This window comes from Natrix helvetica, assembly GCF_964273705.1.
Source record: "Natrix helvetica genome assembly, chromosome: 4".
Lineage (NCBI taxonomy): Eukaryota > Metazoa > Chordata > Lepidosauria > Squamata > Natricidae > Natrix > Natrix helvetica.
Window position 1 is genome coordinate 126,206,333 of NC_138550.1, and position 109,066 is coordinate 126,315,398.

A 109,066-nucleotide genomic window follows, 5' to 3' on the forward strand; every position below is an offset into this window, starting at 1 on the left:
AACGTTGCTAATGATCATTAATATTTGTGTCAAGGAATGACAGTATTATTTAAATGTATTCAGTCAAAGTGCTCTGTACACATTACTGTTTGCTTATAACTATTGAAATGTGACTACACTATATTATGTCCCTCTTCTGACACATCATAATTTACAACTATTTTTTCTGTTCATGGGAGAAATCATTTAAAGAAATTAGTCACATTAGCCATCATATTTATACCCATTGACAGGAAACAAGACACTCGTGAAATCAATTCAGTGTATCACATATTTATTTAATATTCATTGTTAATATAACAACTAATTCTTACTAGATTTTTTTAACTTTTTGAGTAATAATTTTGGGTATCCTTTCCTTAAGATCAGCAATTTAATGTATACTTTAAAAACATGTATAATTCAAGGTTTCCTACATTACTTAATTTGAAAATCAGTTTACAGAAATGCCAAGAAATATAAAAAATTCTATTGCTACATTACAATTTGAAATGTATGCTTTAATACTTTTTGGTTATAAAAATAATATCCAGTCCTTTTAGCCTTCATATCTAGGTCAATTAAACACGGATAAGCCACAACTTTGTTCTTTACATCCAAGGTTCCCATCCTTCCCAAGTTCTGCCAAGGATATTTGGGTCAGTAGCTTGATCAATAAGGCATTTCACTTGTATTTCTTCTGCAAGTCCATCCTGTGGTTCTCTGGCACGGATGTTGGACTGTTTGCTCCCTTGTGCTACAGACATATATTCCTTGAAGGCCTCAGATTTCTCATGGCCCAGACGTAATTCATCACTTTAAAAAAAAATGTATATAGTACTTATTTGACAAACCACATTTCCCCAATTACATCTTCCTGTTCCATCATATCTCTACTAGACCTGGCATGCAGCTGGCTCTGTCAATTAGGGACTTACATTTGACGGACCTGGTTGGTTGTGGCACCTGCGTTGCAGAATATCCTCCCCTCCCTGAGGTTGAGTTGGCACAATCACTCCTGACTTTCTGAAGACACCCTCCCCCCAAGACCTGTTTGCACCATTGGGCCTTGGGACCCCAGTAACAGGCAGTCTACTAAGATGGCTCTGTTATTATTAACATCCCATAGCCAATTATTTGTTTCAGCTGTATGTTTAATGTTTTAATATTAATAATTGTTATTTGCAAATTAATTTTTTTAAATTTGGTTTTACACCACCCAGAGACACTAGTTTTGGAACTGGCTGGCACAGTACACATACTTTATTATATACAGCACCGTGGGCATCACTTAGTCTTATATGTCACTCAGTAATATCCTTAGGAGAGCCTAAGGAATGTAAACAGTTATGAGGCAATGTGTGTGTTGAAAACTCATGTATTGCCTCACATATTTAAAATACTTAAAGTGAAAGTATGGTCAGTGATGTTTGATTTATGAGAGCCCTTACACACACACCTCACAATGCAATCTTCAAGAAGCAGGCATGAATATGTGCACGTTACAATTGTACAAAACAGCTAAAGGGTCCTTCCTGGCCTCAGAAAAAGCATATTGTTCTGCTCCATCTTCAGAACAGGTGAGACTAACTATAATTTGATGTTATATAAGGGCTCATATCAAATCTAGAACATTTTTTGTAAAGTCAGAAAATTCTCCAAACATTCTACATACTTTAAATAAATTCATCTTAAAATAGAACATTATATTAAAATTCCTATTTTTCAGGAAATAATTCTTCTATTTGCATTTTTAATTCAGATCCACACATTTAAAATGTCAAACTCATACCAGGTAATGACAGCTGGATTAGCCCCTGCCAACTTTCTTCTTGCAAACTCTACTTTTTGTAGAGGATACCAATTCACTTTGTCTGTATTTATTTCCTTAGTCCATGTACCTCCTTTTCTCAACTGTTTCCATTCAAAATTCTAAGGAGAAAAAAAGTCAATCCATGAAACCAATATTGTATAATACAGTGCATATTATTAATGGCAGTTATCCATCAAAATTTAAATTTCTACTTCATGTATGTATGTGTGTATGTACTGAATATTAGGGTACACATATATCTATTTTAAAATTCAACGTTTGCTTGTTGAATAGTAACTAATGTAATAACTTATGTTTTTTCAGGTGTGCCAAAATTAAGCCATTAAGTCAATAGCTTACTTTCCAATCCAAAGAAGGTTCCTTTACAAATATATCCATTGTATTAATGAGTACATCTTGATTTATACGATAGGCCCTTAAGGAATGTACCATCACACTGTATATAAGACCAGATTCTTTCATTGGCAGCATCAAATTAACAAATTGTCGAGTCAAGCGGAAAGGCATCAATTCTGGAACTCGCAGAAACTACAAACAAAGAATAAAAATTATGGAAAAAATACATGTAATGAACAAGAAAACTTTTTGCTCAAAGCAGAAGAGCCTGTGATTTATGAATAGCAGAAGTAAAAACATGACAAAGGAACATGGCTTCTAGTTATAAATGCATGCATTAGTACATTATGCCTACACTTCTCTGACTTTTAAGACACTCAAAGAAGATATTAAACCACTAAAGGTGCAAAATAAGGGGACTGGCAAGTACTTTCCCTTTAAATTTCAAATCCATTCTGCCTAGCAGGAAATGTCTCCTATTGGTAGAAGTGTGTGAAGAAAGTAAGCACTGACTCAGAAGTCCATTACATTTTGGTCCTCTTAGCTTCTGGAATTGTGATAGCAGAAAGGGGGAGAGGGGGGCAGGATGCTCTGAATGGCTTCTCTTGACTCAGCAAGGAGCAAGAACTCAAGGGATATCATACTTTCTGTGATCAGGGGGGAAAAAAACCTCTTAAAGTCCCATGGTTCCTCAAAAACATTGCTGAGGCTGTCAGATATTTTCTACCCTGGCTTCATTCAATATAGCTAAATGTGCTTGCTGCAAACATTAGAATAAGGCAGGGGTGTCCAAACTTGGGAACTTTAAGACTTGTGGACTTCAACTCCCAGAATTCCCCAGCCAGCCATGCTGGCTGGGGAAGTCCACAAGTCTTAAAGTTCCCAAGTTTGGACACCCCTGGAATAAGGGCAAGAGGAGATTTACCTGTGTTGCTGAACCAAACGCATGTCCAAAGTCTATTCCCACCAAGCCTCCAGTCTCGGTACTGATCATGAAATTTGATAAGTGTCGATCACCAATGCCAAGAATCCAGTGGCTGATGCACAGCAGTGCATGGGTGCTGGCAAAATGAGATCGCAGAGACAGCAAGGCTTCTGGAGTTGTACTCATTTTAACAAAGGCTTTCCTTTAGAAAATGAATAGATTTTATATTAGCTGAAGTACCTTGCAGATAATTCTTGTAAAACACACATTAGAAACTCAGGAAAAAAAGGTCTTCTCATCTTTTCAGACATGTAATAAAAAGTGAAATAAAATAACAAAATTGGGCTGCTCCACAAAAAAACCAGAGAAAGGTTTTCTTTCGAAAGTATTATGGCACTAGAGGTTAAAATAAGCGGAGGTCAAGGGAAGGTGAAGAAGGAATAGCTCCCAACAATGCATTTTGTACTTAATCATTAGACTTTTTAAATCTATTTAATTACAGGTGGTCTTGAATTTATGACCATAATTGAGCCCAATATTTTTCATGCTTAGCGAGGCAGTTGTTAAATGAATTTTGCCCCATTTTACGACCTTTCTTGCAGCAGTTGTTAAAAGAATCACTGCAGTTATTAAGTTAGCAACATGGTTGTTAAGTGAGTCTGGCTTCCCCATTGACTTTGTTGGTCAGAAGGTTGCAAAAGGTGATCACATGACCCCAGGACACTGCAAGAGTCATAAATATGAGCCAGTTGCCAAGCCTCTGAATTTTGATCATGTGACCATGGGGATGTTGCAACAGGCATAAAATGTGGGGTGGAAAATGGTCATAGGTCACTTTTTATAGTGCCATTGTAACTTTGAACAGTCACTGATGAAACTCTTGTAAGTCTAGGACTACCTGTATTGTAAGACCTCGAGTGCTCTTACCAACAACTTTAATAGTAAATATTACTATTTGCTTCTCTTGTTTCAAAGCCAAGTCTTTGAAAGAACACTCTTACCTTAGCAAATCTTCAGGAACACGGTTTTCTCGACGCTGGAAGGACATCACTGTTTCTGTTCGGCTAGCTCTTCTGAAAATTAGACCAAACAGTGAGAATTATAATCAGGCAAAAATGTGAATTGCAATAAAGGATTATATAGCAACGTTTATTTTTAATCTCTGCTTATCCTGAATCTCTTATTTTTTGCCCTGTCAGTCTGTAAACTACAAACTCTATTAGGATGTGAAGCACCAATAACAGCGAAAGTGTAGCACAGAGAATTCTATTCTGAATCAATTCTCTTTTGGCATTAATACCAATGTTTTATAATGTATAAATACTTGTACAAAACGCCAAACTATCTGCATCAAAGATAGATAGGCACAAATAAACATAAATTAATTGTGTTGTGTTGTATACATCTGTGGAGATTATTTTAAATGATACAATTTATTAAATTATATATTGAATGTAATTAAATTGTTCTTAATTCCAAAGATATTCTTCTTACCTGCCTGCAGATTGAACTAAAAATACAATCATAGTTTTGCAACCGTTCCTTAATTAACATTATTCTGTGTCTCTGTAATATATTTTAGTTGTTGCCTTTTGTTTTAACTGTGTTTTATGTTTACTGACAGAATTTAGTCCTGCCTCATAAATTTACTTCAAGACTGTAACAACTGCTATACTCAAATTAAGTGCAATACTCAAATTAAGTGCAATAATTCAACAAGCTATTTATAAACCTTTCTGTTTGGGCCCCAATACAAAAATACAAGGGGCATCATCACTTCTAAAATGAGCACAACAACTTATCACATGGAATAATTTAAATAAAATTCACATAGTGGAAGAGGACAAATTATGATTATAGAGTCCATATTAAAAGTAATTATAATAAGGTTTACATCTGATCACTCTCTTTGATGTCTTTCCTGAAAACCTTACTTCCAGGAATTGCTTCCCACTGTATCACAGTGCTTTCAACACTGTAATATATGATATAATATAGTATAGTATTACATCTGTTTCCAAGTCTTCTAAGCTAGTTCAAGCATAAGGTTGACTCGGCCTTCCATCCATCAGAGGTTGGTAAAATGAGGACCCAGATTTTTGGGGGCTATATGCTGACTCTCTAAACTGCTTAGAGAGGGCTGTAAAAGGGCTGTGAAGCGGTATATAAGTGATATTGATATTTCTGTAAGTATGTGGTTTGCAGAGAAATGAAGGCAGAGGCAAGAAGGGGAGCAGGTGTGGATGATCAGTCACTGCAGAATTTCTGTATCTTCAGAAGCAGCTCTGAATGCAGTATTTACTATTCCTGAAACAGCAGACAGGACTATCCAGCTGACAATAATTTATGTGTGTGGTGGAGGAAGGGGAACCAAAGAATCTGATGGAGAATAAGCATTTCCAAGACTTACTTGAACATAGTCATGTAACGTTCAATTCCATCTCGTCTCCCCATCTTGCGCAGCCAATCATTATAGTCGGCACAAGGACCTTCAGGGCTTTACAGAGGGAAGAATACAAACTTAATCTACATGCAGGCATTATACATCATTCAAACTATTAAAAGTGCTTACTTTCTGGTTTGATTTTAGCATTGATAAATTATAAGAGGAATTAAAGTCCAAATGTGCAGTCCTTGGTCCTCTAAGTGTGGTTGTTGTTGTTTTTGCAGATACTTCATTACCAAACTAGGTAACATTATCAGTGCACTGGTGTTACCCAATTTGGTAATTAAGTATCTGCAAAAAACCAACCACTTTCAGAGAGCATCAAGGACTCTACAGTTCAACCCCAAACTATAAATATTCTCCGCTATTGGTAATGTACTGTTTTACCAATATTCTAGAATAATATGAAGAGTAACTTTATTTGCAGATGACAGTTACATCTGTTAATAAAACATAACCAAAAAGAATGTGAACCATTGATAGTTATCAATGCTGTATTCCATCAAGTCAGTTCAAACTGTTAGAAGAACCCCCACAACTGTTTAAATATCAACGTACAAAAATAGTTTGTTACATAAAATCTGTTCACAGAAAAATGCCAAGCACTTGGTATAAACCAAAACACAGAAGGTTAGTGGGGCTGAATAAATATGCAACTGAATTTGTACATTCAAACTCAAATGAAGCTATCAAACAAATTATGTCACAAAATATCACAAAGTTTTGATAAGGGCCAATAAGTAAAGAAAGCATTGAAAAGTTGGCAAAAATAATTTTCTTTAATTTGGCCTCCATATAAGCCTACAATTGTATATTATACAATTGTATATTATACAATTGTATACTAAAGAGCTGCTTTCATCACTAGTTAGCATTTATGGGGGGAAAATACTTCCATAATGAAAACTGCCTTAGATTCTGTTAAGTGATGCAAAAGTGAGGGTTCCTCATAATCCTAATTTTCCACTGCTTCCTGCTGCTATTGATCTGGTTTCCACACTAAGCAAGCACCTACACAGATTTAAGTTCCAATTTAATTAAAGTTGACTTCCTAATTATTTAAATTAAAATGAAATTTAAAAATCCCTTCCTTGTAAAAACCAGTCTGTTGATAAGAATGTGGTGATAAAAAAGCCACAGGTAATAAAAAAAGTTTCTTGCTTAAGTAGTAAACAAAATATATAGGTGAATTTATGCTGATTGAGCAAACAGCTTCTAATAATTATCTAGGTCAGGAAGTACTTCAAATAACCTCTGAAGATAATTCTCAGCTGATCCAATGGACATTAGTTCAATGAGTAATGTTAACTGATTAGACATACCTAACAATAGAAGCAAAGAAAGTCGTTAACAAATCAGAACAGATTTATGCTCCACTTACCTATTATAGCGAGTCTTTTCTTGTTCAGACATGTTTTTCAAAAGGAACTCTTTTAATGTATAGGTATTCTCAAGCCATTCAATCAGTCCCAATCTGTAAAAAATAAATAAATTCAAACTTGTTTTTGTTATGATATGGCTGTAGGAGGATGACTGAGGGAGGAGTTAAAAGAGGCATTAGTTGAGAATCATTACAAAGCCACAAGTCAGCTAAATCCAACATCCCCCCACCCCCAAATCCCATTGATCTACCTCTAACCAGGTGCTAACCATTAATCTGAGAAGATTACTGTGCATAGGCTTTAACAATAAATCCATAATCTGGAACGTCTGTGCAAGGATTTGATTTTTCACATCGACAATAGCAAAATAATGCATTTCTTACAGAGGGAAAAAGTATCTAAAGGAACTAGACAACTCATCCATGTTAAAATATTCTAAACACACAAGAGATGGCACGGTGCATGTTTTGAAAACAGCTTCAGAGGAGGATTTTAAGAATGTGGGGGTGGCCCACAAGTAATTCAGAGGTGGTGCTCTGTAATATATAGCAATTATTTCCAACACGTTCTTGTGATGAAGACAAAAGTCTCTGTTCTACATAAGGGTTTAGCATGTGTCTACCTGGTCGTCATTGGTATAACTTGATAGGTTTTTATCTGCATGTTTCTTTGGCTGCAGGCAGCATCTCGTGAAAGAATGTTATTCATAACTTCAAAGAGCTGCTCAATGCGTTGGTCTTGCCTGAGGTCTTCTCCTCCTTTCACAAGAAAGGGATATTCCCGCTCATCATTGCCTCTGATAACTATACGTTTTGGTTTCCGGATGGAGTGCATTACTTTTATCTTTGACAGAATGTAGAAGAAGAAAAATACAGAGCAGATAAGAAAATACTATATTATACAAAGTGACCCCTAAAGAAGCTACAGAAGTATTTCTATGCAGCACAGAAATGAAACCCAGAAATGAAATTCTCTCCTGAGTTTTTCAAGAAGTATTGTCTCCAAACAGCATCTTATATATATATATATATTTTACATTTTATGTTTTTGTACGTCGCATGGGTTTAGTGACCTGCAATTTGTAGTAATAATAAACAAGATTTACAGTAATTTAAAATTAATAAAATTGAAAGTAGGGGCAGAAGGAGGTAAATCACACCAAAGATGTATTAGATATGCTATAGAATTACTGTATTTTTCAGAGTATAAGATACACCGCAGTATAAGATGCACCAAGGTTTTGAAGAGGCAAATTTTTTTAAAAAAATTTTGAACTCTGCAAACCTCCCCAAAACAGCCCATTTTTCAAGAAAACGGGCCCGTTCCCCCCCCCCAAAGGGCATGAATAGCCCTTAGGAGGCTTGTAGAATGCTCCTTGAGGGGGGGGGACAAAAATGAGAAGAAGCCTATTTTTGAAGCAAACGGGCTTGTTTTTTGTCAAAAAAAGGGCATGGATAGCCTTTAGGAGGCTTATAGAGGGCTCCTGGGGGCTAGGTGGGGGCAAAATTTTGCAAAAAGTGGACTGTTTTTTGCTCATTTCTGCCCTCCCCAGGCCCCATTAGCTCTCTGAAAGCTTCCTAAAAGCTATGCAGGGCCATTTTGGTGGGGGCGGGGTTTCAGGAGGCAAAAATGCTGTATTCAATGTATTTCAGCCTCTTTTTTTGAGGGAAAAATACTTATACTCCGAAAAATACGGTACTTATGAATAAAAATAACAATATCACTTAAAAAATCATACCTGAAAACTTTTCCTACTTTAAAATGCAAACAATCCAGTTTTTAGTAAAAGGAATTCTTAATGACCTTGATATTGCTCTTAAATTTGGTTATGCATACAAGCAATAATGAAAAAGCCATGTTGCGAGTAAACAGATTCTGTTTGCTGCAGGTCCCTGATTTTCAAAAGGTACAGACTCAAAATCTATTAATATATATGATTTCCAATCAGGAATCTTACTGGGTATTGACAGCTGTCATGGACCTTTCATTTGAACTTATAGCCACTTGTGTTTTTGAGAGAGGTAATAAACACTATGTTCCTTGCAGTTATTATTTTTGCAAAATGGAAGTCAGAGTTTGCTATTTCCTCCATTAGATCCTAAGTGATTTCTAAGTGAAAAAATCAGCATGTAGAATAGATCTGTCATTTACAGTATATGAGAACATAATTCACTTTTCTTCTTGTATATTCTGAAACACTGGTTTAGAATTTAAGAAAACAGGGAAAATCAAGCAAGTATACAGAATTTGCTACTATATATATATTGTGATAGCATACAGGGCTTCTTTAATAGGTTTTTCCACAAATAATTATCTGTGACTGAGAAGGATATTTTACAAGTACAGGAGAGGCAAATGGTTTTCAGCAGTCCAGATGCCTTTGAAGTTTAGAACGAATTTAGAAAGGGCTGTTTTCAGTTCATTTTTACCATTTTAATAATATATAAATAGATTTTCCCTTCTTTGTAAATTATTAGTCTTGCTTCATTTTCTCTTCCATTTTATTCCATTTTTCTTTCATTCATTCCCCATTGCAGTTATCCCTTTCCTTTATTCATCTCTTTTCTGCTTTATTCTCCCAGATTAATTTTTGCTGTTTCTGCTGGAAGGAGGGAGAGGAATGAGTGTAACTGTATGTTTCCATCTATGATAGTCAATGGGATATATGCAGTGGGAAAATCAATTTTACAAATGGAATCTCTTTAGCTTTCAACCAATTAATTTTAATTAGTAGAGGCTATCAACTTTTCCTGTTTTGGCAAATGACTTCTGGAGAGGCAGATCCTGCATATGCATCAGATTCTTTATTGCACTGAGTAGATTAAGGTGGGGAAAATGATCAATTATTATTTAAAATTAAGATAAATTTCTACTACAATACTAACAATATGCTCTGTAGGTTAATAGTTTTAACATACCCGCTCATCAAATCCAGAAATTTTTGCATGATATTCCGGCAATGGCTTTCCTTTACCATCATATTGACCTGAGTAAGTAAAAAGTTGGGTTTTTTAAAAAACCGTGGCTTTTAAAAAATGTTTATTAGATCAAATAACAAATATCTTTTTCAGAATATATTATATGCTTGATACATTTTTATCTTGTACACAATGCAGTATTACATTGGTAGAAAAATCTCAGGATGCCTGTTAAGAGAGCTTCAATATGATTCTTGCAATTCTAGTTTTGACATCAAGATTGTTAGCAAAAGCTTTTAGGAAAACGCTGCTTTGTAAAGTATTGTCAATTAAATTCCTGTCTAAAAAGGAGATTTAATATGTCACAATCATTTTAGATCAATTGAGAAGTTTGTCAGGGTGGTTCTGGTGAGTGATGGAGCACTCATTTACCAGAAACTCAATAGTTCAGGATTTTTTTTTAAAAAAAAGACTGATTTAGGAATCTAAACTCTAAATGGTAAATCACTTTTATGAAGTCAAAGTGGCAATGCCCAGAGATTACACCTCCACAGAAACATTGAGGAAAACCACATATGAAGTATCAAACATTGTCAAGCAATACACACACTAAACCCTCCCACTACAAAATAATTAATAGGCAAGACTAGAAAGCAGAGGAAAATATACCCTCTATCTTTATTTGCCATAGCCTTACAATACTCCCCAGATTTCTTTTGTTCATTTATTTCAGGCACATGAACACAATTTCAAACAAACTGTATGTTCTGGAGATAAAAGGGAGGCTAGCGATTAGTATGTGGTTTTGCAGCATTTTCACTACAACTCCAATGGGCCAGGCACCCTGGTAAGCACACTATGCAGGTACCATTTTAGCATCTCTGTCCTGAATACCAAGCAAAAGCAAATTGCCATTGTTTCTTTTCCTGTCACTGTACTAAAAACAGTTTGACCTTGTTTTAAATTGTTTTACATCACACTTCAACCAAGATGCATTTTCTCATACATAAAGCTTTTGAATTAAAGTTAAGTTTGAAGGTTTCATATTTCTCCAAAGTGGTAAAAATCAGAGATAAGGTAAAGGTTCCCCTCGCACATATGTGCTAGTCGTTCCTGACTCTAGGGGGCGGTGCTCATCTCCATTTCAAAGCCGAAGAGAGTCAGCACTGTCCAAAGACATCTCCGTGGTCATGTGGCTGCCATGACTAAATGCCGAAGGCACACGGAATGCTGTTAACGTCCCACCAAAGGTTCCTATTTTTCTACTTGCATTTTTACATGCCTTTGAACTGTTAGGTTGGCAGAAGCTAGGGCAAGTAACGGAAGCTCACCCCATTAGGCGGCACTAGGGATTTGAACCGCTGAACTGTTGACCTTCTGATCAACAAGCTCAGCATCTTAGCCCAGAAAAATCAGAGATATAAAATATCAAATAGTCTAGTCCAACCCATTGTGATTATATAATTAGAGGGTATTACTTCAATTAATAATATTTTTTCATTAGGGACATTCTTTAATTTATAGGGAGTTTTCTTCTTTTTTCCCTCCAAAGTGTAATTTACCAGGGATTTCCAGTTCAGTCCTCAAGAATTCTGGTTTGAATTCACTCATCCAAGGGGAGCACTCCTTTAGATTCCCAGGTTCTTTCTCACATTTCTTCATCTTTGCCAAGAGAGAGAGTGCAACTTTACTGAAGCTGCTGGTGTTCATATCTAGCAGTTTTGAACCTCCTTTTCCAAAATGATTATCAAGTTCCCTTCCAAATTCCTGAAATAAAATTCATTTACAACAAAACACTAACTTTAATATAAGAAAAATATTTAGGCCATTATGAAAAAAAGTATAATGGTATCTTTAACAAAGAACCAGAGTAGAACCTTTACAAACTGCCAGAACTTAAGTGTTAACATGCCAAAAGTTAAGTGGTCAGTAGAAAGAACATGATGTGGCCAGGGAAGGACTCCATGTATATAAAGAATTATGGGTTGTGAGTGATGAACTGCATACAATGGAGTGAGTTCTTATGAAACTTCCAAAAGTTACCACTGGATTGTCCCCTTGTGATGGCACTTTTCACTGAAGTTAATAAAAGGGTACATGGATAAATATGTCCTCCTAGAGCAGCGATGGCGAACCTTTTTTGGCTCGTGTGCCATAAGTGGGGGGAGCGCAGGAGGGTCATGTACGGGCGTGCCGCATCCATAATGCAATGCGCGACCCCCAGTGCGCATGCGCGCATTACAGGGGCTCCCCCTCCCATTTTTACATGCTTTTTTCACTCTCCCCAGGCTCCAGAGGCTTTATAGAAGCCTGGGAAAGGCGAAAACAGCCTCCCCCGCCCCCCCTGGACGCCCTCCGGAGGCATCAGTGAAGCCTTCGGAGCGCTCAAAACGATCCTCCGAGCAAACCGGAAGCCTTCGGAGCACTCAAAACAACCCTCCGAGCAAACCGGAAGTCACTTCCGGTTTGCTCGGAGGGTCGTTTTAAGGCCTCCGGATGCTCCCTGAAGCCTTCGGAGCGCTCAAAACGACCGTCCAAGCAAACCGGAAGTCGCTTCCCTGACGCCTCCGGAGGGCTTCGGGGGGGTGGGGGAGGCTGTTTTCGCCCTCCCCAGGCGCCTATAAAGCCTCTGGAGCCTGGGGAGGGTGAAAAATGGCTTTAAAAAAGGGTGAACTCAGCTGGCCAGCACGCGCATGCGCGCTGGCCAGCTGACAGGGCAGCGCCTCGCATGCCCTGACAAATGGCTCCGCGTGCCACTTGTGGCACGCGTGCCATAGGTTCGCTATCACTGTCCTAGAGAAACTGCCACACTGAATTGCAATCACAGCTGTACGAACTCCTCTTTTCACTAGTAGAATAAAACATAACTAAGCCAAAAGAAAAAACATTTGAAAAAACCCCCGAGAAATTTAGGAACTAAATTCCAAGTGCCCACTCCATCCTAGGAAAAATGAAACCAAAAACTATATAAGTGAATTATATATATGTCTTATATATAACCACATAAGACTCTGAAACAGGCAAATACACTGCTTTCTAGGAGAACAAAGAACTCATAAGTCTTTCTAATACTCATTTACCTCAGATCTACCAAAGCATCAATAAATGTCTGGTTTCCAGCTGACCAGCAATCAGTTAATATGGGAGATTCCCAAAATTCTGCCAAATCATCACCCATAGAATACATACTAATTTTTGAATGGCTTAATTCTATGAATGAATATGCTAAAAAGCAGCTGTTGCAGTGATGACTTCTAATGATTATTCCTAAAAACACAGATTATGTTGAAAAGTTTCCTTTTTACTTTACCGTGTTCAACAATTTCAGAAGAGGCTGAGCTTTGAGAAAGACTGAAAAAAATTTCTTGAAGTGGATCTAAACTCTCTTCTGTAGTTACGTTCTGTAGTTGTGCACTGGAAGCTTCTTTAGTTTTCTTTCATTCTGTAAAATCAGAATGAATGCTCCCTCTGGAGGAATGTTTCAAAACTTCTATTCCGCTTTCAACTTTTCAATTTGCAGCCTGAGTAATAATAGTAATGGTGGACTACCATAATTTGGGACCCTTAAATATTTTTTGTTTGAGTTTTTTTAAAAAATGTTTTCAAACTGTGCCTACAGCCAAGATTTGTGAACAGTTACACTAAAGAATTGTCAATATGACAGGGATATGTAACCACAATATACATATAAGGACTATTTTTTTAAAAAAAAAATCAATAGTTAATTTATAAACTCACTAGTATTCAACTATAAAGCATAATACATACTTTAATAAATTGCTTTCTGAACCACCCAAGACCGGGAGCCTCTAAATTTCCAAGGTTTTGATACATCCCATCATACAATTGTTGAATGTCATTTGTATTTTTCTTAGTTTTTCCCAGTTTTTGGACATCTTCAATCCAATCCTATAAATGCAGAATAAAAATTATTTTTTCTCTTAGGAAATGAACTGATAGCAGACATCAAAATGTGATGGCAAGTAGGTGATTATCAGAAATTCATTCTGCTGAAGATAGAGATAATGTTTTATTAAATTTATTTGCTACCTAACTCCTAGAGATTGTGTGCTTTACAACATTAAAATCAAGAAAACAATAAGATATTTTTTCAAAAGGGTAAAAATGGCAGGATGACAAAATTGAATGGGAATAAAAAAAATCCATCTAGTTACTAAGGTGAACAGCAAAAACAGATGATTCTGGCATATTCAAATCACCACATAAATAAATGTAGATAATTTCAGATTATGAAGAATTTGACAGATGTACCTTGAATAGCATTGCTGGATTGGAAAGCTGTTCCAAGGAATGGACAAAATCTTGGATCACTCCTCCTTCATACAACTTGCTTTTCATTCTACAAAGTAAAGAAAGAGTACAACAAGGAACGAGAAATGATCCCCTTAATTTTTTTAAAGTGATATCCTAGCAACAGTTTTTCAACTAATAAGCAAACTATTTCAGCTACAATCATCTGAACCATAGTTGACCAATCTTGTGGCCTGCTTGGATTGCGCTGAGTGAAGAGAAATTGTCTTGGGCCACGTATAAAATATATAATATAGTTAACATATATAAATAACAAAGTTCCTTTATTTTTTAATACTTTATTTTCTTGTGTGACTGGATTACTAGTTGTCTAGGGCCACATATGGTCATGGGTTGGTCTAAAGAGAGACTATAAATTAGTTCAAAGTTTAATGATTTAATTTAAACTACTCTCTAAATTAAGATTCCTTACTATTTAGGTTGTTAAATAAAAGTCTGTCTTTCTGAACAGATATAATAAAAAACAAAAATTTAAAAAAAGGCAATCATAGTTTTTGAGCCACTTCATAACACAGATTAGAGGCAGCAAGATCAATAGGCTGAATGAACTTGCAATTTATAGAAACTTGTTTCAGCAAATATGTAATTCCTTAGTAGGAAGAATTAACCTAGACATTTTTTAACTTTTAGCAAACTAAAAAAAAAACCCTTTTCATTTAAATGTAGCATATGAAATTATGTGCAGACTACACTTTTGCCTAAACACAAGACATGATTTGTTTTTCTTCTAAAACATATTTTCTTTCATTTTTAATATTACCTTTCTACAAAGTCCTTATTTTTATGACCTATGGCAGTTTTGGGGAAAGAAAAGCTTTCACTGCTGATCATGAAGGGATACACTATTGCTTGTGGGTAACTGCAAGCAATTTCTTCCACTATATGCTGAACGGCAGGTGCTTCATTCTTATCCAGCATTGCCATCAACTGGCTGATCCAACCAATGAATTGCCAGCAGGGAATTGAAGAAATCTGTGAAAACAGTAACTGTGAATGTAGATTATAGCAAATAAAGCATGCTTCTATCCTAACTCCTCTGAACTCAATAAAAACTAAATCCTCTGCCTGCTGGAATATGGAAATGCATGTATAAAAAGTTTGCCAAATTCAGCCAAGAACATGCTAACATGTTTCCAAGAACCAATGAACTTGAGATAAATGAAAATCAACAAGTTTTTGCACAGAATTTGTAACAATATTCTTATCAGCTATGGAAGCAAACCACAAACCTTGTATTCAATGCTGACAGTTGCACGTATTGTTCCTTTGAGTGTCTATCCTAAGCATTTATTACATTTAAATGTAAATGTAGGCTTGACCCAGAGAAAAGGACAGGGAGAATCAGGGGACTTTTCCAGTTGTCACTGGAACAAAATGATAAAATTCTCCACAAGGAATACAATAATACAATACAATACAATAGTACAGTTGGAAGGGACCTTGGAGGTCTTCTAGTCCAACCCCCTGCCTAGGCAGGAAATCCTATACCGTTTCAGACAGATGGCTATCCAACATCTTCTTAAAGACTTCCAGTGTTGGGGCATTCACAACTTCTGGAGGCAAGCTGTTCCACTGATTAATTGTTCTCACTGTCAGGAAATTTCTCCTCAGTTCTAAGTTGCTTCTCTCCTTGATTAGTTTCCACCCATTGCTTCTTGTTCTACCCTCAGGTGCCTTGGAGAATAGTTTGACTCCCTCTTCTTTGTGGCAACCCCTGAGATATTGGAACAATGCTATCATGTCTCCCCTAGTCCTTCTTTCTCTTAAGCTAAACATACACAGTTCCTGCAACCGTTCTTCATATGTTTTAGTCTCCAGTCCCCTAATCATCTTTGTTGCTCTTCTCTGCACTCTTTCTAGAGTCTCCACATCTTTTTTACATCGTGGCGACCAGAACTGAATGCAGTATTCCAAGTGTGGCCTTACCAAGGCATTATAAAGTGGTATTAACACTTCACGTGATCTTGATTCTATCCCTCTGTTGATGCAGCCTAGGACTGTTAATAAACCACCCATGCAGAATAAACCACCCATGCAGAACCACCTATGAGTGAAGCATCAATTTGTAGGATGCTTTCCTGAGGCAGGTAAGATGACCTATAAGAGAATGCTGGAAGCCTGCTAAGTGTGCTACAGCAAGTAATATTCACAAGCAAAGCACTGATTCCACTGAGAGATTAGGCACAGATGTCTGCGAGAATATCTTCTCTTTTTTCGAAGTAAACCATCAGTAGTTTTAATTTTCCAAAAATTATTTATAAATTTTCATGCTGCTCACCCAGATTGCGAGGGGCTTACAAAAGGAGATAATATATCTTCCTTTAGAGCTGGAAAGACTCACCTCTTGTGCCATGAGTTCCAAAATCCTTTCTGGATACTTCTCTACAATTTGCAACAGCCTGGGGAATTTTAACCTTGCTTCATTTGAATTTAGTTTCAAAGCTTTTATTACTTTTTCCACTACAATTGCTGGAAATATTTGCAAATCCTCAGGGTTTACATCTGGCAGAACATAAGACCATCAACAGAATATTAAACTTTTAATGTTGATTAGAATTTGTGATTTATTTAACATAAAGGTTTTTTTAGGACTACATAAAACAATGCATTCAATTTTTTTTCCTAAAGTACTTTGTCAAATCTTCTGTAGACCTCACATTTCACCTATCATCACATTTTTCTCAAGAAAACAACATACAGTATGAGATATGAAGGTTGTCAGGAATGACATTTACAACAGTAGGAAGAATAGCAAGAAGAAATCTATTGGATTAGGTGCAAGGCAGCTAGTCCAGCATTTTGGATGATAAAGTGGCCAATTAACAGCAACTTTAATCCAGGGCATGTGTCTGAGATTCAGGAGATAATGAACAGCTACTAAAACTGATAGCTATAGCTCATTCCTTTTTGAAACTGCCCAATTTCTCTTCAAATACCATATTTTTGGAGTATAAGATGCACCGGAGTATAAGATGCAGCTTAGTTTTTGGGTAGGAAAATAGGTGGGGGGAGAAATCTGCCTACCAGGTATTCATCTGGTTAGCGTCCTTAGTCTGATCAGCTTCAGCACATGTTTGTTGGTTTGAGCATGCACACTTTTTATCCTCTGGACTATGTATTCCAAGTGAGCCCACACTGATTAACAATCACTTACAATCATTACAAACAATCATTATTGAGGGCAAGTGAGAAGTCTATTTGGACCAAAAAGGAATACACTTTCCTATCTAAACTCTATCTGTGATCATCAACCAGCATGATTGATGCTATTTCTATTCTGGAAACTAGAATAATTTGCTAGTATTACTGCAAACTAGAATATTTGCAGTAATAGTAGCAAATTATCTGCTCCATTTTTATTCCCATAACACCAGAAAAGCAAGCAAATACAATAGTATAATAAAACGAAACTTTTTGCCACTTTTTTCTTTTCTCCAGGCGGCTGAGGAAACTCTTAATAAGCTTAATTAGATGTCTGGGTCTTCAGCCAAAAGCACTTCACACCCCATAAAAATGTAACAAAGCTGAATCAACAAACCAGCCCAGCGCTTGCCTGAAGGGAGCCATTGAGAAAACTCAGATAGCCATAGGAAAAATCCTTGCCTTCTTGCCCTTAAAGGGATTATCTCCAAAAGAATAGAAATCACACAGTCATAGGAACTCTCTGCCTTGCCCTTGAGATGATTATATCCCCAAAATAGATACTGTACTGATTCTGTATTCTTGTACAATAGGAGAAAGGCTTTTAACAACCCAATTTTTTTGTTTGTCATGTTCTGAACATTTTTCCTGCTATGTATTTTTGGCATTATTGGGGCATTCAAAATTAATAAATACAAGTCAAGGTGAAGTAACATATATTTTCTTAAGTGTATCTTATTTTTTTAAAAATTACAAATCAACCAAGTGACATTTTTATACTGCACCAAATCAAGAGTAAATTTTAGATAGCATGAAAAAAAATAGCAGGAATGCATCATTAGCATGGTGAGAACTGGTATTTACCAAAATAAAATAAAGATTAGAACATAAGACTGGCCTTATGTTGCAAACACTAGCACTACACATGTTCAACTTAAGGGGACAATATCAAAAACGACATGTATCAGTCTGAAGTGAATCTTCTCTGGCATTCGTTACAGAACTAAAATAATGAACAAGTCATCCTTTAACTTGCCTGTTGAATTTTGTTCTTCTTTGCGAAGATGACTGTCACAGAAATTAGTCAATGTCATATAAGCATCAATAATTCCACTTATGTCGATATGGTCAAATGACATGGACTGTACTTCTTCTTCAGCTTTTTTCACGGCTCCACTGAAGCAAAGAAAAGCTTTCTTGTTTAGCCCTGCTATCACCTGAAATTAAACATGAGAAATGTGGTTTGCGATCACGATCACAAACCACAATAGGAACCAGTAAGAACAGAATATAAAATCATAAAGTTTATGCATTACTGCTTATCTGGATAATGCAATAGTTTTCATTTAACATTAAGAGATAAAACTAAGGGACACAGGTGGGAAGAAAATATCTAACCTTCATAGATTAAAAAATGGAAACAATGAAAGCAAGATTCTGGAAAGATTTGATGAAATAGATTTATTGACTCCAAACTAGACTATTTATTTAACCAATCTTCTGCTCTTAAGGATGCTATACCTTTTCTATTTCTTAACTTCTGAGTAGAGGGACCTTTTGTCAGCCCCTATTTTGACCTTTCTTTAGAAATGGAAAGGAGAAAGGCACAATCATAAGCTCTTGCCAGGGGGTGGAGGCAGGTGTAATAATTTGCTTTAGAAATGCTTGTGGTCATATAAGAGAAAAATATTACCTGAAGAATCTAAATGGAATATTATCACTGATCAGAATGTACAAATACATCTGCAAGAAATCACTGGAGTTAAAATTAATCCTTTTGTTGTGGCCACTATAATGTTTATGATATGCTTGCACTTCAGGAATATATTTAACTAGATCCAAACTCATTCTCATATCCATGTTCTCTGAGATCTAAAAGGAAATGTCTGTCTCAAACTGTGTCAACACCTTTCTCTCTATCCTCAACCAGGATTCACTGGAAAATGATGTTTTTACTATCCCAAACAGTCTGAAGTGCCGGGGGGGGGGGGGGGGGGAGATATGATCCATTCCCATCTGCTAAGAAGTGTCATCTGGCAAAGCTCAGGTGGACAGTTTTTCTGTTTTGATGCCTACCCTCTGGCCTCATCCCTGTTGAAAACTTGGCTCTTTGCTCAAACTTGGGGACCTAATCTATGACAGAACCCATTACTTGGTTTTGCTGAGTAACTGATTGTTGCTTTTGTAATTTGGGAGGAGGGGCTGTTGTGTTTCTTATGGTTTTTTTATGGTTGTTAGGTGCTCAGAGCCATATATTTGAAATGGACAGCCATATAAATCTACTGAATAAATAAACAAATAAATAAATGTAAAGGAATCACTGAGAACTAAAGGAATTAAAAATAGACAAACTCAACAAAGTTCACCATGCTTCTTTATTAAGAGAGTTTGGTTCTGCTTCAAATATTTCCAGAGTCTGTGAGAACAATAATATCTTCCAGTAGTCAATACAATACAATACAATAGCAGTGTTGGAAGGGACCTTGGAGGTCTTCTAGTCCAACCCCCTGCCTAGGCAGGAAACCCTATACTGTTCCAGACAAATGGCTATCCAACATCTTCTTAAAGACTTCCAATGTTGGGGCATTCACAACCTCTGGAGGCAAGCTGTTCCACTGATTAATTGTTCTGTCAGGAAATTTCTCCTCAGTTCTAAGTTGCTTCTCTCCTTGATTAGTTTCCACCCATTGCTTCTTCTATCCAGAATGGTGAATGATGCAACTGGTCCAGAATGCGGCCGTGCGGGCAATCATGGGAAGTACTAGGTACTCCCATATAACACCTCTCCTGCGCGGGCTGCACTGGCTGCCTGTGGCTTTTCGGGTGCGTTTCAAGGTGCTGACTATCATCTTCAAAGCGCTCCATGGCACAGGACCTAGCTATCTGTGGGATCACATCCTACCCCACACATCCCTGCGACCAATCCGATCTCACAGGGAGGGACTCCTCCGGGTGCCGTCCACTAGGCAATGCCAGCGGGCGACGCCCAGGAGTAGGGCCTTCTCTGTGATGGGCCCGACCCTCTGGAATGACCTCCCCCCTGACATCAGAACAACCACTGGTCTCCGCTCCTTCCGCAAGAAACTTAAGACCCACCTATTCCACTTAGCTGACCTGGACTAACCGTAGTTTTAATCTTCAATCCTCTGGCCGGTATTTTAAATTTTCGGGGTAGCCTTTTTAGGCTGTTTTTTAATTTTTGATTTTATTGTACAGGCTTTGTATTTAATTTATTTTTAAGGGGTATTTAATATTTTCTACTATGTATATGGTTTTTTAGTTGTTGTCTGTACACCACCCCGAGTCCCTTCGGGGAGAGGGGGCGGTCTATAAATTCAATAAATAATAATAATAATATCCTCAGGTGCCTTGGAAAATAGTTTGACTCCCTCTTCTTTGTGGCAACCCCTGAGATATTGGAACACTGCTATCGTGTCTCCCCAGTCCTTCTTTTCATTAAACTAGACATACCCAGTTCCTGCAACCATTCTTCATATGTTTTAGTTTCCAGTCCCCTAATCATCTTTGTTGCTCTTCTTTGCACTCTTTCTAGAGTCTCCACATCTTTTCTACATCGTGGCGACCAAAACTGAATGCAGTATTCCAAGGGTGGTCTTACCAAGGCATTATAAAGTGGTATTAACACCTCGTGATCTTGATTCTATCCCTCTGTTTATGCAGCCTAGAACTGTGTTGGCTGTTTTGGCAGCTGCTGCACACCGCTGGCTCATATTTAAATGGTTGTCCACTAGGACTCCAATATCCCTCTCACAGTTACTACTATTGAGGAAGGTACCACCTATACTGTACCTGTGCATTACGTTTTTCTTGCCTAAATGTAGAACCTTACTCTTTTCACCATTGAATTTCATTTTATTAGATAGTGCCCAATGTTCAAGTTTGTCAAGATCCTTCTGTATCTTTAGCCTGTCTTCTGGAGTGTTGGCTATTCCTGCCAGCTTGGTGTCATCTGCAAATTTGATGAGTTCCCCATTTATTCCCTCATCCAAATCATTGATGAAGATGTTGAAAAATACTGGGCCTAAAAAAAAGCCTTGGCATACTCCACTGCACACTTCCCTCCATGTAGATGCAGTTCCATTGAGGACTACACGTTGAGTGCAGTTGGTCAGCCAGTTACGAATCCATCTGGTGGTGATGCTGTCCAACCCACATTCTTCTTTTTCTAGTAGTAAGTTATGGTCTACTTTATCAAATGCCTTACTGAAGTCCAAGTAAACTATATTGACGGCATTCCTCTGGTCCACTAATTTTGTCACTTTGTCAAAGAATGCAATAAGATTAGTCTGGCATGATCTGTTTTTGACAAATCCATGTTGGCTTTTGGCTATTACTTTGTTTACTTCTAGGTGTTCGCTAATTCGTTGCTTGATTATTTTTTCCAGAATCTTTCCTGGTATTGAGGTCAGGCTGATCGGTCTATAGTTTCCTGGATCTATTTTTTTTTTCCTTTTTTGAAGATGGGAACCACTTCAAATATCTGCTGAGTTTGCTGCAGTGTTTTGCTTTTATATCACACATTTTTGACCAGGTTTTTAAAAAAAAACCTCAAATTCTACATTTTTCTAATTAGGCATTCATATTTTAGGAAATGGGCATCTTACTTTTTCAACATTATCAGGTCTTTCTTCTGAAAGCATCAAGACTTTTCTTGCCTTTTCTTCTCCAATTTTGCCCAGGCAAGTTGGATCCTTGGAAAGAGCATTAGCCATTATATGAAAAGTAGTTCCCAAGAGGAGGTTTTGGTTACGGAAAGTAACAGCATTATTGCTCTTGCTGCTCAGTTTAATCTCATCTGTTGACAAAAAAATTATAAAATTAGTATGCTGGTATAATAATGCATCAGAGGTGGGTTCCTACCGGTTCAGAATGAGTAGGTAGTAACTCGGCAGTAAAGCCAGTAGCAACCCACCCCTGTACTGCATGCCTAGAAAATACAACCAAGAATCTTTTCCTAAGCAAACTTGAACATTGGGCACTATCTAATAAAATGAAATTCAATGGTGAAAAGAGTAAGGTTCTACATTTAGGCAACAAAAACGGAATGCACAGGTACAGTATAGGTGATACCTTACTCAGTAGTAGTAACTGTGAAAGGGATCTTGGAGTCCTAGTGGACAACCATTTAAATATGAGCCAGCAGTGTGCAGCAGCTGCCAAAAAAGCCAACACAGTTCTAGGCTGCATCAACAGAGGGATAGAATCAAGATCACGTGAAGTGTTAATACCACTTTATAATGCCTTGGTAAGGCCACACTTGGAATACTGCATTCAGTTCTGGTCGCCACGATGTAAAAAAGATGTGGAGACTCTAGAAAGAGTGCAGAGAAGAGCAACAAAGATGATTAGGGGACTGGAGACTAAAACATATGAAGAACGGTTGCAGGAACTGGGTATGTTTAGCTTAAGAGAAAGAAGGACTAGGGGAGACATGATAGCATTATTCCAATATCTCAGAGGTTGCCACAAAGAAGAGGGAGTCAAACTATTCTCCAAAGCACCTGAGGGTAGAACAAGAAGCAATGGGTGGAAACTAATCAAGGAGAGAAGCAACTTAGAACTGAGGAGAAATTTCCTGACAGTGAGAACAATTAATCAGTGGAACAGCTTGCCTCCAGAAGTTGTGAATGCCCCAACACTGGAAGTCTTTAAGAAGATGTTGGATAGCTATTTGTCTGAAACGGTATAGGGTTTCCTGCCTAGGCAGGGGGTTGGACTAGAAGACCTCCAAGGTCCCTTCCAACTCTACTATTGTATTGTATTGTATTGTATCAAGCACAACATGATGTTCTTATGTAGTGATGGAAAACCTACACAAAGCACTTACCCAGTAGAGGGACAGTTTTGAGTACTGTAAGAATTTGTTCAGCACTACTTTGACTCCGGCTGCGACTATGGCTAAAACAACAATAGCTGTGGTTCCATTTTACTCGCCAATCTTCACAGGTCTTAGAATCTTCATGCAAATCCCTCAGAAGCTTTAAGGCTACTGAGAAACTGTTCTACTTTGCAATCCAACAGGAGAAAAAAAATAAAGAGATTACCATAAGAATATGGAAAAAAGGGAAAATCTCTTGAGTTCAAAATATGAAAATTAATAACAATAATAAGTATCACAGTGGTAGTAAGGGATTTTTTTTGAGTGATCATGTGTTTTATTGAAATATTTTTAATTCAAAAGATCAAATAAGCCCATTTTTTTGCTCATTTGGTACCTCTGAATGTGTCTCAATCCAATAAACTGTGGCTAAAACAAATCTTGGCATAATGGTAGGAACGCACAGCCCTGCCATTCTAAAAAATATTTTAAAGGAATTAATATGACTGAATCTCTCAAATCTGGCACAATATATTTTGATGAAAGCCTATATTATTCAGTCATATTTCAACTCATTGTGTAAAGGTCATAAATACCTGTTTCCTCGCACACTCTATCATCTTCATTTTCATAGCAAATTTGCAGTTTTTAATCACTGTGTGTGTATCTTCATTCTCATTGTCTATTTCCATGCTGAAAGTAGCATCTCCATCTAATTCCATGCTATCATCAAGGTGGGTACTAGAAAATTTCTCCTGAATTTTGTCGAGGAAAAAGCATCTGCACAAAAATTAGGAAAAAATTGAGAACCCATCCAACTTTCTAAAAATGTTTTTGCCTCATAAAATGAGATCTGGGCATAACAATGAAATACTAATGATTTTATTAAAGCTCTAATGATCGCCCCAGCCAGTTTCAGCAGTAAAAGTCAGTAGTTGAGAGCAGGAATCAATCCACAGGTTTGTTTCAATCTGAATATATAATTGAAACTCATATAAAATATATTTTAAAACTTAGAACAGTAAATGTTTTTATTTAGGAAGTCTCAGAAAACTGCCAAAGTCCTCAAGTTGTTACTAAGTGGCCCTATTTTTCTCCCAAGCTGATAGATCTTAAGCTACCAAAAAGTGCTCTTGGAAAAGAGATTTTACTGGAGATATTCTTGGGTGTACAATAAAGGTATGCAAACACTCATAACTGAATCAGATTGTTTTTTACCTATTTGTAATTATATCATCCCAAACGTTCATAGGATCCATTTTAGTGTCAGGGTATCTGTTTGTCCAAATATTGAGAAATCTCTTAAGAGAAGCCCGGGAAGTTAAATTACCTAAAAAGCAATTATTGGGGGGAAAAACATTAAATATTTAAAACTGTCAGCAAGTGAAGAATCACATTTTAAACTAAATAAATAATTATAGGTAGTAACAGATTTCAAGCTCTGTAGGCATGTGATTGTATTCATCAGGCTAAACCATAAAAAATAATTTTCAAACCATGGTGGCACATTACACTGAAGCCAAATGAAACATTATATGAACCAAATACATTCTAATACATTTATTTTAGAAACATCAGTTTCACTGTCATTAAAAACTCTTTTTAATATTCCTTGTATGTTAAAAACCTGTTTTTATGAGGTATAATATACAGAAATAGTTTCAATCAAATTTTCATATGCCCTTATTTATTTGAACCAACTAATCCAAACAATAAAATAAAGAGTAATGTCATAAAAACCCCAAACTCAAAATGCAATCCACCAGTGATATCCAAGAGTAGCTATTATTTTACTAAAACAATGTACTTACTACATAACAAGAGCACTGCATTGGGGGGAGGGGGAGGGGGACTTACTTGGTTTATTCATAAAGTTGATGAAGTCTTGTATTTCAGTTAAAGCCTGAACTGACTGCAGTTTGATCATACGGCTATGGTACAATAGTGAATCAATATTGGAGTAATTCTGTGGGAGAAAAAGCAGTTCATTTTGAATTTCTATCTAATAATCAGTGGATTTGCTTGGCTTTCCCAGGTAGAAAGATCTTATTCTAACAATAAAAGTTCTATGAACCCATATATTCCATTATGAATACTGCTGGATGTGGTGGAGCCATACACAGAACCTCTGAACAAATAATACTCATGTTTAGTTAATACAATTAGCATGATATTTAACAGATTAACAGAGTTGGAAGAGTCCTTGTAGGTCATATAGTCCAACTCCCTGCCCAAGCAGGAGACCCTACACCATTTCTGTCAAATGGCACTCCAATCTCTTCCTGAAAGCTTCCAGTGATGAAGCTCCCAAGGCGAGCTGTTCCTTTGGTTGATTGTTCTCACTGTCAAAAAAATTATCCTTATTTCTAGGTGGAATCTCTCCTTGGTCAGTTTCCATTCATTATTCCTTGTCTGGACTTCAGATGCCTTGGAAAATAGCTCGATCCATTCTTCTCTCTGACAGCCCCTCAAATATCGGAACATTGCTATCATGTTTCCCCTAGTCCTTCTCTTCACTAGACTAGTCATGCCCAGTTCCTGTAACCGTTCTTCATATATTTTAATCTCCAGTTCCCTAATCACCCTAATTGCTCTTCTCTGCACTTTCTCCATGTGTGATATTATATTCATTCATTTGACTTACCTGCATGAACACTTGCATGGCATTTTTGACATAATATCTTGCTCTGGCGAAATCGTTCTGTAAAATGTAGAGAAGACTCAACTCTTGGCTATAATACATTTCTATTAGAGCTTTCTTCTCTTCTGCTTTCATAGCCTCGTCAATAAATGTCAGTAAAGACTGGTCACTGCCACCATGGAAGAGAAGCTTCAACTTGCTGCGAATTACATAGGGTAAATAGGCCTCCTAAAATAGTAAGAAAATTGAAATGGTTTTTGAGTGATAAAATATACATTAGTATGGTATATTAAGTTGTAAATTCTACAAAATTATATATTTTGAAATACAATCAGATTCTCCCACCTAAGTTTAATATTGAAACTGAGACTTCTGCCCCCACCCAAAGGTTAAACCACAGTATTGTACATATTTTAATGTATTATGCAAAGCAATTCCTAGAGGAAAGGTCAATGGCTCAATTAAACCCTTTCCCTTAGACCACGGGTGTCAAACTCGCTGCGTCACGTTGCTGTCACATGACGTTCCATGATGTTTTTCACGGAGCTGGGTTGGCCATGGCCTCCCCGTGACTCAGCTGGCCCAAGGGCTGCCAGTTTGACACCCCTGCCTTAAAACTCAAAAATGGTAACACGGGAACAGAGGTGTGCATATATCTATATAACTCTATTTTTTTTCTGAAAACCTGGTAGAATGGATCGCTCCATATTTTATTTAGGTCTGGTGGTTGCGCATTATCAATGTTCACAGTCGAGCAATATTCCAGAGATTTCCATTCTGTCAAATGGTTGTAGCATTCAAGAGAAGCAATTTCCCAGAAATCCTTTTCTGCTTCGGTTGGCTCATCATCAGGCCAGTCTTGTTTAGCGAGTGCCTACCAAAGGAAAGAAAGTGGCAGTTTAGCTATTAATCCAGGGAGAGGCAATGTGTTTTAGTGATTAACCTAGAGCAAAGCAGGCAGGCCCGGAAACCCTTGAATTAAATCTCCAGAGAGTTTAAAAAGTTCTTTCAAAATTGTAATTTTCAATCTAAAAATAAATAAATAAATACCCTGTTTGAATGCAAATGCAATGAAATAATTTCAGTTTTAGTTTTTCTGGACCATCAATTAAACAACTACAGCCTGCATTCATCAATTAAAGGCTGCTGGAAAAAAAATGTGTCTGTGATTTATACAAATATATTTATGGAATTCTGAGTTATTTTCTCCCATGAAACTGAAACATGTCTATGAAATAAATTCCATGATTTAGGGACATAGAATGAGTCTTACAGCAGGTCTACATAGATCAGTATTTACATTCACTGTATTACAGAATACCCTGCAATAAAACATTTAAGATATATTAAAATATATAACCCAATGGTTATGAATGGTGGAGCAGTACCAACATATGCCATGGTAAAAATAGCTTCTATGGACCTAAATTTTTTAAAAGACACAAGACAGAAGGTATATATACAAATATTTGTTTTCAAGTTTTTACGCTAATACAAAAATCTGGCTATATCTAATAGCATATCAATCATTGGAACAATTCTTTCAGTAAGTGTCACATGGTGCTAATCAGGCTCAAACAGAAGCTTAACTGCATTTTACCAGCCTACATTGCAATATTTAAGACATGAAATTACCAATAACATGGATCACTATTGTTAATTTATCACGATTAGAAGAGTTATGATAATGAAATTTGAGCAGAAAATGGGAAACAACATTAATCACTGAGCGTATCAGCCTTTATGAATTCTTGTTGTGGATTATTGTTTTAATAAAGGAGCTTCATTAGATGCCTCTGGAATTGTTGAATTTGGGTTGAATTATTTTAGTTAATAATTACTTTTAATTCAACTTCATCTCAAAGGTTATTCATCAATCGACCCATCTTTTAAACTATATTAATAACTACAAAGCGGCATTTTAAAATCTTTATAAAATTCAAATAAGTTTATGCACAATTCAGTTTCCTTATTTTTCTTCAGGCATCTTCAGTTATGCTGATGATACTTTGATTTTGAAAGGCTGTGTTTGCATTCTTAAGTGATATTCAATCTTTGTTTCCCCTTTATGTCCTTGAAAATGTGGTACTTTATAAACATAATTGTACCTCATCATACAGCTTAGCTGCCTCAGCATAATCACTTTTTGCTTCAGCTAACAAAGCATTGTGGGTATTTTCCTTTGTTCCAATTTTTCCACTAAAAATACCCCGGAGAACATCATAATCTCCAACAGATCGATAAAGCCTACACACATTTGGGGGGGGGGGGGGGAGAGAAACTTCAAATTACTAAAATCATTCACAAATCAATGAAGTTCAGCTAATTTTCCAAAGACACAAATAAGGATAAACTTCATAGCTGATAAGTTCAAAGCTTTCTTTATTCATAACACTTGCCTAAACATACTACCATCATCACCAGTTTGTTACCTTAGCTAGCAAATCCTATTTGGTTTGAGAAAAGAAAAGTTTGATAATTGCCAGGATCAAGAACAGGTGATAGCTAGTAGGGGGAAAGCTGTTGTGAAAGATACGCAAATCACTGCCTGACTTCAAGTTATAACCTCCGCCCAATTATGTAACTTCATAGTAGCCGCTTTATTACAAATACAATCAAGTCCAAAATCACCCTTACTCCACATGCTTTTTCTATTTTCTTCTGTTTCATAAACCATTATCATTTTTTAAATGTATGGATTGTGGGATTCTCTGTCAATCAATTCTAATTCAAGTAGCCAGTAGGCTCATTTGGCTCTTTCCCCCATCATTCAAGAGATTTAAACTATTTATCTTTTCATCATCTTTTCATCAGCCATTTAATCTCAGGTTTAGTCAAGACCAAAATTTGCCGCCGCTACCACCATTATTAACTACCGAAAGCTAGGTACCCTGGGCAGAATCTGTTTTAATAATTTGCAACTAAGCTAGGTTCTCCAACCTGAATACGTGTGTCGCTTGGTGTGTCCACATAAAGTTTCATACTAAGGACTACTGAACCCTTTGAACCAAACTGCAAGTTGGATACAGCCATGGTTGAACTAGATAGACATTGCAGTGATGGCAAACCTATGGCACGTCCACAGGTGGCACGCAGAGCCATTTGTCAGGCACACGAGGCACTGCCCTGTCAGCTGGCACCCTGCGTGCACTGGCCAGCTGAGTTCACCCTTTTTAAAAGCCTTTTTTCGCCCTCCCCAAGCTCCAGAGGCTTTATAGGAGCCTGGGGAGTGCGAAAACAGCTGCCCCTGCCCCCCCGGGCGCCCTCCGGAGGCGTCAGGGAAGCCTCCGGACGGTCCCTGAAGTCTTCGGAGCACTCAAAACGATCCTCCGAGCAAACCGGAAGTGACTTCCAGTTTGCTCGGAAGGTCGCTTTGAGCGCTCCGAAGACATCAGGGAAGCCTCAGGACGGTCCCTGAATCCTTCGGAGCGCTCAAAATGACCCTCCGAGCAAACCGGAAGTGACTTCCAGTTTGCTCGGAGGGTCGTTTTGAGCGCTCCGGAGGCGTCAGGAAAGCCTCCGGACAGTCCCTGAAGCCTTCGGAACGCTTAAAACGACCCTCTGAGCAAATCGGAAATGAGCGCTCCGAAGGCTTCAGGGATTGTCCGGAGGCTTCCCTGATGCCTCCGGAGGGCATCCGGGGGGGGGTGGGGGAGGCTCTTTTCGCCCTCCCCAGACTCCTATAAAGCCTCTGGAGCCTGGGGAGGGCAAAAAAAGCATGTAAAAATAGGGGGAGCGCCTGTAGTGCGCGCATGCGCACTGGGGGTCGCACATTGCATTATGGGTGCAGCACGCCCGCACACGACCCCCCTGCGCTCCCCCCACTTATGGCACGCGAGCCAAAAAAGGTTCGCCATCACTGGCCTATTGTATCTGCTGCCCATGAATTTCTGACCTTGGGTTCAATGAGTAGAGGATAAATAGTAAATTAAACATGGTGTCAAATAACATTCTAAAGTCACATCTTGGATGGAGATTCTCCATATCTTTAATTTTTTCTTTGTAATAGTTAGTAAAAGGCTTAGTATTTTGACTGTATTTCAAAGTCTGCTTTTGCAGTAAGGCTTCTAATATAGTGCCACTTCTTACTCAATACTGGATAATTCAAGGTATGCTTTATAAATGGCTACTTGTATACAGATTCTTTATCATTTAATTAAAACCAAAGAGACAGAAATGGCAAATTCAAAAGTAAAAGGTGATCCAAAATTCTGACAATATGCAACCAAAGTTATCGCCATTATATTAATTTCAATATTAATTTTTACCCAATTCTAAAATGTATTTCCCACTTAAGGGAAAAAAAATCTACAAACTTTTTTCTTTCTCAAGGAAAGACACCTTACCTAGCGAGTTCAATCCACCTGGTCACATCAGGTGACAGTTCTGTCTTTCCACGCATTCTTTTGGAGGGAGGCTGCTGCTCCACAGGAGAAAGGTGAACCAAAGCTTGTTCAAGGAGGAGGATGCCCACTGGTTGCTGTAAACTTGCTAAACAGCTAGTACTTACCCCATAATAATTGAGCTCTAACAACTCTTTGTGCAGGTAAGTCATCTCCTGTTATAACAAATAAACACTTAATGAAGTTGATTGCATTGAGAATGGAGTAATACTGAGTTACAGTCACCATTATTAATCACTGAAATTTTTAGAAAGAGATCTAAATACTTTAGTTAAGTTTTGTGCCTCCTTGGTTTTCCAGCACTACCCATCTATTAAGTTAATAATACAATAATAGTGTCTGTTGAGAGAGAGAGATATATTTTCATACCACCCATAAGTATAAAAAAAAAGAACTAAGAAATAAAGTCACAGATATAATATTGAATGTCCTACCAGGATGCAAGCTATGAATGGTGGGAAATACAACACACTTGTGGTTAAAAAGTGATTGAAGTCATGCAACAGTTGCTGGATGATATTATTTCTTTCAGCCAGAGGCTTGGATTTTTTCATTTGTTCCAGAATTCCACTAAACAAGCTGCTGAAGAGTTGTTTAGCCAGAGTGGGATCTTTCTGTAAATTGCAGACATATAAATATTATAACTTAAATTACACCTTTTAAAATGTTGTAGGAAATATTAGACAATAACTAGTAGGTTTCATGGAATCACGATAAACAATTTGTGAGTTCTTGTAAAAGGTATGTTTTAAAAGGTGACAAATACTGAAACAAATTGCAGTGAAACTCTTGAAACCCAACTGAATAAGAATGCGTTACAAGTTACACAAAACATATTGTTTCTGCACTTTAAACTGGAAATTACGATTGCCTGTGAACTCAATAAAGAACCTAAAGTAAAAGAACCAAATGAATGAAGTGATCTAAATAAATATGAATTTGCTGTTTTTTATGTTAATACGCCAATGGGTGAAAATATGATTCTCACGGAACTGCTGAACAGAGCAAACAAGGGCATCATTTTCTGTACATTGCTTACTACCACTCCGTGAAGGACCTGAGGTTTAATCATCTTCAGAATCCATGAATCCTATGATGATGATTTAAAACAGTTAGGACTTCGGGCCTTTCCACAGAGAAATGGAAGGCCTGCCATGCACTATTCTGTAGGGGGACATGTACGAAAGAAGTCATTTTTTTTGTCAAGATCAGATAAACCACCATAAAAACCAGTGTTTGGGTAAGCTGCTCTTTTGACAAAACTGTCCCAGAGCAGGAACTTTGAATGCCTGGTTTCTTGAAGTTGGCAAGACTGGAACGGTAAAGGATCACCTACACTTAAAGTATGACATTATTTGAACAGTCCAGGCTCTGAAGCATATAAGAAGAAGAACACACTCCTGGTTACATTAAGTAACATCGAGCACTTTAAAAGGCCTCATATTTTAAATGTGAAATGCCTCATTTTCAGGTTTCCTTCAGGGTCATTTGATATACGGTGAGAAAACAACCATTTATTTTTCTAAATGCAATAAGCTAAAAAACCTGGAATCAAACTCTTCATACTGAATGATACACTAAGACTAAACAATTATAAAAATAATTTAAAGAAAAGAAATATTGTCTAGTACGTAAATTGGATTGACTCAATGCAATAATAGAAAAATACAGGGTCTTAGACAAAAATATCCAACTTAAACTTTTAGCATACTGCCCTTAAATTGCATTTACTAAAATTGCTTAGCTCAGAGTTATTAAGAGTCCTTGATAAAATAGCCTACCTGTGCCACAACCTGCAGGGGAGTAATTAGACTGCTATATTCAATCTGGATGTCAGGGAGATCTCCTTGTCTGTATTTCCTGTACAAAGTGACCTGAGCATCATGCTTTATCTTCAGCTGGGTTTTTATTTCCTGCAACAATTTATCATTTTGTCACAAGTAGCAAAAACATTTGCACCTCACATAAGATCAGCCCTTCAAATTCCTAATTGTCTCTCTAACGCTGCCCTCTGACTAAAGGCGAGCTTCGGGAAAGTAGAGGCAAGAGTAAAGATGACCATACTCAACAATTGACTCCACCTTTTTCCTGCCCCTTGGCTTTGCTCCATTAACTGTAAATCATGATTTTCAAGCAGCAGCACTCAAAATTCAAGAGATGATGACCAGTGTTATAAACTAAAATTAATGAGGACCTAGCTTGCAATTTTAGAGTGTTGGTAACTTGATACAGTCTTCCACATGCTGACCTTTTTATTCTTTCTTACAACCAATCTTTTAGATGCCACTTTTTAATAGATACTTTGGTTTTATTTTTAGCTTTTCATATTTTTCATATCATAAAAGATTATTTTTACTCTATGCTTTTTTTAATGACTGTACTCACCCACCTAATGCTGGTCTATAACCATAATAAAATGTGATCCGATTTGATTTGCCTCTCACAGAGTAACTTTAATTATTCAAACTTACATTTGTTTGGTTTTATTATTAAATAATAAACAAATTTCCCCTAAAAATAATGTTTATTTCCAGAACAGAAAGAGAAATCTAGAAACTCATAAATCTCCACAGTCATCTTCTAACTTTATAAAGGGAAGAGCTATTGCACACCCTTTAAACCAAGCCAGATACTTGCTCATTCAACTAATGTTATGCAAGCAAAATAGATAAAGGATAGATTTGGTTTCTATTCATGTATGTATTTTATGCTCTGCTTTTTTTCCAGTTGTCATTTAGATATTTTGGCTCAAAGTTTAACTTTGATTCAGGAAAACGTGGCTAAACTAAAATACTTCTGGAACTGGTAGGTACACATTATATTGCTCCTCCACTGACCTAGACTAGATTCCTTTGTGAGTGAAATTGAACAGAATTTCAGTCTCTTGAAATTGTCCATCCCCTCTATGGTCAGTAAACCCAGGAAAAACACATCAGATAAGCTTGCTCTGCATGAAATACTCTACTACACTGTTTTTCAAACTTGACAACTTTAGGATTTGTGGACTTCGACTCTCAGAATTCCCCAACCAGCATGTTGGCTAGGGGGTTCTGGGAATTGAAGTCCACATATCTTAAAACCATGCTTAAGAACAATTGTATTATAATTAAAACTTACAAATAACCTTTTATAATCTACTATCAATCCATCAATGGGAACTCCATTTACCACTCAGGCATATTTGGAAAATTATACATGGAAAACTAACCTTTTCTTGTTTCTGTTCAGCAACACCCTTTCTTGCATAGATCAAACTAAGCTTTACTGGATCTTTTAAGAAGCGTCTCCGTAGTCTGAGAATTTCTGTGTGTTCATCTGTATCTAATGCATGTAGAAATAAATTTCTTTAAACCTACATAATAAACCTATTTTAAAAATTGCCATATTTTTCAGAACTATAAGACACATCTACATTTTGGGGGGAAAAAACAAGAAAAAAAAATCTGCCTTTGCCACCCAGCATCCATCCAGTATTGCCACGGCCCATTCGCCATAGCCCGTTTACCCCACCGTGGCCCATTTGCCTCTGCCCATTCGCCATGGCCTGTTCATCACTGCTGCAGCCCATTCACCGCCACCCGTTTGCCACGGCCTGCTTGCCGCAACCTGTTCGGGTGGGGTCCATTTGCCTTCGCCGCCTGTTTGGCGCGGTCCATGTCGCCTCCTGGAACTGGCCGAAAATGCAATGTGCGGAGATCAAAAACAGCCAAAGGGTGGGGGCCAGCGGGTGGGCGGAGCTTTGGCAACATTTGGTGTGTAAGATGCACTGCAATTTTCATCCATTTTTAGAGGGGGAGGGAGGAAAGTGCATCTTATACTCCAAAAAGTACGGTACATATTCAATCTTGTTAGTCAAATCCTGGAATTGAGAATTTCTCAAATTGTATGACTTAAGATTTATAACAGGGCAGGGACAGAATTGGAACACCTTTAAGAGCCCTCTTATTGTCATGCTTTAAGTCAATGTTTTGTGATTCCTTTGAACAAAGAACATAATTTGATAAATTCCAAATTACTTAAATTATCATTCCCTGCCTACTGTTACAGTCCCATGCAATAGTTCCTGCAGGGCTATAACTATTGTCACTTATCCACTGATTTTAGTTGAGTTCTTGAAGGTGTGCATATAAGCAAGCATTGTTTCTGATTAAAAACTACTTAGTAACAGTATGCAGATTTCATAAATATCCCTGTTTGGAAGCATACTCCTCTCTCCTATTTCTAATGAGGCTGCTAAGGGAGAGAAGAAGAAAGGCAGAAGAATGATAAAATGGCTGAAAATATTTGTTTTGCACACTTTTTAACAAGATATCAAAACAAAATCTAAAAAAATATATTTAAAAAATCTACAATGGATGCACCTGTTTTCACATTTAAAGTTAAAACCTGTTTATTTCTCAGCAAATTTTATATAATTTTAGAAACTCATTCAGATTTCCAAAGAAGAAATCTGTTTTAAGCTACATATTTATATGTATATATTCAATATTGAAGAGAAAGTAAAAGCAGGATGAAATTTCCCCCACCTATTTATATCTTTGGAAGAAGTTTGGCTATTGGAAGCAAACAACTATAGATACCAACACAGCTGCCAGCAACTTCATGGCATAAATGATTGGATTCAGGGCATAGATCCTTATGAAGACAAGTCTACTAAAATCTCTTCAAACCATTTAAGCATATATTACACTGAATGTCGTTTCACTGGTATCCCTCATATCAGTATTCCACTCAATGTGGTTTTTTGTGCATTCTACAAAATAGAATTTAAAATGCTGATGTTTGGGAAAGGGGCATGCAAATTCATGAAATATTATGACATTTATTATTGATTTACAAAGAACAGATAAGAGACATAGTAATGTAAATACACATACTAACCTCAATAATAGAAACTGAATATATATTATTTGTGGTGGCCTAGAACAGTGATGGCGAACCTTTTTTGGCTCGCGTGCCACAAGTGGGGGGAGCGCAGGGGGGTTGAGTGCAGGCGTACCACACCCATAATGCAACGCGCGACCCCCCCAGTGCGCATGCGTGCACAGCGCACGACCCCCCCCATTTTTACATGTTTTTTTGCCCTCCCCAGGCTCCAGGGGCTTTATAGGAGCCTGGGGAGGGCGAAATGAGCCTCCCCCGACCCCCCGGAGGCTTCAGGGACTGTACGGAGGCTTCCCTGAAGCCTTCGGAGCGCTTAAAACCACCCTCCGAGCAACCCGGAAGTGACTTCCGGGTTGCTCGGAGGGTTGTTTTAAGCGCTCCGAAGGCATCAGGGAAGCCTCGGACAGTTCCTGAAGCCTTCGGAGCGCTTAAAACCACCCTCCGAGCAACCCGGAAGTGACTTCCGGGTTGCTCGGAGGGTCGTTTTAAGCGCTCCGAAGGCATCAGGGAAGCCTCGGACGGTCCCTGAAGCCTTCGGAGCGCTTAAAACCACCCTCCGAGCAAACCGGAAGTGACTTCCGGGTTGCTCGGAGGGTGGTTTTAAGCGCTCCGAACGCATCAGGGAAGCCTCGGACGGTCCCTGAAGCCTTCGGAACGCTTAAAACGACCCTCTGAGCAACCCGGAAGTCACTTCCAGTTTGCTCGGAGGGTGGTTTTAAGTGTTCCGAAGGCTTCAGGGACGGTCCCTGAAGCCTCCGGGGGGCGGGGGAGGCTCTTTTCGCCCTCCTCAGGCTCCTATAAAGCCTCTGGAGCCTGGGGAAGGCGAAAAATAGCTTTTAAAAAGGTGAACTCAGCTGGCCAGCGCGCGCATGCGCGCTGGCCAGCTAACAGGACAGCGCCTCACGTGCCCTGACAAATGGCTCCGCGTGCCACTTGTGGCACGTGTGCCATAGGTTTGCCATCACGGGCCTAGAAGATATTTATTCCCAGGATAAACTGAAAACAAATTATGCTACTGCTATCCACATAAACCCTGGTTTTGCCATAGGGGGTGACCTGATTTGAGAACCATATTGAAAGAGAAAAAAGAACTAGAGTAATACAACAAATACCTTTAGTTTTGCTGTCTACTTCATCTCCTGGCAAACCCAGTCGTTTTTTCCCAAAATTAGCACTTAATGGTTTGAATGCAGTTTTGTAAGATCTGTCTGTACGCTTGTTAATGAGCAACATGGAAACTGACTCAGAAGAGGAAGGAACTGTAGAGTCTGCAAAGGTGTCAACACTATTTCCTATTAGCCAGTTGAAAGAGCTTCTTCCACCTGTAAAAAGAGTATAAGAGCCCAGTTCAAGGTATGCAAAAGCAAATTGTCTGTTTCCAGCGAATATTTTTCTTTACATTGTCCTATTACATACTAAAGAATGATACCAAAGCAGAGGTGGTATTCTACTGGTTCGGACCGGATCGCCTGAAACGATAGTGGAAATTGTGGGTGGCTCCGCCCACCTGCGCCTGGCTCTATGGAATCCCATTTAGGTCCTTTTTTCACCAAAAGCGCATGCGTGGAATGATTTGCACTTGCACGGAGGTGGGCATCACATTTGTGAGTGCGCTGATAGGGAAGGTAAGTGTATACCACCCCTGCAATAGAGTATCAGCTTTTGATAGAAAAACTGAAATGCAAGCATAATATATGAATTGCAAAGACATATTTGAAAGAAAGATAATCAATGATATCCAGTAAGATATTAAAAATATAATTTTGCATTGAACGATTCTTTAATATTACAAAAACATAATCATATGTCCATTATGGTTCAAGTCTTTTATTATGATATGCTAATGCTTAACAATAAATCTGTAAGATACTTACTGATATTCTGGGTGGGCGTAAATTCAAATTGTTGCTGAGTAGCTCTTAGCTGGCCACTCAAATATCCTTCCTGTGTAACAGTACTTTGGGAAGTCTGAGACTCCACAAACATCGGGGTAAGAATAGTGCTTCGATACCGCCAATTGGAATCAATTACAAAATCCTGGAGAGCAAATATATGAAATACTTAAAGCCATCTTGATATCACCACAAACTGATGTCAACACAAACATTATAATCCTATGCAAATATATTCTGCAGAATCCTATCAGAGGATAGTAATCAAAGAGATTACTAAATTTTTCACATTCTTAAGGTGCATTATTTTCCTAATTATTATATTGTATATTTGCTGTTTATTTTTAAATATATCAAAGATGGGGGGGAAAACAGATAACAAGTTTGCAGTTTTAATCAATGCATGAGTCTATTAGCTTGAAAAAAAAAAACTACCGCATTTGACTTGTACTTAAAAGAGATGCATTCCTTGAGATTATTTTAAGATTTTCAATTTTTAAAAATGATAGTGTCTTATCTATTTTTATTTATTTCCCACCTTTATTATTTTGATAAGTAACTCAAGGCAACTAATACTCCTTCCTTCTCCTATTTGCCTGCTAACAACAACGCTGAGAGGATGAATTGGGCTGAGAGAGAAAGTGACTGGCCCAAAGAACTCAGTCTTACAGTTTCTAGCCTGAGGCCTGACTGTTGTTAGTTATAAATTGAAAGTACATTATGAACATTGTAGTTAAAAAAACTATACAATATAGTATGTAAAACTACATATACTGTATATAGTATCTGTAATCTATATTATAATTAAATACTCAAAACAAAATAACTTTTGCCCATTTAGTGTTCAAATTACTGGCTCACTTATTTGTAAAAATAGGAAAACATTACCCGTTTTCCCCATTAAAAATAATCACAACAAATTGTAGGCAACACCATATTAATACATACAACCATTGTAAATATTTCATAAGGAAATTAAGGAAGATTCATACTTTTTTAAAGAGATGAATAACATTTATATGGAATAATGAATAGCATAATTCACCATATTCCTCTCTTCCGTTTTTATTTGTTATGAAGTATATATACCAGTTAGATAATTTTAATATTAATAAAATGTATCAAGGGTAAAACAGAAATGCAGTTCCATGTTTTTTCATGTAATCATCAAAATGACTCTTTGACTCTATTCAAACAAAGATTAACATAAAAATTACAATATTATGACATAATTTTTTTTAAATGTTCTACTTCTGATCCACATTTTAGTTTTTAGAAAGTAGTCCAACAATCTTTTATAACCTTGAAAAATAGTATATATTCACCTGAAATTTACATTCTGAAAGCGGATATTCAAACATTTTCCTAGAATAATCTGGGCTTTTGCTTGTCATTTCAAGGAGAAAATTTGTAGCTAAACTCAAATACTGAGTTTCAATTTTGTCAGAGTACAAACCCCTTAGTAAGGACAACATGCGATCAAGAGTATTTGTTGGTAGTCTAGTTTCATCACTCCAAAAATTCCTAACAATTAATCTATAAAAGAAAATAAATATGCAAATGTCAGATAACCCATAGATGTGTAAATATATGAACAAAGTGCATGACATATCCTTAGGTTCTTATGAATGGTAGGTGAGGATTACCTCTATAACATTCCCAAATTAAAGACAAAGTTTTGCTTAACACTAATCTTTATTAAAAAAAAGGTTCAGAATTGATTAAGATATTTAGATTGCAATTCTATATCATTTTAAATAAACAGGATATTTCAGTTCAATTTAAAAATTAAATGTATTATACAGAGTTTATTCTGTAAATGTATGTGTATATAGGCACAATTTTGCAATAGATACAATTCAATTTTTAAAAAGAGAATCCTGATTTCAGAATAAAATTTATATTACTTACTGTAGTCCAGAATTTTCATCAATCAGTCCTTGAAGTAAACATTCTTTTGCCAGTTTCAGCACTTGTGAAGATTCCTCATCTGCTTGACTTTCTGAATCACTGATAAAAGAAAATGCACGCTCTACTGAACCTTACCCACATCAGAATATTGATGATGGTTGTCACTAGATAAAATATATTAGAATAGAATGACAGAGTTGGAAGGGACCTTAGAGGCCTTCTAGTCCAACCCCCTGCTTAGGCAGGAAACCCTACGCCACTTCAGACAAATGGTTATCCAACATCTTAAAAATTTCCAATATTAGAGCATTCACAACTTCTACAGGCAAGTTGTTCCACTGATTAATTGTTCTGTCAATTAAATGAGATAATTAAATTAAATTAAAATCACAGAGCGCAGAGAGAGGTCTAGAATCCTGGAAAACTTAAAATACTATCAATGCTTGAGTCTTTTTACCTGTAATTATCGTAGATCCACATGAGCACATCATACATTCGGCCCCGACATAATGGTGACGGATGAGAAATGAATCCCATTATTGAAGGAAGTAGTTCTAATACTTCAGCTGGTTTCAGCTTAGGTAACATCTTGTACACAATATTTAAGCATATTGTTTGCCTTTCATCATCTCTAAGGGGAAAATGAATAAAACACCTTTATTAATCATGGGGGATTGGATCAAATGGCCTATTGAAACTGACAAAGGACATAATTCCAACATCTATTATCAGACAAAATGGGAAAAAAAACCTTTGATCTACTCCCACTTGCTTAAGTGGAGTTTGTTCAAAGACATTTTAATATGGACTACTCAACCAAAATATAATCACAGATCCTACCATCCCTCACCTGTGGCACATGACTTGGGTGAATTCCTTACTCTTCAACTCTAAGTACATATCAGCTGTTTCTTGAGCACGGCACATGACTACCTCCAAACAATGAGTTTTCATCACTCCATGAAGTTTTGGTAGCAGAAAGAAGACAAAATTCATAAAACTTCCCATGACCAAAAACAAAAAGTACAGGAAGTTAGACCAAGGTATTAAGCTCATAATATCAACAGTACAATACCACTCATAATTCTAACATACCTATCAGCAAGGGGAGGGAAGCTCTTTGTGATTTTATTCAGGCATACAATAAATTTGTCATCTCTGGTATTCTGATGCAGCTTTAATTGTTTTATGACCATGTCATAAACTGGACCTTCAAATGTCTGGAAAAAATGAAAGTATGTGAATCTTAAAAAGTTAATGTATTGGCCAAATATTTTGGCAATAATTAAAACTATTGCTGCTAATTGAAATTGACCTTTTAGGAACATTTCATAAATGCTACCTTTCTTTTTCAGTGCCTATAAATCTCCATTCAGAGACAAATGAATGATACCTTTATCATAAACTATTTCTTACACAGCTTCTTAAGAGTTAGGTAGCTGGTCTGTACTGGAGAATGAATCCTGGACTAGAAGGATCTTTCAGGAGATCCAGCAAGGTAAATCTAAACTTTTGTAATATCACTGTTCTACAGGGCCTTTCAATGCTATTTTCAATACAGGTAGTCCTTGACCTACAACAATTTGTTTAGTGATCGTTCAACAACAGCATTGAAAAAAGTGACATGACCATTTTTCACACTTACAACTGTTGCAGTATCCTTATGGTCACACGATCAAAATTCAGGTGTTGGCAACTGATTCATATTTATGACGGGGTCATGTGATCACCTTTTGTGACCTTCTGACAAGCAAAGTCTATGGAGAAGCCAGATTCACTTTAAAACCATACTACTAACAATTGCAGTGTGCTCACATCGGCAACACATATACTAACAATTGCAGTGATCCACCTAATACCGTAGTTGTGGCAAAAAAAAAAAAGATTGCAAAATCGGGCAAAACTCACTCGACAACTGTCTAACTTAGTAACAGAAACTTGGGGCTCAATTGTGGCCATAAGTTGAGGACTACCTGTAGATTAGTCAAAGTATTTTAGGTACCAGTATTAAAGTCAAGGTATTTTAGGTACTAGATTGAAAACTAAATTGATTTTAAAAGCTAACACTTTAATAAAATAACAAAACATAAAAAGCATGTTATCCTCACATTTTCTTTCTCAGCAATGTACTGAAGAACGAGTCCCAGTACTTCAGCGGCAGCAGCATACACTTCCTTGTATCTTATCAGAGCGATGTTGTTAGACAACGCTTGGAAATACCTAACATAAATGAGAAATATCATTTATTTCACAATATCCCACAAATGTATATTTATTCCCCTGACACACATTAAAACACATGATTTTCTCACTCATTTTACATTTAATCGCAACAGGATGATTTACCAAATGTCTAGTGCACACATGTAATTTAAATGTGAACGACTTTCACTACATCCGAAATGTTCAGGTAAAGTCTAAAGAGCCCCAGAGCAATAGATCATTTACTTTTCCCAATTCTGTTATAAATTCTCTAAATTTATGAGGGTTAATTTTCATTCACTGAAAATTATCCCAACACATCTACCTCTTTCCCATATTTGAAACATGTCCAAGCATAGTAGTTCTGAAACATATTTATAAATATGAAATATAACAAAAAAGCAAGTTCTTTAGGAAAATGATCATTGATAGTTAGTAAACTATACTGTATGTCAATTTCATTATTTGTTTTCCAACTGGGGATCATGTCCTATTTTCATAACTTACTTCTTGGCTAAAAGTTTTAATGCTCAATGTACCTGAACAGGAATATCAGAAAGTTTTAATTCTTACCTTATACTATCTATTTCACACTTTGGATCATATGGAGGTAAATTATTAGCAAGAACAATTCCTAGTAATTGAATTCCTACTGAATTGTCTTTTGTATTAGGATCTCCACCAGAAAATTGTTGAAATATTATCCTGCAGCAAGCAAAGACACAGATGAAGGTACTGAAAATAATAAGTAGCCGTTGGTATCAATCAAAACTATCAGGTTAGTGTTTTGTATTGAGAAAGAAGACAGCAAAATGTTGCTTACTCAAGTGGAATCACTCATCACACTGAGTCAGAAACTTTACCTAAATAGAGATTGTTAGCAAAGTGGACAAATTACTATAACATATAGTAATAAGCCTTAAATCATGAACAATCGCTGGGATTACTTATCGAGGTTAGGCACCACAAAAAAATGATTTAGTGTGATGCAAAAACATAATCCTTATTAAAATACTTTCCAATTTAGTCTAATGGAGGCATCTAATAAAAGATATCCCATAGATGAAGTTGAAGCCTTGGTCTAGGCCAGTGATGGCAAACTTTTTTGTAAACGGGTGTCAGAACTGTGCTTGCGCATGCTATAGCACCCACCTGTATGCCCCACACCCACAATGCAATGCGCCCCACCCACCTACGCCTACGTATGAAGCAGAAGTTGAGACTAATTACAAAATAAAAGCTTTAGGAATAAAGTGGCTTGTTCTGGGGGAAAAGACATAGGATGTAAAAAATTAACTGAATTTTAATCCAAGTCACTCCTCTCATGAACTTTCCATTTTTAGAATACCACTGTAGAAGCCTTTTTCCATAAAAATAGAGAATGGGTCTATTTCCCCAGTCATTCCTCATTTAATCTTCTAATAGTACTGACTCCATGATTTTAATATTTCTAGAGGAAATCATAATCCAAGTTTAATTTGTACATAATGTCTCAAATTACCAAATAAATAACAATTAGTTGTAGTTTACTTAAAAAGCAGATTTGACAAAAGGCTTTGATATAAACCAGCAGGCCAACAACTACTGAACTTCAATTACAGTATCTTTTAGTATGGCCAATGCCTGCTGGGGCTGCTGTTGTACTTCAATAGTGTGCAGAAAGTCCCCTTCTTATCTTTGCTACAGCTCTTGGAGAATTGCATATACAACCACATTTTATTACCATCGTTTACCTGTAAGGTATGTTCAGACAGTCCTTCCAGCATTCTATTACTGTCTTGATTATTTCCAGGTTATGTCTAAATACTGCTCTTTTCTGATGAAATACGTTTTTCATTAGGAACTCCAACAACCTGTTTGCCAAGACTTCATCCTTTATGTTGCCCTGTTATGAAAGAATTAGAAAAAGCATATTGCAAATATTCCTCTTTTCTCATAAAATGACAAAATATATGGTACCTGAAACACATTATATTCAGGCTTGCCAAATTCTTCCTGTTTAGGACTAATAAATATTCAGAAAAGACAGAAAAGTCTTTTTTTCAGCAATACAAAATTCTCTTAGCCACTGTCCTATCAAGAATATATGTACTAAAGAGGGGGCGGGGGGAGGAGAGGGAGGGCAGGCCCAGTCATATGTTTATATGGCTTCCTTACGATAACCAAATACATTTCTTACTTTAGGAGTTGCCACATTAGTCCATGAAAGCAGAGTGACCACTATCTCCACCACCATGTAATGTATTCCACCTCCTCCATTATCTCCAGAAACAACCAGCTGCAGTAAAGGACCCAGCCACCACTTTGCATAAGGCTGGAAAACCTGGAGAAGAAAAAGCCAAGATTGCAATTGTAAAATTTGTTGCGCGTTAACTTTGTCATTTACCTCTAATCAAATTATTATTTAAAAGGTTATCCATACAAATACTCAACAATGCAAACACATGTCATGCCTTACACAATATCTAAGCAGATAGATTAATTAACACATTAGCATTTCAACCTCTGATTTATATTCATAATTAATATAAGAACTACCTCAATCAAATCCGTCTACTTGCACATATCAGTCAACTGCCAACCACAACAGTACAAAATATAAAATACAAAATTCTGGGTGATTACAGAATACCTCCTGAATCATCAGGCTTTACTGCTTTTTAAACTACCATAACTATTCTCATCTAGCACAAATTTGTATGAGTTCAAATAACTGGGTAGAGGTAGAGGGATAAATCAATTATCACAGGGGAGATAACATTGCAGTCTACCAGGTCACCCATTAAGATCGTAAGATCTTTATTTCGTGAACAGCTAATCACACTGTAAATTCTAATGCTGCTCATAAAGCTACAAACCAAATTGTATGGGCAGTGGTTTTCTGTCTAGAACAGTGGTTCTCAACCTGTGGGTCGCAACCCCTTTGGGGGTCAAACGACCCTTTCACAGGGGTCGCCTAAGACCATCCACCTCCACTGGCGTCCCCCATGCTCAGGAGCGCGTCCTGAAGCGGCAGGTGCATGAAGAGCGCCGGGTGGCGAAGCAGCCTCCTTCCAGCTCCAGGCGCAATCTAGATGCTGCCCCGCCCGGTCTCCACGCCAGGAAAAGGCCAAGGCACTGAAGGGGGAGAGAGACGGGTTCTTCTGGGTGGCGGCTCAGCCTCGGCTCCGCCAAACATCCAAAGCAAGCACGGTCGGCAGTGCCGCTTCAGCCCAGCCGCCTGCACAGGGGCTCAAAGGCACCTGGAGAGCAGGAGACCAGCGGAGCAATCAGGCCACCCACTTCAGCCGGCGGGATGGGCTCTCGCCCAGGCAGGTGCATGCCGGAATTCAAGCCGCCTTGGGCTTGCATGCTGCCTTTGCCTCCCCCGCCACCGTTCCTGTCCTAAACTGAGCTCAGAGGCTTTTTGGCCCCCGGGAAGGGCTGACAGAAGAGGCCGAAGGAGAGGACAGGCCCCACCCACTCATTCCTTCTGTCCCGAGGAATTCCATTCGGGACCGAAGCAGTTTGATGTAGCTTAAGCCTCTGCTTAAAATCCCATTTAAAGGGCAACTTCTTAATCTGTGTTAAGAAAAAAAGAAAGAAAGAAAGAAAGAAAGAAAGAAAGAAAGAAAGAAAGAAAGAAAGAAGGAAGAAAAAGAAAGAAAGGGAGAGAGGAATGGAAAGAAAGAAAGAAAAGGGGGGAATAGAAAGAAAAAGAAAAGAAAAGGGAGGGAGGGAGGGAGGAATGGAAAGAAAGAAAGAAAAAAGGGAAGGGGGAAAGCAGTTTTTGTCACTTCTGGCAACACTTGAAAATCTTGTTCATAAAAAGAATGTTAAACTGCCTCTATTTAATAAAACCACCAGAATGATTATTATTATATACTGACTGTCTTGTTTAAAGACTGTTCAGTTATGACAATGGGGAAAAAACCCAGCTTTGTGACCAATCCTCACATCTCATGGATGTCACACCCATCACAGCATCCCAGTCACAGGATCGCCATTTGGGATCTCCACAACTGACCCATATTTACAACTGTTAAAGCAGTCCATAGTCACGTGATTGCATCTGCAAGCTTCACAACCAGCTTCTACCAAGTAGAATTATTGGAGAATGTAAAAGTGAAATCGTAAGATGAGGTCATGTGATACCATGCTGAATAACCAGAGTTACCCCCTTGACACTGGAAGTGGAAATGACATTGTAAGCCTGGCACGGTCTTGTAATACCATGGTGCATAACAATGGATTTGCAGGTCAGAATTGTAGTCATTAAGCAAGGACTACCTGTAAAGTTTGGAGATTATTCTAATCTCAATATTAGCTTCTCTAATAACCCAAAGAAATGCAGGTATACCGGCTATATACTACAATACTTTTCTCTATCATAAAAAAGAACTTACTTCCTCTGTGTTCACAATGAGTTTTGCTACAAAGAGACGGATATTTAGAGGAACAGTAGAATTTCCCAGTTTGCTGTGCAAAAATTTCATCCATGGAGGAAGTTCAGGTGAATTTGTACCCTGAATACCCAAAAAATTACAGGTTTATAAATCTGAAAACATACTTGTTACAAATTAGTTTAACTGAAAGTGGTATTTGTCAATTCCACAAAGCTACAATGGAATACTTACTTTTTCTACTATTGGTGTGATATTATTTCTATGCATATGTTTGAGTAGGGTTGTCATAGAAGCCATACACTCGTGCTGATTGAGCTCATCCATTTCTAACTCCATCACATCATCTGGAACCTCAGTATCTGTAATCTCCTTTTAGAATAATAATTAATTTCAATTTTGTCCTATCTCTCCTTTTTGTTCAGATTTTTGCTATAATAACACTACATAAAGAATGCATATATTATATCCTATTATGTCAAGATTTTTCAAAGTTAAACATATCCTTGTAGCTCTATTTTTTTAAAAGAATATGTTCACAAGAAACTTGATTTAAATGAAGAATGAGCTGAATTAATATTCCATGTGCTGATCTCTCACTTCAATAAGGTCTCCCCTAAAAATCCCAAACCCCAAAATGAACACAAATAAACAATGAGAACAATGCAACTAAACTATGGGAAATATGGATTTATTGCAATAATGTAACTAAAAGGCTCTCCACATTTCCCTGGATTCTATCTGGAGCTCTCCAATAAACAATGGTTTAATAAAACAAAAGTTGCTTGGCTATTTATTACACACCTAATTTATTTTTTCCTTTTAGATTTGGGAGAAAATCCCAAGTAAAATGTTTATTTCAGTTCCTATGGTTTGCACATTCCATGGGCTCTATCATTTGATGTGAAAAAGAAATGAAACCTAGCCTTATGAAGTTTGATCAATATATTGGGGGGAAAACATAGGGAGCGTTGTAACTGGCGTGTTGAAAGCATTTTTGTGCAATGTCCAGTAAAACAATAAAGAATAATAAATGACAAACTGTCAAATTTGCCTGAAGTGGAAAAATTTGATCCAGCCCACATCTCTTATCCCTGTCTTTCTCCTCACAATGTACTCCAGGCAGTTATTATTATAATCAAGCTTAATTTGACAACCTAAGTTAAGCATGCCTATTTATTCTGCTGCTGAGGTAATGTTGGAAAATTCCTGTTTCTCACAGTTGAAATCTGTCATTTAGATTTAAGGAATCACAGAAATATTTGTAAATATTTGTAATGATAATGTGGCTGACTACTTATGTATTTAAGTCTTGCTCAAAAGGAGATGGTATTTTATGGGGAAACTATGTTGCTATTAAAAGGTAAAGGTTCCCCTCGCACATATGTGCTAGTCGTCCTGACTCTAGACACTCTAGGGGTTGTGCTCATCTCCGTTTCAAAACTGAAGAGCCAGCGCTGTCCGAAGTCGTCTCCATGATCATGTGGCCAGCATGACTAAACACCGAAGGTGCACAGAATGCTGTTACCTTCCAACCAAAGGTGGTTCCTATTTTCTCTACTTGCATTTTTACATGCTTTCGATCTGCTAGGTTGGCAGAAACTGGGGCAAATAGTGGGAGCTCACTCTGTTACATGGTGCTAGGGATTCGAACCGCCGAACTGCTGACCATTCTGATCGACAAGCTCAGCATCTTAACCACTATGCCTCTTATGTTGCTATTAGACATCAGTTATTACATCCTCATTAGTACTCCAATAAAGTATGGTTTTTAGTCTTTAGAAAATCTGACGATTTTCTACAAACAACTAAAGGAATTGTTTGGGCTAAAAAACAGTATAGTTAAGCACACACTTACACGTGTATAAATTAAATCACCTTTTTCCTGATGTGAGAACCAGAACTGGTAGGATCATCTGAGCTGTATGAAAAACTCTGCATTCCAGTTGAGAAATCAAATTGACTCATTTCTTCACTTAAACTGCTATCTACCATATATGATGCAGATGCTAAATACTGCGGTTCAGCTAGAAAGAAAATAGTCCCGCTTAAATAAGAAGCTTCCCAATAAAAATTACAAAATCAGTTAATCAAACCTCTTTGTATGTTTCCAATAAATAAAGCTAAATAAATTTTCTTCTTTCAAATTTCTTTTCTGATTTCATCATTACATTGCATTTATCCCTTAATTTAAAAAAATATTTCGTGAACATTAATACTAAAAACACCAAGGGACGAGGTCAAGATTGTTATTCCTAGACTTTGTCCTCTTATTTTTCACTGTGTTCACCATAGTTATATACCAAAGGTGTCATGGCAGCATTTAATGAGGCAGCTGGTTTTAAGGTGGCTTCTTGCAGACCTGATGCCAATTAGGGTTGAGAGCAGAAGTGGGTTGCTGACGGTTCAGCCCAGTTCAATTGAACCGGTAGGGGTGGTGACGGGAGGCTCTGCCCACCTGCCTGGATGCTTCTGTGCATGCGCACGTGCGAACCGGTAGTAAATCAGTTAGCAACCCACCACTGGTTGAGAGGGAGTGTCTGGCCTTCAAACCAAGGACTAGAACACGGGTCTCTCCGCACCCAATACAGCACCTTAACCACTCACTATACTGGCTCTGTAGATTGGTTTTATTTCTGCTTTCAAAGTATATTTATAGTAGTACACGTATATTCATGCTCGACTCAGAATAACTTAAGCCATCATCGATTCATCTTTTTTGTAGACATAAAAATACCTGAATCCCCACTCATTGTTTGTCTGGCTTCTTTCCTAATGGTTATGTAGCGTTTTTTCTTTTCCAGAGGAACCTAGAAAACATAAAAAGCTTTCAGGTATGAACCAGTGATTGCCGCTTAATTACAAATTTAATATATTTACATAATTTCTAAACAAACCAAGAAAAATACTACAACGAATTATGTGGCATCTTAAACACTAATAAATGCATGATTGTACTACCCGGTTTGTTTCTAGGCACCTGGCTTTTGAATGGCATGCTGGACAGTCATGCTCCAAAAAGTAGAGAATCTGGTTAGATAAAATTCGGTTTCACTTATCCTCTACTTTTGATTTAATTTTTGCCGCATTAAAAATGACCCTTTGGTAAGTTTTTGGGGAGCTAAATAATCATCGTAGGGGCTAAAGCTGTGGATCAATATTGTGGATCAGAACTTTCCTACATATTCATTTTAAGACCGGGGGGGCCCAACATCCGCTCCACACCCCAGTATTGAGCTGCAGCTTATTGAGAACCAGGCCATGCAAGCAGTAGGAGAGTGTATATGTGAAACTCTGTTTGCATGACAGGCGTGTGCACAAAACTATCCCCCCTTTCCCTTTCTCTGCTGGTCCACAGAACTGGAAAGATTGGGGACTGTTGGGTTAAGATAAGACAGGTTTAAATTCCACCATGCCAAAATTAAGCTTGGAATTCATAATCCATATCAAGCAGCAGCCAGCAGGAAGAACTATGCTAACGTTTGCCCAAGGACACAATCCATTCATAGTACTATAAAGTTATATAAGAATACTAATTCAAGGAAGTATACTTGTCTTATGTTTAGACTCCTTAAGCTTACTGTAGAACTTTTATAATTGAAAAAAGAATCTCAATAATCTTATCTGCACTAACTTCTTATATTATCTATACCACATTCTAGTATCATGCTAGGTAAAAATGATTACAATTTCAGAACATCTAGGGAATAAGATTTCTTACCTCAATCTCTATGGGAAATGAATAGCGATGCTGTAAGTCTAACAAATTTTCAAAAATAAGCAGATTCTGTAGAACAAAAGCAAATTGTAATCTGATCACCATGATTTAGTTTATTACAATTTTTTAAATTTAGTCATAATATATCGTTACTACTCAATATGAAACCTAGGCAGGTGATATACAATTTTTTAAAAAAGCAATATTACATACAAAAATAAATATAAAAATACAATATTAGCCAAAGACAGCTCAAACACCAAAGACATACACTCAAGAGTAACTCAAAAGACCTCTGGATTCAGGAAGCCTCAAAATCCAAGGCCGCTTATACTTTATAGGATTGAGTCTGATTCATTTTCTCCTCATCCAGTTTCCTCAGAGTCTTTCTATAAAGAACCTTGAGGGCATTATTTGGACAAGCAAGGGCTGATATGTACAACATCAGGACACTGACATATAACGCCATGTAGGAGATGACCTAAATAAGAAGCCTCATTTAGACATTAAACAGGAGTGGATAGAACTGAACCATGAGCCTCCCCCACTGAGTAAGAACTAGGTACAAGGGTCACTAACAAAAATGACTGGAACCAATATTAGAGAAAGAAGAAGAACCCCTGCAATACCATCTCTCCTATTCCCAAATCTCCCAAACCAGCCAAGAAATATACCATGATCAATGGTATTTAAGACAGTGTTTGCTACCTATTGATAAGAACACAATTCAACCAATTTTGGAAAATGAAGATGATTCTTACTATAGGAATATTTTAAAAGTTTATTCATTCGAATTCCATTAATTTCATCTTGGTGCCCATTTATTTATTTATTCATTCATTCATTCATTCACTCATTCTATTTATATAGTTGCCAACTCAACTGCGTAACTCTTACAGTACTTTAAAAACTACAAAATCAACGAACTCAAACCACATCAAGTATATAAAACCAAAACAAATTAATATTAACAAAACCACAGGCAGGGTCTAAAAATACTCAACATATCCACCATATAGTCTGTTGACCACCTTTCTACACCAAAATTCCATCTTGGAACTAGTATCTGTTTACTACCACGTACTTTGTCTGGTTTTTCAGTGAACAGAAAACCTTGATAGAATTTACTTTCATTGAAGACACGGCTGATAACTGCAATGGCACAATTATATGCAGCACAATGAAACTGCCTCCTCTTTTCCAACAACTGTGTTTCACCCGACATGTTTTCTGTAAAGGCATCATAACAGGATCTTGAAAGGAAGTAAAAAAAAAGAAAACATACCAAGACATTTTTTTAAAATGTGTGTATTCTTCCCAAATCTGCTGTGTATGTGTACACTAGAACTGCTAATACATGTGAACAACATCAGGGTTATTAGTTGAGATCTAATTTGCTGAACAAATACATTCCAGCAAATACCAAACTGAAGTTGTAGATAGCTTTAGTTAAGATCTGTTTATTTATTTGGTTAATATTCCATTCCAATCATAACCAACCTTCAGTCTAGGGTGTACCCTATTTATATAAATAAGGCTAAGATACAAATACCATAAACAATACAATAAATGTATGTAACACATAAATAATACAATATAAAGGACAAGGCCAGAGGAAAAAAGTAAAAGTGTACATTCAGTAATCTCCAAACTGCAGAGGGCAGCAGTTTGCAAGTCATCCTAGAGCAGGGGTGTTAAATGTGAGTCGTCACGGCGGTGTCATGTGACATATTGGAACTTCCCCCTTCACTAAACCAGAGTGGGGCAGGGCCAGAATGTGACGCATCCGACCTGTGAGTTTGACACCTCTGTCCTATAGCCTTTTGAAAAAGTTAGATTTTGATGGCCTTTTCTGAAATTTTTATCTTCAGGTGTGCCTGAAAAGGATTCAGACCAGTAAAATATTTTTATTGAATTCTAACCAAAATAAAACTTATGAAAGAAAGCAACATAATTTTTCTTTAAGATTTTCAGGATAAACCTTTAAGATCAAGAAAGAATTGTGAATTTTCTTCTAAACAAATAGGAGAAATTTATTAAGTGTTTATCATTATTAATAGTGTAATACTGCTCCTCCCTGTAGCTACCATGACACTTTTAAGGCAATATTTCAAAATATTTTTTTACTGACTGTCATAACCTAATTAATTATTGGCAACATTGTTTTAAAGCATACATGAACAATTCTCACTTTATAAGTGTTTTTGTAAGTTCATTCCCCTCTACATGGGTAGAAGTCTGAAAAGCTTGGTTAATTTCGGAATCTTTAGAATATACATCTTCTTTAGACAGACGGGAGTACATAACTTCTAGAATCTTGTAATAGCTTATTTTCTTGATTAGCTGGGTTTCAAAAGAAGTTTCATTTGACTGGAAAAATAAATGAAAGGAACAAAATGTCAAAGGAGCTTCATACATGAATGTGTGTTTTATTTTTTAAAAAAGTAATAAACTTATTTAGTAATAATTCATCTTTACCTTTGTAAACCTGGACTTCAGTGTATCCATAGCTTCTATGATAATCTTACTTAGAAATTTTTTCAATGCATCTAAACTGCAGTGAAGCAACAGAATGAGAAGACATCGATCTATATAAGCTTGTCGGGTTGTATTTGAGCGATGGGTTTCATTCTGGAACATCTGATGCACAGTATCCAACAACAGCACTTGCCTTTCACAGCTGCTCCTAAACACCACAATAAATTTAAGTAGAATCTTCAGCTACTTTCCTACTTATAAATTATATGTTATGCATAATCTTTCAGTGAATTCTTTCTAAAGCAGTGACTTCGTTAAGTCATCATGAAATAAGTAGACACATATTTTTACGACAAATGCACATTAACTAATGCTATAAACCAATTTATTTTTCAATGTATCTGAGACATACTGCAGCTGAATATCACAACCCATATTACTGCTATAAAAATCATATGTGTTGTGCCTTCCCTAGTATGAGTATTGCCAATAGGAAAGCAAGTGAAATACATATAAACACACACAAATTATACCTATGCATGTCAATGCATAAACACAGCATAGCAGCTGTCATTGTTCACATTTTAAGCCTTTAACTTATTACTGAACTCTTGTTTTTTAATCATGCTCTTAACAGTGCAATTAAAGAGTATGTTTTACTGACTACCTTTTGGCAATTCTTTTGAAGTTAATCTCAAATAATTCCTCCATTATATGCTTATGGTCCCTACAAAGAATTTCTGTCATCAGCTCCAACAATGTAGAATTCTGGGATAGTTCTAGTGCATCTAAAAACTAAAATACAAGAGAATAATTATACAGTTAGAGAATATGATAGAGAAGGTTAGTAAGATTGCAAAGTTTTGTCTTCCAAACTTTCTCTGAAACCAATGATGAGGCAGTAACAGCTCTTAAAAGAAATAGAGAATAAAAAATTAGTCCAATAAACATATAATAACCTGCTTGTTTGCATGCAAACACACACACACAAACATATTTATAATTTCATTTACATAACGGTAGTGTGCCTACAATATACATGATTAAAAGAGAAACAAATCAGAAAGGACTGTTTCCCTGACATTAAAATGTATTCTTTGGCTTATATAGAGAAATTCATTTTTGTTTCTAGTATTTTTAACATTGATTGATATGGATGGCCATCTCACTAGAACAATTCTGAGTGCCAACAACCTTTAAAATTAAGATACAAACGTGAAATCCCTTTAAAAATTAAGGAATTTAGAATTTTAAGGTTATGTCAACTGGTGATTATAATTTCTAAAAGTGTGAAAATACTTAACAATTACACATTAAACTTAGGTAAGTTTTTAAATAGCAAAATCTTATTACAAATAAGATAATTTCTCTTTATAATACTGTAATATTGCATAGTCTGTTTGTTCCTCTAGTTTAGTCTGTAGATTTGTTTGCTTTATATCAATTTGGACTTAGAATTAGTAATATGCTAAAAATAAACTATGCAAAAGTCATTTCTAGATTTTTTCACTTACTTTTTTTACGCAGTCCACATAGTTATTGTACTTTAAAGTTCCCTTAGGAAACTCATCTGATGTCAAAGGAAAATTATATGCTACAAGTTTATCAAGTGCATTTTTAAGGCTACGAAGTCCTTCTCCGACAAGTTTAGTGAAGAATGGCAGAATAATAATTGCTTGACTCTGTAATATATACAATTTACAATGTTTCATGTTAAATCTAAAATTGTATTGCCTTTTGAGAAACTTTGATGCAAAAAAATAACACACAACAAGATAAGAACGGTAAATTCTGGTAAGATTAAAATTAACCAATTTTCACATTGAACTCTGAAAATGTTTTTAAGCTTTCATTCTAACTCTGGTTAATTACAAATTCTGAATAGCATTTGGATCAATGTAAACTGTAAACATTTAACACTGAGTAGGGAAAACAAGTATAAAAACAGCAGGCTACATCATAATCTTTGCTCAGATGTAACAGATGATCATTTGTGAAGTCCAGTTGGCTTGTATATTTGACCATTATCCGTACAAACAAATCCTAACCTGAAATGGCCTTGGCAACTTTAGCTTTAGTTAACTGTACAGTTTGTCATTTCTTCAAAAACTGTTTTTTTTAATTAAGTGCTAAGAAATGTAGATTACAAGTGAGAGCTGAAACCACTCATCGTTAAGACATACTCTGGCAGATATTTTAGTAGAAATCTTTAACCCTGTTAATTCTATTTGACAATCAGAGTTTTTCTCATTTTCTTCCCTGCGGACAACATTCTCTTCATGAGTGAAGGCATATAGATTCCCCAGGATAATGTGCAGGATCTAATCGGGATCGGTCACCAGGACCAGAGTTTTTGTCTTCTGAGCTTTTGGACTTGTGCAGAAGCCCATCTTCCGGGAACTTCTCTCTAGCCACACTGACTAGAGAGAAGTTCCCTGAAGAAGGGCGCCAACACGAGTCCCAAAGCTCGGAAGACAAATCCTCTGGTCTCGGTGACCGACCTAGATAGGATACTGCAACGTTCTCTTCAGTTTAGCTGCCAGCAACAGATTACATGGGGGTGGGTTTCATTTACTCAAAGAAAGTTCTCAATACAGATATCCACAGTAAACATATGAATATTTATCCTTAAATGGTGATACTGGCACAACTTCCATGAAGAACCCTCAGACTTACTCAGAGTCCTTGAGAATCAGGCAGCATTAAATAACAATAATAATAATTCTCATTGCAGTTTAATGTTTCTAGCAAATCTGAATAAAGCTAAATGGCTGCTGTGTGCAACACATTCTTTATTTACACTAAAAAGCATGCATAACGCACTTGCCTTGAGATTTAGACCCAACTTCTGGTCCACAAGCAGACTTGTGTATGTATTAAAAACATGGGGAAATGCCTCATGATGAGTAAATGACACTGAAGAGTCAATCTTGAAAACATAAAAGAACTTATATTTTAAAATACACTTAACTAGAATAGTAATCTGATAGTATGCCACAGCATTTCATTAAGGAAAGTTTACATTATCTGTTTTATATTTCTATATTCTATATATTCTATACTTTTGTGTCATGTAGAGCTCTTAAGAACTCTTACATTAATTACATTAATAAATGCAAAAAACAGCAGCATAATGCCTACTAAAATCAAAGCATGCTTTCAAAGAAATAAGTTTTATTATAATTTAATTTCATATTAGTTCCAATTCTAAATATATGCAGACAAACAACAAAACACTTTCAATTATATAATGAGGTTGGATACCATAAACCAAACTGACAGAAAATTGGATAGAAGATTGGACAGAAGATTGGCTACAATATTGGATAGCTGTAGAAATACCACTGACATTTAAAAATTATTCCAAAATCAATGTTGATATTATAACCCTAGGAAAATTACCCAGAGGCAGCTGGGTAGACACACACACACACACACACACACACACACACACACGTTTACCTGCAGAACTTTAGCCAATAGGGTTAAAACAGACATTTTGCTCTCAGGAGAAGCATCTTTGGCCCACCAGTGATCAAGATGTCCCCAATTTTTTAAAATAGCAGCTACTAGTTTTACTCCTTGTTGTTTGCAAGTAGCACGGTCTTTAAAGCTTTGATCCAACATACCGTTCAAAACTGTACTAACCTGCAGTGTAGGATATTGAAAAGATACAATATTGAAGCATTTTAATTTAATTCAACTTTTATACTGTGGAACAAAACTACAAAATGTGCAAGGTAAGCAATTGGTAAGTACATTTTTAGATGAGTTTCTCAAAACCAGAAAGTATCCTTCTAAGAAACTAAGAATGTAAAATCAGAATGTTCTTTCAAAACATCCATTACTTATAGAATAGTAACAAGAAGATCTAGCAGTAGATCTATTCTAAAAATAGAAATGGTGATCAAAGTAATAAAAAGCTAAAAAAATATGATTAAAAATAGTAACAAATGAAAAACAAATCATTTAACAGAAATAAAATCAAGAAGGAATCAATGATAAAATAGAAGGATAGCTAAAATATAGTTATAGTTTCATTGTCAATTTTTGCGGAAATAAAACCTAAAAAATAAATATGCTAGTATATTTCAAAGGAACATTTTAAAAATGTAAACAAAATTTTAAACGAAAAATCCAGTACCATTTTGGGGCTATCTAAAGCTGATTTCATAAGCTCAAGTACAGCAATTTCCAGATTTTTCAACAACTCCCGGTTAATGATTTCTAAGAAGAGTCTGTAGAAATATTCTCCATGAGAAAAGTTGATAAGACTTTCTTGGGCTGCTCCAGACAATGGTACAGATAACATCAATGTGTTCAACAAGAGGCTCACCAGCTCCGTGCACTAAGGGAAATAAATACAAAGGAATATTTTTTTGTCATTCAATTTTCCCCGTGTAACTTCTTAGTCAAAAAACACAAAAAGAAAATAAGACAGAACACATCAGTATTTTCGAGGAAAACCACAAATCTTTTGTATTTGAACAGAGGCAGAAATTCTTGGTGAGATGAGCAATAATAGCCCACAGCAGTTGCTTTGTTCTTGCAAAATTCATCTCTACTGATACCTAAGCACTAATCTTACATTGTTAGAGATGAAAGCAGAGACCCAGATGGTGCATCTACAAATGTCTTCAATCGATTGTGCTATTTTCTCTTTTTGGGATATTTAGGTTTACAGAATAGAAAGGTTATTCAATGCATCCAGGAAAACAAAATACTGATGACAGGAGAGTAGGTTGCAAGTGCCTAGCAAAGCAACAAGTTGCTTTTGGCAGTAGTTGATATGTCTGGAAGATCTACCAGAAAACTAATCCCTCTCTTTTTTGCTGCTTTTGACATTCTGTTTTTCTTTCCTCAATGAACTAAGTGTGGAAATAGAAAGGGGCCATTTTTCATCCTCCCCAGGCTTCAAGAAACCCTCCGGAGCCTGGGGAAGAGCAAAAATCCCCCCCCAGGTGGGTCGCATGCACATGCGCAGGTGAGCAGGGTGCATTGAATTGTGGGTATGGGTATGCATGCACACACAATAACGCATGCACACACAATTTTGGCACGCCTAGCACATATGTGCAAGGGGAACCTTTACCTTTTAACCCTAACCCATGCCAATTTTTAATTAAAGTTATTTCATTCTCTCTTTATGTGATATAACATTGACTTGGATGGTGGCTTATACAAGGGACAGAGATTAGCAACTGGAAGGTTTCTTAAATACATTTGAATTCCAAAGAACAGAGAGAGACAGATGGCACCAACAAGGCCAAGGCCTTACCCGAACACCAAAAGCAAAAGCCAAATGCAGAAGTCCCTCAGCTAATTGTTTACTGCTGATGTCTAACGAAGGAAGGGACCTTCTTTCATCTCCTGGTGCAATACCTTTGTACACTACTAAAAGGAGCTTAGAGCCAGTTTCAAAATGATGATCTGCATCCTTTGGGGAGAGAAAAATGATAACACATTTGAATAAAAACAAATTTATAATTAAGCAATTAAATAAAGGTCACCTAAAGTTCTTACAGTCTTTATCATTATTTTAAAAACTAGAGATTCTTAAGCTGAATAACTGATAAAAAATAATGGCTTTCCTCCAACGCGTTAAATTGAGAATTACATCATTTAGATACCCTTAAAAGAGCTACACAAAATGACAGTTGCAGACACTTCAACATGAACAAAATTATTCAATAAAACCAACAGTGTGGATTTAGACACCAAAAAAAAGTGTCTAGCAGTGAGCAAAGCTAGAAATGTTTTCCCGCACGAATGAAGAAACACAATAGTGTTTCTTACCGTGAAGAATGCTTAATGTTCAGCGACTAACAAACATGTTACATTACTGTGATAGACATCTGAACTCCCATGTATTCTTTTTTACTTTGCAAACATGGTGGTATAAATACCCATATTTTTACCTTAGATTGCAAGATACAGTTCAATACATCAGCCTTGTGAAGCTGTCTGCAGGCAGAAAGAATGGATACATATCTAATGTGATCCAGCCGGGCTTCTGGATTGTACAAATCAACAGTGCAAAGCTCTTCAATGCTAACAAATAAAATGAATAAATTATGATTGTATATAACACACACTAAATGTCGCCCTAAAAATTATTTGCATTTTTAAACAGTGGTATTAGAATACTGATTCAAGAAGTGTCTTACCTTTTCATGGTTATTATTTCTTTGATACGATTCTCTAAAGATTTATGATAGGGAGAGTTCATCAAAGCTTTTACTAGCCTCACACAAATATTTGGGAGATTTTCCATAACTTGTACATCTACTATATTAAAGCCTACGCTTTTTGGGTCACAAATGGTTTTCACAACAAGTTTTATTAGATTCTCATTAAGCAGCTCTTTCTCAAGCATCTAGAAATGGTAAGATGAAAAGGAGATAGATAAGTACTTTTAAGTTGAAAAGTTTATCATTTGCATTTATTTTAAGGTTTACCCTTAAATATTCCATCTCTGTGTGCATCCCCTTGAAATAATTATTTTATTCAATCTACATTTCATTTTTATACTGTGTTTCCCCGAAAATAAGACAGGGTCTTATTTTCTTTTGACCCCCCAAAATAAGCACAGCCTTATTTTGGGGGAGGTCTTATTTTTGAGGTGCAGAAAGCAGTGAGCGTGGTCACCTCATGGCTGCTGTTGTGTTGCAATATTTTCGGTAAGGGTTTATTTTCATGGGAGGGCTTATTTTAGCGCATGCGCTCAAAAGCCCGATTGGGCTTATTACCCAGGGGTGGCTTATTATCCAGGGAGGGCTTATTTTGGGGGGGAACAGGGTAATTTTTTTCAAAAGTTAAAGGACTTAGATTGTATTATATAAGCTGTATGTTTACCATGTTTCCCCGAAAATTTTTCTTTTGACCCCCAAAATAAGCGCTTGGCATTATTTTCGGGGAGGTCTTATTATTTTTGAGATGTAAGAGGCAGCGAGCGTGGTCACCTCATGGCTGCTGCTGTGTTACAATATTTTCGGACAGGGCTTATTTTAGCGCATGCACTCAAAAGCCCAATTGGGCTTATTATCCGGGGAAGTTTTATTTTCGGGGAAACAGGGTATAGATGAACAAATTTTCAAGAACACCTATGAGATTTATTAAAGGTAGCTGAGAGTTAATAGTTCTACTATACTCTGAAAGTCATTTCAGCATGCCCAGTGACAAAGATGCCATTTAGTGGGCATACTTTCAACAAATAGTTCATATCATCATCATTTTAATATGGGGAAAATATATTCCTCTGGAGTTGTATTAAAACCATGGAGCTATTTAATCAGTAGATTAATTCAGCTCATTCGGTATAATGCCACAAAAATTGCAAAAGGCATTTATCTAAATTTGTCAGAAGGCAGCAAACAAAGGCAATGTGTGATATAAAGACATTTTTAAAATTACACAATTCTTTCATTATTTTAATGCCATCTAAACTATATCACAAATGTATCTTAAACCTATCTTATATGTGAACTGTGCCATTCCTAAATCGGGAAGTCTTACTCACTCATGCATTGGATATCTTTCATCTAGATTACTGCAATATGCTCTATATGAGGCTTTAAGGTATATCTGGTCTAAGATATGGCATTATAGGTACATCTCAATATCATACAGGTAGTTATGGTACATTTTGAGACACCATGCAACAGCACTACTTTGCAAAAGTACACTGATTGCACATGGACTTCCAGGTACAATTTAAGACGCTGGACCTTTTTGCACAGGATTTAGATCTGTGCAAGATTGTCTATATCCAATTACTGCTACTGGTCTCATAAGATCTGATAGAGTTAATATGTTCCAATTCCATTACTTAAGTATCATCTGATAGAACACAGGAAACATGCTTTATCATGTCCACCTGTAGATCTGCATGTCTTGGCCCTCCCTGCCTTTTATAAGGCCTTTAAGACTTATTTAGTCCTTTTACGTGTGGTAGCTCATAGCAAACTTGCTTGAACCAGTGAAGCCAAACCTACCTTCCATAAATGTTGCTGGTGAGTCTCCAAAATCATGCTGCCAAAAACCATAATCCGAACTATAATTGTACATTTGCTGTAATTGTATTCTTCTCTTTCTTGTGGGCTCAACAACGTATCACCTTTGGATGCACTGCTAAAACATTGCTCTGCACCAGATATATTGCCCAAGGCAATTTTACCAAGGAAGAACTCCAATGATTTTAAAAATGAAGACCCGGTGTTTGTAGCTTTAAACAAATATTTTAAAAAATGTTAAAAATACAGCCATTACAATTTTTACTCCAGAATTCACAAGAACTTCCAAAAATAAGTTATACCAACATACTGTATATTATTTTTAAAAAATAGGCCTTTGTGATGGCCAGTACCAAATAATGACCTTATTAGGAAGAAAATATACATTTGGAAAGTTCTTTGATGATAAGACTGAAATACTTTTTGTCAAAGTAAAGCATACAAAGAAGAGTGAGATTTTCTATAATGCAAATCCACCCCAGTGCATTTGCCAATTGGTCTAGTGGAACAGTGTTCCTAAATGAAGGGGAGAACTCTAGGACTTTCTGTATATTGGTCAAAAGATTGTAAAAAATCTATCAGAAATAATTTATTTGCAATTAAAGATGAAGTTGAGCATGAACCATTTTCACACCTGTAGTTATGTAATTTTTTCTAATGGACTGGGGATGACAATCGTAGTGCAAACTGATTATGTCATCTACCTACCTAAGATCTCATTTGGTTTTATCATTCCCTGTTCAATAAAGGTATTGTAACAGTCTAAGGCAGCTAGAAGCATATCCATCCATTGTTCAACCGCTCGCAAACTAAAACTCCCTTGCAACTCATAGAGGGTTGGATGAGATAAGATTCCAGAGACATTTTCACCCTCACATCCTCCTCCTTCAAATTTCTTTATGAGAAAATAGATTCCTTCTTTCTGGAGAATATCACCCAACCATGAAGATGGAGATGGGTTTCCTGTCAGAGAAGCAAACAGATTAAAGACTCTAGATAAATTTGTTGCAATTCAATTCCAAGGTTATATTTTTTTAAAAACTGAAAAAAAATATTTTTATTATAAGAATGGGGTGGGGGACATGACTATAAAAACTATTTCCAAAAATGGATCCATTTTTAAATAAATCCTAAATTGATAGAGAAATTGACAAAGAATATTCTCTGCCACCCTTAGACAGTCTATAAAACGAACAGAGATAATTATTCAAAGGATTTTATTTTTGTGGGATGATAATACAATTTTTAAATAATTATAGAAACTGGTAGTAACATTTTTATAGTACTTTGATTTGGCAAAAGCCAATTTATTGAACTACTGAACATGTCCTACCAATGTAAATAGAATATACGTCATCTAATGGTATGCAGAACCCAACATTACAATTGGTCCACATACTTTCAAAATGTATGTATATGAGGAAAATAAAATAAATTGCTAGGCTTCCAAAAGAGGCATTTTTTTTGAAAAGAATTCCCAATCTGTAACACAGTGCAAAAGTCAGTATATCATGCTAGCAACAGACTATTTACACATGTTGTAATATACATACCTGGCAATAACGGAACAAATTCAAATAACAGTTCCATGACTTTGTGCCGGCATTCAGTTTGGGGTTGTCCACACTGTCTCAAAAGCCACATGACAACATCCTCTAAACAAATAGATCTAGATGGAAATCCCCTACAGGAATGAATTAAAATGAAAGTCTGAAATTATCAAGCAGTTTTTAAATGCTTCTGCATTTAAATATAAAAGTAGGATTTCAAATGCTCTACCAATAAGAGAATCAACAGATTCATATGCATTAGAACTTTATACTGTAGTCAGATTTTTGCCATGCCTTGCATTTTAATCTCCAACACTAAATATTATAGTTGATATTAAAATTTTAATTTCTCCTCCTGACTGCAAAATAAATTAACAATTAGTAACTTTATTTCCCTATACCACATCAGGTCAAACAGTTTCATCTTTTATATTTGTGACAGAATTGCATTCTGCTGCATGCAGCAAATATTGGATGCATTTAAACTAGATACATTCAGTCTGGATGCAAAAGTCTGGATGCAGAGATTTAGCCAGGTCAATTAAACTGGATGCCAACCTTAGCTGCAAGTAAATTTAGGAAACAAATTCAGAGTCTAAAAGGTTGCTGAAATATATTCAGAATATAATAGTGTTTCCTCAGAAGAAAAATCACTGAAACTAATAAATAAGTGGTATGTTTTCTGGGAATTGATAAAGACTAATACTAACCGAGGTAATCTCCGAGTGCTTTTTTTGTTCAAAGTAGATGCTTTATGCTTAATGATACGCTTGAGGTGTTCAATAGCATCACAGCATTGTTGAACTGTACCTATTTTCAAATCCAGAAAAAGTATTATTGTGATTGCTTCTAAGTAAAGTTTTGAACAGATATGCACCTTAATTGGTTTTGCAAAGATAAAATGCACATTATTTAAATTACTTTCTAGCTTTGCTGATACTGTATAAGGGCTATAAATTTTTTTCCCCTGCCATTTCGGGAACTTTTAAGGTTTTCTGAGAAGAAGAAACAAAACTGTAGATGATATCTCTTCCATGTGCTTTGTCTGAAAAGGTAATCTGAAATCTGATAGTGAATACATTTCCGGTTGAAAATTGTATTCAGTCTATGTTTAATACACAAAGTTGTATACTTATAGTCTAATTTTTAATAGTTCTCATTTTCCCCCATTTTGGAGAACAGAAAACCTTGAATATGCTTCACTTGTTTGATTGTTTGTAATTAAAGTATAACATAGTAAAAGGTTTTATTATTAATTGATTAATCATGATTGATGATTTATTTATTTTGAGAATGTTTTGACTGCTTAATTGTTTTCTATTTTTAGAATTGAAATAAATACATAAATTACTAAAATGTAATGCTTAAATGAACATAATATTGAAATAACATAAAATATGAACCCTACATAAAAGTATTTCAAGTCTATTTTTTTAAAAAGCATTTTTCCAAAATTATCTGTCAACACATATGTACAATATACTGTATTTTTCTGAGTATAAAACGCACTTCCCCCCCAAAAAAAAACTGGGTGGAAATGTCTGTGCGTCTTATACAGCAAATATTGTGGCCAGGGGTGGTGGTGGTGGGGTTTTGATGCGACGCCAATCAGCTGTTCTGGAATGGGCCATGGTGCCAGTGGTGAATGGGCAGTGGTGAACGGACCAGATGAATACCGGATGGATGCTGGGAGTCAGATATTTTCCCCTTTTCCTCCCCAAAAGCAAGGTGAATCTTATAGTCCTGAGTGTCTTATAGTCCGAAAAATATGGTAATTTTATAGAAATATTCTAACTGCTCAAAAGAGAAACATTTCATTAGAAAACTATTAAAAACTACAGTATTAAGGCCTGAAGTTTTTAAAGAATTCTGAAACAACCAACAAAAGCTGTCAATATCACCTAAAGACTTCTCATCTCCATGTGTCAAGGCCAGACTTTCCAGATATACAACCAATGCTTCAAAAACAAACTGGTCCACCAGAGCATTCTCTTCTCTGTGAAACAAAGGGGAAACAAATTAAGCTTATTTAGGTGAGAACTATTTACAGCTAATGTAGTGTAAAAAATGGTAACTTTATTGTCTCACATGGTTCACAAATGTTTAGAATAGAGGCAAATAATAACAATTAGATCCCTTCTGGAATAAACATGAGTTATTAATTGGACTCTACTAAACATGAACAGACACCATAGCTGTGATACCCAATGCCAATCATGCCGAACAATCCAGATTTTAATAACTATGAACCCAGCAAAACGGTTGCACAAATGTAACAGACTGAAGTATTTTACTTATTCGATTTTGAATTAAAATCTATTGCACTCAATACAGTATCACAAAAGGTTGTAGCAGTGTTTATCCACGTAAGATTTACAACTGCTTAATATCCCACAAGTAACAACTTCTAATAGGATTTTAAAGTACATTTAATACAATACAATACAATAGTAGAGTTGGACCTTGGAGGTCTTCTAGTCCAACCCCCTGCCTAGGGAGGAAACCCTATACCGTTTCAGACAGATGGCTATCCAACATCTTCTTAAAGACTTCCAGTGTTGGGGCATTCACAACTTCTGGAGGCAAGCTGTTCCACTGATTAATTGTTCTAACTGTCAGGAAGTTTCTCCTCAGTTCTAAGTTGCTTCTCTCCTTGATTAGTTTCCACCCATTGCTTCTTGTTCTACCCTCAGGTGCCTTGGAAAATAGTTTGACTCCCTCTTCTTTGTGGCAATCCCTGAGATATTGGAACACTGCTATCATGTCTCCCCTAGTCCTTCTTTCTATTAAACTAAACATACCCAGTTCCTGCAACCGTTCTTCATATGTTTTAGTCTCCAGTCCCCTAATGATCTTTGTTGCTCTTCTCTGCGCTCTTTCTAGAGTCTCCACATCTTTTCTACATCGTGGCGACCAAAACTGAATGCAGTATTCCAAGGGTGGCCTTACCAAGGCATTATAAAGTGGTATTAACACTTCACGTGATCTTGATTCTATCCCTCTGTTGTTGCAGCCTAGAACTGTGTTGGCTTTTTTGGCAGCTGCTGCACACTGCTGGCTCATATTTAAATGGTTGTCCACTAGGACTCCAAGATCCCTTTCAGAGTTACTACTATTGAGGAAGGTGCCACCTATACTGTACCTGCGCATTTCGTTTTTGTTGCCTAAGTGTAGAACCTTACTCTTTTCACCATTGAATTTCATTTTATTAGACAGTGCCCAATGTTCAAGTTTGTCAAGATCCTTCTGTATTTTTAGCCTATCTTCTGGAGTGTTCGCTATTCCTGCCAGCTTGGTATTCCTGCCAGCTTTGATAGAAACCGCACAAACATTTGCACATTACTCTATTGCTTGATTCAGCTATTAATTTATTCACTGCTCACCTAAACTCTCGGTAAATGTTGTTGAAAGCAAGGGCAGATCCTAGCCGCTTGAAAGCATTAGGATGGAGAGCAAGGCTGTACAGCCGCTTAAAAAGAGATTTGGTGTTCACTGGACTTTTTTCTTGCTGCTGTGGAGTAGTTTGCTTAATGGACCATTTCAAAAATTCATGGACACACTGACCACAAAAGTCCCTCAAAGTACTGTCTACAGGATCCACTATCCCATCCTGAAACAGAGAACAATCTAGATTCACTGTGTTTCAGAGATATGCAACTTTTATGCAACACAAAAATCAAATGTAATTTATATATAGCATTTTTAGGCTATCCAAATAATTACAAATATCAATGACAGCAAAAATGGACTATTTAAACCTTTTCAAGTAAACTGCTCCAAGACAATTTTTTTAGCTTAATAATAGGGATTTTTTAAATAGAAAAAAAAGGATTCTCTAGTTGGTTAAAATCAACAATCAAATAATTAAATTATATTTTAAAAATAGAAGTAAACATAAAATAAACACAGCAGCAAGAGACCCATATTGCAATGGTCAAAAATAAAACAATAGTAGTTGGACAAATGGTCAACCACCTTATAAGAAATTGAAAATTAATTGAGAAAATCTTAAAACTTAGACTGGTAAGTTACAACTTTGACAGAAATCTTTATAATTTATCTTACTCAATAATCACTTACCAAAATTGCTTCCAGTAGTGTCACAGTGTCTTGGCTTTCAAACTTTTTATTGTTTGTGAACCAATGAATCAATTCCATTACTAAAGTGCCATAGAGTTGTCTTGTAACCTAAAAAAATAAAAGATTAGTTTATTCTGCATTTTAGATTTATAATTATACTGTAGAAAAATTCTCACAAAATGATCCCAATGTTTGTTGGGACTTTTTAGAAACGCATACAAGTTGGTTTCATACAGCTTCAACTCATTATATTTTATTAAATATTAACTGCTTTGTAATGATTTCTATTAGTTCCCTTTTGAACTGACCATTGAAACATACCGTACATGTATTGGCAAATATACTTAAATTCAGAATGATAAACTGATATGTCTGAAGTACAATTGCTGAGTATAAATCTATACATATTATGATAAGTGAATTATTATCTTGTACAGGAAACCCCAAAAGGAAACAACAGATAAATATATAAAAATGAGATTTTATTAAACTGGAGATTCACTTGCCTCTAGCTCTCAAGAAATTACAGATTTCAATCAAACAACCTTCTTGTCCTTATGAATTTGTAGTAGGAATCCTTATAGTATACAGAACATAAATGAACTCAAGGGAGAAAGTAAATGGATTCAAATGTTTGGAGAGGACAGGAAGGCATTCACAAATTCATTAAAAAATGTGAACAATTCAAAAAGACTAAGAAGAGATTGTTTGCTTTACATGCTATTCTCAAATTTTCCTAACATTTTTATTTCCTTTCTGTTTTTTTTTGGGGGGGGGGGAGTTGTCAACTGGGAGTCGATCCATTGTTTATATCAGAAATTGATTGGCCAAACTGGATCTCATTTTCCCAATATGTATTTAGTAGTCCATTATTAAATTAGTTCAGAAACACTGAGTTAACCTATATATTGACTGGACTGACGACTGCTTTTTTTAGTTTTAAACTATTTCCCTCCTCGTTAGATTTTAATGGCTTCCATGATATAACAGACAAAAAAATAAGTTTTCTTGTGGGAGAGGTAATATGACCAAAGATGAAATCCAAATTCATTAGAAATCTGTTTTGTTTTTGGAAAGGAAGAGGTTTTTTTTAACATCAAAAACCAATCTCACTTTGAAGCAGTAAAATGAAATTTACTTGCCTGGTCCACATCACAAGCAAGTCGAAGCAGTACAGGAAACATACGTTTATACAAACGAAACATTGGTGGGGAATTCTCATGACCTTCAGGTATTTGAGAAGCTTTTCCCAGCATGAACATAACGATGCTGTGCAACAGTTCACAAGCTGCAACCTGAAAAATGTGACTACTGATCAGTTATTAGATTGGATTGTTCCAAATTAATCTATCATTATGAATGTATTCAGCAAGTTCTATCCGATAAAAATATCATTTAATGTGAAAGAATGTTACGTTACAACACTAAAACTTTAATTTTCCTTTAAAACATACAAGCAATATATAGACAGGGATGAATATTTCACCAAATAATTAACATCTTTATCCTGCAATTAGAAAGCTGAGGTGAGTAATGCTTACACTCTTGGACATGTACAGGAAAGAATCAAGTTCTACTTTCTATTTGACATGGAATTCACTGGAGCATTCTGTACCATTTTCTGGCCACCCAACCTACCCCACAGAGCTGCAGCTGTAAGCATAAAAGTAAGGCAGACTTCTACCCATATCACCTTGAAGTCTTTTGAGAGAAGACCGGATATAAACGCAATAGCACCTAGACTAATATAATGCTTCATAGTGCTTTACAGCACTTTCTAAACAGTTTTTCTAAGGGGATGCTGTGGCTCAGTGGCTAAAACGCTGAGCTGGTTGATCGAAAGGTCGGCAGTTCAGCGGTTCGAATCCCTAGCATCATGTAACATTACTTGTCCCAGCTTCTGCCAACCTAGCTATTTGAAAGCATGTAAAAAATGGAAGTAGAAAAATAGGGACCACCTTTGGTGGGAAGTTAACAACGTTCCTTGCGTCTTCAGCATTTAGTCATGCCAGCCACATGACCACGGAGACGTTTTTGAATAGCGCTGGCTCTTCAGCTTTGAAATGGAGATGAGCACCGCCCCCTAGAGTCGGGAACGACTAGCACATATGTGCGAGGGGAATCTTTACCTTTAAGTGGTTTACGGAGTCAGTATATTGCTCCTAATAATCAATAAGTAAATAACGTCACTATGTTCAAAGATCTTCAGAGTTTATACTTTTGGAATATTTATTTGTATCGTTCATATCTAGATTACTTTTTAATAATGAACCATAGTCCCAATCCAGAAAAAAAGTCAGTTCAACAGAAAAGAACAGAACAAAAACATTCAGCCTAATACCTTGGTTTGTCTGTCGCTAGCACAAAGAGCCAATTCAGTGACCCGAGGCAAGAATAAATCCAAGTATATAACAGGCTTCATATCAGCAAATGGAACTGCAAAATTCAGACGCTTCTCTATATCCCAGGATACAAATTTCTTCATCTTTTCCTCTGCAGAAGCAGCTGGCACGTTTAGAAAAGAATGTCTGGTTAAAAATCTGAGAACTAGCTAGGCACAGATATGCTAATACTTGGCTATGTACAATATATGACTCTCGACCGCTTTTAAACAGTTAGAACTAATAAAAAAGTATAAAACCAGTGCAATAATTTAAAACAAGAAAAAATATAAAAGCCTCAAAAAAAGTGAGGCTCTGCCATTAGATTGGGGGGGGGGAGGGGGGGGGAGGGAGGATGCAGCAACCAGAAGACTCAGATCACAAAAGTGACTTGAAACATTATTGCAATTGTTGTTAGAATGTACCTTTACGGAAGTGATACAAAAACATGATTGAAACATACTGATGACTTAGTGTTAAACCTAAAACTGCTAATTTTTATTCAAATGTTGATGTATTTCTACTTTTTTTGTAAAAGTTGTGAGACTTGGGGGGACTGCTCTCCCCCACACGACGTAGCTGTCAAAATTTGTTATATCCTTTTTAACCTTTTCCCTGAAAAAAATTATAAAAACCAATAAAACTTGTTTGAAAAAATATATATATAAAAGCATGTAAATAAAATTGCTACCTGTAATTAAATTCCGATTGATTTGTCCTCCCAAAGTTCCAAGAAGGCGTACAACTCTAGCTCTTACAGCTTCTAAAGACAGATCTTCCTCCTAAACCATAACAACAATATAATGAGAACACGAACAGCTTAAAAGGCTTAAAACAATCCCAAATGCACTATTCTAGTGTAAGATCAGGCAACAGGCACACAAATTTGGAACACCGGTCAGGAGAATATTACATACAGTAATAGAGGAATAAATAAATCTTCAATATTTCATAACCAAAGTTCTGTAATAATGTAAATTTTGAAGGCTTTTAAGAACATGCCATCCTTTCATTTAGGTAGAATGGAATATCTATTGATTCTGAATATTGCCAGATCAGGTACAGTTTTATTTTTATGAGATTTTAGCCTGCCTGAGGATAAGATTCTCTGTAATAAATCATACAGTGTTTTTATTACTACCAATGAAATATAATGTGAGATACTGACTGTTTACTGAGAAATTTTAAGCTTTAATATGTAAATTCTATTCAAGACTTATCTTCTTCTTCTTCTCCTCTTCTTCCTCACTTTATTCTACATATATAAAAACGGCTGTGTGTGTGTATGTTCCAGCATAACTCTGGAACACGTCGAGCAATTTCAACCAAACTTGGTACACAGATAACTTACTCTCTGGAAACAAATACTGTGGAGGTAAGACACCCCTAAAACCACTTGGGGTGTGTGTTCTGCTAAGATACAGCCTATTCTGCCTTAAAATGACTTCTACTGTACTGCTGTAAAATGGTTTCTACTGTGCAGTGCAGTGGAGTTGCCATGGTAATGGCTTCAGAGTACTCCACAAGGTGCCCCCTCTGGTAAGGGGGAAAAACCAACATTAAAAATTATGTTTGGTCCAGACATTTTCTTCCTATAAATAAATACCCAGGCAATGCTGGTTTATCGGCTAGTAATAAATAAAATTAACTTTTATTGAAATATCACTTTTCAAAATGAAAAGCTAGTATTTTAGAAAGGCAGGAAAATTCTTTACCAATTCAATATTCTTTGATTTTCTGAGATGCTGGATAACTACTTTGTTCATTCCTTTCTGGATGGCTTTGGAAAGTTTCTTCACTTCTAAATTATTCTGAGATTCACCTATTTAAAAGAAAAAACCCCAAAAAATAATATGCAAGCAATAAAATAAATCTTAAAAACCAGAGAAGTATTTATGATTTTTCAAGAAACTAATTTAAACTCAAAGCCCCCCAAATGCAGCAGAAATGATTGACTACATACACCTTCCAACAATGCTATTATAACCGCTACCACGTAGTCCTACAGCAAATTGAATTACAGTCCTTTATACCTCATGTCACTCACTCCAAGACTATTCAGTAATACATGAATGGTGTTAAAACCTCTTCATATTCCTAGATTTACTGATGTAAATAAATAGGATGTATATTTATTATTTTTACCTGCTGATGCAGAAGTTTTCAAATAACCATCAAGGCAAGGCACAATGTCTTTGTAGTAAGGTTGAATAGTATATCTGGGAATGTGGGCTGACCAGTCCTCCAGTGCGTCCAGTGCCACATCAGCCATTGGAGTGTAGCTAAGACCCAGTTTAAAAGCATTCTGTAGGTTGTGCATAATGACAAGGAGTTATAAGAAGTTTGGAGATATAAAACATCCACATTATCCTGAAGTTATCTTTGACCATTCAATGGACTATTTTCTTAACTATTGCTACAAATATTTAAAATGTTAAGGTTGTTAAAGAAACTTGCTCCTGGAATAAGGTACAATTAGACTTCAGAATCAAATAGACGTAACAAAACTACATCATATGTAACAGACATATGAATTTATCATTCACATTTTGGACTTACTCACTGATTTGCTCACTGTTGTGATGGTAATATGCAGTCCTGCCTATGTATTATAGCAATATAGCAATGGCACTTAGACTTATATACCGCTTCACAGCGCTATACAGCCCTCTCTAAATGGTTTACAGTGTCAGCACATTGCCCCCAACAATCTGGGTCCTCATTTTTCAACCTTGGAAGGATGAAAGGCTGAGTGAACCTTGAGCCTGGTGAGATTTGATCTGCCAAATTGCAGTCAGCAGAAGTAGCCTGCAGTACTATTTTCTAGTCACTGAGCCACCGCGGCTCATATTACTGAAGCATCATGAAAATATACTTTGTATAAGTAAAATGAAGGAAAGAATAACAACAAAATTACAAAAATAAAAATTCTGCATTATTCAATCACTGCATTAACCCACCTGTAAAGCTGGGATGTATGCTTTGATATCAAGCATAATAATGTTATATGGCAGAGAAAGGACAAAAGTCAAACAAGATGCCAATAATTCATCTTTGTATTGCTTCATTTTTGCAGTTACCTGAAGTAAGAATTTTTTAATGGAAATAAAACATGTTACTTGAACAAATGAATAAATGTAAAAAATAATTCATTGTACTTCAAAAAAAGCAACAATATTCTTTTAAAATAAGCCCACAAAAGTGTGCTTTTAACTAAAATCAACAGGTCATGCATTTAAAGTAAGAAAAAATATAAATGAAAAGATGATAAGTTAGAATTCTTTGGCTTTTGCATCGCTGCAAACGCTACTAGCACAGTTCAAAGAATAATATAAATAACCTCTTTTCCAAATTTAGAAAATAATGCAAAACAGGAACTCTTCTCTGGGTCTTCAGGACATTTTTTCGTACTCTCTGGATTGACACCCTGGCAAAAGACAAAATAGGATTAACTGTACAGATTTTATTAATCTTGTGTTTCATTTTTTAAAAGAACCTTTTGGATAATGTAAAAATGTTAGGCAATTCCATGTACCAAACAAAAGTAAGTTTCAAAGATTACTACAGTCCCTTTCTGGGAGAGGGGCGGTCTAAAAATCTAAGAAATAAAATAAATAATAAATAAAATAATAAATACAATATCCTTATATATAATTTCCTTTGAAGAGTGTTTGGAATTTGGTTTTGATTTAGAATACAATTGTTTTTAAAATTTTGCTAATTTTTAAATGAATTACACTGGCCAATGTTCTCTTTTTGTGCATAACTGAAATACTAACATCCTAAGAAAACATATAGCAAGTATATCAAAAGTCCCATTTGCTCGCATATACAGTGGTACCTTCAAGTCTCTGAAAAACATATAAGACAGATGAAGACTGAGTAGGGCTTCAGTGAAAAGCAAGGTCTTCTCAATTTTGATGTCTTTTCTATAAGGAAGTATTTGTCAATTTCAGCAGGCTTAAATTTTAATATTTTTTAAGTTTAAGCTACAAGTTTTTCAGGCTGAGAAACATGCTTTAAGGCACCTGTACTACAAGCTGGGCACACAATAGCTATCTCAAGGACTTTCACATCTCAATTAAAAATACTATACATTTAAGCCTGCCGCTGAGTAAAAGAATTTTAATATGACACATTAACATACACAGCTCCTTTTCTGTTGCATGTATGTATGTATGTATGTATGTATGTATGTATGTATGTATGTATGTAAAAGGGTTTATTGACAGTTCACCGCCAACTCTGAGCAGTGTACAATTACCTTTGGTTACTTGATGTTTAAATAAAATGCAATCAACAAATCAAGGTCAGAAAATCACAATATAAGGTCCTGGGAGTAGTTGAAATCTATCTCCCAATTAAAGCCGTTTCCAATACGCTCACTCAGCATTTAGCGACTGCATTGGTTAGTAACCATGCAGTAATATGATGGTAATAAACAGTAATAAAAAAATCATTTTCTGACCAATGCTTGCATTTATAACAAACTTTCATGTGCTTGGCAAGAAAAGCCTTCAGCATGAAACTGGTTAAGGTTTGGTCAGTTTAAAGCAGCCAGCTAATCAACTGATTATTAAACTTATTATCTTGAGATTAACACTTTTCAAGGAAGTGTTCTGCTATGGAGAAAAGCAGCTCAGGAAGAACCTTCCTGTTCACTTACAATCTTTTTACTTAATGACCAAATTGTTGGAATGAAATGTCATCAAGCAAGGAGGGGTTATAATGCTGTGTTTTAAAGTTATTGCTCTGCGATATAATAACTTCTTCAGAAAATGAAAATAATGGAGTATGCTTTTAAATAACTATTTATTTATTTATTTATTTATTTATTTATTTATTTATTTAATTTATTAATTCCCCCATGTCATCATTTTTATAAAGAATTTAAGGCAGAGAACACACCCCATACCTTCCTCCTCCTATTTTCCCCTGGAATATTATAAAAATCCAAATGATACTTCTCATTTGTATGCAAATATTTGTAAAAACCCAATTGAGAGATTATGCATCAATCATCAGAATTGCTCCTAATCTCCATCAGTCTGAACCATGACCAGCTCCAGTATCTAAAATGTTTATAATTCACTTCAAACTTGTAATTAATGTCAAATTCCGATTAGGAGAAAACCTACAATTATAACTAATGTGATAAAGAAATAATATGAACCATGGGTTCAGTGAGAGAAAAGAGAAGAAATTGGAAGTAGAAAAATGGCTCAATACTGTACTACCTTTCCCTTATTAAAACGAATTACAATTATACCTAAAATATGAAGGTGTGAACAGACCAACACAACTTCAGTGATCCTTTGAACAGCCCCTCCCCCCCCCCCAAATGGCTGGGATGGCTTACTCACCGCAAAATATTTAGTCTTCTTTGCAATTTTCATCGCAATGGAAAGCAGCTTATAAAATCCACTAATAAAAGGTAAATGTGTGGCCTGTATAATCAGTTCATAGCCAAATGAATAAATCCATGGTTCAAAATATTTAATATGCTTGTCTGGAAGGATCTCTCTGCATAGGTTTGGAAAGAAGAACAAAAACAAATGGACTAGAAAGTCAGATGAGAATCTGAAAATTGGTCAGATGGGCAAACTGAGCAATGATCTATGAAAACAATTCTCAATAAGCACCTACCTAGGATGTCCCAATCAACCAAAGAGTCAAACACAAATATTTCAACTACTTTAAAAAATCCTAAATAAGTAAATGGAACATTTGTGAAGTGTTGTCAAGATATGTCTTTTTAGTAAGAATGATAAAAACACAGTATGTTAAATGATGCATCTCGCACATAATGCTGCTTTTTTACTCCTATTATACCTGCAAAATTCCACTAAGTTAATGAAGGCTGAATAGTCTTTAGGCTTAGATGGCTGAAGGTTTGCAGCTGGATCAGAGGTAGGAATTGTCAGATGAGCATCCCCTTCACTTCCATCCTGAAAAAAAAAGAGTATCAGAAGCAGTTTTGGAACTGATTTTCAAGTTTGCCAAAATGTCTATTATAAAATTCTTGCAAACTTCTCAAATAAGAACAAAAACCCAATAAGGGACCTTGAAAACAATAATATAGGTGGGGTCAAGACTGAATAATTCTATATTAATGTTTATTTTTTTTAAAATTAAATCCTACCTTCTCTTCTTTAATATTCTGTTTCTGAACCGTAAGATCCAGTTTACCAATTATTTTTATGACGGATTTAATGAGTTCATCATATAACAGATGATTTAGAGACTGTAGTGGTGAGTTTTCAGTTAAACAGGCTTCATCTGCCAACAGCATGTCCTTTAATAGAGAAAGAAAGAAATCTCTTCTATTGCACACTATATTGAGTTTTTGTAAATGTATCAGGAAAATGCAGATATTTTAAAATAAGTGATATATATATAGAAATCCCAAACCTAGGAGCTCTACAACTCTTTTTTGGTCAAATGTATTTATGGCATTGTATTTCGATGTTTGTTTAAAACAAGAAAGATTTAACTCCAGTGCCAAAAGCACTGGAGAGGCCATTTGTGTTGATGCCCAGCTATTTGATCGTGACATCTATATGAGACCTTGAAATATGGAACTGGACATGAGGAAAAAGAAAACTTTGAACAACTATAATCTCATAAGATGAAGGTGGAAGAAAGACTGCACAAGGAGACAAAACTATTTATAGTTTTTTCCAGGAGAAATTGTATGATGGATTGTAACAATGAATTATTATTCTTAACCTTGGTAAAAAATTTCTTTACCTTCATTGTATCACAACTAAGTAAGGTTTTAAAGAGATCCAGGTAATCCTTATATGTAGGCACTTTCCATTTCCCAGTCCTTACTTCTCCAGATGAATTTGATTCTTCTGATGTGGAAACATTCTTCCCCAAAAAACCCTGAAAGATTGCAATGTTGAAGTAACTAGGAGTAAAATTATGTAGTTCTCAATACTTAATCTTAGATTCCATGATAATAAATAAGCAGAAACATTTTGCCAAGACATACTGAAATATTCTTCGAAATGCCTTCATCTCTAATTTGTACAATGCAAATTAACTGAAAAGTGCTGAATGGTTCCTAATACATTTGCTGGGATTCCTATTTGTGTTGCTTGCAATAGAGATCAAGAGGTTTGCATTAACATAAAGGCAAATGAAAATTAAAAATGGATATAAATAGTCCTTGAGTTATGATCATTTGTTTAGTGGTACTTGTGCCTGATCCCCAAAATTATGGCCACTGCAGTACCCCATAGTCATATGATCAACATTTGGGGATTTGCAGCCCCAGTTACAACTATAGGGGTGCTTCTACTCCCCTATTCACCTATCTCCAGCTCCTTCTTTGCCCCTTTGGCTGCTCTATACAGCGGCACTCCACAGTGACAGTATTGGGTTGAACTACGCTAAAAAAAATAGGGGTCTCTTCTGAGCCTCTTACCCCCCCCCCCCATTATCCAGCTGTGGACTATGCTGTCTCTTATCAGATAATTCCTAGGAAGCGTCTCTGGAACCAGTCTCCCAAAGTCATTCCTCTATATCAGTACACCACATTCTAAATTTTCTGGTAAGGGAGAACATTGTTGAAATTTACAATTGTATAATTGCCACTAAATTGCACATAAGTACTTTTCCAATTCTGTAGATACACATTTAATTCCACAAATTCCCAGTAAACTTACCATTGAAAAGACCAGTGGTTTTGAACAGATTCTGATTAAACCCTGATGCACTGAAAATGAAGACAGCTTGTTTTAATTTAATATTTCAATAAGCTGGCCTCAAATAATAGCAATAACACTTAGCCTTATATACCGCTTTACAGCCCTCTCTATGCGGTTTACAGAGTCAGCATATTGCCCCCAATAATCTGGGTCCTCATTTTACTGACCTCGGAAGAATGGAAGGCTGAGTCAACCTTGAGCCTGATGAGATTTGAACTGCCAAATTACAGGCAGCCGGCAGGCAACAGAAGTTGCTTGCACTACTACACTTCAAGGACTGCGCCATCATAGCTCATACTGCCAATGTCCTAATGTAGGGGTATCAAAACTCGAGGCCCGCAGGGTGGTTAGATCTGACCCACGGTGCCACCCTAGAAACAGTGAGGGACTGCCCCTTGGGTGCCTCTGCCAGCAAAAACGTAGCTCAGGAGGGCTGCACACGGCCCTCCCAAGCTCCATTTTTGCTGGCAGAGGGTTGCAGGAGGTCGTCGCAGCTGAAAACAGAGCTTGGGAGCCTGTTTTCTCTGGCAGAGTGCTTGGGCCACCACAGGCACTCACAAGTGACATCAAGCTGGCCACACCCACCCTGCCATACCCACTCCAGCTTCCTGAGGCCAAACACAACCCTGATGTGGCGCTTAATGAAATCGAGTTTGAAACCCCTGCCCTAATGCAACAAAAACTCTATGTTTCCATTACAGAGGGGAGACTGGTATTGCAACGATCAATCTGCTGTACTTCTCTGGGGCCTAAATACGAACCTAAATACAATTTTATGTCAGACTTTTGCAACAGTTAGTCTTTGACTTATGACCACAATTGGGACCTGAATTTCGATGGCTAGGCAATGCACTCATTAAGTAAATGCAAGCCAGTTGCCAAATGCCCAAATTACAATCATGTGATCATGGGAGTGGTGCAAGAATGGTAACTTCAAGGATAGAATGCAAGCCATTTTGTCATGGCCATAGTAACTTTCAGCTGTTGTTAAACCAATGGTCATAAATTGAAGACTACCTGTACTCACAATTAAGTTTTACAATGACAACTTTGCACTAGCCACTAAACTCAAAGAAAATGAAAAAACTTCTAAAAACTCTCTCCTTTTCACATTGAAAATGGTATCTTAAAATTGTCCAGTTGTTAACTGAACAAGATTGGTGCAAATGTTAAATGGCAATTATCAGGAAATGCTATCACTACTGTTTCCTTAAATTTATAATATTATTCAAACCTAAATTCATACTTAACAATGCATGTTTGTACACTATAGAATACTTACCGACAGTGCTCATAAAACTCCATAGTACCGGGCCTTTTGCTGCCAAAGCCAAAAATACTTTCACAATAGACCTACAACATGCTGTTTGCATCCTGGCACTATATTGCGGGAAGTTATCTATTTGAACTATCATAAGACGTTCAAGAACTGGAGTGTATATCTCTGGAATCTAGAAGAAGAACAAGAAGAGATATAAAAAAAAAAGCAGTTGCTTGTTTTCTAAAAGGTCTAAAATCTGTTGTATTTTTCACACACCCCAAATTATACCAGCATCTTCATCAGTAGAGGTCCATATATTTCCTGAACATACAAATAGTTTCACAAATTAGGTTTACACTGCTTACTTACAATGTCCAAGTGGAATATAACACTTGCAATGGATTGAAGAAAGCTTGGGAGCTGATACACATGATCATCAATTGTTTCTGCCTCAGTCAGATACATTTGCTTACAGCGCTGAAGGAGTTCCACATACATGACATCAACTTCCTTTGGACTGATAACTTTACAAGGCTTTTAAGTGGAGAAAATACAAAAAAATATTATATAAGGTTAAGGTCAGGAATATGCAAAATACATCAATTTTCAATTTGAAAAAGGGGAAATCCTCTTCTATATTTGCAATGTTCCTAAAGTCTGCATTCACATCAAGCAGAATTTTACTTGCAGTATAGCATAGGAATTAACAAGATTTCTACATGGGATAAAGAAATCTTTGGTTGGAATATTAAAGAAGGTGTTAAATTATTGAAAATGATTGTACTTGTCTTGCTGAAGATGGAAGTCATTTCTTTTTATATTTTTGTTTCATTCTTCTTTTTAATATATTTTCCCTTTTTGCCTTCTCTTCCTCCCCTTTTTTCTTTTTCTCTTGGAATTTTTAACCTTTTTAATATTTTTCTTAGTATATATTGGGGTTTTTATCTTTGTATTTTTAAATTTTATTAAAACATTATAAACAATTAGCAACATTTCTACAGAACATGACGTGCCAGATATAAAATCTTATTCCCATTTGTAGCATTGCATTCCTTCAGAATACCTTTATATCATGAAGAAAACTACATACCGCTGCAAATAGTCCATAACCACGAATAGCAATGGACAGTTCTTTGTTGCTGGCATCCATATTTCTGATGATACCATAAAATTCTTCCATAAAGAAGTGTAACTTGCTCTTATGCATTTCAACATCTTTGGCAACCATTGATGAAATCTTAAAATCATACATAAAATTAGTAATTTTATCACTGAATATTCAAATATTTTCCACTGTCTTACATTTATCTATAATTAACATTGCCAATTGTTTTCCAAAATTATGTAATGAAATGCTAACACATTTGGAGGAACAAGAAGCAATGATCTATTGGCATTAAAAGTAACAATAATACTTTAAAGAGGCCTACAATTCTAGAGGCCATGAAATCAGATATCATTTAAGAGATGAAAGGAAGATCTGCATTTCAAAATGCAAATAAACTCTGGATAACCTCTCCACGCCTTCATGGATCTCTGAGACCCTCACAATTCTGAACCCAGTCAAATATTAAAGGTAAAGGTTTCCCTCGCACATATGTGCTAGTTGTTCCCGAATTTAAGGGGCAGTGCTCATTTCCATTTCAAAGCTGAAAAGCCAACGCTGTCTGAAGACATCTCCGTGGTCATGTGGCCAGCATGACTAAATGCCAAAGGTGCATGGAACGCTGTTACCTTCCCACCAAAGGTGGTCCCTATTTTTCTACTTGCATTTTTACATGCTTTCAAACTGCTAGGTTTGCAGAAGCTGGGACAAGTAACGTGAGCTCACTCCATTACGCAGTGCTAGGGATTCAAAACGCGGAACTGCCAACCTTTCTGATCGACAAGCTCAGCACTTTAGCCACTGAGCCACCAATATTAATGAACATAAAAGGAAAGAAAATAAATAAAATATGGTTGCCCCTAGATAGATTTTGAAAATTTTTGAATTCACTGATCTAAAGCCGTTCCATTCTTCTTGAAAAATGTATGCCAGGCTAGAGCTAGAGTGTATAACTCATTTCTTACTACCGTATTTTTCGGAGTATAAGACGCACCTTTTGCCCTCAAAAAAGAGGCTGAAAATCTGGGTGCATCTTATACACTGAATAATGCCACATTTTTTGCCTCCCAAAACCACGCCCCTTCACCAAAAGGACGGTGCAGAGCCTTTAGGAGGGCCGTTTTTTTGCTCAATTTTGCCCCCCCCCCTAGCCTCCAGGAGTACTTTATAAGCCTCCCAAAGGCTATGCATGCCCTTTTTCTTGACAAACAGGCCAGTTTTTGCGAAAAATGGGCTTTTTTGGGAGGACTGCAAAGTGCAAAAACTTTTTTTTTAATTTGCCTCTTCAAAATCTTGATGCATCTTATACTCTGAAAAATATGTCATATGGGGGGTCGTGTGCAGGCGTGCTGCACCCATAATGCAATGCACGACCCCCCCAGTGAACATGCGCGCACTACAGGCACGACCCCCCCATTTTTGCATGCTTTTTTCGCCCTCCCAGACTCCAGAGGCTTTATAGGAGCACGGGGAGGGTGAAAACAGCCTCTCTCACCGCCCCGGAAGCCCTCCAGAAGCTTCAGGGACCTTCAGGAGGCTTCCCTGAAGCCTCTGAAGCAGTCAAAACGACCCTCCGAGCAAAAAGGAAGTCACTTCCAGTTTGCTCGGAGGGTCGTTTTAAGCACTCAAAAGGCTTCAGGGACTGTCAAGCGGCTTCCCTGAAGCCTTCGGAGCACTCAAAAGGCTTCAGGGACCTTCAATAGGGTTCCCTGAAACCTTCGGAGTGCTCAAAACGACCCTCCGAGCAAGGGGTGTGGGGTGGGGAGGCTCTTTTTTCCCTCCCCAGGCTCCTATAAAGCCTCTGGAGCCTGGGGAGGGCGAAAAATGGCTTTAAAAAAGGGTAATCTAGGAATTCTGCCAGATAGTTGTATTTTTGGTACCTGTTTAAGAAATGAATCCAACGCAGAATGACCAGCTTTCTTGAGTTCTGCATTTTGATGGCCACACCATTTGGACATAGTTTGAAACAAGGAGGCATAATTGTCTAAAAGACAAGTGCTGAACTGAACAGCGTGCTTACTGAATAATTGTAGACCAGCTGTAAAAGTAAACATTTTAATTTACATTGACCATATTGTTGCAGTTATATCCAAAATATTTTTTTAGTAGATTGAATGATTACTTGTTTATAAAATTACTTTTGACAAAATTGTTCAATTGTTATTTATTTTTTAAATATTTCCTGGGGAAAAACACCATGATATATCTATGTCTTTTCTAAATTGAAGTCACATGCCAATCTAGGCTAAACTTTGATTATATTGGATGATATTGGAAGACGAAATTAAAAAATAACTAAAGAACAAAAGCTATGTTATTAATATGTTATCACAGAAATTATTTTGCCACCACAGAACTATTTCATAAGAAAATAAGAAATTCTTACCAAGAGGCACTGCATATCTTTTTAAATCAATCTGCAATTTCAAAGGGTTCAGAATAAGAATATTTTGTCAAATTAACATGTCAGAATTTTCTTTTAAGAAGAAGTTAGAAGAGACACTATATATACCTTTGGACTGATTGCCTTCACTGCAAAATCAAAGATCTCTTTTGATGTTCGGGGATCTGTAGATAGGCGAACCATATAAACACAGTAATGTAAATTTAACCCTTTTCTCACATGTCATAAAAGATATCAATAGTACATTCCAACATATTGCTTTAATTCAACAAGGACTTCCTAACAAACTAATCCACCATGTTTATTTAGCATACAGGTAGGGCCTTGGTTAACAAACAATAATTGGGATCAGAATTTCCATTGCCAAGCAATATGATCAGAAAATGCAACATCATGTAGAGATACATAGATACACCATAAAGCCTAGAAAATTATCAGAATGAACTGTAGAGAACAATTGGAAGTTTTAATTTTTATCAGTTTGTTCTACTCTACTCTTGCATATCCTAATTTTATAAAACCTTCAGAGAAGAAATCCAAACACTATGAAATATCTGCTAATCTGCTAGATCCTAACAGAACCAACTACTTGGAAAGGGCACTAAAAATGCAGACATTTTAATAGTGTAAAAATAATTTTAGAAAAAGGAGAAAAGCAAAGTATACACCTACATTACAACAGATTAAATAAAGGGAATTAAGGCTATTCCAATAAAATAAACTACCAAGACCAAAGAATTCACAAAATCACCATTGAAGATTCTAAATATTTGTAGGCTCCTTTTATACATGAATTAATCTAGGAAAGTATCCATAAGCTTGTTTTATATCAATGCTTCTCAAATTGATAAATCAGTTTTAGTATCAAACAAAGCAAGAAAGTAAATCATAGAAAGTTTCCAGAGTTTATAAGCTGTTAGGAAGGCTTTTCGTTTTAAATATGCGTGCAAATGGTTCAACATTGAGATTTTTTTTTACCACAAATTTGATCATTTTCATTTTACTGAAAGTGGTCCGATCTTGAAGCAAATTATTCCAAACAGTGAAATGAGGCTAAATCTCTTAAAGGTGAAGACATGGAAACATTGTCAAGGTTGGAAAGTTCATACCCCAAGCCATCAATGTTTCCATGTCTTCACCTTTAAGAGATTTAGCCTTTTTGGTGAAACACAATTTTATACAGGAAGAAAATGGCATTGGGTTATTTTAGCAAACTGAAGATACCTTCATCCATGGATTTGGTAAAATTATTCATAAGTGCAGTCAGTCCTTTCAGGCACCCTGCTACAATAGGAAACTTAGGTTGCCGTGTTGCAGAAGTCATCTGAAAATGAGAAAATAAATGATTGTATTAAAAAAAAACCAGAGAAGATATGAAGTAACAATAATAATTAGCGTCAACATTTTAGCAATGCATTTATTGTCAGATTATGGAATAAATGTGGTACTTCTGATGTATAACGGGGTACCAAAGAATCGTTTCATCATTGTTATTTCAGATAGGATGAATAATCCAGAAAATGCTGACACATAAATAGCTAATAAATCATACAGGGTTGTGACAGCACTAACCAAGTTCTTAACAACTGTCTTAAAGTTATTTGGCAATTCTGTCAAATTGGCACCATTTATATATATTAAATAAACACTTTGTTTATAAATGAATAACTGATACTAAAAGATAGGTTTGTAAAAACTGCCCTTGTTAGAAGTGAGCTAATTTCTACAGCAATAAGAGATATATTCATCACTCTGATATACTGCATATATTAGTATGTTGCTGCATAGTATCAGTTGTTTCATTTTACAGTTCTAAAAAGTTTAGAACGCATACAAGTTTTAATTACATGTGTAAGAACAATACTATGTAAGCAACAGAAAAATGTGCATAAATATAAATTAGAAGTTGCAAGTAAATAAAGGACAAACTTTGCCCGATTCCCAGGAGCTTACATATAATTTCTAATATATTTACAAAAATATTTAGCATCCTTTTCATCTATTTATATTTTAATACCACTTATGCAAATTATTTTTGCCCTTCATTACATAGAAAAATGTAAACCAATACAATATACAGATTTCTGAATTCTCATTAAATATTTTTTAAAATATTAAATGTGTTTATAAAAACAGCAAATATCTAACTCAATTTGCGTTAATTATAAGTCTCACTTCTGCCAATTCCTGTTTATTTATATCTCAAAATTTATATACCGTATTTTTCGAGTATAAGATGCATCTTTTTCCCTCAAAAAAGAGCTGGAAATCTGGGTGCGCCTTATACACTGAATACAGCATTTTTTGCCTCCCAAAACCCGTCCCCCTTCACCAAAATGGCCGTGCATAGCATTTAGGAGCCTTGCAGAATGCTCCTGGGAGTTGGGGAAGACAGAAATGATCGAAAAATGGACTGTTTTTTGCTCAATTTTGCGGGGGGGGGGGGGGGGGCGCTCCGGAGCGCTCTGCAAACCTCCTAAAGGCTATTCATGCCTTTTTGAAAAAAAACGGGCCTGTTTTCATGAGGTCTGCAGAGTGCAAAAACTTTTTTTTTTAAATTTGCCTCTTCAAAACCTTGGTGCGCCTTATACTCCGGTGCGTCTTATACTCCGAAAAATACAGTATATCTCAAAAGCACACATGGAAAAATATCTATTCAATTTGAACTGGAATAACCCATTAAAACCTGTATCATAACACAAACAGTAATATATGAGGTATTAAGAGTCAACATTACAACACTTTAAAAAAATCAACCTCAACCGTCCATACCAAATGCAAAACCCTTTCTTACCTGTACTTTTAATTCTAGCAGATAAGCGCGGAATAGTTTTTCAGAATTGTCAATCATTTCACTAGGTTGAACTTCACCCAAGACTCCCAAGAGCTCATAAATCCTTTCCAACACTTAAAAAAAAAGCATCTTAATCACTTGATTATATTTTATGTCAACTACCCCAATTACTTTCCCCTATCATCAAATGTAGGAGGATTTAATTCAGAGCAACATATAGATTTCCAAGTTCTTACTGGCATTTGCATTCATTGTCCTGAGGGGTGCCAATCACACTGTATATATAATCAATTACTCAATTAATTATACAATTTCTACAACTGGGTTTAAATTTAATTTTCCAAATTACAAATAAACTTGATAAAAGAGTCTGCCACAAGATGATACTCATTGCTCAGGCTTTCAGCAATAACTTTTTAATGACTGAGGGAAGAAATAAAGCATGTGAAAAGATTATTTCTTCTCTGAAAACAGCACAATACTCTTCTTCATCCAACTAGATTTTTTCTTGGGAAGAAAAAAATACAACTTATTGTCATGACATGTTCCTTAGCTGGTCTCTTGCATCACCTGGGGAACAAATCTTGATGTCTAAAAAATGTTAATTTGTGCATGAATTTTAAAAACAATTAAGTAGGATTAAATTTGTACAAAATCAATGTCACATAGGTTACCATCATTCCTTGCTTTCAATACTACTTATATCTTATTAGAGGCTTATTAGAAACTTTTTGTCAGAATATATCTCAATCTGTTTATTATTTGGGACACTAGCTAATTTACAATACTTGCTACATACCATTTACTCTTAGTTACTGATAGACAAGTAAAATGTTACCTGTATCAGGCACTTTGCTTTTTATAGCAATTTCTCCATAAAATTTGTTAAAGATTTCTCCAACCTTCATGCATTCCATTGCTTTCGGTACCTTTTGAAGCAGCTACAAAGGTATTCAACATGCAAAGGGTTAGAATGGCAAATCATTTTTTAAAGTACAGCAAAATGTAAAACTATGCCATCAAATTTACCTTGATCAGTAGCTCTAGAGCTGGGATTCCACATTTTGCTGATCTGTCTTTTGTATAAACAGTAACACATATCCCCTAATTTTTAAAAGACAAAAATTGTAATAATGTATTATTATATATAACAATAGAACCAAAATTCTCTAACTTAAATATGCAATTGGTGAGGCAATTGTTCCTCATTATTTTACTTTATTCAAAAATATTAAACTACGGAAAGATACCTATGTTTACCAACATAAAAATTTTGGTCATTAGAATATTTCACACCCTTCAGGTAGATTAATCAAAAGCCAGGTTCTAGCAATGTCTTTTCTATACATTTTGGGTAAATTAAATCTCTTTTCAACAGTGATGAGTATTCATAAAAAGACATCCATTCAGAACATCCCAGATGTAAAAACAAGAGAATATGAAATAGACATCTATTATTCTATCTGGAAGCATTAACAATATTATTATTATTATTATTATTATTATTATTATTATTAGTAGTAGTAGTAGTAGTAGTAGTAGTAGTAGTAGTAGTAAAAAAATTGTGCAGACTGATTATAAATTGCGGCACAATTCAGTAGCACAAATGATCCACTGGAATTTGTGCAAAAATTATAATATTAAAACAACAACAACTTGAGAACACAAGCCTGAAAAAGTCACCGAAAATCAGATGGTCAAGATCCTATGGGATTTTCGTATAGAAACAGACAAAATACTGGCGCATAACACACCAGACATCACACTGGTTGAGAGAAATAAGGTTACAATTATAGACATCGCAATACCAGGTGATAGCAGGGTCGACGAGAAGGAACATGAAAAAATCGCGAAATCCCAGGACCTAAAAATTGAAATTCAATGATTATGGCACAAACCAGTAGTGGTCATTCCAGTGGTAATCGGCACACTGGGAGCTATTCCAAAAGCACTGGAACACATTTAAAACAGTTAAAACTTGACAAAATCACCATCAGTCGAATGCAAAAAGCTGCACTGCTTGGAACTGCACGTATATTACGAAAATACGTTACGATGTCCTAGGCCCCTGGGTGGGGCCCGACTAGTAATCAATACCAAATCCGGCCAAACAACTGGCCGCTGTGATACAATTGTATAATCATCATCATCATCATCATCATCATCATCAACATTAGTATTAATATAAGATTAGAACAATGTTTAGAATATTACAATAGTACAATTTCTAGATTGAGATGGTTACAATAACAGTTGATTGTTCAGACTCAGAAGGACCAGCATGTTACAGACTTTTATATTAAAAGGGTACATTCTGAAGATAAATTTTGAAATTAAGATGAAGTACAAATCATGTTTCTTATTTTCCCGACTTCCATCCAAAATACAATTTTCATATCTAATCTGTTTGGAAAATTTAAGACACTTTAAATATTTCTCATGAAGTATAGGTAAGTATTATCTCATGTTCGAAAGTTTCAATTGAAGAAATATTTCAAGAATTTAATGGAAACTATTAGCTTTTAAAACTATCATTAGTATTTTAATCCTAACATTAATTTTACTTTGCTCAGCAAAATTATCTAGTTTGACATTTTAAAAAAATTGTAAAATAATTTTCTTTGACCTACCTTTACATCTTGTGCATAAGGCTGAACTTTGGGGCCAATCTTTTCCACAAAGGCAAGAATAAATTTTAATGCTTCTTCTCTGCATTCTCTAAACTAAAAAAAAAAAATCATCTTCATTAAGAATACATTCAGACAAAATAAGGCTTCATATCAGACTTATGAAATGAACATATATATAAACACTGCAATCTCAGATCACTTACTTGCTACACACAGCTTTTGAAGAGACAATTCAAATAACTTCCAACATTAACAAAATGTACCCAATTTGTGTAGAAATAATATTCAACAAGGCTAAACAATTTAAAAAGTAGTTTCACCCTAGATTTTAAACTTACCTCTTCAACTTTCAGCGACTTACGAATAAATGATAGTAGTCCATTTTCTTTAGAAAACACGAGTGAAATCTGCAAGGCTGAGGGAAGAATAAATGCAGATTAATATTTTAATAAATTAAGCAAATACTCTACAGGTAATCCTTGACTCTCAACCATTGGTTCAGCAACCATTCAAAGTTACAGTGGCACTGAAAAAAGTGACATGATCGATCTTCTCATTTACAATCATTGCAGCCTTCCCACGGTCACATGATGAAAATTGGGGGCTTGGCAATGACCATATATTTATGATGGAATGAACTTCTGGTTGGCCCATTGGGCCTCTTTTTCATCCTCTCTAGACTATGGAAGCTTTCCTGAAGCCTAGAGTGGGTGAAAAACAGCCCAAGAGGTCAACCAGAATGAACTTCTGGTTGACCTGTTGGGCCTATTTTTCACCCTCCCCAGGCTCCGGAGGCTTTCCTGAAGCCTAGGGAGGGCGAAAACGGTCTCCCCTGCCCCCCTGGCTGTTTTCGCCTTCCCTAGGCTTCAGGAAAGCCTCCGGAACCTGGGGAAGATGAAATCCCCCCCCCCCCGTGCGTGGGTGTCGCTCAAGCATGCATGTTGGGCAGGTCGCTCATGCATGTGCAGGTGGGGGGGTCACTCGCGCATGCAAAGATGGGGGTCGTTCACGCATGCGCAGGTGGGTGGGCACGCGCATGTGTGATAGTGCACACACAGAGTTTTGGCACACCAAGGTTACCCATCATTTGTCTAATTTAATGAAAAGAAGAATTGGGATGACATGATAGCAGTGTTCAGATATCTAATGGGTTGCCATAAAGAGGGAGTCAACCTATTCTCCAAAGCACCTGAAGGCAGGACAAGAAGCAATGGGTGGAAACTAATCAAGGAAAGAAGCAACCTAGAATTAAGGAGAACTTTCCTGACAGTTAGAACAATTAAGCAGTGGAGCACCTTGCCTCCAGAAGTTGTGAATGCTCCAACACTGGAAGTTTTAAAGAAGAGATTGGATAACCATTTGTCTGAAACTGTATAAGGTTACCTGCCTATGCAGTGGAGGGGTTGGACTAGAAGACCACCAAGGTCCCTTCCAACTCTGTTATTTTATATTCTATTCTACTAACTCTTTCCAGCTTTCCTATTAGCCATTGTGACTGGCCATTCATTTCATTCTCACAAACTTTCTCAGATTAGAAGGAGAAACAAGAAGAGCTGAAAAGCACGTAGTCGAATCCATAGCTGGCTGTGCTGGATCTTTCCAACCCCAGTCCAACATTCTGTGTTTCTCAATCTCAGCAAACTTTGAAGACTTCAACTTCCAGAATTCCCTAGATAGCATTCTAACTAAGGAATTCTGGGAATTGAAGTTTAGAGGTCTTAGTTGCTGAACCCAAAGAACATTTTTTAACCCTTAGGTTACACTACATCTCCCTGCTGTTGCTGCTTCAGAAACCAAATTGTTCCAGCAGCTTTCTCAAAACAACATACCAAGATTTATTATACAGTAGTTTTGTATATCACATTTTTTTTGAGAACCTAGCTCTGTAAAGCAGTTTCGTGTAATTTAAATAAACCTCCATTTGTTAAAGAATACCCTCACAAAATGTTGTAGTATCTGCATTGGGTAACAAGTCGATTATAAGTTCGCATGCACAACTCATTCCTTAGAAGGTTGTGTAACCGAGCAAATGTTTCTTGTTTTAATGCACCAGTGTTTGCCAATGCAGAATTATCCCTACTTCCCAAGGCTGCGCGTTCAGTCCTAGTGTGCAATTTTGTTTCAGATCTGTTTCCACCTCATTGACTACCACTGAATCTGGAGTAAACAATCTGCTTCCAAAGTGGATATAACAGCCGTTGCAACATTCCGAATTAAGTCTCGCTGAATAAACAACGTATCGCTTGCATTTACACTCCAAAGCCCGAACTCCATTTGATCACCAGAGTAAAACAGTAAGAGAGTTGGAAGGGACCTTGGAGGTCATCTAGTCCAACCCCCTGCTCACGCAGGAGACCTGTACTAAGGATTCGAACCGCCGAACTGCCAACCTTTCTGATCGGCAAGCTCAACCAATGAGACCTTAGGTCACGGCTTGATGAATGGTTTACACACCCAGGATGTCGTCTCCACTGCTAATGACACACGACTCCGCTAAAGAGCGGATTAAACCGCAGCCGTGGAGCGCGGCGCTGACGGGGTCTGAGCTCTGAAGGGTGTCGTGCAGCTGCGAAAGGAAGCCCTGTAGCCCACCGCCAGGAGTTGCAAGGGAGAGCGCCATGCCGCCCGCCGCACCAGCAAGCAGCAGGAACCAGCTCTGGCCCCACAGGGAAGGGGAGAGGAGCGGGCGAAACCAAGTCTACTCCCGGACGGGGAGGAACAAAAGAGGAATAAACCAACTCTACCAGGCACGAGGAAACATGACGGCATTGGCTTTAGCAAGAGGAAGCTGCCTGCATATTATTACAAGATTAAACCATTGCCACTTGGAAACGGAGGGGACAATCTGGTCAAAGATTACGGCACAAGAACGACACTCTTATTCGCTTGGAGATTGAATTAGCATACAACGTTAGTCGACCCTCCTCCTTTGAAATTAATGGGATATTCCTTATCTGAATAGCTGAGACGGGGCGGTACCAGTTGAACATAGGGGGAACTCAACGCGGAAAAATATTCCTTGGAAGCGTGCGCGGCCGCATGGTTCGATTAGCAGCCCCTTCCACCAAGCCGACAAGCGAATTTTCGCCGTGTCACCCGCCCCACTCAAAGACGCCGCTTCAAATATTAAACCTGCGAGAGGCCTGCGGGTATTAACTCCCCCCTTTTTCGCGCAGACGTGGTTTCTCCCGCTTTGCAAATTGGCGAAAAAGCCCGCGAAAACGTGCGGTCATGTGATCCCATTTGGCGCGGATTTTTTTTTTCTCCTTCCGCTAAACCTGTTTGGGGAAAACAGACCAAAAAGGTTCAAGACGTTTGCGAGGAGGAGGAGGATCAGGATAGTCAGGTTCAAAGTAGCCGCGGTGGCCTTTGGGTGCAGTTTTAACAGAGTAGGTCAATGTTCCGCCGTTGATTATTGCAATATTTGTAGTGCGGTGCCCCTGGTTAGCTGTGGTTTCCCTTCCTCTTTCATGCAGGATTCGCCCAGCCATGTCCTCCCCAGCATCGACTCCGAGTCGCCGAGGCAGAAAACGCTCGAGAGGGGAAACTACCCCGACTGGCGGGAACGCGAATGCTCCTACTCGTAAGTTGCTCGTAACCCCGAACCCTAAGGCTCTGCGCCGTCCTTGGTTTCTCCGAGTCGGAGTGATCGATGGGATGCGATCTCTTGAATAGTACAAATAATTAAGCAGTCCAAGCTCTGCCGTGCAAGGAGCCACCTAATCTAACGCATATGTAGAGTAGTAGCATTGGGGAATGCTGAATTAGCCGGATACAAAGCCTGGGCAAGCTGAGAAGAACTCAAAAGTAAAGCAAGAATAGCCAGATTCATCAAATAGTTTTAGAGCACATAAGACAAAGTAAACTTAACAGATAACAGATGAACAGAGTTGGAAGGGGTCTTATAGGTCATCTAGTCCAACCCCCTGCCCAAGCAGGAGACACTACACCAGAGGTCCCCAAACTTGGCAACTTTAAGACTTGTGGACTTCAACGTGTAGTCCTCAATGGAACTGCATCTTCATGGAGGGAGGTATGCAGTGGAGTACCCCAAGGCTCTGTTTTAGACCCAGTACTCTTCAACATCTTCATCAATGATTTGGATGAGGGAATAAATGGGGAACTCATCAAACTCATTGACACCAAGCTGGCAAGAATAGCCAACACTCCAGAACATAGACTAAAGATACAGAAGGATCTTGACAAACTTGAACATTGGGCACTATCTAATAAAATGAAATTCAATGGTGAAAAGAGTAAGGTTCTACATTTTAGGCAAGAAAAACAAAATACACAGGTACAGTATAGGTGGTACCTTGCTCAATAGTAGTAACTGTGAAAGGGATCTTGGAGTCCTAGTGGACAACCATTTAAATATGAGCCAGCAGTGTGCAGCAGCTGCCAAAAAAGCCAACACAGTTCTAGGCTACATCAACAGAGGGATAGAATCAAGATCACGTAAAGTGTTAACTTAATACCACTTTATAATGCTTTGGTAAGGCCACGCTTGGAATACTGCATTCAGTTTTGGACACCACGATGTAAAAAAGATGTGGAGACTCTAGAAAGAGTGCAGAGAAGAGCAACAAAGATGATTAGGGGAGTGCAGACTAAAACATGAATGGTTGCAGGAACTGGGTATGTCTAGTTTAGTGAAAAGAAGGACTAGGGGAGACATGATAGCAGTGTTCCAATATCTCAAGGGTTGCCACAAAGAAGAGGGAGTTAAACTATTCTCCAAGGCACATGAGGGTAGAACAAGAAGCAATGGGTGGAAACTAATCAAGGAGAGAAGCAACTTAGAACTGAGGAGAAATTTCCTGACAGTTAGGATAATTAATCAGTGGATCAGCTTGCCTCCAGAAGTTGTGAATGCCCCAACAATGGAAGTCTTTAAGAAGATGTTGGATAGCCATTTGTCTGAAACAGTATAGGGTTTCCTGCCTAGGCAGGGGGTTGGACTAGAAGAGTCCCTTCCAACTCTGCTATTGTATTGTATTGTATTGTATTGTAATAACTCCCAGAATTCTCCAGCCAGCTGGCTGGAGAATTCTGGGAGTTAAAATCCACAAATCTTAAAGTTGCCAAGTTTGAAGACCTCTGCCCTACACCATTTCTGACAAATTGCAATCCAATCTCTTCCTGAAAGCCTCCAGTGATGAAGTTCCCACAACTTACAATACAATACAATAGTAGAGTTGGAAGGGACCTTGGAGGTCTTCTAGTCCAACCCCCTGCCTAGGCAGGAAACCCTATACCGTTTCAGACAAATAGCTATCCAACATCTTCTTAAAGACTTCCAGTGTTGGGGCATTCACAACTTCTGGAGGCAAGCTGTTCCACTGATTAATTGTTCTCACTGTCAGGAAATTTCTCCTCAGTTCTAAGTTGCTTCTCTCCTTGATTAGTTTCCACCCATTGCTTCTTGTTCTACCCTCAGGTGCTTTGGAGAATAGTTTGACTCCCTCTTCTTTGTGGCAACCTCTGAGATATTGGAATAATGCTATCATGTCTCCCCTAGTCCTTCTTTCTCTTAAGCTAAACATACCCAGTTCCTGCAACCGTTCTTCATATGTTTTAGTCTCCAGTCCCCTAATCATCTTTGTTGCTCTTCTCTGCACTCTTTCTAGAGTCTCCACATCTTTTTTACATCGTGGCGACCAGAACTGAATGCAGTATTCCAAGTGTGGCCTTACCAAGGCATTATAAAGTGGTATTAACACTTCACGTGATCTTGATTCTATCCCTCTGTTGATGCAGCCTAGAACTGTGTTGGCTTTTTTGGCAGCTGCTGCACACTGCTGGCTCATATTTAAATGGTTGTCCACTAGGACTCCAAGATCCCTTTCACAGTTACTACTACTGAGTAAGGTATCACCTATACTGTACCTGTGCATTCCGTTTTTGTTGCCTAAATGTAGAACCTTACTCTTTTCACCATTGAATTTCATTTTATTAGATAGTGCCCAATGTTCAAGTTTGTCAAGATCCTTCTGTATCTTAAGCCTATCTTCTGGAGTGTTGGCTATTCCTGCCAGCTTGGTATCATCTGCAAATTTGATGAGTTCCCCATTTATTCCCTCATCCAAATCATTGATGAAGATGTTGAAGAGTACTGGGCCTAAAACAGAGCCTTGGGGTACTCCACTGCATACTTCCCTCCATGTAGATGCAGTTCCATTGAGAACTACACGTTGAGTGCGGTTGGTCAGCCAGTTACCAATCCATCTGGTGGTGATGCTGTCTAACCCACATTCTTCTACTTTATCTAGTAGTAGGTTATGGTCTACCTTATCAAAAGCCTTACTGAAGTCCAAGTAAACTATATCAACGGCATTCCTCTGGTCCACTAATTTTGTCACATTATCAAAGAATGCAATAAGATTAGTCTGGCATGATCTGTTTTTGACAAATCCATGTTGACTTCTGAAGGCGAAAGCTGTTCCATTGGTTGATTGTTCTCACTGTCAGAAAGTTCCTCCTTATTTCTAAGTTGAATCTCTCCTTGGTCAGTTTCCATCCATTATTCCTTGTTTGGCCTTCAGGTGCTTTGGAAAATAGCTATAAAAATAGCATAAAATTGAATAAAAGAAAATAGCATAAAACTGTTGAATCCTATCCTCTTGATTGTTGTTGTTCCTGTACAATGCTCACACTGGTAAAGGATAGTGATTAAACTGTTAAAAGTGTTTTATCTTTAATCTTTAATTCATCTCAACCACACTGAGGAACACTAAGCAGAATGCAGCCTTACCATTTTGCTGTCATTTTAGTACACTTATATTAAGGAAAGAAAATAATTTTACTTTCTCTGTGATGCTCTAGATTAGTAGTTTCTTGTATAGATTTTTGTTGAAACTCTTTAGCTTGAAGTTTTATTTACAGTAGTTCTTGTTGCAGCTGCTTCTGAATCCGTACGCTCGACTCAGTCACAGCAAAGTCGCCTGGATGACTCTACAGATTTGCAACCAATGCCAACTTCGCCACCAATTGACATACAAAGCCCAAATGTTCAGGATACTCTGTTTTCTAGCCCACCACAAATGCAAAATTCAGGTATCTTTATCATCAGATGTTAGTAATTGCATTAAACTAATTCAGGTATCTTTATCATCAGATGTTAGTAATTGCATTAAACTTAGGATTTTTAAAATTATTTGTCAAGTACGGCTAGTTTTGATATACTGTATGTAGTGAATAATTTTGTAGCATAATTTAACTCTTAAGTATTTCTAATTTGTGCTCTTTAATCATCAGTAAAAGTGGATGAAAAATATGAATACAAATACAGAATAAAAAAATGATATACAGTCTAAATTTGGGGCATCAAATTCTAATTATGAAATATTTAAGCATATGCATAACCCATACAAATATTTTATTTTGGATATACATTGTCCACATATATAGTATTTGTATTTAATATTAGCCATACATAACCATTCAAAATTGTGAACATCTAAATTTTAATTTTCGTGCATTCCTAGCTGCGTTAATGGCAGACTTGGATAGTAGTTGTATACAAAACTTACTGTTTTGGGAATGAAACATTCTGAAATTTCCCAGTTCATTTTCTCTGGGAGCTCATCACTTTTGCTATTCTGGATGGAAATTAGAATGGCTTATCCCTGATCATTGGAAGGTTTTGCATGCCGATTTCAGATAGCTTTGTTAAGTAGTAATGCAAATATAAAGTATTACAGGTCTAGAATATATTTTTCTAATGTCTTCATGATTGTTGCTTATATTTCAGAGATTCAATGCATTGTTTTTTTTAAATTTAGAAAGACTTCACTTTTGGAGTTCATATCCAACCTTCTAGATTTTGTTGTTTTTAAACAGGCTGGATTGTTTGGTGGAGCAGGATATATTCCGTTTTTATCTTGCAAGTTTTAATTTTGTATTGTTAATTAGCATATGGTTATTGTTACCTATCAATTGTCTCTTGACAGTGGAGAATATACATCATCTATAGTAGCCTTGTATGGTTATATAAAGTTTTATATTGGCAGGAAATGAAATAAATCATCAAGCTTGTGTCCTTAAAAAAAACCTATGTTAAAAAACTTTCCTCTCTAATAGTTCCCATGGATTTTGATATTAGTTCACCTCTGACCTATGGAACACCTAGTTCTAGAGTGGAAGGAACACCAAGAAGTGGTGCACGAGGGACTCCAATTCGACAACGGGCTGATCTTGGCTCTGTCCGTAAAAACAGGCAGGTGGATCTGCATCCTGATACGGTAGGTTTTTTTTCATATGCCCTGTTTCCCTCAAAATAAGACCTCCCCGGATAATAAGCCCAATTGGGCTTTTGAGTGCATGCGCTAAAATAAGCCGTCCCTCGAAAATAAGCTCTCCCCAAAAATATTGCAACATAGCAACAGCCATGATGTGACCACACAACCTGCACCTCAAAAGTAATAAGACCCCCCCCAAAAAAATAAGGGTCAAATGAAAATAAAACCCGTCTTATTTTTGGGGAAACAGTATTTCAGGAGATACACGTCAACTCTATGTAGTAAAAAAGGGTTGATTGAACTGAGTGGCATTCTCTTGGATAAATAAATATAAAATTTTATCCTTTTGATTTATACTGGTATTAATAACTTCCTGTTTTACTTAGCCTGCACCAGGTGATGCGGTAGGAAGTGAACACCCTGATGGACAAAAGCTTGTGATTTGGGGAACAGATGTCAATGTAGCCTCGTGTAAAGAAAGGTTCCAGGTAAGTAGTTGCATTTTATAATTTGATCTGAAATAGCGTTAACAGACATGAAGTCTTAACATGTAGTATGCATGAAAATCTTTGTGTTGAATGCTTCTGGGTATTTATATTTAATTAGTATGCTTTCTTGTGGTTACATACAATTGATAGCACTTGTGAAGATTCATTTGGGTTGAGGACCATCTCAGGATATTTCATCCTACTGTGATTTTGCTGGATAAGCCTAAACACTTAATCCATATCCTCTTGTTTTAAAATATTCAGAGATTTCTTCAGCGTTTTATTGATCCAACAGCGAAGGAAGAAGAAAACATTGGTTTGAACCTCAATGAACCTTTATACATGCAGCGACTAGAAGAGGTATAATAGAGGAGGTATAATTGTTATTTAAATTTGGCTTGTGTTTGAAGGCTTCCGTGTTAATTGTAAATCTTTTTTCATCTTGCAGATAAACTTAATTGGGGAACCATTTCTGAATCTAAACTGTGACCATCTAAAATCATTTGATGAAAATCTATACAGACAGCTGATGTGCTATCCCCAGGTAATAGTCATTTTTAATGGAGGAATAGTCTCAGCCAAAGATAATTTTAGACAGTTTGGATTTATTGCTTTTAAATAATTTGGATGTTCATTAATGTGCATGATAAAGATGTTGCAAAAATTATAAGTTCTTGTGATTAGAAATTAATTAGTTGTTTATTTTAATGAGCAAGCATTTCTTTTTATCTGAAAGTTTTATTGAATGGTTTGAGTCTTTACTTAACAATATTTTATTAAAAGATTTAGAGGCTGCCTAAGGCCAGAGTGACTCTGGGCAACTGACATTATTTAAAAAAGAAAAAAAACCTATGTGTCCAGAAAAACCACATGCTACTATATAGCCATTGCATTTTACCATGACATTCTACCCACCCACTCCTTGTGTTTTAAAGCAAATATATCATTAATAAAGTGAATTTTGAATCTATCCACTATACAATTGGATTGATTGAATGACTGATTTGCTTTTTATGGAAAAGATGTGCTAGTACTGAAGAATGTCAATATGTACTTTTCATTTATATCTAACTTGCATAGGAAGTAATCCCAACATTTGATATGGCTGCTAATGAAATTTTCTTTGAGCGTTACGCTGATTCCATACTGGAACATCAAATTCAAGTTAGACCATACAATGCATTGAGGACAAGAAGCATGAGAAGTTTGAACCCTGAAGGTAAGAAGTTTTGGTATAAGTTTGATATTTGTGTACTATCATAGAAATTGTTTATAAATGTCTTTAGATGTCAACAGGTTTGTAACCGACTGAATTTTAGTACATTTTGTCACTATTATGCAATTTAATTTTAACAAATGTCTTTGCTTCAAGGGAAGAAACAAACTAATGACATTTGGGAAATTACTTCCTATATCATCAACTTTGTTGAAATATAATAATTTATATGTGTGTATAGTTCTACAATGAATATTTTGTATCTGTATTCATTTGGGATATGCTTAGAAATGCTAGATGCTATTTTACAGTAACACAATTTTCATTATGATTAATTATGTGTTTTTTAAAACATTTTAAAATCAGATATTGATCAGCTTATCACAATCAGTGGCATGGTGATCAGAACATCCCAGTTAATTCCAGAAATGCAAGAAGCTTTCTTCAGATGTCAGGTCTGTGGATTCACAACAAGAGTTGAGATTGATCGTGGCAGGATTGCTGAACCATCAGCATGTAAGAATTGTAACACCACACATAGCATGAATTTGATTCACAATCGCTCTCTCTTCTCGGATAAACAGATGGTATGTTGCTCTTATATTCAATCATAAAAATTCATTCTTAATTATAAAAAATTACTACATGTATGTTCTGTTAGCTTTCAGCTCCATGTCTATAGTGACTTGCAAATGTTCATTCCTTGGGCTTTATGCTGATTAAGCAGTTAACGTTTATATCAACCTATATTACACCTTATATTTAAAAATCCTACTTTTTTGACAATTTAGCTAGTCAAAGCTAAATTAATTGAGAGTAGACAGCTGCAAGCTTAATTGATCTTATCTTTTAAAACCTTATGTAGGAAAACACCTTTCTTTTTGCTCTTGATGATTTTCTTGAAGATTATGGAATTATGTAATAGAAAAATATATTTTTGCACTTTTTTTTTTGTCAGATCAAACTACAGGAATCTCCAGAAGATATGCCAGCTGGTCAGACACCATACACTATTATCCTTTTTGCTCATAATGATCTAGTTGATAAAGTTCAGCCTGGGGACAGAGTTAATATTACTGGTAAGGAAAAAGAGATTGATAGTCTTACTTTTTATAACGTGGGGATGGGCAACCACAAAAATGCACTGGGAAGAGCAGGGGGATGGCCAGGCTGGTGGGCATGATATGCTATAAGCTTCTGGGAATGAAAAAGCAGCCACACCCACCAGGATATCTGGGTTTTATTTCATCTGAACAACAAACATTCCCCAGTTTGCTTTTGCTGAAACTGGCATCTCCAAAAATTCTGCAGTTCCTCCAAAACACAAATAATATGTTCCAGTTACAAAATAATTTTTCTATTTTGGGTACCTCATAATATTTATTTCAGAAATCTAAGAGTTATGGAGTTAATTTTGGATGTGTAATCTTTTTATTGCTCAACAAAATAATTCTTCATGTTGATTGCTTATTATAATATTAACATATTTCACTGAAGGGAAGACATAACCAACGAGGTGGATCTATCTGTTGTGCATTACTTAAATAATATGTAATGCATATAATTGTATTGTGTAGGAGCATTACTAGTATCCAGTTGTGACTCCATAATCTAATGGATGAAAACATGTATGGTAAATTTAGTACTATTTTATTTTTGATCAGGAATCTACAGAGCAGTTCCAGTTCGTGTCATACCAAGAATGAGCAGTGTAAGGTCTGTTTATAAGACTCACATTGATGTTATTCATTACTGCAAAACTGATTCAAAACGCCTCCATAGAATTGAAGAAGGAACAGAACGGAAAATGTTTACGGAAGACCGTGAAAAAATGCTTCAAGTACTTTCTCAAAAACCAGATATTTATGACAGACTTTCTTCCGCTCTTGCTCCAAGCATATATGAGCATGAAGACATTAAAAAGGCAAGGAAAATTTAAAACTATATTTTATCAGCTGAACCAGAGGCTATGTTGATGAAATGCATGAAATTCTTTGCACGTCTCTTGCATTCTAATAAATTACAGTCAAATTATGAAAAATGCCATATTTTTCGGAGAGTAAGGTGCACCTTTTTTCCTCAAAAAACAGGCTGACAATCTGGGTGTGTCTTGTACACTGAATACAGCATCCTTGAAGCCCCACCTCCTTCACCAAAATGGCCATGCATAGCCTTATGGAGGCTTTCAATTAGCTCTTGGGGGCTGAGGAGGGCAGAAATGAGTGGAAAATGAGCTGTTTTTGCCCCACCCCCCAGCAGCACTCTATAAGCCTCCATAAGGCTATGCATGCAATTTTTTTTGACAAAAAACAGAGCCGTTGTTTGCTCGTTTTTGTCCATCCCACCCCACCCCCAGGAACACTCTGCAAGCTCCCCTAAGGCTATTTGTGCCCTTTTTTTTAAGGGCCGGTTTTGGGAGGTTTGCAGAGTGCAAAAACTTTTTTTTTCCTTTTGGAAAGCTCTTTAACTGATTGATGAGAATATAAAATACTTAACTTGGATAGCTAATGTCTATTTCAAAAGAAAGAATTGCCCCGTCTTGTCAGAGGTTTTTAATATTACCTTAAATCGCCCCTTAAATTTTTAAAATGTGCATCTTAAATGCAATTAAGATTTGTAGTGTAGAGATTTAGTCTGATTTTGGATGTGTTTTTAAAAGGCTAATAAATGAGATATGTCTATAAGGAATGTACAGGGAGATTTTCTGAAAAGTAATGCCTGTTCTATGGAAAAGATGCATTTGACTAGACATATACATGAGATTATATCACTTAGGTGTTCTAAGAAAATATTCCATACATATTAATCAGATACCTAATTATTATCTGAATTTGAAATTTTAAAATCACAGGGTTCATTTTGTTAATATGATTGAATCTCCTTTTTCTTAAAAAGCGGGGGGAAGCCTTGACCTTGAGATTGTTTTGCAGGGCATTCTGCTTCAGCTATTTGGAGGTTCAAGAAAAGATTTCAGTCACACAGGCAGAGGTAATTTCCGGGCTGAGATAAACATTCTGCTTTGTGGAGATCCCGGCACCAGCAAGTCACAATTACTTCAGTATGTTTATAACCTGGTTCCAAGAGGGCAGTATACATCTGGAAAAGGTTCTAGCGCTGTTGGTCTTACAGCATATGTAATGAAGGATCCTGAAACAAGACAATTAGTTCTACAGACTGGAGCTTTGGTCCTCAGTGACAATGGGATTTGCTGTATTGATGAGTTCGATAAAATGAATGAAAGTACAAGGTCAGTGCTTCATGAAGTTATGGAGCAACAAACACTCTCTATTGCCAAGGTAAGTCCTTAAAAGAAAATCAGCATTTTAAAATTTTGGTAATTTATATTATTCCCTCTATATCTGGCCTCCAAGTGTGAGTGCAGATATTTCTATATCCAAATAGAATAATTCATGCAAAATAGGATAGGACAAATAAGCAGGCATGATCGAGTCTTATAGAAAAAAATTAAAATAGGATAAAAGAGGGAAAGGCAAAATGCTCCAGTTTATGGGGATAAGAGAAAGGGGATGTCCTAAGAAAGATCTATTGACCAGATAAAAAGTAAATATTTGCATTTCCCACTGACATTTTGTTTATGGTCCCATTTGTATAGAACAATTGAGAAATGGTTCACTTACAACAGGGGTGTCAAACTCATCGTTACGGACGTGTCACATGATGTATCAGGACTTTTTTCCCCTTCGCTAAACCAGGTGTTGGCGTGGCCAGCATGTGATGCATCCGGCCCATGGGCCGCGAGTTTGACAGCCCTGACAGAGTTTTTATAAAAGAGTAAAACATATAAGAACTTTGCTGCTGCACTTTCATGTAAATGAGATCCAGGAATTGTAAGAGAATCTCAAATCTTTTCTTCCTAACAGGCTGGAATTATTTGCCAACTAAATGCTCGTACTTCCATTTTGGCAGCCGCTAACCCAATAGAATCTCAGTGGAATCCAAAGAAAACTACAATTGAAAATATCCAGCTTCCCCACACATTATTATCCAGGTATGCTGTGAAATATATGCACTATCATTGCTAGTAGTTATTTTTGCATAACATTACTTTTTTGCTCTGCAGATAGTTTTTCACTAACTGCCTACTAAGGCGGTATAGTACTTTGGATTTAAAGGCAAAACAGTGCATTGAAGTGTAAGGAAGGAGCAATTGTTTGTAACTGTTCAGAGCTACTGTATCTTCTGGGATTATGAAGAGGAGGACACTAATGTTAAATATTCAGATGATGGGAAGCTGTTTCACTGACCTTTCTATATTACTTTCTTGGTATACTCCAAAAGGAGGCATTTTGTTCTGAAGCTTACAATATTCAGAACTGAAGTGGGCAAGAACACTTCAGATCTGGTATGGGTGCCCTTTCACTATCCATAGCTGCTCCATGGCTTTTCTTAGGGCTGCATATGCAGAGGAAAGTTGAAATATTTAAGGAGGCAGCAATAAGGATACATGTCTAGACCTAAGTTTTGTAGTTCTAAAAATTCTAGTCCACTCTCAGTCAAAGATGCTCACTTTGACTTGATCAATCACTCCTATTATCAACCCAACCTACCTCAACAGCGAGCTGGATGTGGGGGAAAATAGGAAGGAGCCCTATGTATGTCCTCTTGTGCTTCTGTTTGAAAAGCAGGACAGAAATCATATAAATGAATGTGCCATACATAGAGAACAAAATTCTAACTTTTCGATTTTACCGTATGAAAGTTTGCATTCCAGAATGTAATAAAATTGTTTTTGTAACTTGAAATTAATACTATCATTTTTAAGAAGCAATTCTATTAATGATGGAAAAATCATCCATATTGTTTTATTCCAAATAGATTTGATCTCATTTTCCTTATGTTGGATCCTCGTGATGAAGCATATGATAGACGTTTAGCTCATCATTTGGTTTCATTATACTATCAAACTGAAGAACAGGTTGAAGAGGAATACATGGATATGGCAGTACTTAGAGACTATATTGCTTATGCTCGTAATTACATCAATCCCAAATTGAGTGAAGAAGCAAGTCAAGCTCTCATTGAGGTACAAGCAGGCCAAAACATTTTTTAACTTTCGTACAGCACACTTTTAAATTACTCATCTAATTTTGAAGTCTTAACAACCACTTAAAGGTCTAATGGGAAATATAATTAATTACAAGTGACTAGTTTAACACGTATATAAAAAGGGATTTTATTTCAAAAGCATGGGCTAAAAGTAGAGAACATGAGAATCCGGGAACTGGGCTCTGGATTAAATCCATTTGGATGGAGCAGCTTTGGGTAAATAGATGATCTCACAGGAAAAATTGTTGCACGCTCCAGAACATTGTGCTGCAAACAGAAGGAGCACTACTTAAGTGCTCTTGAAAGATGTATAGCTCCTTAGAAATGAATATATTGAATAGGCAAAGAAACATGATTTAGAAACGACTAGAGTCTTATGTCAGCATTAAATTTCAAATGGAATTTCATGCATTAATTTAAGGCTATTTAGTTTCATATATGAACTAAGGTATTATTTGAAGAACTCTACCGTAAACATCATATCATCAACTTATCTTGTTGTACAAACAAATGCGCAAGGATTTCATTGCAGGGAAATGGATGGATAGGTGGTCAGTTTCTGCTGCAACCCTAGGTGTGGATGCAAGAGGAATTAACTACCGTATTTTTCAGAGTATAAGATGCACCTTCCCCCCCCCCCCTAAAAGAGTGTGGAAATGTTGGGCGTCTTATACACTGAATACAGCCATTTTTCACCTCTCGAAGCCCCGCCCCCGCATCCCATTTTTGTGAGAAATGGGCTGTTTTTTTTCACAAAAACAGTGTTTTTGCCTTCTCCCACCCCCCAGAAACGCACTGCAGGCTTTAGGGCTGGGGGAAGGGAAAAATGTCCCCGTTTTGGTGAATACCGGGAGCGTTTTTGCCTTACCTGAGCCTTCCTGAAGCCTGCAGAGTGCTTCTGGGGGCCGGGGAGGACAAAAACTTTTTTTCTTACTTACCTCTTCGAAATCTTGGTGCGTCTTATGCACCGGTGCATTTTATAGTCCGAAAAATATGGTAATTAAGGGAGTTGCTTGCCTACATAGATCCAGTTGCATATTCAACTAAATTCTAAGTAATATATAGTACATATGTCCATTCCATAAATATTTAAAGGTGAGATAAATCATTGATCTCATATATATTGAAAATTATATGAATAATACGATTTATATTGTTTCCTGATTGCTTATTTATACCCTATGACTATCACTGTGCTGTACCTTATGATTCTTGACTAATGTATCTTGTCTTTTTATGTACACTGAGAGCATATGCACCAAAGACAAGTTCCTTGTGTGTCCAATCACACTTGGTCAATAAAGAATTCTATTCTATTCTAATGTCATTCCCCCCACAATGGATGAGGGTAAAAAATTAGCCATTGTTTGGATTGAATAGTAGAACTGTTTTTTTTATATTTGTATTCTCTTCCTCATTAATGTCTTATCTAAAATGTTTAATCCATTAACAGAAAATATACAAACAATATTATAAACTTTTCTTCTCCACTAGGCATATGTGGATATGAGGAAAGTTGGGAGTGGTAAAGGGATGGTTTCAGCATATCCTCGGCAACTAGAATCATTGATTCGTTTGGCTGAAGCTCATGCTAAAGTGCGTTTTTCTGCAAAGGTGGAAACAATAGATGTAGAAGAAGCAAAACGTCTTCATCGTGAGGCTTTAAAGCAGTCTGCCACAGATCCAAGGACTGGAATTGTGGACATATCTATTCTTACAACAGGTCTTCATATAATAATACATGTTCTCTCCTTGCTTAAATGTGTATAAACATTACCACATGATGATAACACTAAAAATGCTTAATGCCATAATCTCAATACAGTTCTGTATATAGTATTAGAATATTGTGTAGAATCCTCTTTCTATGATTTTTTTTTCTATTTTTGCTCTTTAAGGAATGAGTGCCACGGCCCGTAAGCGCAAAGAAGAATTGGCTCAAGCTTTGAAGAAACTTATTCAGTCCAAGGGTAAAACACCAGCTCTAAAATATCAACAACTCTTTGATGATCTTCGTGCACAATCTGAAACAGTAAGTTTGATACAGGCTTAAGATTTTATATAGTTTATCTATATCCGACAAAGCACTTCTATTTATTTTAAAATATTTTGTTTTTACTTTTATTATTTATTTCATAGCTACTGAAAAGCCATAACCAATAATCAAATAAAATACTATGTCTTATCTTTCTATAAGAATATGCATTTTTCATAGGAAGCCAGAAAATTCAAAAGACAGTATGCATGTTTTGAAGAGCAATAGTGATCTGGTTGTGGCCATTTTGTCTGTAGAAATTGGAGAACAAAGTTATTTTAGAATACCTTTTCTAGTCTGGTTCTCTCTGTTGGATTACAATTTAGCATGGAATGTAATTTACAGCATGTATAGGATAATATCAGATTGGAGAAGGCTAAGTTGCCAAGATTGATCATGTTTTTCAGAAAGTTTTATCAGTAATATTTCAGGAAGTGTTCAAATAATGGTCTTAGATATCCAGATCTATTATATAATTTCTAGATTGTATGTACATTTGAATTGTAGTTGAAAAATCTTGAACTTTATATCAATGAAGGAAAACTGATGGGAGATAAAGGAATGCTTGCTGATATTATGCTAGTTAATTGAAAGTCATATTTGTTCATTTTTTTCTTCAAGGCTATCACTAAAGAAATGTTTGAAGAAGCACTTCATGCATTGACCGATGATGATTTCTTGACTGTAACTGGGAGGACAGTGAGACTACTTTAATTCAAATCATCATTTTGCAATAATTAAAAATACTGTTTAACAGAGGCTGTCAACAACACCACTGAACATTTATATCTAAAATTTAATTCTTTTAAAAAATGTAAATACTTAAAGCACAGTAGATTTTATCTTCATGAATATATTTCTTTAGATTGAATAAATGCTATACATTTAAACACCAGGAATACTAGAGAATTAGAATTCAAAGATTGTTGAAATAATGTTATACTCGTTATTACATACAAATTTTAAATATTGTTACAATAAAAAAATCAATCTGTATCACAAACTTCAAGTAGTTGTGTCTGTCTGGCCGAAATACAGTAGTTGATTTTTTATTCTTAATTTCATATTTAGAAAGTAAACAATTCAGGTGGAAGACAGTGCGGCTTGCCTTTTTCTTTTAAAAAGCTTTATGTGTATTTTGGACAAAACTTCTAACTTAATTTTCCAACTGTGAATATTTATAAGCTCATTTACTTTTGCATAAATAGTTTTGGTAGCCCCTATAAATTGTTATTGTTCTGAACTATTGGAATACTACATCAACATATGAAAGATAACTTAATATTTTGAGGAGCAAATTAGTGTTTTGTGTTTTGATTCCTCCAAAAGGACTTTGTTTCGAGTTGCAGAATAGAAAATTATTTTAATCTTTTCAGTAAAACAAATTGATGTCCTACTCTTTGCCTTTATCAATAGGCCAAATTTAATTCAACTTTTAAATAAGTTTATATAATATTTTTTATAAATGCTGTAGGTATACAGAATATAGGACACATAGTATATGATAGCATTGAAAGTCATGTGATGTAATCATGTGATTGCATGATTAGCTATGGAGATTTACTGGGTGACTTCAGGCCAGTTACACACATGCTCAACCATACCCAGTTCCAAGGATTGTTTTTGTGGAAAATAGAAGGGAATGCTGTGTTTTGCTCCAATCTGAACAAAACACAAAATATAAATCTAATAAATAAAAGCAATATAAAATATGAGATATAGTTTTGGAGTTTGCTTGACATTTTGGGGCTGTCTAAAGCCACTGTTCTTAACTGAGAAGATGACGAAGGTCTTTGTGTAAGACACTTAATGATTTTACTTCGGCAATATGTTATTCAAAGAGTGGGACCTACCATCAATCAGAAGTGATAAAAAGTTATCCTGTCAAATAGAAGTATCAGCAATATAGCTTGTAATTTTCTTAAACACTATACAACTCATGATGTGTTGAGTCATCTATAGCTGCCCATTTCAGACAAGTGAATCTGAGCAGAAGCGATAACTCCAGTACGTTGTAAACTGAAAATCAAGTGGCTAGTGGCTAGAATTCATTCAAACTGAAATTAGGATGCCAGTATTTAAATATAAAGCATAAAGCTTTTTTTTTTGGGGGGGGGGGGGGAAGGTAGACTTCAAAGAAACTAACAACAGGAACTAGCACAGAGGCTTTGAAACAGTCAGAGCCATATAACATTAATCATTGGAAGGTCTATTCCTAATTGTCACTAATATATCAGTTCATAAAGGAGCTCCAAGCTGACTAGGATAATTTATGAACACAACCTGCTTAATACGCGACATAATTGTATAACTGAATAAACATTCAGGTCAAAATGTGGGTAAGGAAGTACTCTAAATGTTCTCTGTTCAAGCATTTGGAAACTCAAGAGTCAGCATTGTACCTGGAAATAGTCATTTTAAATTAAATCACAAAAATGTGGAAAACAAAGGAGAAGGTCCATTACCAAAGTGATGAGCACATAAACAATGCAGAAGACCAGAGGAGGGGAGAGGGGTGCAAAAACATCTCAGACACTCCAAAATTCCCATGAAGTTAAAAAAAGGCAGAGAAGTAAATTCAGACTTAAAGGACTCTTGCTATATCCAATCTTTAAATAGTTTTAGGCAAACCTGGCATTTGTTTCTTGATTTGGTCAAATTACAACTGCTTTTTAGTCCCTCATAAAGAATGACTAACTTGATTCATATTAGAAACAAAGGCCATACTAGAATGTTAAGTAATCAATAATACTAATCAGATGGTAGGAGTCCCTGTGGATTCTACTCTGCTAGTCATCGGCTAAAGGGAGCAGTGCTCATCTCCATTTCAAGGCCATGGAGCCAGCGCTGTCTGAAGACATTCTTGGTCATATGGCCAGCATATGTCAGAGAGAGATGTTCATTTCCCACTAAAGTACCTATATCTACTTGCATTTTCAAGCTTTCGAACTGCTAGGTTGGCAGGAGAGGACAGGAGTTCAACCTGTTGGAGCTTAGGTGTCAAACCTAGGTTGTCGGCTTTCCAGCTGACAAGCCGAGCATCTTAACCACTGAGCCACTTTGCCATTCCAAAATCAGATGTGGACTTGCTATTAATCTTCTTGGTGACAATAAAGTGAAGGTATGCATTTCAACACAGAGAAGTGGACAGAGGATAGAATTTGAAATTTCTCATATATTCAGTGTACAAGGTTTTCATGAAACAGACCAGCAAACATTTTCAGCTCTTAGGTACATCTGAAATTTTAAGAATATGGTCAAATGACAATCAGAAGACTTACTAGTCAAAATGTCTATCTTAGGGAACATAACTTACAAAACATTTTTATTTGCTGTCCCTATTGCCCTACTGCAGGATTGTCTTACTATCATCTTTTGTCCCTTCTCTGGACATGTTGGATTGCACACAGCCTTTATTTTTATTTTTTAAGGAAAAGTTACATAGCCTATTTTGACATTATTTGGAATAAAGATGTGGTAATAATGGACATCCTGCTTTGTCATGTACTTACTTCTAATTTTAAGATTTCTTACATTGAACAGGTGTTTTGTTCTTATATTAAAAAAACCCTAAGATTCCTGCAGCTTCTATGCAAAACATTGTACTGTACGCCTTCTCTTCAAACTTCCTGTTAGCAAATTTTCTCATCTGTGCAACATAAAAATAGCAATGTTTTATACTAAATAAGGTGGAAGTTACTCTCTAAATTTTCACTTGGACTGTGTGTTAAATTGATTCTACCAAATACCAATTTTGCCTCCCATCTTTTATATAAGCCTTATTTCTTAGTCACACAAGTGATTTATAGTTCAACCAAGCCACTACCTAAACCTGAACTGCACATCAACTAGTTTAGATTTAACAAATGTTCATCTGGTATAAGCAATATAAATCCTTGCACCATAACAAAACTATTTTATAAAATAAACTAAGAGGGTCACTGTTGGACAGAATAGTTGGACAGATTTTATACCACTGCTACTATTGGAAAAATATGTTTGTTGTAATAATTATAACCACAAGGAGGAGATGGAGGCAAATTTGGAACCTGAATGAAACTGAATTACAATTCTAGTTATTTTTTTTCATGATGCAAATAAAACAATGTTAATCAGTTTTAAAAACTTAAAAAAACATGTTAAGAGAAAGGGACAGCAACAGATTAGTAATATTTGTATGGAAATATTAACAATGACAGTTTATATATTAAATTCTATTTAGAAACCAATAGAACATGTTTGTTTTCAGCAAAAGACAGCTAGTTAAAATATATTGAAATAGCCTGCCTAAACAGAAATAGAAAACTATATATACATATATTCATCTTTTCACAATAATGAAATTAGTTCAATTAAGTGTACATCTGTTCATACCGCAGCACTAAAAACATAATTATAGGAAGGAAATGTTCATGTTTAGATTTCTAAAAAATGCTTTCAAACATGTAATCATTTTACAGTCTGAAAAATAGTAAGATAGCATCTTTGTGAAAGATTCTAATGCACCCAAAAGGGATGTGCCACAACTGTTTTAGACAGTACAATTTTGACTTTGTATTTAGTATGTAAAACTTTCTATTTTCCATTTGTGTTTGAAAACAAACTTAATTAAGCACTTAACAGTAGCCCAAATTAGCCAAAATAGTAATTTCTTAGCATGAAAAGCATGGTTAATTTATCAGATTGGGACTGCACAGATCAAGATTCTGCTGAGCTGTAGAAGCTCACTGGATGATTCTCAGCCAGTCATTCTGTCAGTCAAATCTACGACGCAAAATTATGAGTGGGGGGGCAGGGGGGTCACAGTGTTTACATGTGCTGTTTTAAGTTCCTGAATAAATGGTAGGATACAAACCTGCAAGTAAGTGTAGCTAAGGCTACTGTGAAGCTAACCTGCAGTTGAAGGACTCAAGACTGTCAGCTTGATTAAAGCTCTTGATCCAGAAACAGGAAAAGCCGGTCAATACCTTTGTATGTTATTTATTGCCCGATGTATTGTTTCTGGTGTTTGTTTTCTCTTTGCAAGTTTAGTCTGTATGGGTTTTACGTAACAGGCAAACAGTAACTTGTAGTGTAATCAGAGCTTTCTATTTTCCTTTATGCTTTTCTAGTGGAGATTTTTTAAAAATATATATTTATTTATTTATTTAGTTATAACCACCCATCTCAATCAGTGACTCTGGGTAGCTTACAATTCAAAAAAATATATTGCAATTAAAACACTAAAACATTTGGGGGGGGGGGGGAAATAACAAACATCCAAAATAAACATACACAGCAGCTGAGGTACTCGGCCAGTTAGCAATAAAGCCAGAAAACAGAGCCCTGGACACATTTAGCACCCCAGACTCAGGAACATAGCCAAGCTTTTAGAGCCTTACAAAAGGCTAAAAGGGTTGGGTCTGTTTTGATCTCCAAAGAGCCAGATGTACTAAAATGATGTGGAAACAATTACATGAATATTTCTCCTTTATCCTCAAATGTCACTAATTCCCAAGAGGCAACTGTGTGTTTGTGTGCCAGCTGTGACTCTTCCTGAGGTAACTGAAATGTTTCTGGAAGCTCTAATTAGAATAAAACAGAATATTTTAAGAAAATAGAATAAAATAGAATATTTTATTTGGCCAAGTGTCATTAGACACACAATAATTTATCTCCGGTGCAGAAGCTCTCAATGTACATGCAAAGCAAAAGGGTAATAATAATCATAACATAATACCAATAAGAGCAAGTAGTAGAAATAATAATAATAATAATAATAATAATAATAATAATAATAATAATAATAATAATAATAATAATAATAATAATAATAAACAGTTCGTATCCAGTAGAACAAAAAGGAAATTATAAAAAATCAAGAGGAACAAAAGATCAGTTGCTCATAGACAAAATGGTACTAAAATTGGTACTAAAAACGAAGAAAAACAAATTTAAATATGGTGTGGATTGATTACAAGAAGGCATTTGACTCATTGCCCCACAGCTGGATTAAGACCTGTGGAAAACTTTGGAATCAGCAAAAATGTATGTACATTTTTGAAAGCAAATATGCAAAAATGGAAAACAGTTCTAACAACAAATGGGGATAACATTGGTGAAGTCAACATCAGACGAGGAATCTTCCAAGGGGATTCACTTTCACCACTACTGTTCAATATTGCATTAATTCCACTGACAATAATCCTACGAAACACAAAACTGGGATACCAAATCTCAAGCCAACATGGCAAGATAAACCATCTACTATACATGGATGACTTTAAAATGTATGCAAAAAGCCCCACTGAACTTAAATCAATACTCAATACAGTTCAACTGTTCAGCAGTGACATCAAAATGAACTTTGGCCCTGAAAAATGTGTTATATTATCCATGCGGCGAGGAAAAATGGAAAAAAGAAGGAGTAGAACTGGGAAATGGAAATATAGTGAAAGCATTAGCA

General features: G+C 36.4%; 2 protein-coding genes across 2 annotated transcripts; one reads left to right on the forward strand and one right to left on the reverse strand.

Moving 5' to 3' along the window:
• Positions 1–257: 257 nt before the first annotated feature.
• PRKDC (protein kinase, DNA-activated, catalytic subunit) lies at positions 258–88,588 on the reverse strand. The gene is made up of 86 exons (XM_081953423.1): positions 88,030–88,588; positions 85,914–85,990; positions 85,576–85,668; positions 83,975–84,049; positions 83,784–83,886; positions 82,946–83,058; positions 81,376–81,475; positions 80,260–80,315; positions 80,134–80,164; positions 79,628–79,785; positions 77,733–77,879; positions 77,012–77,176; positions 76,664–76,832; positions 75,340–75,389; positions 74,417–74,554; positions 73,809–73,961; positions 73,499–73,614; positions 73,030–73,189; positions 71,007–71,093; positions 70,627–70,746; positions 69,812–69,971; positions 69,382–69,488; positions 68,358–68,448; positions 67,627–67,790; positions 66,428–66,580; positions 65,286–65,393; positions 64,589–64,815; positions 63,107–63,201; positions 61,916–62,015; positions 61,209–61,339; positions 60,364–60,618; positions 59,638–59,867; positions 57,811–58,019; positions 57,562–57,694; positions 56,922–57,080; positions 55,788–55,991; positions 55,106–55,291; positions 54,471–54,572; positions 53,158–53,325; positions 52,311–52,438; positions 51,644–51,851; positions 51,357–51,535; positions 50,250–50,418; positions 49,169–49,234; positions 48,185–48,257; positions 47,326–47,474; positions 45,682–45,819; positions 45,451–45,570; positions 43,245–43,388; positions 42,799–42,950; positions 41,639–41,770; positions 40,972–41,083; positions 39,959–40,083; positions 39,714–39,863; positions 39,321–39,494; positions 38,864–38,962; positions 38,278–38,488; positions 36,935–37,097; positions 36,173–36,382; positions 33,385–33,497; positions 31,958–32,089; positions 30,611–30,790; positions 30,120–30,331; positions 27,882–28,020; positions 26,459–26,647; positions 25,777–26,001; positions 24,990–25,098; positions 24,351–24,462; positions 23,729–23,912; positions 23,142–23,316; positions 21,919–22,109; positions 18,330–18,510; positions 16,494–16,654; positions 14,913–15,124; positions 14,093–14,180; positions 13,589–13,729; positions 11,383–11,587; positions 9,821–9,888; positions 7,525–7,745; positions 6,902–6,994; positions 5,485–5,571; positions 4,076–4,147; positions 3,075–3,276; positions 2,153–2,341; positions 1,772–1,911; positions 258–795 (listed from the first exon to the last, which is right to left on the reverse strand). The coding sequence occupies exons 1-86, from the start codon at positions 88,193–88,195 to the stop codon at positions 591–593; spliced, it is 12,387 nt and encodes a 4,128-aa protein (XP_081809549.1). The 5' UTR covers positions 88,196–88,588; the 3' UTR covers positions 258–590.
• Positions 88,589–88,809: 221 nt separating this feature from the next.
• Positions 88,810–103,624, forward strand: MCM4 (minichromosome maintenance complex component 4). The gene is made up of 17 exons (XM_081953427.1): positions 88,810–88,964; positions 89,052–89,158; positions 92,476–92,631; positions 93,658–93,818; positions 94,202–94,303; positions 94,568–94,663; positions 94,752–94,847; positions 95,384–95,522; positions 95,886–96,106; positions 96,478–96,598; positions 97,184–97,443; positions 98,450–98,815; positions 99,401–99,528; positions 100,356–100,563; positions 102,081–102,309; positions 102,485–102,618; positions 103,243–103,624. The coding sequence occupies exons 2-17, from the start codon at positions 89,065–89,067 to the stop codon at positions 103,333–103,335; spliced, it is 2,604 nt and encodes an 867-aa protein (XP_081809553.1). The 5' UTR covers positions 88,810–88,964; positions 89,052–89,064; the 3' UTR covers positions 103,336–103,624.
• The last annotated feature ends 5,442 nt before the right edge of the window (positions 103,625–109,066 follow it).

Excerpts from the sequence above, each read along its gene's own strand:
- MCM4 (XM_081953427.1), top strand. The coding sequence starts at position 89,065 with ATGTCCTCCCCAGCATCGACTCCGAGTCGCCGAGGCAGAAAACGCTCG. Across the intron at positions 100,564-102,080 it reads CAAGTCAAGCTCTCATTGAG|GCATATGTGGATATGAGGAA; the intron begins GTACAAGCAGGC and ends CTTCTCCACTAG. Across the intron at positions 102,619-103,242 it reads TTCGTGCACAATCTGAAACA|GCTATCACTAAAGAAATGTT; the intron begins GTAAGTTTGATA and ends TTTTTCTTCAAG.
- PRKDC (XM_081953423.1), bottom strand. The coding sequence starts at position 88,195 with ATGGCGCTCTCCCTTGCAACTCCTGGCGGTGGGCTACAGGGCTTCCTT. Across the intron at positions 51,536-51,643 it reads TGAAGTCCAGGTTTACAAAG|TCAAATGAAACTTCTTTTGA; the intron begins GTAAAGATGAAT and ends TTATTTTTCCAG. Across the intron at positions 47,475-48,184 it reads AACAATGAGTGGGGATTCAG|CTGAACCGCAGTATTTAGCA; the intron begins GTATTTTTATGT and ends TTTTCTTTCTAG.